Source organism: Uranotaenia lowii, chromosome 2 (assembly GCF_029784155.1).
Source record: "Uranotaenia lowii strain MFRU-FL chromosome 2, ASM2978415v1, whole genome shotgun sequence".
NCBI classification, from domain to species: Eukaryota; Metazoa; Arthropoda; class Insecta; order Diptera; family Culicidae; genus Uranotaenia; species Uranotaenia lowii.
The window spans coordinates 414403731-414525626 of NC_073692.1; the positions used below are offsets into that span (position 1 = coordinate 414403731).

Genomic DNA, 121896 nt, shown 5'->3' on the forward strand with positions numbered 1-121896 from the left:
CAGAACCGACAGTCGTCGTTTTGAATAATGTTCATCCGTTTGAGATGTTGTTTTGTTGGACAATGTCCGGTCAAGAGACCTGTGTAAGTACTTAACTCGTGCTTTTTTAAGTTCAACATGTTTTTGGAGAGTCGTGCGCTTGGTTCTATGAATCTTTTCGCCTGAGCTGCTCCCTCTGCTGTTCTCCAGTTGGAGCCAATAGTGGTGCTTTCCCAGTTCTTGAGTTCCATATTTAAGGCACTCCTCGATACTCCGCAGAAGGGTTCTGGTCCAATTAACAGGCCCTGAGATCCTTCCCTAGCTAGCTGGTCTGCTTCTTCGTTCCCTAGGATACCGCAGTGGCCTGGAACCCAGAATAAAAATACTCTGTTCCGTATGGCCAGGTTTCTTAGTGCAACAATACACTCCCATACTAGCTTGGAGTAACATGTGAACGTACTAAGTGCCCGGAGAGCGGCCTGGCTGTCAGAAAATATATAGATACTTGTGTACCTGTATCCTCTTTTCAAACAGGCTAAGGTGCATTCTAGAATTGCTTGAACTTCTGCTTGGAATACTGTTGGCCAGTTTCCCATAGGAATTGAGATCCTGAGTCTAGGTCCGAACACCCCTGTCCCAGTTCTATTATCCATTTTTGACCCATCAGTAAAGAATTTAATCGATCCGGGAGGAACCTCAGGACCACCTGACTCCCACACGTCCCTATCGTTGATAGTTACATTGTATGGTATGTCTAGGTTGAAAACGGGCTCCATCCAGTCATCATTCTTTACAATAAGTGAGTTTATTTTAAATTTATTTAGGATTCTTAGATGTCCTGTAAGATCCCCCTCATAGAGAGTTTTGATTTTTGAGAGTCTCAAGGCACTACGTTCTGCCTCTAACTCAATAAATTGGTGTAGTGGCAGAATATTTAGTAGTGCATTCAGAGCCTCGCTTGATGTGCTTCGCATAGCGCCAGTTATAGATAGCGTTGCTATTCTTTGAAGCTTCGCTAGTTTCTTCCGGGCCGTAGCTTGCACAGTTTTGGTCCACCATACTAAGGAGGCATAGGAGATTTTGGGTCTTATTATAGCTGTAAATATCCATTGGACGATTTTCGGCCTTAGTCCCCATTTTTTCCCTACTCCTTTGAGGCAAACCCATAGAGCTGTTGTAGCCTTGGCTATTACATGCTCTAACTGTGGGTTCCATGATAGTTTAGAGTCTAGTATGATTCCTAGATATTTCACCTGTGATTCGAAGTTTAGCACTTCCCCATCTAGTGTTAGAGGTTTTAGAGCAGTTTCTCGTCTCATAGTGAATGCTATCACAGTAGTTTTGGAAGGGTTAATGTTCAGTCCCTCTTCCCTGCACCAGAATAGAGCGTAGTTAAGTGCAGATTGCATTCTATTAGACAACACATTCTCATGTTTTCCCCGAACTATAATAACTACGTCATCAGCAAAGCCAATAACTTCGAATCCCATAGATACAAGTTTGTTTAGGAGGTCGTCCACGATCAGTGACCACAACAACGGTGATAGAACCCCACCTTGGGGACATCCCTTAGTTGGAGTGGTTCTGATCGTAAGTCCTCCCAAATTTGCATAAATGGTTCTATCTATCAGCATGGTCCTAGTCCAGTCAACAATTGCCATGTGGCACCCTCGTCTTTTCATAGCTGATTCGATTGAGTAATGAGATGCGTTGTCGAATGCCCCTTCAATGTCTAGAAAAGAAGCAAGCGCTATTTCTTTTGCCTCCATAGTCTTTTCTAGTTTTTGTGTTAAGGTATGTAAGGCCGTAACCGTTGACATACCTTTTTTGTAAGCGAACTGAAAATTGTTCAGCTTACATAAGCTAAGATACTGAGATTTAATGTGCTCGTCAAGTATCTTCTCCATTATTTTCAAAATAATGGATGTCAGACTGATAGGTCTGAATGCCTTTGGTTGAGTTTTATCTTTCTTCCCTGGTTTCGGGATGAAGATAACGCGCACCTTCTTCCACTGGGTGGGAATATGACAGAGGGTCATACTGGCGACAAACATCTCTACCAAGGCAGGTGTTACCATTTGTTTTGCTTGCTGTATCTGGATTGGCATAATTCCATCTTCACCAGCAGCTTTAAATGGCTCGAATGTACTTATTGCCCAGTTAACCATTGACGGTGTAAAGATTGTGCGCGATTTGCGGAGAGCTTCCTCGCGTCTAACACTTCGACTGGGTCTTCCAGCCGGAGTGTCCATGATCTCTAACCCTTCGATGGATCCTGGAAAATGCGTACTTAGTAGTAATTGAAGTGTTTCTTCTGGGTCTGTAGTAAGCTCCCCATTGTTTTTCTTCAATTGACCCAGTCCATTTGAGTGTTCTTTAGATAGAACTTTCTGGAGCCTGGCAGCTTCTGGCGTAGTTTGAATGGATTCACACATGTGCCTCCAACTACTTCTTTTAGCTCTTCGAATATTTTTATTGTACTCAGTTAGGGACTTACGATAGTCATCCCAGTTTGAGTCAGCTTTTACTTTGTTGAAAAGTCTTCTTGTTTTTTTCCTTAACTTTTCTAGTTGTCTGTTCCACCAAGGAACTCTTCTGGTTGAGACACGTTCCATTAGTGGACAGCTTGCTTCGAAAGCGTATATGATTTTATTTGTAAAACTGTTTGAAGCTTCCTCTAATTGCTTTGTTGTGCGTATTTTCCCATCCAACAAAGGTTTACAAGCTTCAAGTGTGTGTTTGTAGAGATCCCAGTTGGTGTTCCTAGGGTCTCTATAAACGTCCCTGATTATTTCTCCTCCCACTATGTCGAATGTAATATGTCTGTGATCAGACAGTGATTCTTCATCCGACACCTCCCAGTTATTTATTTTCCCTAGAAGCAGTGGTGTGCATAGAGTTAAATCGAGGACTTCTTGTCTGTTCGCCGTTGTGAACGTAGGTGTGTTTCCCTCGTTACATATTTCAATATGGTTTTGTGAAAGAAACAGTGGTTGTGTCTCACCAAATTCCGAGGACTTTTTCCGTTGACATCTCCTGACAGAAACTCATGTTTATCTCAACAGTAGGTTTTTCTTGTAGGTTTTCGATAACGTAACTTGAGTTAGAATGGCAGTTTCTTATCTCGAACCCTCCTTGTGCGTGAATCCAACGAACTTCTTCAGTCGCATCTTCTTCGGTTTCTACGCTTGCCAACATGTCATCCACGTAGTGCTCGTACTTAATACACTGAACTGCCCTAGGGTGTTGTTCCTCGAATCTGTCAGCGTTCCGGTTCTTGACGTAATGCGCACTGCTTGGAGAACATGCCGCTCCGAAAGTCATTACTGTTACCACGTACACCTCTGGATCTTCGACTGCAGCTGTATTGGGCCACAATTTTGTAGTGACTCCAATCACTTTGGATAACTTGCACAACTATAAATTTCACAAAAAAACAAAACACAACTTTCACTTGCAAAATTACTTAACAGAATGAATTTCTTTCCTTACACGCTCATGCGGTTTACCAAACATTTGAGTAAACAGGAATGTTTACTCCCACAGGAGTGTAACTAAATGTTAACCATTATGGGTATGAAGGATTCAAATTACTCTTCAAATATTGAACTGTTAATAGAAGATTTATAGACAAACCGCTTACTTTCTGTCGCTATTATACGTCTAACCTTATTTCCTACAAATATCATCTGGCTTCGCTGGTCCTGCTTTTTCATCTTTACTTGAAAGAACATCTCTCGGATGTCTCCCACGAAGGCGATGCGAAATTCACGAAACTTGAAGCGGACAGTTAACAGGGATACTAGCTGATCAGGTCCCGTAAGAAGGAACGAGTTTAACGATACTCCGTTGACTTTGGCTGCTGCGTCGAACACGATACGCATCTTACCGGGCTTGTTCGGATTCGTAACAGGAAATATCGGCAAATACCAGTCGTTTGGATGCTTCTCCGCTTTTTTCTGGATCGATAGTCGCCGAATATAACCTTTCTCCTCGTATTCGGACATCTTTGCTGACATCGCCTCTGCTAATTCAAGCTCTCGTTTCAGTCGTTTTTCTAGACAGGCTAGACGCTTCAGAGCCATTCCTTTACTGTTCGGCAACCTTGGTTGATCGTATCGCCACAACAATCCAGTCTCGTAACGTTTTCCAATTAGACGTGTTTCGGTAGACAGAATCTTCAATGCTCTTTCTTCGTCCTTGGAGAGAAGTGACTTCGAAGATCCATAGATTCCCATCGATTCGATTGAGAAGTACTCCTTCAGGGCTTCATGAACATCTTTCTCGCTATCTTTGTTACACGGGCAAATGTGGAAGCTATGGTAACCACTATAGTCTGACTCGTTAACACCAAACTCCGCTGTACAGGGACCATACAATATCCATCCAAGTCTTGTCTTGGGTGCCATCGGTTCGTTCTCATCTCCCTCAAGGCTTCTTAAGGGACTTCCCAGGCGACAGTTGTTCATCCCTATAAAGATTCGTGGAGAAGCTCCTTCGTAGGACCGTAGGGGTAACCCATTAAGATAACCGTACTTCGTAACCATTTGCAGAACTGAAACTGACTGCTTCGGTAGAGAGAGGTCCTTGAACCTCCCACAATTCGAACACTTCACTTGCTTCGGTCGTTCCGGAAATCTTCAAAGCTAGCACAACCGACTCCTTTTCTTCCCGACTCTGGCCTCCAGTCCAGTCAAGACACAATGGATAAGGGGTGCCATTGAGACCAAGTTCTTTCAGTAGACCGTGCTCCATTAAAGTTGCAGATGATCCATCATCGAGGAACGCAAAGGTGTTCACTTGCTTTCCTTTACCGTAGATTGTCACAGGCACATACCGAAACAGAACTCTCCGAGAAGCCTTTGAATGCGTGTTGCAGCTCTGCGTTGTAGAATTTGAGGGCGAGTTATCGTTGCTAGACTTTGTGGACTCAGATGCCGCTGGCTTGCTGTAGCGCTTATCGTCATGGAGTAGCTTGTTGTGCTTGAACGTGCAACCGTTTCTTCCGCATGATTCTTTCACCTTACAGGCACCAAAATGCTTCCGCAGACACTTCCTGCACAAAGAGCACAAAGAGCAGACTCTTTGATGATCGTCCAACGAGACCCGATGTCCAATTTGAGAAACTTCCGACACTGTTCCAGACCACTGCATTCGCCTGGACACACAACGCAACCTTTCGCCTTCGAAATAGTAACCGTACGTTCTTTCACAGTATTCTCAAAATCTCCACTGGCTTCCGAATGCACGTTGATAAAATTCTCATTCTTTCTTTCACGCTTTTCAATTTTAAGTGGATTAATCGATGGCAACGTTATGGTGCTCGCCGCTATAGCCACCTTTCCTAACCAATCGCTGAATTCCCAAAGAGTAACTCTCGCCAGTCCTTGTCGATAGAACGCCCAGTTCATTCGTATGGATGTCGGCAATTTACTTATTAGTTCCTGGAGGAGAGCTACGTCGAACATATACTCGTCGAGATCTGAAGCTGAAATGGCAGCAAAGACGTTTTGAACAGCCACGCCGAAGTCTATGACTGTCTACAACTTATCCTCCTTCGGTGCTGGCAATTCTCGGAATTTGCGTATGAACGTGAAGACGATAGCTTCGGGCCTTCCAAAAAGAGTTTTCAAAGTCTCGATCAGACCTGCCAAATTTTGAGGATGCAACAAACGGCATCGTACCGCTTCCAAAGCCTTGCCTTTCAAACTTCGCTGAAGCCGCAACATATTTTCCTCGTCGCTAAATCCGCATATTCGACTTGAGCTCTCGAGCTCGCAATGAAAAGAGGCCACTCTTCTGGATTTCCGGTGAACACAGGAAGCTCCTTTTTCAAAACTTTACGCGCTGAAATCTGATTCTGGCTCAACATGGGAAATCCACCAAAACCACCAGCACTCCTGGCTTGAGGATGAATTCCAATTCCGAAACTATTCGCACCGAACGAACCACCATAGTTTGACTGGAACGCCGTTGCTTGAGCATGCGGTCCTACACCACCACCAATCGTACCACTGAAGCTGCTGACATTCGGCTGGAATGTTGTTGGTTGTGAATTCAAACCGGCACCACGCATCGCACTTTCGTCGATTACTGATTGCCGATTCAAAAGTTGACGACGCTCCTCCAAATGCTTTCTCTCCAAAGCTTGTTTGTCCTCCAGCAACTTTAGCTCATGTGTGAGCACATAGTAGCCGTGGCTTGACTCAGCTACATTCACCTGTGGCAGTGGATTTGTCGTCGAGCTTGCTGTAGGACCAACTCCTATTGGCCATGGCAATGCTTCATGACTTGTTGATAGACTGATGCGCTCGCCGCAGATGCGCACCCTAGGGGCCATACAGATGACGGACTACGAACAGCTCCTCTTATCGGTCCAGCGTTGGCCAATTGCGATGTTTGTTCTACTCTGGAACCCGCTGCTGATCCACCACATGGCCTCGAAGAAACTTGGTCCATCACTCTACGCTCCGCATCCTTCAACCTTTGCTCATACATCGTTCGCTGATCGTTGAGCTCCTTCGCCTGTTGCTCTTCCTTTTCGCGCATCATTCGGTCGAACATCTCCTGCAAGACCGATAACTGCTTTGACAGTTGCTGCTGCACATATTCCTCGAATCCGTTGGCATAAGCCCCGACTTTGGTATCGCTCCGGTGTTGTTAGTTGGAGTTGATGTGCCGGGGTTAGTTAAAATCGTAGGTTGCGAAATCTACATACAAGAGTACTTTTTTAAGCTTTCTTAAATTGCGAAAATTGTTGTTTTTTTTCCGCAGGAGCAGAGTCTTGACAAATCATTATATTTTTTTACAAAACAACCAGCAAATACATACTCAAATCTGCAAGGGACCTTGCCACGAGCAGAAATGGTTTAGGATTCAACCGCTGGAATTTGTTTGAAATAGGGTTTTACGTTAGTTTTATCGTCCATCAGAAATCATCTGTCTCATTGACTCGGTACCGGCTATAAAACAGCTTACGAGCTTTTGAGTTAAGATTTTAATGACTTATAGATAGGCAACACTTTTAGCTTATCTGAGAAAAATGTACGGGACACTTCAGCGATCTTCACTAAGTTTTTCGTTTATAAAAAATTAAAAATTCTGGTTTGAGCCTTGACTTCCCTGATGACCCTTAACCGTAGTTTCCGATCATGTGCTTCACTCTAACGCATAATTCGAGCTTTGTGGACATATTTAACTGTGTTTGCATCCACCACTCACACACAGACACTTTAAAACAATAAACGGTTTTGCCAGCTTTCGATTTAATAATGATGGATTTTGAAGGAAACTGTGCAAAATAAAAAAATAGGTTCTAAATGCTGTCAAAATTTTGTAAGTCCAATAAATAGGAAATGAGCTAGCCAGCAAAAGAAAGTGCCTCATTTCTAAAAGAACTAAGCTTTACGCATGCTTCCTATTTCTATAAACTATGAACGGTATTGTATTTATACTAGACAATAACGTCCGACTCTCCAAGAATCAAATATAGATTCTATATTGTATTCATGACTTAATACTGTCTGTTTGTGGGTTTCAAAATGTTGTTTGTCTTGTTTCATTTTCGAAAGTTTAATACAGTTTAGTGTGCTTTTTATGATTAATTCAATTTAAAATCTTTAAGTGCGCTCAATTCGTATCCGAAAGAGAACCAAAACTGTTGGTGTAATTAATCAACCTATGTAACAGCGTGAACTTCCTTGGCGCTAAGTGATGAAAACTCGTTCAAGCATGTAAATAAAAATCCAAAACAATCAATGGGAAAGCCCCCGCTTACCGGTGAAGGGTAAAGCAAAACATTCGGCGTCCTCCATTTGGATTGATGGAAAGTTGTTTGGCATCCTGCTGTGGGCATCTTGAATCAAAATATCTTCCCCACTGTGATGATCAACAACGATCCTAAACATGCATTCTTCTAACTAAATAATAACAATCCCAAAGAAGATGGAAATGAACAATTTTTTGATGAACTTTTGGACAGTTAAATTTAATTTAGCGTTCGTTTTCTGAAATAACTCAGTTCTGAAAAGGAATATTTAACGCTTAAAAAACGAATCTTTTTTTCACAAAGATTCTTAATCTTTGTCTTTATGGTTCTTTTTTCGAATTTTTCAATAAATTAATTGCATCTTTAAAACGGAACTGTGCGTTTTTTCTCATATAAAGAAGTGATTTTTGTTATTTTTGTCATTTTTGTCATTTTTTTTCATTTTTGTCATTTTTGTCATTTTTGTCATTTTTGTCATTTTTGTCATTTTTGTCATTTTTGTCATTTTTGTCATTTTTGTCATTTTTGTCATTTTTGTCATTTTTGTCATTTTTGTCATTTTTGTCATTTTTGTCATTTTTGTCATTTTTGTCATTTTTGTCATTTTTGTCATTTTTGTCATTTTTGTCATTTTTGTCATTTTTGTCATTTTTGTCATTTTTGTCATTTTTGTCATTTTTGTCATTTTTGTCATTTTTGTCATTTTTGTCATTTTTGTCATTTTTGTCATTTTTGTCATTTTTGTCATTTTTGTCATTTTTGTCATTTTTGTCATTTTTGTCATTTTTGTCATTTTTGTCATTTTTGTCATTTTTGTCATTTTTGTCATTTTTGTCATTTTTGTCGTTTTTGTCATTTTTGTCATTTTTGTCATTTTTGTCATTTTTGTCATTTTTGTCATTTTTGTCATTTTTGTCATTTTTGTCATTTTTGTCATTTTTGTCATTTTTGTCATTTTTGTCATTTTTGTCATTTTTGTCATTTTTGTCATTTTTGTCATTTTTGTCATTTTTGTCATTTTTGTCATTTTTGTCATTTTTGTCATTTTTGTCATTTTTGTCATTTTTGTCATTTTTGTCATTTTTGTCATTTTTGTCATTTTTGTCATTTTTGTCATTTTTGTCATTTTTGTCATTTTTGTCATTTTTGTCATTTTTGTCATTTTTGTCATTTTTGTCATTTTTGTCATTTTTGTCATTTTTGTCATTTTTGTCATTTTTGTCATTTTTGTCATTTTTGTCATTTTTGTCATTTTTGTCATTTTTGTCATTTTTGTCATTTTTGTCATTTTTGTCATTTTTGTCATTTTTGTCATTTTTGTCATTTTTGTCATTTTTGTCATTTTTGTTATTTTTGTCATTTTTGTCATTTTTGTCATTTTTGTCATTTTTGTCATTTTTGTCATTTTTGACATGTTTTTTCTTCTCTCTTTTCAAATCAATGAAATCTACCATCAAATTTATCATTTGAGACGTGGCCGGTGCCGTTATTGATGTTTAAATAGCTGAGCCAGCTTTTTAAAGGTTTTTGAAAATATTCTTCTGGATTCACAATAATTTTTTTACAGAAGATACAAAATAAAACATTATTTTCCTTATACCCTTTACATTCCATATGACTCCTTTCCCTTTTTACAATTTTGTAATTGGGCTCGAAAGTGATGATTCGTAATTCCTGAAGTGAAATGAAATAAAACGTAGTTAAAACGATTCCGAAAAATTTTGAATCCAAAACATCTCTTATAATTGTCTTCCTGTTTGCTGATTAGTCTCAACTCGAATAAAAGTCTCTTAAAACCTCAGCTTCGAAACGAACAATCTGTTTTGTGGTAGAACTCTCCCAGAAGGTAATTGTCAACTCGTCTCTAAACCCACTGTTAAACAAAAGAAAGAAAAAAACCAATTCACCACCAACAAAATTAAAACATCCCCAAACCCATTTCACAATGCATTCTAACATGGTGAAATCGGCCACCTTGAGGTACGAAGTGGTTTTAGGGATGTCCTCGTCTGAATTACATAATTCGTCCTGAGTGAGGGCGAGTGGCGAGGCAACACGTTCCGGCGAATAATAATAATAATAACGGCAGCGAGCCGCCAAGAGGAGCAGAATATGAAATCCTCCCGGCCTTCCCGGTCTCTGGCACAAGTGGTTATGATGTATTAGACACACCGAGGGTGTGAAGGGTTGAATGAAAGAAAAAAAACAACTGCATGGCAAAAAAAAGTTGCGAGAAATCTATTATAAATTTGCCCCCCGGAAGGTAGCGGAAACAAAAAAAAATGAAACCGCAAACCATTGTTTTCAATTTTTGAGGTCTTTTCCCGCAACATGTGGATGGAATGGGAAAGGGTATAGCAAAAAAAAACGCAATTTCTCCGAATGGTAATAAGCCTGTCAAGTGACTGTTGAGCTGATTTGAAAATTAAAAGGATATATTTCAAGACAAATTTCAATTATATTTTGACATTAAGCATTAAACAACTAAAAGGTTTAAAACCAAACAGTTATCGGAAAGTGATTTGTGCCAGATATCCCTTTTATCAGGCAACATAACTGCAGGAGGTACGGATATACAAATCGTAAGTTTCGCTTTAGGATTACGGTTTCGTGATTCATAATAAGTGACCGGACCTCTAGCTATAAGCATCTCTTCATCTCGATACACGTTTACGGCTGCACTTCTTCAAACATTTATAATCGAATAAATCACTCGCCACGAACCGAAACGAAACGCACTAAACCTAGCTCTAGATATCTACATGGAACAACATCTACATTAGCCAAGAACCCGGCAAACGGATGACTTCCTTTCTTAGAGCTGCTTGAGGCCGGTTCGGGAGCAATCTCTGCTGGAATGCAATCCATCCGAACTAATTAGTTGGAATACGACTGGCATTTTCCCCCCTGTCGCGTTATGGATGCTGACTGGCTGGCTGGCTGGCGGGGGTGCGTGGAGTCTGTGCTGAAAGGTGTGTCAGCATTGACTTTTCCACGCTGGGTGTAATGGAGAGGATCAAAAATTTGGTCGGTGTTTCCCAGAATTTAGTTGGAGTGAGTTTTTACAATACAAGCAAATCTTGCAAGAGGAAATTCCGACGCTTGAAGTTTTATTCCTCGGCAACAGTGAATTAAAATTAACAAAAACAAAAATATTTTTGGATTACTCAAAGAATCTTGGTTGATTTTATAGAACACTAGCTGACCCGGTGTGATTGCTACACTTTCCAAAAATAAATTAAATTTGTAAAAAAAAATTGGATTTTTACTTTAAATCAAATTTGATCATAATTCATTCATAAGCATGAGATTTATAGTTTCTTTTTAATTTCCACATGGAAGTTGGTATAAATAACTTTTACAGACAATTGGTACTTTTTTATAAATCTCGCGTGAGCAGAATTTTAACCGATATAGCCGGTAAAATAATTTCATAAAATAAATTTACGGCGATTAACTCTTCAGGCAGGCAAATAATGGATAATGTGCAACACGCGGTCCCATAAAGGATGTCCACGATGAAAATGCCACACACAAATTGATTCGCGAAATTCGAGTTTTCATCCGATTGCCATCAAATTTTCAGGAATTGAAAAATAACTATTAAACTTCATTTTACCATTTTACTTGCATTTTATTTACAGTACATACGCAAATGTCCGTACTTTCGCCTTAACCCCGGCCATAATATTCTGCACAACCTGTGAATCAACCGTGTATTGCATGTAAGCCCATATTTTCTTCAGTTCCTCGACTGTAATCACTACCTTAGGTCGTTTAAGAAGGTGCTGCTTCATTATCGCCCAGTACTTCTCCATGGGGCGGAGCTCCGGAGTGTTGGGAGGATTGGCTATTTTCGGCCCGAAATTGACCTTATTGTCCTTATACCACTTCAGCACGTCCTTAGAGTAGTGGCTTGAGGCCAAATCCGGCCAGACGATTATTGGGACGTTCTAAGCAAGAAAGAGTGCCTCCAGAAGAGGAAGCAGCCTCTTCTGGAGGCACTCTTTCATGTACACCTACCTGTTCGTTAATCGTGTCCTGGGTCACGAAAGGTGCACTCCGCTTCCCGCACGTGCAGATTGGCTTGCCAAACCAGGAATTTATTCGCAAATTTGGACATCTTCTGAGCGCGTTCATGCTCCGGAACGCTGAATTTATCGTTAGCTTAGGTGCAGCTTCTTAGCCACATCTCGAACGGAGGCGTTCGAATTTCAGTTGAAGGCCCCAACTACACGGTTGTGATTTTTGTTGTTGTACGGATTACTTTTTCCTTTACTTCTGGGCCTTCCGATCGGTGGTCAATCGAACCGCTTAATCACGTTTTAGCGATGGAACGATGCGAGAGCATTGTTCTCGTGATGAATGCGCAAAATTTTATCACGCACGAGCTGTTCTACCGATTCCATTTCCGCGAGATTTGATCACAGGACCTGAAAACTTGCAGGATGTAAACATTGCACTATGAACTAAATCCACCCAAACTTTCATTAAATTCTACCCAATGGTTAAAAAGTTACAGCAATTTCATAGCGTGGCAATATCATCGTGGAAACCCTTTAGTGGTCATATTCACAACTCTTATCTCCTCCTACCCGTGGGTGCGTGCCGGCTGGGATGCGAGTAGCCTAAGCGGATATCGGGAAACCAACCCCGGTGGAACCTTTGGTAGCATGCAGACTGAGAAGGTGGTCGCACGCGCCTATTCCTCAAGCCAGGGGCGGCGTGCAACAAAAACCGAGCGTCTGTTCTCCAGGTCAAGGGCGGCTCAAACAGCGTCTGTATCGCAGCAAGCGGCTGAATTTATGAAATGCGGCTCCCGCCAGCTAAGTCCAAGATGGCAGCCCCATCGCGGAATAGGAACCTTAGGCTAACAACCTACTGCTCCCGATTCATAAACTTGTTACGGAATCCGAAAGAAATGATCGATCTGGAACTTTGGCGACGACTTTTAGCATGAAAACACGGACACGAATTGGAACTTGGAACGTTTTAACCCTTGCCCAACAAGGCAAACTGGCACAACTTGCTAGAGAGGCTAGCCGCCTCAAGCTTGAAATTCTGGGACTGAGTGAAGTTCGTTGGCCTAACATTGGAGAACACAAGACACAGTTCGGGCAAGTACTGCTTTACTCTGGCATACGAGGAGAACATGTTACTCGAGAACGAGGAGTTGGTTTCCTGTTAAGCCCGCAGGCCTACGCGGCTCTCATTAGATGGGAACCGATAAACGAAAGAATAATCGTAGCCAGATTCTGAACACGGGTTAGAAACCTTACAATGGTCCAGCCAGTGTTATGCGCCAACTGATGTTGCCGATTTGCAGGAGAAAGAGCAGTTTTACAATCAATTAACTCGACTCGACTAACACGACTCGACTAACACGACTCTCTAAAAACATGTTGAACTTTAGTAAGCACTTAAACTGGTCTCTTGACAGGACCAGGCTTCCGAAAAGTACTGGCGAACGACAGTATTCTTGCGAACGTCGCACATGCACCTCGATGAAAGTTTCCCGAATATATCTTCCCCGACAGTTTTAAAAGGAGCGGTCGTGCGATGTACAGCGATGCCTTGTTTTACCTCATGCGAGAGTATGTTCGTGGGTATGGCAGTTTTTTAAGCTCCGTGACAGTTTTGGGAAAATCTTCGTGACAGTTTTCAATGCGTTGAATTTCGCATGACAGTACTACTTACTCCGTCCGACTGTAGCCGAGATTCGCTCGGGCCAAGTTAATTTCGCACGAACGTATGAATTTTTCTTTTGCTTGAAGCTACTGCGTGTGGTGATCAACGCATTTATTAAAAAAGTTTTGAAACATTAGGGAAGATACTTGAATGTGAAGTTTTTCCTCGTTTAAGAATACTTTGGATTGGACCCGTGAAGGTTTAACTTTGGGTCGAGGTAAAGCGCCATTCGAAAAGCCCAAAAACCTCGAAGAACAGTAAACTCCTGATTTCAGAGAGATCTGAAATATTTTGTACTCCTCAAAAAAAACTTTCTGATTTAAAAAGCTCTCGAACATTTCATAAACGCCTCCCCACCGAGTCTGGCACCACACCACTATGGGGTTTGAGGCGGCAAAAAGTCAAAAACTGAACTTTATCGGATCGCTTTTTTATTTTTACTAGTTCATAACTTAATATTAAACTAAGATATTCCCAGTTTTTCAACTCATTATCTTGAATACTGAGCGCACCACAGACATCAGACTTTGAAAAATTGAAAAATTTATATGATGACGAAAAAAATTTAAATCACGTATATTTCTATGGAAAACATTTTTTTTCTTAAATTCAAAGTACATCATATGAAAGCTTATATTAAAAGCTATCATTTGAACCATTCAAAATGTTAACACTCTAAATTGATCTATGATAAAAATGAGTAAATAATTATTTTTTTCGAAAATCAAAAACTTTAAAGGCTTGCCAAAAAAAATCCCCGCATTTCCCCATACTCTTTTCACTATCAAGATCTATTTTCAAGTCCTAAAAATACAATGAAAGAGATTCCAGGCACCTTAAAGCACCGTTTTTTGAGTTATAGTCAAATAAAGCTGAAAATATCATGCAAATGGGTAATTTTTACCCATTTATGAGTAAAAATTCAATAAAATTGATATTGGTTTGTCAAAAAAATGTTTCTTATGATTGATCAATCATTTCACACATTTTTCTCTTGAGTTTCATGAAATGTTTTGATGTTATTTATCATTTGATGATCAATTAGTCCAAAACCTGGCTTTCAAAAGAAATAAAAAGTAGGGTAAAAAATAACACCCAGCATCGTACTTTAAATGCTATTTATGCAAAATGCTTGTTAGAATTCATTTTAAGATAGTTAAAATAGTAATTTTCATACAAAATTTTCAAAAATAACAATATAGTCCAAAATACCAAATCATACTTTTTGCCGCCTCATTGTATGGAGCTGCCCCATAGTGCACACAGGAGGGTAGCTGGCTTTCAGATATTCGAACAAGTTTTTGTAGCGAGTTTGCTTGCATTTCTTTGCAATTTCGGTGATCTCCTTGACAAAAGGATCATTTCGTTTCACAACGTCATGAACTACAAGTTGCAAAGAATGGACAGCACAGCGAACCAGGTTCAACCTTTCATGGAACACTTCTTGCAGCTCATCCGAATAGTCCCGCTGTTCTCATCAGCTTCCTCTTCTTCGTCGAAGCTTTCCCGTAATGTCAGATCAAGCTCTTCTTTTAGCTTCCGGCAGAAAAGATTTGGTGAATGTTTACTCCATATGAACCCAGCACCTCCAGAATCTTTGCCTTGAGAAAGGCAGCTGCTTGAAATCCTTTAACTTCCAGCATAGCTAAAAACCGTAAAAATTAGTTAATTGGGACTAAAATGGGAATACAACGAATAACTTACCCAAGGTTCTCACGACTATTTCATTTCGCTGTACGTATTGAACGTTTATGCCTAGAATGTGGCGATTGAAGCGTGATGCTGAATCAATTTTATCCGAGATGAGTTTATTTTCCATCTCTCCGCTTAGATGTTCCCTGATTTTGGAGGAAATATTTTGCAGATGAATTTTTATATTATGTGTATAGCACCAAACCCAATAGCGACAGTTTTACTATTATATTATGTGTATAGCACCAAACCGAATAGCGACAGTTTTACTAGCGACACTTTTTACTAGCGAAATTTCTGTCACTCGAAGGCTTGTTATTCTTTTTTCAGTCCAGTAGGCGCTTTTCATGTAGTGCATAAACTTTGTTATGATATTTACTGTTGATTTTTCTTAGGCCATCAATCGCATACTCCAAGTCTCCTTGGAAACTCACTATACGTCGTTATGATTTTCAACGTCGCGACGTATGCGCCGTGTCGCTAGTAAGCAAAGCTGCTATGATTATTAGCGCTCATATTTTGGTTTATATGTGCATGTATAATAGCGACACTTTTTTACTAGCGATATTTCTGTCATTCGCAGGTTTGTTATTCTTTTTTTCAGTCCAGTAGGCGATTTCAATGTAGTACACAAACGTTGTTTACGGTATTTACTGTTAATTTTCTTTAGGCCATCGTTCGCATGCTTCAAGTCGCCTAGGAAACTCGCGATGCGTCATTATGATTTTCAACGTCGCGACGTATGCGACGTGTCGCTAGTAGGCAAGGCTGCTTTGGTTATTAGCGATCATATTTTGGATTTTACCTGTATGTATAATATTGACTGCGTTTATCTTGCACCCAACAGCAGTGCCTATGGGGTCGAAAAGTTGACGCAGTGTTTCTCTAGCAAAGCATGATAGGGGCAACTGATGATTCGTAACAAATTTAACGGAAATATCGCGGAACATCAGTTTGTCGATTGCAATCGGCCGTTTTGCAATAACCCTGCGTCTTTCTGGTGCTGGAAACTAGTGGAAACTCGTCCTTGAAAAGTCCTTTCTCGCCCGCCTTCTCGGCATGTACCAAGCGAAAATGTCGTACGAAGTTGCCTGCATCGTACTTCTGCTGAATGTATGTACGTGCACCCACTTTTCAGATCAATCCCACAAATGGCCTTTTCTCCATCCCGCGTTACGAACTGGCCAGCAATTTCGGTGAAACATCTTTAAATGCCACTACGCCTCTTAGCTTTAGCAGCCACCAGCAAATTTTCTTCAGTCATTTTTTCCGAAGTGAACTTTTGTCAAACAACTGACTTGGCCACTGATCTTAGAATTTGATGACTGAAACGGATTTCAAAATGAAGTGACTTTCGATCGACGATCAGTCAGAGATTGCTTTGTGAAAAGTCGGGGAAAATAATGTTACAGTAAAATGGATACTGTGAATGAAAATTTATTTCACATTCATCATAGCATGTCAACAGTTTTAAGTACTGCCCAACAGAAAATCAAATTGACCACATCTGCATCAGCTGAAAATGGAGAAGAATCCTTCTTGATGTCCGCAACAAACGAAGCGCAGACATTGCATCTGACCATCACCTCGTCCTTGGCGAGATACGACTGAGAGTTGCGCGTGTTCAACGGTGTGAGAAGAAAGTCGAGTGTCGATACGACGTCCGCCGGTTGGAGAATCCAGAGGTGAAAAGGACATACGTTGAACAACCAGAATCCCGGTACAGTCGAAGAACAGTGGTGTGGAATTAAGAATGCTTTTATCACGACGAGCCATGGTACTCTCGGTAAAGTTTGTGGAAGACGAAGTGAATGGATGTCGGATGAAACTTGGAGGATGGTCGATGATCGGAGAAAGGCGAAAGTCGGAATTAAGCAGGCATGTACCGGGTCAGCCAAATCAGCCGCCCGCTTACGATATGCGGAGCTGGAAAAGGCAGTTAAACGAGCTTGTAGACGAGACAAGAGGGCCTAGACAAACTCCCTAGCCAAAAAGGGAGAAAGATCCGCCGCCAATGGAACTTTTCGATTACTTTATGACATTTCTCGCCGCCTTAGTGGTGCAATGACTAATGCAAGAATGCTGCTGAAAGACCGAGCAGGTCAGCTGCTGACATATTGAACAGATCAGCTCAACCGTTGGACTGAGCATTTTAAACAACTTTTCCGAGTCACAAATAGCGATGGCCAACAGAACTCGCAGCTCGAGGCGCCAAAAGTAAGTCGAATTAATGGCGTCAACTCGGTAGCGCTCTCGCTGGCTGAAATAAAAGCGGCAATCAAAGACATGAAGTCCAACAAAGCACCTCGGATCGATTCCCTGCTGAAAGCTGAAAGCCGACCCTGCCTTGTTTTTAGGGATGAATAACACGTAGGTTAAAATCCTAGAAAATGAACAAACGACTCTGCCTTGTCATCACAAATGTTGCACCGCCTTTTCGCTGACATTTGTAGGGTATCCTCGTTAAGGTCCCGAAGAAAGGAGACCTGAAAGAGTGCGGTAATTGACGAGGCATAACGTTGATCTGTACAACCCTCAAAGTACTCTACGTGAGTAACTCAGGAGTACTCTAGGTAAGTACTCCTTTTCCGTGGTCCAACGTCAACCGCTTCAACACTCTGGAGACGGTTGAATGGTGAATGTTCGACAATTTTACCCAACTGCTGGTGCGACAGGTCAGGAAATTTCAGGAGTTTGAAAAGAATTTGTTATCTCGACTAGCGTTGGTTCACCTCCATTTTCGTGGAATCGAAAAACATGACTTTAAGTTTGACAGCATATAAACAATACACATCGATGAGAAAGTGTGCAAAATTTGGTTGATTTTTACCCAATGGTGTGTTATGCCCTGTTGAATATGTCGCAATAATTTCGTGTTCGCTTTTTCAATGATTTCTTGAGTCTACTTTCTTCACGACCGTTATATTTTTAAATGGATGTGTCAGCTTCTTGATGTGCCTTTCCATGATAGGAAACTTTAAAAAAAACTGTTAGAAACTTTCGTTAACTTCATCATCAAATAAATCTTTAGAACCGCTGCCATATTGTTTGGAATCGAGATGTCTCTCGAAATCTACTAATGATGTTCCAGCTCAGTTTTCCGAAGCCTTAAACCGGCAGTCCATCCGGTCATAAAACAACACCTCAGCATGTGGATATAATCGAACGTAACTCATTCTGGATATCTATATCACACATTTGTAGGAATCTACCTGCCTACCTTTAGCCAGGCGTTGAGCAAATCTCGAGGAAATATTGTTACCATTCCAATCTGTTCCAATAAATGTGGAAGGTTGTAATTCATTTTGCCACCCTCGCTCGTCTAGCTTCTTCTAGCTTGCGTTTAACAAAAACATAACTATCTACAGGTACCTATACCAATAATATAAATGGCAAATCCATCCCCCAAACCGCCCCACTAAAATGTATGGCAACTTTACGTCGTTCATCAGAATCACCCCGTGCGTTCGTCGTGGTCTTCTAAAAAGCATCATCTCTCGACAGTTCCGCCAATTTAGCACGGTTGTAATTCATGCCATTTTCTTCTCTGGGCACACGCGTCTAAATATTTACGTTTACCATTAGTTTTCGTTATACCTACCAATTCTACCTTTGGCTAGATGGAGACGGTATTCAATCGGAGCGGCTCCTTCCGGATGCTGTTATTGTGAGGTGGCCTTCGTCCGAATGTGAAAACTCAATAATGGAAATCATATTCACTTTCGGAAACGAGAAGCGCACCTATATGTAGTCATAGACCTGATTCTGAAATGGAGATGTGATGAATTACTTCTTAGACAGATCCGTTGTGAGGTGTTAAATTTGATACATGTTTTCATTAAAATGGTATCGGATAAGTGCTCCTGTCTTCCGGAAGTGAGTTCTAGATTCAAGAGATAAAAATTTAGGAAATCAAAAATCTCAAAAATGACATCAATGACAAAAATGGCAATAAACAAAAATGAAACTACAATAACAAAATTAACAAAAAGCAATTGACAAAAACGACACTATTGACAGCCGAGCACAATTTTCAAGAATGAAAAAAAAAATAAAAAAAAACATAAAAAAAAACCAAAATTTGAGAGTTATCGTCATTTCTATTTTTGAAATTTTTGTCATTTTTGTCATTTTTGTCATTTTTGTCATTTTTGTCATTTTTGTCATTTTTGTCATTTTTGTCATTTTTGTCATTTTTGTCATTTTTGTCATTTTTGTCATTTTTGTCATTTTTGTCATTTTTGTCATTTTTGTCATTTTTGTCATTTTTGTCATTTTTGTCATTTTTATCATTTTTGTCATTTTTGTCATTTTTGTCATTTTTGTCATTTTTGTCATTTTTGTCATTTTTGTCATTTTTGTCATTTTTGTCATTTTTGTCATTTTTGTCATTTTTGTCATTTTTGTCATTTTTGTCATTTTTGTCATTTTTGTCATTTTTGTGATTTTTGTCATTTTTGTCATTTTTGTCATTTTTGTCATTTTTGTCATTTTTGTCATTTTTATCATTTTTATCTTTTTTTCAATTTTTTTCATTTTTGTCATTTTTATCATTTTTATCTTTTATAATTTTTTTTTCATTTTTGTCATTTTGTCATTTTTGTCATTTTTGTCATTTTTGTCATTTTTGTCATTTTTTAGAGGTCGCAGCAAGCCGTGCTCGAGAACATATGTGTTTTTTTTCGCCGTCGAGTTTTCCCAAAACAAAATCCGGAAAAAAATTAAATGATTTTTCCTATTTTATTTGTGTTGTGTTTTTGCTTTTATTAAGATTAACTCGAAAAGTCAATTCGCCGTTGATGCTTCATGTTTGCAAGAAAAGAATGCAATCAGATTCAAGATGACCTGAACCAATGAATTGGGAGACAGAGCTGGTGGAAACCTTTGCACTTCGCTAAGGAATTGGGTGAGATCGTTTTTTTTTTAATTATATTTTTAATATCATATTTTCATTATTCTTCTGCTTATCCATCATGTTTGCCAAAAAGGATTTCCTATAAAAAATTAATGTCCCTTTTAGAAAGCAAATGCACATTCTAAATATTCTTCCGGCCTAACACAACGGCTATCTCATCGCTCTGGCTCCGGGAAATCAACGAATTAGATCAGCGACAGGTCCCCGCAAATTGGTGAAAGATGTTTTCAATCGATGCCACCGGTAAGTGATTTAAAAGAATAATAATAATTCCGGCTGTCAGCTGGTACAGATTCATAACGAACAAACGTCGTCTCACCCAAAAAAAAAAACAAAAAACAAAACATAATGATTTAACATCCACATTTCGCCAACATTCGTTGATGGAACGGGCGAAACTTCCCATCGGGGAAAATCTAGAATGGTTTCGGTGTAACGTGTTCGTTCCTCCAACAGCAGATTTCCCGGACCAACCATCAGAAACCGGACCCCGGACCCCGAACTTCGAACCTCCCCCAAGGAGGCAGCCGGCCGTATCACTCGGCTCTAATTGAAAATAACATTCGCACTCGGCAAAACCACTCTAAAGCAGCGCTAAAATGATTTTTAATTTTTAATTCATCTCCCTCCGGTTAGATGTTGAAGAATTAAAACATTTCTCTTGCTCATTGTTTTGTTTCCGCATGTTGCTCGCTGCTGTTGCTGCTGTGTGTATGTGTGTTTGTGAATGTATGTGCAAATTCATCGCCACATTTCCAGGCTCCCATTAACCAACGCCATTCGTCTCCATGTCGTTCGTTTCCCTCCCTCTCCCGCTCCATTTCCATTTTGTGAAAAGTCAGCCACCCCTTCTCTTAGCATTCAGCAGCACTCTTCCACCCACGCCAAGGGAAAGGAAACCGTCAAGTAACTCATCAGGGTTATTTTTCCCTGTCCAACCCTCGTGTTGTTGCCGCCATTCATAGCTCGGAGTTTCGAATCAGAATGGGGGGATGAGGGAGGACAAATTTAAGGGTGCCAGCGATGGTGCATACTTTATTGTTTCGTTTTTCAAGTGATTTTTCATACACGAACGGGGAGAGCGCATTTTTGCTGTTGCTCGGTTCTGTTGCTATTATTTGGACCTTTTATATTTACCTACCAACATTAGACTACTGACTGGTTGTGGTGTGGGTCGTTTTGGATTGCATGAAATCTGCAACCTTGCTACCATCTTTTTCACATGTAATGTGACCGCAAATTTTTTCAGAACTAAGAGTATCATTTTGAGGTCCTTCAACTCTGGACCTACGGGCTTCCGGTTAAAATTGTGGAATAAATGGATTGAACCTTTCTTCACTCAACTACATTTTGTATTCGATAGAATGATCATAGAAAATAAACCTTTATCACCGTTCTCTTATTAATTTTTCTATAGTGTTGGCAGTTAATTTTAACTTTTAAGGCTAATTCTAGAAGATTTTCAAAATTTAATTGAATTTTATCTTTTTTGCCAAAAACTTTGATTAAAAATCATTTCTGACAATATTTTTCAAGTTGTTATTTATTTTTGGAGGAATCTTAACACATCTGGCTCAAAAATTTAAAATTGGAAATTCTTAGAAAAAATTTCCAAATCTAAAAAAAATGTTGTTCACGTCCCTCCCGATCGATTTTTTTTCCTGAATAGCGGAGAGTCACTTCTCTAATATTGAGAATTTTCAAAAATGCCAAAATTTTTGTTTTGAAAAAGTTCTGAAAAGATGTTGTATTAACGACATTCGTTTGACAGATTTCATACCAATTTTTTGCTATATCTTTTTCCTGCGCAAAATTTAAATAAATGCCAAAAATGAAAAAAATGCCAAAAATGACAAAAAGGACAAAAACGACAAAAATGACAAAAATGACAAAAATGACAAAAATGACAAAAATGACAAAAATGACAAAAATGACAAAAATGACAAAAATGACAAAAATGACAAAAATGACAAAAATGACAAAAATGACAAAAATGACAAAAATGACAAAAATGACAAAAATGACAAAAATGACAAAAATGACAAAAATGACAAAAATGACAAAAATGACAAAAATGACAAAAATGACAAAAATGACAAAAATGACAAAAATGACAAAAATGACAAAAATGACAAAAATGACAAAAATGACAAAAATGACAAAACTGACAAAAATGCCAAAAGAAATACAAAAATTACAAAAATTATAAAAATTACAAAAGTGACAAAAATAACGAAAATAACAAAAATAACAAAAATTACAAAAATTACCAAAAATAACAAAAAAAAAAAAAATGACAAAAATGACAAAATTTACAAAAATTACAAAAATGACAAAAATAACAAAAAATGCAAAAATTAAACAAATTACAAACTTAATAAAAATTACAAAATTTACAAAAAATACAAAAAATACAAAAAATACAAAAAATACAAAAAATACAAAAATTACAAAAATTACAAAACTTACAAAACTTACAAAAATTACCAAAATTACCAAAATTACAAAAATTACAAAAATAACAAAAATAACAAAAATTACAAAAATTACAAAAATGACAAAAATGACAAAAATGACAAAAATGACAAAAATGACAAAAATGACAAAAATGACAAAAATCTCAAATATTACAAAAATTACAAAAATGACAAAAAAATAAAAATGACAAAAATGACAAAAATGACAAAAATTTCAAAAATGACAAAAATGACATAAATAACAATAATAACAAAAATTACAAAAATCACAAAAATGACAAAAATTACAAAAATTACAAAAATTACAAAAATTACAAAAATTACAAAAATTACAAAAATTACAAAAATTACAAAAATTACAAAAATTACAAAAATTACAAAAATTACAAAAATTACAAAAATTACAAAAATTACAAAAATTACAAAAATTACAAAAATTACAAAAATTACAAAAATTACAAAAATTACAAAAATTACAAAAATTACAAAAATTACAAAAATTACAAAAATTACAAAAATTACAAAAATTACAAAAATTACAAAAATTACAAAAATTACCAAAATTTCAAAAATTACAAAAATTACAAAAATTAGAAAAATTAGAAAAATTACAAAAATTACAAAAATTACAAAAATTACAAAAATTACAAAAATTACAAAAATTACAAAAATTACAGAAATGACAAAAATTACAAAAATTACAAAAATTACAAAAATTACAAAAATTACAAAAATTACAAAAATTACAAAAATTACAAAAATTACAAAAATTACAAAAATTACAAAAATTACAAAAATTACAAAAATTACAAAAATACAAAAATTACAAAAATTACAAAAAATACAAAAATTACAAAAATTACAAAAATTACAAAAATTACAAAAATTACAAAAATTACAAAAATTACAAAAATTACAAAAATTACAAAAATTACAAAAATTACAAAAATTACAAAAATTACAAAAATTACAAAAATTACAAAAATTACAAAAATTACAAAAATTACAAAAATTACAAAAATTACAAAAATTACAAAAATTACAAAAATTATAAAAATTACAAAAATTACAAAAATTACAAAAATTACAAAAATTACAAAAATTACAAAAATTACAAAAATTACAAAAATTACAAAAATTACAAAAATTACAAAAATTACAAAAATTACAAAAATTACAAAAATTACAAAAATTACAAAAATTACAAAAATTACAAAAATTACAAAAATTACAAAAATTACAAAAATTACAAAAATTACAAAAATTACAAAAATTACAAAAATTACAAAAATTACAAAAATTACAAAAATTACAAAAATTACAAAAATTACAAAAATTACAAAAATTACAAAAATTACAAAAATTACAAAAATTACAAAAATTACAAAAATAACAAAAATAACAAAAATTACAAAAATTACAAAAATTACAAAAATTACAAAAATTACAAAAATTACAAAAATTACAAAAATTACAAAAATTACAAAAATTACAAAAATTACAAAAATTACAAAAATTACAAAAATTACAAAAATTACAAAAATTACAAAAATGACAAAAATTACAAAAATTACAAAAATTACAAAAATTACAAAAATTACAAAAATTACAAAAATTACAAAAATTACAAAAATTACAAAAATTACAAAAATTTCAAAAATTTCAAAAATTACAAAAATTACAAAAATTACAAAAATTACAAAAATGACAAAAATTACAAAAATTACAAAAATTACAAAAATTACAAAAATTACAAAAATTACAAAAATTACAAAAATTACAAAAATGACAAAAATTACAAAAATTACAAAAATTACAAAAATTACAAAAATTGCAAAAATAACAAAAATTACAAAAATTACAAAAATTAAAAAAATTACAAAAATTACAAAAATTACAAAAATTACAAAAATTACAAAAATTACAAAAATTACAAAAATTACAAAAATTACAAAAATTACAAAAATTACAAAAATTACAAAAATTACAAAAATTACAAAAATTACAAAAATTACAAAAATTACAAAAATTACAAAAATTACAAAAATTACAAAAATTACAAAAATTACAAAAATTACAAAAATTACAAAAATGACAAAAATGACAAAAATGACAAAAATGACAAAAATGACAAAAATGACAAAAATGACAAAAATGACAAAAATGACAAAAATGACAAAAATGACAAAAATGACAAAAATGACAAAAATGACAAAAATGACAAAAATGACAAAAATGACAAAAATGACAAAAATGACAAAAATGACAAAAATGACAAAAATGACAAAAATGACAAAAATGACAAAAATGACAAAAATGACAAAAATGACAAAAATGACAAAAATGACAAAAATGACAAAAATGACAAAAATGACAAAAATGACAAAAATGACAAAAATGACAAAAATGACAAAAATGACAAAAATGACAAAAATGACAAAAATGACAAAAATGACAAAAATGACAAAAATGACAAAAATGACAAAAATGACAAAAATGACAAAAATGACAAAAATGACAAAAATGACAAAAATGACAAAAATGACAAAAATGACAAAAATGACAAAAATGACAAAAATGACAAAAATGACAAAAATGACAAAAATGACAAAAATGACAAAAATGACAAAAATGACAAAAATGACAAAAATGACAAAAATGACAAAAATGACAAAAATGACAAAAAAAGACAAAAATGACAAAAATGACAAAAATGACAAAAATGACAAAAATGACAAAAATGACAAAAATGACAAAAATGACAAAAATGACAAAAATGACAAAAATGACAAAAATGACAAAAATGACAAAAATGACAAAAATGACAAAAATGACAAAAATGACAAAAATGACAAAAATGACAAAAATGACAAAAATGACAAAAATGACAAAAATGACGAAAATGACAAAAATGAAAAAAATGACAAAAATGACAAAAATGACAAAAATGACAAAAAATGACAAAAATGACAAAAAATGACAAAAAATGACAAAAATGACAAAAATGACAAAAATGACAAAAATGACAAAAATGACAAAAATGACAAAAATGACAAAAATGACAAAAATGACAAAAATGACAAAAATGACAAAAATGACAAAAATGACAAAAATGACAAAAATGACAAAAATGACAAAAATGACAAAAATGACAAAAATGACAAAAATGACAAAAATGACAAAAATGACAAAAATGACAAAAATGACAAAAATGACAAAAATGACAAAAATGACAAAAATGACAAAAATGACAAAAATGACAAAAATGACAAAAATGACAAAAATGACAAAAATGACAAAAATGACAAAAATGACAAAAATGACAAAAATGACAAAAATATCAAAAATGACAAAAATGGAAAAAATGACAAAAATGACAAAAATGACAAAAATGACAAAAATGACAAAAATGACAAAAATGACAAAAATGACAAAAATGACAAAAATGACAAAAATGACAAAAATGACAAAAATGACAAAAATGACAAAAATGACAAAAATGACAAAAATGACAAAAATGACAAAAATGACAAAAATGACAAAAATGACAAAAATGACAAAAATGACAAAAATGACAAAAATGACAAAAATGACAAAAATGACAAAAATGACAAAAATGACAAAAATGACAAAAATGACAAAAATGACGAAAATGACAAAAATGACAAAAATGACAAAAATGACAAAAATGACAAAAATGACAAAAATGACAAAAATGGCAAAAATGACAAAAATGACAAAAATGACGAAAATGACAAAAATGACAAAAATGACAAAAATGACAAAAATGACAAAAATGACAAAAATGACAAAAATGACAAAAATGACAAAAATGACAAAAATGACAAAAATGACAAAAATGACAAAAATGACAAAAATGACAAAAATGACAAAAATGACAAAAATGACAAAAATGACAAAAATGACAAAAATGACAAAAATGACAAAAATGACAAAAATGACAAAAATGACAAAAATGACAAAAATGACAAAAATGACAAAAATGACAAAAATGACAAAAATGACAAAAATGACAAAAATGACAAAAATGACAAAAATGACAAAAATGACAAAAATGACAAAAATGACAAAAATGACAAAAATGACAAAAATGACAAAAATGACAAAAATGACAAAAATGACAAAAATGACAAAAATGACAAAAATGACAAAAATGACAAAAATGACAAAAATGACAAAAATGACAAAAATGACAAAAATGACAAAAATGACAAAAATGACAAAAATGACAAAAATGACAAAAATGACAAAAATGACAAAAATGACAAAAATGACAAAAATGACAAAAATGACAAAAATGACAAAAATGACAAAAATGACAAAAATGACAAAAATGACAAAAATGACAAAAATGACAAAAATGACAAAAATGACAAAAATGACAAAAATGACAAAAATGACAAAAATGACAAAAATGACAAAAATGACAAAAATGACAAAAATGACAAAAATGACAAAAATGACAAAAATGACAAAAATGACAAAAATGACAAAAATGACAAAAATGACAAAAATGACAAAAATGACAAAAATGACAAAAATGACAAAAATGACAAAAATGACAAAAATGACAAAAATGACAAAAATGACAAAAATGACAAAAATGACAAAAATGACAAAAATGACAAAAATGACAAAAATGACAAAAATGACAAAAATGACAAAAATGACAAAAATGACAAAAATGACAAAAATGACAAAAATGGCAAAAATGACAAAAATGACAAAAATGACAAAAATGACAAAAATGACAAAAATGACAAAAATGACAAAAATGACAAAAATGACAAAAATGACAAAAATGACAAAAATGACAAAAATGACAAAAATGACAAAAATGACAAAAATTACAAAAATGACAAAAATGACAAAAATGACAAAAATGACAAAAATGACAAAAATGACAAAAATGACAAAAATGACAAAAATGACAAAAATGACAAAAATGACAAAAATGACAAAAATGACAAAAATGACAAAAATGACAAAAATGACAAAAATGACAAAAATGACAAAAATGACAAAAATGACAAAAATGACAAAAATGACAAAAATGACAAAAATGACAAAAATGACAAAAATGACAAAAATGACAAAAATGACAAAAATGACAAAAATGACAAAAATGACAAAAATGACAAAAATGACAAAAATGACAAAAATGACAAAAATGACAAAAATGACAAAAATGACAAAAATGACAAAAGTGACAAAAATGACAAAAATGATAAAAATGACAAAAATGACAAAAATGACAAAAATGACAAAAATGACAAAAATGACAAAAATGACAAAAATGACAAAAATGACAAAAATGACAAAAATGACAAAAATGACAAAAATGACAAAAATGACAAAAATGACAAAAATGACAAAAATGACAAAAATGACAAAAATGACAAAAATGACAAAAATGACAAAAATGACAAAAATGACAAAAATGACACAAAAATGACACAAAAATGACACAAAAAGAACACAAAAATGACACAAAAATGACAAAAAAATGACACAAAAATGACACAAAAATGACACAAAAATGACACAAATATGACACAAAAATGACACAAAAATGACACAAAAATGACACAAAAATGACACAAAAATGACACAAAAATGACACAAAAATGACACAAAAATGACACAAAAATGACACAAAAATGACACAAAAATGACACAAAAATGACACAAAAATGACACAAAAATGACACAAAAATGACACAAAAATGACACAAAAATGGCACAAAAATGGCACAAAAATGACACAAAAATGACACAAAAATGACACAAAAATGACACAAAAATGGCACAAAAATGACACAAAAATTACACAAAAATTACACAAAAATTACACAAAAATTACACAAAAATTACGCAAAAATATTACAAAAATGACACAAAAATGACACAAAAAAAATCAAAAAATGACACAAAAATATTACAAAAATGATTCAAAAATGATTCAAAAAATGACAGAAAAATGACACAAAAATGACACAAAAATGACACAAAAATGACACAAAAATGATTCAAAAATGACACAAAAATTACACAAAAATGACATAAAAATGTCATAAAAATTACACAAAAATGACACAAAAATGACACAAAAATGACACAAATATGACACTAAAAGTCATAAAAATGACATAGAAATGACATAAAAATGACACAAAAATGACACAAAAATTACACAAAAATGACACAAGAATGGAACAAAAATGTCACAAAAATTACACGAAAATGGTACAAAAGTCTAACAAAAATGGCACAAAAATGTCAAAAATGATAAAAAAAATTACAAAAAAAATTGCACAAAAATAACACAAAAATATTACAAAAATGACACTAAAATAACACAAAAATGACACACAAATAGCAAAAAAATTACAAAAAATTAAACACAAAAATGACACAAAAATGACACAAAAAATGACACAAATATGACACAAAAATTACCAAAATGACAAAATTTACCAAGATTACACCGATAATGCCGAGCGACGGTTATGGAAACACGCGGCAAAACAAGTTTTTTTTCTGAGGATGGCTGAAATTGAGTAAGCCGAAACGTAAAATAACAGCAGCTTGAGGTTCGTCGTAAATCAACGAAGAAATAAGTAAAATTTACAAGTATAACATAAGTAAAACATATCACCCGAAATCAGACTTTATCAATACTCTCGTTTGTAGACTTCGCCTGAAACGTCTTTCACAGAGAAGATACCTCCATACATATTTCTGATACCTACGGATAAAGAATCACCAAAAAGACTCCCCCAATCAAGCTGTTTCCGTAATGAACGAAATGAAATCCGATAACTCCTCAATGGTTCTGCAGCTAGGATGATCCAGTGTGATTTTTCTCCCTTCAGATTTATAGGGTGAAGGAACAAGATTGCTTTTGCTTCTTATAAATCGTTACTAGTTATCAATTTTCGTCTTAAAAAAGCATATTTTTCGTTAAAAACTATAATTTCAGAAAAGTTTTCTGAAACTTTCACCCACACTGCTATGGAAAATTTCATTGTTCCCAAGGAATCCCGATAATCCCTTTAATTGAATTTTCTAGGGTCAAGACTTCAAAACACCTGTTCATCATCCAGTCTCGACACCCTAAAACATATTTTTTAATGAATGAAAATATCCTTATTGGAGAGGAACCCTTTGGGAAAAAGATACAAGATTTACTTGAGGGTTTGAAAATGAATGAGATGTTTGTATCCATGCATTACAATAGAGAGAGGAGAAGCAACAAAAAATCTAACTAATGTATATATGTTACATCGAGAGCTCTTCTGCAGATGAGGTACAAAAATAACCGTTCATTGAATCCGGTAGAAGAAAGAAAAAAGAACAGTCTTAATATTCAGAAAATAAAAAATATTTACTCCCCCTTACCCACGACAGTTGCACTGCTGCTGGCTCGCGCTTTCCGAATGCAGAATATCAAGGGGGATGAAACGGAACCCAGAAATATGAAATCAAAAAAAAAAATCCACCCCAACATCATCGTGTAGTCGGTTCCGATTCCTTCGTCTCGTGATCAGGAAGACTCCGCCGTCGAAGAAAGCTGATAGGAGCACGGGAGCTGGAATAAGAAAAAAAATTACAACGAAAATAGAAGAACAACAACAAAAAAGCATCGGCGAATAATAATCGATATTGGAAAGCGAAAATACTGAAAACTTCAACTGGAGCGCCATCAGCCAGTAAACCATTCCGTAGGAAGGTACGTACTTGTAGCTCCATACCATACCATAACCTTTTTTTGCCCGATATGGAAGAAATCATCAAACGAGCGCATTAAGTGTATGTAATACTAGGATGATTCGCCTTTCAGTTGTTAAATTTCTTTCGTATCATGATTTAGATAAATATTATGTAATAAAAGTTTATAGAATATTTCAAGATTTTTGTACATCGTACACAATTTGAAATTTTAATTTTTTGAGAACGCCGAGGAAAGTTCCTGTAACCTAAACTGATCTTTTTCTGATCAAATTTTTTATATGTCACAACGAAATTTAGTCTCTTTCGGCACAAAAACAACATATTTGACTTTTAATCACTCCACCACAATTTTTGCGTAATGACACGATTCCAGATTAAACTTAAACAGAGTATTTTTTTGTGGATCCCATTAAAGTGCCTTGCAGAGAAAACGGTCGCATTTGGAGGCAGCTTTTTCTTGAAAGACAGTGATTTGCAGTTTCCACAGATCGTGTGCCTCTTCAAATACTAGACATTAAATTTTTCATTTTTTTTCTCCTTGTTTATCTCCGGGAAATAAAGGCGAGACTTGTCAACGAAAATTCTCTGGTTGGAAACCTGCTAGGTGACCGCTAAATAGTTCGTTTTGCTGTCCGTTGCGAAATTTTTCAAAATATCTTCCCACAAGCAGTCCAAATATTTTGTACACGATTTGACCACCGTATTTTGTTTATTTTACCGGTGAGCAGCTTTTCTACCTTGTAGAAGTGAAGTCAGGCCTATTTATAAATCAGCTAGATGAATCAGTCAGGAAGATTGGACTTTTTTATCACTTCCTCTATTCATATTTTCGGATTGAGCTTGAAAAAACCTTTCACATTCCTCTCACTTCATGGAATAAATAATCTTCACTTTTATTCAAAATTTAACTGACAATTGGGTCCTCTAAGACTTTTTAAACGATTAACCATGTGAAATATGGTCGAATACTTGATTTACATCTGTATTTGGGTCTCCCACTGAGACCTTTATGGATTTTACTCGATCCTGGCTAGAAATATAGGTCCATGAAATTTAGTATTGAACGCTACCTCTAGAACCACTTAACAGATTGTCACCAAATTTTGTACACGTACACACTACATTACTAGGAAGCTTCACTGGAAATTTCATCAATTTTCATCCATGCATTCAACAGTTATTAACAAAACAAAGTGTTGAATTTTTTCGAATACACTCCTTATCATTAGTTATTTTTAATTCGTCGCCATGTTTACTTCGCCAATAAATCGCTAATCATTTGATGAAAATAGCACTTCGAAGCAATTAAACTTGTATACAAGTTTTTACTGGATTGAACCGTTGAAATATTCCAAATTTCAAAATCAAGCATTTTAAGCAAAACAAGTGAAATCATTCTTATAAACTTAATCAAACCACTTTTCAACAAATGTATTCGTCAAAATGAAAAACGGGTACTTATCTTAAATGCTCGGATCGATCTCACATAGAATCTGGTCGGATAAAATAGATCATTTCTCCGCAAAGAAATAACGTAAAACAAAAGTAAAAATGTCATTTTGTAGGGTTTTCATTGCACTCTTAGGAAAAAAAATACATAAAAATCATTCGTCAACTTTTCGGATGAATTTTCGAACTTTTTTCGTGATACCACCCATCATTTTTTGCACAGTACTACTGGTAACCTCATTCGCCATCTGGTTCCACAACTTTTCCATTTGAGCGGGTTTTTCATGGTTCTGCCACATTTCTTCATTTTGCCCTTAACTATTGCCCAATATTTCTCGATGGGACGAAAACCCGGACAGTTTGGTGGATTGATACTTTTTACAAAAAAATCGATCTTGTTCTTCTTATACCACTTAATTACATCCCGGCTGTAATAGCAGCTTGCCAGGTCCGGCCAGAACTTCACCGGACCTTTGTGGGACCGAATGACTGGCAAAACCCTTTTCTGGAGACATTTTTCTTTGTAAACATTTCCATTCATTGTGCCCCCAGTGATGAAAATCTTAGTTTTCTTCTCACAACTACAGATCCCTTGCCAAATCATCAACTTACGAGCAAATTTATCTGCGAAAACTAACTTGAATCTACCCGCAACATTCCCTTTAAGCTTCGCAAGGTAAAATTTGTTACCGGGTATTTGTCCAAAATCCATTTTGACGTAAGTTCGTCGTCCATCAAAATGCATCCGTTGTTCTTGGTCAACACTTTCTCGTACAACTTCCTTGTCCTGGTTTTGGCAACCAGGTTTTGTTTCAGCGTCCTGTTGGGGTGTTTGCTTGCATGATACGACCGCAAACCTTCTCGCAAACAAATTCGTCGAGCTTTACTGTGGTTCGTCTTGAACTTTTTCGCCAAATCACGCAAGGAGATTCCAGGATTATTGTGAACTGATCGAATTACCTTTGCTCGCAGCTTCCGGTCATATGTTCCACTTTTACGCCTGGTTTGTTTTGCTCGATCCACCGTAAGGGTCTCCCAGTAACGTTGCAGCACCGAATTTACAGTCGATTTTGGATATTCCAGGAATTTCGCGATCTTTACCCCTCCCGAATACGAAAATATTGTATCATAACAGTTCCTGTAGTAGTTATAAAACGATTAGGGATAGTGTAAAAAAACGTTTAGAAAATGAAAGCTGAAACCATAAAAAACATTGCACTTATCTTGAATTTCAAAACGACGGTCTATTGAATATGGCGTTAAGTAATGTTACTGTTTAAAACTGTTAAAACTTTTATATGGAGACACCGTTCTAGAAACAGTTAGGATATGGTTTGTAAAACGCTTATGAATAACGTTTTCAGGGCATTGAACTGTTTCTAGAATGAACATGTGTAGGCATATGTATACTGTTTCTGGAAACGTTAAAATGGAGCCCGCAGAAATCAGGCACATTCTAAATTTTAATTGGAATTTTCGGATTGGATTTCAATTAAAACATGTTATTTGATGCATTATTTAATTTTAACTAAATCAACTTACACTTGCTTGGTGAATAATTGTGGTGCGGTTTCGTGCCGGGCGTAACAAAAAAAAATCGTGTTGGGTGGAACTTCCCGGTACAGCGTCATTCTTGCTCGTATAGGTGAACCGGAGGCTGGTTTGCATCATGTTGGTGAAATAACCGAAAGCAAACCCGAATGTTGTCCGCCTTGTGCAAATATTTTCCTCTGAGATCCTCATTTTTAGTGAAACTCCTGATCGGCCGATTTTTTTCTGCATAAGAAACAAACAAAACTCAGTTAGATCCCCATTGCCCTAACGAATGTCATGTTGTCTAAATTAGGAAATGATTACTTACCTTGTACGTTAGCTATGATGCTGCTTGAATCACCCGGAATCTAATTGCAGCAGAAAAAAAAAACAAATGGACCAGTTGAAATTGGGATGAAAACTTCCACATTATAAATTTATTCTTCTTATTTTGTTGTTCACCAATTTTTGACGCTTCTCCATTGTGAGTGTGTGAGAATTCGATGGACGGTAAGGATTAATGTTCATGATTATTTTTACGTTTATGAATATTTGACTCTAATCGTCTAACTATTTACACACTTTTTGAGATATCATCACTTTCTAAAGAACCGTCAGAACCGTGATTTTTATCGTCTTTTCGATATGGTTTTATTTGAATACAATGTTATTATGGATGATCACTATGTCTGAAACAGTTAATGTATAGTATAAACTGCAAGAGATATAGTTTTTCAGTATGCGGGCTGCCCTGACCGGTTTCTCTATGTGAGTGTGCAGAATTTTCTCTCGCCTTTCGCGTTCCATCGTCCATAACTTTTGACTAACTTCTTCAATCTTGATGAAAATTTTCACCACTACACGGAAAATAAAAAAAAGGTAAAATTAACCTTTTTGCGAGGTGAATTTTTTCCACCCCTCTTTCGAGGTACATTTTACCTTTTTTTCATTCACCTAGCAAAAAGGTAAATTTTACCTTTTTCAATTTACCTAGCAAAATAGTAAATAATACCGTTTTCCCATTTACTGATTTAAAGGTAAATGCTGGTTGGTTTGATTGTTTTCTTCAATAAGAATAAAAAAAATTTAAAATTCTTTCAAAAATGATATTTATTGGAGATAAATAGGGACTGGTAATTCGGCTTCGCGTTCTTCTGAGCCACTATGGCCGCTGAATCCACCTGCGTCGCGTACATTCATGGCCTCCTCCGTTCGACTAATCCGGTCAGGTTCGGCTTTTCCGGCTGGAGGATGACGTGGAATACACCTCAAAGCTCTATGGGCCGATCTGAAACAAAATCAATAGTATTATGACGAGAACCAGCACAACTAAATGATATTTTAGAACACTTACCTTTCCGATTTTCACATATTAGGCACAAAGCAAAACTTGTTCCTAGAATGACAAAACAGCTTAACCTCAATGAACGGGTTCGGCGAATAGTTACTTTTTTTAGAAGAATTGTACCGTTTTGTTTAGCTCAATCCAGGTCAATTACACCTCGCTACGAGGTAAGTTTTACCTTATTTGGATTTACCTTTTTTTCTAGGTGAATTATACTTTTTTATCGAGCTCAATTCAGGTGAACTTCACCTCGCTACGAGGTAAGATTTACCTTTGTTGGATTCACCTCTTTTCTCGGTGAATTGTACCTTTTTTCCAACCTCGATTCAGGTAAATTTTACCTCACTGTGAGGTGAGTTTCACCTCGAAGAGGTAGAAGTTACCTTTTTGGCTTTCACGAACGTTCACCTTTGCTAACCCGGTAAATTTTACCTTTTTATTATTTTCCGTGTAAGTAAACAAACCATTCGGATAAAAACACTGTTAATAGATTTACGATTTGACAACTAGGGGCGCTGCAGTAATTGAAAAGATGCGACCAGATTCTATGTGAAACAGACTTTAGAGTTCATCTGAAATTCATCAATCCTTTGGGAGCACAATGATCCTGGACCGGTCTTGAGGGCGTAGTACCAGCCCCTTTTAATCGGTCACTTCCAACAAACTCACAAACTATTAAGATTTAAATTTATTTCATTCTACTTGAGATTCAAATTCACGAATTTCAAAGAATCGACCGAGAGAAAAGAATTTGCCGCACTGTCGAACTTATTGAAACTTATCCATTAAAGAAAAAATAAATTTAGTGAAATCACGAAGCTAAACGCGACCGCGGAAAAAAATGCGACTCGAGCAAGGCCAACTTAGTCTTCCTAAATTTGTCATAACAAAATTTGAAATGTCATTGCAGTTGAAAGTCAGTATATCCACGACTTACTTTTCGAATAATACATTTTTTTTCCTATGATATTTTTGCTCAATGTATACATTGAAAAAAAAATACTTATTTGATTATTCATCTTTAAACTTTTTTACACTATTATTTACATTTTTCATATTAGTCGTCACTTGTGAAAACACGTCCTAGAATCTTGTCATTTAAAAGACCCTATGGATGATCTTTAAAAACAAAATTTCTGCAGAAAAACACTTGCAAAATATAATATAATTCTTCTTAATCTTTGTGATTCTCAGCTGAGTTGTGCATACAAACTGCTTTTTTTATTTGAATTTTAAAATTGAATTAACAATCGATATAATAAATATGCTATCTATTGCGATTTGAATTCTTCAACGAAATAGGCATGTTTATATTTTTACCAGTATTACTCATTATCGAGCTAATACGAATCTGAATTTTGAAAATTAATTCTGAATCTGAATTTTAAACCTGAATTCAAGTTTAAATTTTGGATTTTGTTACTAATTTTAATATTATTTCTAAATTTTAAAGGGTGATATGGTCAAAATTTGGTCAAGGGAAAACGCGTGTAAATCGGTGAAATCGTTTATTTAAAAAATCAAATTCATTTTCTTTTTCAAATTTAATTAGTATAAAATTCAGAAAAAATATTCAGTTAGGCTTCCGCTTTTCCAAACCGCTTTTCCGCGCTAACCCCTGCCATCAGATTTTGTACAACCACCTTGTCCGCCTTCTTCGCCGCAGAAAGCCAGTTTGTATTGAACTGCTGCTCGTCCTTAGCAGTTTTTTTGGTCTTCTTTAGGTTCCGCTCGACAATAGCCCAGTATTTCTCAATTGGGCGGAGCTCTGGCGTGTTGGGAGGGTTTTTGTCCTTGGGAACCACCTGCACGTTGTTGGCATCGTATCACTCCATGGCCTTTTTATCGTAACGGCAAGATGCCAAATCCGGCTAAAACAGTACGGAACAACCGTGTTTCTTCAGGAAAGGCAGCAGACGTTTATTCAAACACTCTTTCACGTAAATTTCTTGGTTGACAGTCCCGGAAGCTATAAAAATAACGCTTTTCAAGCCACAGGTTCAGATGGCTTGCCAAACCAGATATTTCTTCGCGAACTTTGACAGTTTCATGTGCTTGAAAATATCTGCTACCTTTCCCCTTCCTTTTTCCGTATAAAACTCCTGTCCCGGAAGCTGCTTGTAGTCGGCTTTGACGTAGGTTTCGTCGTCCATTACCACGCAGTCAAACTTCGTCAGCATCGTCGTGTACAGCCTCCGGGATCGCGCTTTGGCCGTCGTATTTTGTTTATCATCGCGATTTGGAGTCACTACCTTTTGGTAAGTCGATAGTCCGGCTCGTTTTTCGGCTCGATGCACGGTTGTAGACGATACACCCAGCTTATTTGCGGCATCTCGGAGAGAGAGGTTAGGGTTTCGCTTGAAACTACCGGCAACTCTCTTTGTCGTCTCAGCGGCTTCCGGTTTTCGATTTCCCCCCGATCCAGACTTCTTGGCTGTCGACAAACGTTCCCCAAACACTTTAATTACATTTGTAACGGTTGATTTGGCAACTTTTAGCGATTTTGCCAGCTTTGCTGGCGAGTAGCTCGGATTTTCGCGATGCGTGAGCAAAATTTTGATACGCTGCTCTTCTTCCTTGGACGGAATTTTGACAACTGAAGAGTGAATTCCAAAATCAAAATAGGAGCAACATTCTACACACACACACCTTCAAAATGAGGGGTGTTCAGGTTTTTTAAATGCAAAATTGAAAGAAATACGTCAAGTTCATATTGACCAAATTTTGACCGTTTATTCCGTTTGACCGTTTGACCCTTTATTCCAGTTCTATTCTATTCTATTTTGTTTATTTATAGAGGATTTTAACCAACATGGTCATTCGTTCTCTAATTTTTTTATTCCAGTTAGAATTTTTAAAATTAATCAAGAAGTGAAATTTGTTTCCAAAATAGGACTCAATTATGAATAACCATTCCAGATTGTCTGCCTTTTTTCGGGCTTGCCCAGATTTTCAATGAAATTTTCGAGACAAATCCGGTCTGTCCTGAATTTCCGGATATTAAAGAAAATTGCTCGGATTTTGCCCAGTTTTATTCACATTATTTGGTAAATTAAAAAAAAAACAAATTTCAAATTTTTTTTTTTATTTCTTCCTCAATTTGTTTTTGGATTATTGCCTATAATTTGCTCAGATTTGTCCGGGTTTTGGAATGAAAAATTTAAATTAATTACCCGATTTGTGCCTGGTATTTCAAAAAATAAATTGCTCGGAATTTCTCGGCTCAGCTACGTGCGAAAAATGTTCTGAAAAGCTCAAATTTTGAAGTACTTGTATTTAATCGGAACTCATTATTTCAATTGTTAATTTTTTATCTTACTTGTGATACTGAATTAAAATATGAATATAAAGATTCTGAGTAAATTATTTTCCATCTCACGACATAACCTGATGAAAAATATTCCTCCAATTCACTCGATTTATAGCTACCGTTATTCAATTTCTCGGGCATCCCACATTCGCCAGACCATTCTCTGCATAAAAATTAAATTTAAAGAGGTCGAATCTTAATATGAAACAAAAATTCAGGATGGATTCTTATACCTATTATTTGTATCATATTCTGAAAATTATTATCCAAATGTTGAGAATGCATATGAGTTTCGAAAATCATGAATTAAATTTTGAATGAATTCGAGAACGAGAATAAAATGTTAAGGTATTCGAATTACCTTAACATTTTATGCTCGCGGCAGAGGGTGGGAAAAAAGAACGGGAAAGAAAATTTCGCGCACCAAGGAAAATAATACGCGGACCAAAGAAGGACGAAATCGATGAAGTAGAAGAAAAACGAAATAAATGAATAAATGAGAATCACGATAATAAAATATACATGACGAAGACGGAGACTAAGAAGCAGCAGAAGAAGTACTTGCTGAATGTATGTATGTTGCTTCGTCGTGTATGTGGGTGGTTCTGTAGAATATTGAATAAAAAATCTAAAAAAAATGCTTAGCTTTGCGATTGGAAATATCGGAAATAAAGTGATATGCAAAAGTGAGCTTTGCATGTTTTTTGTTTGAAAGGTTTTGTGTACATCAGCATGTATTATTCGAAATTTTGAAGGATATTACCTACAAAATATTTTTCAAGTAATGTGATATTTTTTAAGTAACATTTTCAAGGCACAAAACTATGAAATCTGTGAAGTAGAGCAGGTTCTAAACATCATCTCGATCATCTGGTGAAATTATAACGTTGTGTATGGGAAACACTTCAAAACTGATATCCAATCCAACTTGCACAGTATCCTGTTTCCATTCAACTTCCTGAAGTATGTTTTTAAAATTACACACACGATAAGAGAGCAGCATCAGGCAGCCAGCCTGCGATGATGGAAGAAATCTTGCTGCGACAAGTAAGTTAACCGAAAAATATGCTTCACCTGCCTTTAGTGTTCCTACAGTGGCAAACTGCATCCTGATCCCTTACTTGCTTGCTGCTGCCGATGATGTTTGCGCAAGGGTGATTCTAAAAGGTTGCACGGTTCATGTCCGGCACCAAGTCGTCGTAATTCATCCCCCCTGGATGTTCCGAGTTGGAGAGTTGAGTGAGAAAAAGGGCTGCTGCATCAGGAACTGTGAGTGTTGTTGGTTGGAAGCATATCAATCAACGTGCCGTAACTGCCGTCATCATTGTGCCGCCACCCACTCAAAACCGGTGTCACTAGTGAGGTTTTTGTTCCGATTCCTGGGCAAAAATACAAGCATATACACAGCCACATTCCACCCACATCATCAACAGCATCAGCAACGACAGGGTGCAACATAATCACTGATGAGTGGCAGCTCGAGTAGGAACCTACCGTATACCCCAACAACTCAGAGGAACCGCAGGGTAACTTCATCGTGTTACACACCGAAAAAAAAGGAAACACACAAAAAAAAGCATAAAACCAGACGTCGACGACCACTCGAAATTGCACGCGACTACCCCGCGTCGCTGCGCCCTAGGAAATAGGTATACGTACGTATGTTCCTGTCCAATCCACAACAAACCTTCCCTAGAGCGACGAACCTTTCTCTTCCTACAAACCACCAACCATATCGTTGATTTATAATTGAATTGCTCTCTTTTTTGCATCTCAAATCAAGTGTACCGAATTCAACAATTTCTGCCGTTTGCCCATTTTTTTTTGCTCCATTTTATTTTATTTCCGGCTTTTTTTTTCTTCCCGCAACCACCACGTTCGTCACCTTGCCTGGTGGCATTGGTTGGCACACGGGTTCTTTTTTTCCTGCTAATGGGATCGGCACCATTGACAAATAGAAGGAACTTCACTTTGTAAAATTTAACCACCGATATCGACGGGTATCTTAAGGGTGGGAAAAGTAGAAAAACTAAATTTAAATGTTCCAGATTTTATACCCGTAAATGTTCTAGTAGTGTCAGTTTAGAAATTCTGTTCCTTATCTGCTGATCTTTACAAAAATTATGGTTTTGGAGCCAGGGTCAACCATCTGGTAAATACCGCAAAAAATTCTGGAGCCAGGAGATATATGGATGACTTATATACCTGCTACATAATTTGGAAGTTTCTAAAGGAAAATTATATAATATAAAAGTTTAAAATAGTAGAAAAGGTTGAATCACACCAAATAAATTTTCGTTGTTTTCGACTAGAAACCTCTTCCTCTAGTCCGAACCGGCTGTCGGTCAGATTCCTTCTGCACTACCCCAACCTAGTTTCAGCATTCCGAAACAAAGCACAAACCACTCCAGGAACTTCCGCCGGTCACTACTCAATAATTTTCCACTGTTTAGTTCTAAAATGTCTATAGGTAGTTCAACTTTGATTAAATTAAAACTTTTGATGGACGAAAACAAAATCGCGTGCGTCGCCCAAAAGTCAAGGCTTACTCCTCCTCTATGCTTGAGGAAAATAAGTGCATAAGTAAACTGAAGCTAGCAGCTATGTGTTACTAGACTGAGCCGATTTGAGATCATTTCTGAATTTCTAAAACCCTTGGGTTTTTAAAGCTTCATTTTGATTCAAAACTCATCCATGATTTCTTGCTGAATTTTTAAGAAACGTTTACATGAGTAAACTTGAACTTTTAAGGTTGGTATGGGAAAATTGAATATTTTGTACTGGAAAATCAACATCAACAGCCACCGTTCAACACCTAATAACTTGTTTGCCTAATGAGATACGAAGTTACGGTCTTTGACAAAGTTGTTCAGCGGAAAACTTACTTTGAAGAATTTATAAAATGGCACAAAAATCAGAAGCATAAGACTCGCTTCCACAAACAAAAATGATGTTGATTTTTCAGAACAAAATAATCAATTTTCCCATACAAACCTGAAAGTTCAAATTTACTCATGTAAACTTTTCTTAAAAATTTTACAAAAAAATCATGGATAAGTTCTGAATCAAAACGTAGCTTTTTAGACCCAGGGTTTAAGAAATTCAAAAATGATTCCAAATCAACTCAATCTAATGCGTTGCACTACACATACAGATTTTTTTTTCAAGATCATCAAAAAATGTAAAAACTGGTGTTAAACCAAACTTCTGAAACAATCAAACGTGGATTCTAAAAATACGAATCACAGATTACTGACTTATGTGGAAAACTTCTGGATCCTATAGATCAAGTACACTTCGAGATCTGTTCAACTGCTTTTTGAAGTTCCCTATTTTTCCCAAAAGTTTTTGTTTTTACAGAGTTTTCGACGTACCTCTGATGGTGCTTCACGAGGTTAAATTTCTTTTCCATTTGTAGGCTTTTTAAGGCGTAATGGATATTTTCCAGTAGTCACTCTTGTAAAACATGAACGATTTTCTCGGGTTCAATACAGTATTGGAAGGAGTTATCACGTGGCTGCCCGATTTCTTCGCGAAAAGGTCATGTTACAGTATGTTCAAATATTTAGTCTGAATTGTTGAGTTTTTGACTTACATTTTTGAGAGCTACAGGCGTTCAAAGAACAATATAACAACAGACAACAGAAGGAAAAATCGGTTGATTTTTATCAAAGTAATTACATTGCCATCTAGCGTCAACATTGCCTCACAGATGAACAGATGTACAAGCTCGTACAGAAAATCTTCAAAAACTTGTGTAAAATTTCAAATGCTCTCTTTTAAAGAAGCCGTTAAAAATTGCATCTTTTGTTTGATTTGTAACTTTTCATCGGCGCAATAGATAGCACTATTTCTTGATAGCTCTTTTAAAAGTAACCATTTTTCTAAAGGGCGCAATGATATATGAGCTCATAAATAAATAAACGGTAATACTTCAATAGGATGAACTGTTTGATGAAATTAGAAAAAACCTCGAACTGAGAAAAATAGCTTCATCATATTTTTTTTCACTACTGAGATTGTCGAAATAACAAACAGGTGTTCAAGCACAAATAATAAAATTCCAGAAACCTGTGTAAAATTTCACATGCTATGATTCAAACATCATTTAAACAAGCCGAATCTACTCTTGAAGTACTCCATTCTTGGAAGGGCGCAATCGTTAATGATATCAAAAATAACTAAACCAACATCGTTCGTAGTAGAATGGACGGCTGCGATTTGTCCAGTTTGTTGTGTTGGTAAATTTATCTGGTTATTTTTTTTTTACTTAAGAAGCGTACTAACTAACAACTTTGGACAAGCCAGAGGAACCAGTTTTTTTATCCAATTGAGTTTGAAATTATCAGTCCCAAGCAGCAATACCGTTACTAAGCTTCTATAAACGGGCATTTTCACGTATCATATCTGTTTCTATTAAGTGCTTCATGCTAGTTTGTAGCAATTAGAAAACAATTTTATGCTAAAAATTTTTATTATGCAAATTGTCAATGTCATAAATAACAAATTGTTTGTTATTTTATCGTTGGGACTTCACACAAATTTCAAGGCTTACCTTGTACATCTATTCATCTGTGATTGCCTACCAATAACTTTTATCTTTTATCAAATGATCTAGGATGCCTATGACATTTTGATGTTGTAAGACAATATAAACAATAAAAAATTTGTTATTGGCTAAACTGTTCCGTTATTTCTTTCGAAAGTTGAAACAAGATCGAAACTGAAGGCTTCGGAGTTTAGTATCATCTGTAAGCACCAAACCGAATAGCGACAGTAGGACAAGTGACCATTTTTTACTAGCGAGATTTCTGTCATTCTGTCGAATTTTCTATAAAATAGACCATAGAAGTTTGAAAAAAATGGTGAATTTTCCCAACTCAAATTTGCAAAACTTTAAAACATGTTTAATGTTTTCCATGAAAATGTTCAAGTCCGTTCAGTTTAAGGTCCTTGATACAATAAATTTTTTTTTACTTTATTTAATTAACAAACCGAAGAAGTTTAAAAAAAATTGTTGACGGTCCCTATAAAGTGTTACAACTTCAGTGATTGTGTATTTGCTTTAACTTTGGAAGAAAAGGATAGGAAGTAAAGGATTGGAATTGATGGTGGAAAATGGTAGAAAAATGGCTGGTAAATGGTGGATAATGTGCAACACGAGGTTCCATAGTGGTCATATCACCTCTTATTCACAACTGCTATCTGAACCTCCTCGCGGTGCCGGCTGGGGTTCGAGTAACCTAAGCGGAGATCGGGTACACAACCCCGGTGGATGCTTTGGTCGCATGCAGACTGAGAAGGTGGCCGCACGCTTCTGTTCCCCAGGTCAGGGGCGGCGTGCACCAACAACCGAGCGTCTGTTCTCCAGGTCAGGGGCAGCTCAACAGCGTCTGCCTCGCAGCGAGCGGCTGAATTTATGAAATGCGGCTCCCTCCAGCTAAGTCCAAAATGGCAGCACCATCGCGGGATAGGGACCTTATGTTAACAACTTACTGCTCCCGATTTATAAAATTGTTATGGAATCCGAAAAAAAAATTACCGATCTGGATCTTTGGCAACGACTTTTAGCATGAAAACACGGACTGGAATTAGAACTTGGAATGTTTTTCCCAGCCAGGTAAGCTGGCTCAACTTGTTAGAGAAGCTAGCCGCCTCACACTTGGCTAACACTGGAGAACACAAGACACAGTCCGGGCAAGTACTGCTTTACTCTTGCATACGCAACACGGGAACGAGGAGTCCGCAGGTCCATGATACCCTCATAAGATGGCAACCGATAAACGAATGAATAATCGTAGCCAGATTCAGAACACGGGTTAGAAACCTTACAATGGTCCAATGTTATGCGTCAACTGTCGTTGCCGATTTGCAGGAGAAAGAGCAGATTACAGTCAATTGAACAGCGTGACACTGAAATACACTTTGGCGACTTGTTAGCAATCTGATCATAGCAACACAGAGTGCATTAAACCTGATCGCAGCAACACAGAAACTTATGTCAAACAGTATATAAGATGCAAAGATTGTAATGAAGTTTCCTTGTCTGGCTATCATTCAAATAAGTATAAAATTCAAAAGTTCACAATTGGCGACGAGAATTTCATTAGAAATCCACCAGCACCTCCATTCAATATGGTCCAACCACCAACCGAAATAAGTTTTGGAAACTTAAACCGCATGGAGCAAATTTTCAAGATGATCCTGCACCAAAATCGACAGATGGCGGAGCAGAATCAACGTTTCCTGGTAATGATGGAGCGTTTCACCAATCAAGCAGCCTCCCATCAGCCTGCAAACAATCCGGAACTGGTCATCGAATCCCTTTCATCGAACATTCGGGAATTCTGCTCAACGTTACCGTCTACGATAGGTATCTCAACTTCATTCTACTCAAACATCCGAAGAAATTCAGCTTTGCTGAGACAGTTGGCAAACACGAATCACGAACACGAATCTGTTCAGTAGAAGGTACGACTGTTTCCAAGTCGTGAAGCAGCCGGACGAGGACTACGTTACCTACGCTGGGACGGTCAACAAACGATGCGAGGATTTTGAGCTTGGCAAGATCACACCGGACCAGTTCAGATTTCTTATCTTCATCCGAGGCCTCCAATCTTCCAAGGATGCCGACGTCCGTACAAGCTTGCTGTCCAAGCTGGAAAGGGATGAAGCGGATTGCAAACTTTAAGCACTTATCACCGAGTATCAAAGGCTCCAGAATTTAAAACAGGATACGGCTTTGGTTGAGCGTAAGCAGGCGTTAATGGCTTCGATTTGTGCTCTCAAGCAGAGAAAGCAGCAGTCGAAAACACCGAATCAACCCCCGAAAAAAGGCAACCCAAGAGACTGTCCGTTACTGCACTTTCACCAAACATGTCTGCAAGTTCTGATTGTCTTCCGATGAAGCAACTTAAAAACCAAAACCGGTCCAAGAGAATGTTGCTATCAACCACATCAGCAGCGAGCTTCGAAGAAAATTCATCTAGGTTACCATAAGCGGCGTGGTAATCAGACTACAACAGTGTTCGGCATCGCTAACTGTAAAATTAGCGCCGCTATATGAATCGCTAACTCATTAAAAGTTAGCGATCGCTAATTAAATACGCTAAATGTGCCAAAAAAAATATCGCTTTAAGCTTAAAGCGCTATCGCTAATCGCTAACTGTTGCCGGAACAAATATCTGATTCTCCTTTTGTCACGCCCTCCCCCCTCCGGTTTTTCCAACTCCCCAAAGAGGAATGAATAAAGTTTCAAATATTTTTATAAAAATTCTATAAACTGTTAGTATTTTCATACAATTATATGAGCAAGACCAAAACTGTCAAAGATGGGTTTTTCATCACCTCTCTGTGTTGTACTAATAGAAAAATTACCGAATTTTTTTTAAAAACAATTACAAGAGCAAAAGGACGAAATGTGGAAGATGATTAGTATTAGCTACATATTTCTTTTTTTTTTTAATTTGAATTTTGGTTAAAGATTTACTCGATTATTGGTTTTGTGCAAAGTAGAGAGTATGAAATTTCGTTGTAGACAAGTTTACGTTCAATTCATTCAATTTTGTTATTTTTTGCATTATTTTACATTATCCTGATTTAAAATCTTTAACATGTTTTCCCCTTTTAAATTTGCAGCAGTATTTTCAAACGTGAACACTTATATTATTTCTATTTGAACTTAAAACGAAGGCTTCAATGAATTATTATCAACTAATCATTCTATGGTGATTCTGAATTTATTTTAATATGCACTGATCTGTAAAATCTCTAAAAACTATATTGTGGAAAGTTAACATCTCAACTCTTTTAAAACAAATGTTGATTAAGGAATGTTAAAAATAGTTTTATGATGAACACCTCTTATGGTTATCATCTTCTATAGATGTTACGAAAAAAAAGTGATATAGAAAGAAAGATGACAATTAATTCATCTTTCCACTAACTCGGGTACATATTGCTCCAATGAATCCAATCAAGCAATCAGAACGATGCCCAATGTCGCCTTAACTTGATTAATGACAAAAAGTTTATTCTATCACTAATAACTCAAAAAATTGATACAAATATATGGGAGTTAGCGGTCTACAATTAGCGGAACCAAAACATAGCGGAACTTTTTAATTCGCTAGAACAATCAAAATATAGCGGCAATATTAAACCGCTAATGAAAAGTTAGCGGACTTACTAGCGATTAGCGGATTAGCGCTTTGGTGCCGAACACTGGACTACAATTTGACATAGCGTCTGATATCACCGTGATCTCGAAGCAAGTTTTAAAAAAGCTGGGATCTCCACCACTGCAACCGAGTTTCAAACAGGCCAAGGCAACATCTGGCAAACCTCTCCAGTTTATTGGCAAAGTTCAACGCGACGTTACTGTGGGAGACCAAACAAGCAACTTTTTACGTTACCAATCAACCAAATCTCAATCTTTTTGGTTTTGATTGGATCGAACAACTCGGTCTATGGCACTTCCACTCTCTTCAATCTGCCACAAAGTGAAATAAAACCATCATCCCCAAAATTATCTTCAAGGCGTTTCAAGATTGGTGATGCAGTTTATGCCAACGTTTCCGCAGCCAACAACGGCGAGAAAAAGTTACCTGGAAGTGTGATCGAAGCTCTCGGTAGCGCTCATTACAACGTGCTACTGGATACCTGGAGTGGGCGGCGACAACTAATTCGCTGTCATATCGACAAGTTGAAACCACGAGCCAATAGAAATCAAGTCAACAGCAGTTCCAGCGCTCCACTCAACATTTTGGTGGACATGTTCGGACTTGAATCTAAACCAAAGGTTCCAACATCACCACAGGAGGAAGGTTCTGACACTTCATCCGAAGTTTTCGATGATACCGTGGAATTTTTGGAGGATCAAAACCCTGAAGAATTCGAGGACGCAGTATAAAACGGAACTAAACATGTAGACGAACCCAAATCTTCAAGCGTTCCTGAACGGGTCAGACCGCAGCGTACCATCCGGATGCCTTCCCGTCTGGAACCATACATCGTGTTCTGAAGTTAGAAGGCAAAAATATTAGCAATCTGATCATAGCAACACAGAGTGCATTAAACCTAATCGCAGCAACACAGAAACTTATGTCAAACAGTATATAAGATGCAAAGGTAGTAATAAAGTTTCATTCCTCGTCTGGCTATCATTCAAATAAGTATTAACTTCAGCCAAAGCAGCCGCCCGCATACGATATGCGGAGCTGGAAAAGGCGGTTAAACGAGCTTGTAGACGAGACAAGAGAGCCTGGACAAACTCCCAAGCCGAAGAGGGGAAAAGAGCCGCCGCCAATGGAGATATCCGATTACTTTATGACATTTCTCGCCGCCTCAGTGGTCTAAGGACTAATGCAAGAATGCCGCTGAAAGACTGAGCAGGTCAGTTGTTGACCGATCGATCAAATCAGCTCAAACGATGGACTGAGCACTTCGAACAACTCTTCCAAGTCACGAATAGCGATGGCCAACAGAACCCGCAGCTCGAAGCGCCAACAGTAAGCCGCATAAATGGCCTCAACTCGGAAGCGCCCTCGCTGGCTGAAATAGAAGCGGCAATCAAGGACATGAAATCCAACAAAGCGCCTGGAATCGATTGCATCCCTGCTGAAATGCACAAATGTTGCACCGTCTTTTCGCTGACATCTGTGATACTGTAACATTCCCGGCCGACTGGATGCAGGGTATCTTTATAAAGGTTCCGAAGAAAGGAGACCTGACAGAGTGCGGTAGCTGGCGAGGTATAACGTTGATCTGTACAACTCTCAAAGTACTCTTCAAAGTGATCCTGAACAGGATCCAGGAGAAAATCGACGCTACACTCCGACGACAACAAGCTGGATTCCGATACGGACGATCATGTGTGGATCACATCACAACGCTACGAATAATACTGGAACAAATCAACGAATTCCAGGACTCTCTTCTGCTGGTGTTCGTTGATTTCGAAAAAGCATTTGACCGACTGAATCACTAAAACATCTGGGCTGCTCTTAGACGACGGGGGGTCACTCCCAGAGAAACTAGTCCATCTCATCGAAGCACAGTACGAGGTATTTTCGTGTGAAGTCTTGCACCACTGACCACACTGACATAACAGAACAAAAATTCAACGATTTTCTGTTTAATTTTTTGTTGTTAGATTTGGCAGGTTCGCAATACCGACGGCAGGTGGCGAACCTGAAAAATTTGACAAAAAATGCCCTGTAGGAAAAATGGTCCTGTTTAGCCCGATTTTATCGAAAACGAAATCGAGTGTCCAGTCAGTATGGTCAGTGCTTGCACGATGGTGTCTTGTCCGAACCTATCCCGGTAACTGCTGGAGTGAGACAAGGATGTATTTTATCACCGCTGCTTTTTCTCATCGTAATGGATGATATCTTGACTGGATCGATTGACTGTAGACTAAACCGAGGATTGCCGTGGAACCCTTCGACAATGGACCTTGACCTGGCAGACGATAATGTTTTGCTCGCTTAAAGACAACAAGACATGCAGAGCAAACTCGATGATCTGACCGAAAGCTCCAAGGCAGCAGGTCTCAAAATCAATGTCGGAAAGACCAAGTCGATGGAGATCAACACAGGAAATCCTTCCAATTTCGTAGTATTTTTCTCTGTATTTTTGATTGACACGACACCCCAAAGTAGGTATTGCAGCTTGATTTGATTTTGGTGAGAGGTGGCCCAAATCTCGAATCTCATGCCACAGGTCTAAAATATTTTACTCACGTTTCAGATCTCAAATCTCGAGGCTCAAATGTTAATTCGCAAAAACCGCGCGAAAAATCCTAGAAGGATTATATTAATTTTATTTATTTCATACATAATTCATATTTTTTATATTGGAATTTTTTTTTTATTATAAGAAGTGAAATTGAATTTTCATTTCCCAATTTTTTTTTCAAATATTTTAAAAACATATGAAGTTGTCGAAACCTACCGAGAGAATTGATAGCTTCTTTATGGGGCTGCGTTGTGTGGAAGTTCTTTTTTGACGAGACAAATAACAACTTCCTTTTAAGCTCTTTCTCCACCGAAAACCCCGAATCAGACCCCGACCTTTTGATAGTTCGAATATCGAATACCTCATTTCCCAGGAATTTCGTTTCCGATTCCGCCGAGGCGACCTTCCCGCTTCAGCCAACCGCCGTGGAAAAGAATATCCTCTTTTGGAGAAACCCCAAAAGCAAGACCAAAAGGGAAAAAAACCGGAGAAAACCCCTTTCCCTAAACCGAAATCATTCAGAAGCCGATGACGACGTCGACGACGGACGGTAGGAAAATAAATATAAGCACATAATCTTTTCTCTTGGTTTCGGGGGTCTTTTTTCCTGCATCCGTCCCACTACACAACTATCCTGGTCCCTCCCGACGCCGATCCGTTTTTGGTCCTGTTTCATATTTTCACTGTCAAATAATTCCAGGAGACCAGAAAAAATGTGTCGTTATCTGCCCTCGGCTGCCCGGAACATTATTTGGCCTTTCTTCGCCCGCGCCCGCGCTCGCTCATTTCCGTAACGAACCCGGTTTCGGTTGGTCTGCGCGGCCTCTGCTTGGCTGGCCACCGCCGCCAGGATTTTCGAGGAAGGGTTACCAGAATTACTCGAATTTTTCTTTCAATATTTGAAGTCACTTGAAATATTGATATTTTCTTCTAAATAATATTTAAGATATTTATTTAAAAAAAATATTTTGAAAAATATAAATAACCAAAAATAATAAAAAATTTCTTTCTATTCTAGTAACTCTTGAAGTGGAAAATTACACCTCGCTTAACAGCACTCAGGACGAGTTTTTTTTATTACCGTTTCCCGGTTTCGATGACTTGTTCCTTCAATATCGAATAATTCTTTTTTTCGCGAAATTCTAACGAAGAAAGGCAGAAAAGAAAATTCGATGGTATTTTTCGTGCTCGAAAAAACCGACAACAACAAGAGCAACAGCCCCTTTAACGGTTCTCTCTAGCCGAGCTGATATTCTTATTTTCTTCCCGTTCTTCCGGTCCGCCAAATTGCTCCTTCTTCTTCCATTCCCCTCCCAGAATTCCGTACAGCTTCCCACAGTTTGTAGAAGCATGGCGGAAGAGCCCATTGGACCGAAGAAATTCCACAAATTTGACCGGATAAACGCATGTAGGGAAAATTCCGGTGGAACTGATTTGCCAATCCGATGATGGTTAGTCTCCAGGGTTGAAAATGGAAAGAGATTTTCTTACCGATTGTCTACGTCTAGTTTGAATTTATCAGTATTCACATCGAGCTGTTTTGTTCTTCTGATTTACTAAAATAAAAAAAAATCAACCTTAACAAATTTGTAGAAAAATTCCTACATTAAAAGTTTAAAAATCTATAAAAATTTATAAAAATTAAAAAAAAATCAAAAATTATTAGAAAAACAATAACAAAAGTTACAAAAATTTCCAAATTTCCAATATACAAAAATTTGAAAGGAATAAGCAAAAGCATACAGAAATTTGAAAAAAAAAATTAAAAAAAATTTGAGAATATTTTTTTAAAAAAGGTACACAACTTATCAAAAACTAACAAGAATTGAAAATTGACCAAAACTATCAAAAATTTATGATCTTTCATCTACAAATCAATGAAAATATTAAATATTTCAGATTTCACTCTAATGTTACACTTATAATTTTTCATGAAACAACTGTAGATGTTTCTGAATATTAAACTAACAATACAAAGTAAACAGAAACGGGCTCACCAATTTTACAGCAGCTTTTGCTTCAAGACACAACAGCCCGTAAAGCAGTTTACAGGAGGATTCCTGAAAATCAGCCTTATAAACACAATCCAACAGATGCTGGTGCACAGTTCCAAAACGCAACTTTTGCAAAACGTACTCTCACACGAACTTCAGACAATTGAACTGCATTTGATTATATAAAATTTAAAATATATACATTTTTGTACAAAATTTTTGATAAAGTTTCCACATACGAAAAAAACACGCGTTGGCGGTTCAACAAACGCCTACTGTCCTCAAAAAAAAAATTTACGAATAGACAAAAATATACGGTTAGGGCAAGTTTACTCGTGTTGGGAAAACGTGGTAGAAATTTTGACACTTTTAGCACAATTTGATTTTTTTTGGTTTTTTTTTGTTTCACTTTTTCTATTTCAGCCATATGTGATAGAAATATTGTTATTTTTGCATCAGAGCATACGAATATAGAACAAGTGTTGTAAAAAAAAATTTAAGCCATGGTAGAGTTTTCAAATGTGCTACAAGTGTCAAAATTTCTACTACTTTTTCCCAACACGAGTGAACTTGCTCTTACAATTTACAAAATTTAGCAAATTTATCAATATTAAAAAAAAAATAATAAAAATTCACAAAAAAATATGAAAATTAACAAAAGTTTAGGAAATAATCAAAAACTTAAAAATAACAAAAAAAACATTTTTGTCTGTGTGGCAGCGGCCTAAAGAATACTGCCACTGGGATACTGGTCCATGTCGTAAGAGGCGACTTATCCAGTACTTCCCAGATACGTTTATCTCATATTTCTGTCTATTGGAAATAAATGAGGCTGTATCTGGGCGGGGGAGAAAATAGGTCAAGGTCAATTATTGCATGCAGAGTTCAGAAGTTTTTTTACCTTTGTACGTATTTTCTCTCGAGAAGGGTATGCCAATAGTGCATATGTAGTACATGCATTTGCACAAGCTGTATTCTTCCATATTTTCTCGTTTTACCAATTTGGGATATGATTTTTCATTTAACTAATCTTTTTTCTCTCCTAGTAACTCCGTTCAATAAAATCTCTTCACAAGTGTTCAAATGTGAATCGCAAACGCATCGCTTACGGTCCCATTGCTTCTGAAATCATAGAAGAATATGATCTAAATTACATCAGTTATATCTGTTACGTCAAGCGCAAAATAAGTGTATTTTCCTTATAATGGACAAGTATTCAGTCCCTTCTATCTTTGGATTGGCAACAGAATTTTGTGGAAGTAAATGTCCGTTCATACAAAGATATTTAATTGTAAAAATTGCATCATGGTTATTCAATCATTGAAGCCGTACAAATATCGTTTCCGTGAAAAAAAAAATTCAAAAAAATATTTATTTTTTTTAGGGTTGCCAAAAGGCTTCAATATTCCCTATTAAATCCAGTTTTTGATCAAAACTTGTATCGCATGTCGACAGTCATATCTGTTTCACCTAATATATGTCACTTCTCTTGTATTGACACATGTTCCCTTAGCTTTAGAATGGTTATAGTGTTAAGAAGAGTCAAAGCTCCTTTAATATCGTACTCTGATATTTCGTATAATGCATCAATCCTGGTTCTGGAATCCACTGCTACAGCTTCGTGCAGTGTTAATATCGCTTGTATCAAATTTGGCTTCACAGAAGCTCATTGTAGTCGTCTAACCAGAGCGCTAACTGGTCAGTTAAATAAAAATATATAAAATCAAGACTTTGTGTTCTGAATCTCCTGTATGGTTAAGCTATGATTCAGAGGTACTATTGTACCTTCCACTTAGTTTGTACATGTCCCTCTTTTGCCCAACTTCATTCTTTTTAATGTATGTCAGAATTTAACAAAGGAAGTTAAAAAAGTCCTTATTTCCAATATTTTGATTGAAAAAAAGTTTCATTGCTTAAAAATCCCTATGTGGACAGGCTAAATGCCAACTTTGCCATTATAAAATCGTTTATTTGCCCTCATTGTAGCATCCTGGTTAGAACATTTTCTGATCATTGTAAACTCAAATCTCCTGAATTTTGTAGTTGTGAATCAATAATTTATGATTATAGTTGTGAATCAATAATGTATGATTATTTTAGCTCATATATGCCTGTTTTTCGATTGATTTTATGTACTCTCGCCTATCCTGATATAAGTGTATCTCACTCTAAGAATTTAAACTAAAATAACAATCTGTCATTTTTCACCCAATGTGGTTATAAGCTTCAATGCTTTAAAATTCCTACGTGGATCGGCTTTATGCCCTAAATATTTATTTATTTTCTAATCCTTTTATGGTTTTCAGGTTTCTCAGGTATATGATGAAATCTGTAAAAAAAAAGGCTAGGCACAATTTTCCCGTTTGTTTGGATAACGTGCCGCTATCAAGCCTACCCCTTTTCTGATACCTGATACCTGATGTGATAGAAATATTGTTATTTTTGCATCAGAGCATACGAATATAGAACAAGTGTTGTAAAAAAAAATTTAAGCCATGGTAGAGTTTTCAAATGTGCTACAAGTGTCAAAATTTCTACTACTTTTTCCCAACACGAGTGAACTTGCTCTAACAATTTACAAAATTAAGCAAATTTATCAATATTAAAAAAAAAATAATAAAAATTCACAAAAAAATATGAAAATTAACAAAAGTTTAGGAAATAATCAAAAACTTAAAAATAACAAAAAAAACATTTTTTTTTTTCAAACATTTCAAAACAGAAAAAAATTAACAAAAAATAACATTTATTTCCAAAGACTTACAAAAGTTCATAAATTTTAGAAACAGGTTTTAAAATAAATTAACAAAAATTAATGAATATTCAAAGATATTAACCATAGCTAACAAAAATTCAGTAAATGTTTAAATCTACCAAAATTTCCAAGAGTGACAAAAATGATAACAGTAATCACAAAGTAAATTTACAGAAATTCACAAAAGTTAACTACAAAAACTTGAAAATTTACAAATATGACAAAAATTTATATAAATTTTCAAAAGTACAAAAAACATTTCAAAAATTAATAAAACGAAAATAATATAAAAATTGAAGAAAAAGTGAGACAACTTATCGAATTAAAATACAAAAACGGAAACAGAAAATTTTTCAAAACTTTTGTTTTTTATGGTAAGTTTTAAAAAACATTCTAATATTCAAAATAAACAGAAACTATCAATAATTAGATTATTTTTTAAAAAGCAAACAAAAGAACACGAAAAAAATATAAAAAAATGTGCAACAGTTGAAAAAAATTTGCAAAAATTTAAAAGAAAAACAAAAGTTTACAAAAATTAATTATTTCCACAAAGTTTGATGACAAAAATGACAAAAATGACAAAAATGACAAAAATGACAAAAATGACAAAAATGACAAAAATGACAAAAATGACAAAAATGACAAAAATGACAAAAATGACAAAAATGACAAAAATGACAAAAATGACAAAAATGACAAAAATGACAAAAATGACAAAAATGACAAAAATGACAAAAATGACAAAAATGACAAAAATGACAAAAATGACAAAAATGACAAAAATGACAAAAATGACAAAAATGACAAAAATGACAAAAATGACAAAAATGACAAAAATGACAAAAATGACAAAAATAACAAACATGACAAAAATGACAAAAATGACAAAAATGACAAAAATGACAAAACAAAAATGACAAAACTGACAAAACTGACAAAAATGACAAAAATGACAAAAATGACAAAAATGACAAAAATGACAAAAATGACAAAAATGACAAAAATGACAAAAATGACAAAAATGACAAAAATGACAAAAATGACAAAAATGACAAAAATGACAAAAATGACAAAAATGACAAAAATGACAAAATAACAAAAATGACAAAAATGACAAAAATGACAAAAATGACAAAAATGACAAAAATGACAAAAATGACAAAAATGACAAAAATGACAAAAATGACAAAAATGACAAAAATGACAAAAATGACAAAAATGACAAAAATGACAAAAATGACAAAAATGACAAAAATGACAAAAATGACAAAAATGACAAAAATGACAAAAATGACAAAAATGACAAAAATGACAAAAATGACAAAAATGACAAAAATGACAAAAATGACAAAAATGACAAAAATGACAAAAATGACAAAAATGACAAAAATGACAAAAATGACAAAAATGACAAAAATGACAAAAATGACAAAAATGACAAAAATGACAAAAATGACAAAAATGACAAAAGTGACAAAAATGACAAAAATGACAAAAATGACAAAAATGACAAAAATGACAAAAATGACAAAAATGACAAAAATGACAAAAATGACAAAAATGACAAAAATGACAAAAATGACAAAAATGACAAAAATGACAAAAATGACAAAAATGACAAAAATGACAAAAATGACAAAAATGACAAAAATGACAAAAATGACAAAAATGACAAAAATGACAAAAATGACAAAAATGACAAAAATGACAAAAATGACAAAAATGACAAAAATGACAAAAATGACAAAAATGACAAAAATGACAAAAATGACAAAAATGACAAAAATGACAAAAATGACAAAAATAACAAACATGACAAAAATGACAAAAATGACAAAAATGACAAAAATGACAAAAATGACAAAAATGACAAAAATGACAAAAATGACAAAAATGACAAAAATGACAAAAAATGACAAAAATGACAAAAATGACAAAAATGACAAAAATGACAAAAATGACAAAAATGACAAAAATGACAAAAATGACAAAAATGACAAAAATGACAAAAATGACAAAAATGACAAAAATGACAAAAATGACAAAAATGACAAAAATGCCAAAATTACAAAAATGACAAAAATGACAAAAATGACAAAAATGACAAAAATGACAAAAATGACAAAAATGACAAAAATGACAAAAATGACAAAAATGACAAAAATGACAAAAATGACAAAAATGACAAAAATGACAAAAATGACAAAAATGACAAAAATGACAAAAATGACAAAAATGACAAAAATGACAAAAATGACAAAAATGACAAAAATGACAAAAATGACAAAAATGACAAAAATGACAAAAATGACAAAAATGACAAAAATGACAAAAATGACAAAAATGACAAAAATGACAAAAATGACAAAAATGACAAAAATGACAAAAATGACAAAAATGACAAAAATGACAAAAATGACAAAAATGACAAAAATGACAAAAATGACAAAAATGACAAAAATGACAAAAATGACAAAAATGACAAAAATGACAAAAATGACAAAAATGACAAAAATGACAAAAATGACAAAAATGACAAAAATGACAAAAATGACAAAAATGACAAAAATGACAAAAATGACAAAAATGACAAAAATGACAAAAATGACAAAAATGACAAAAATGACAAAAATGACAAAAATGACAAAAATGACAAAAATGACAAAAATGACAAAAATGACAAAAATGACAAAAATGACAAAAATGACAAAAATGACAAAAATGACAAAAATGACAAAAATGACAAAAATGACAAAAATGACAAAAATAACAAAAATGACAAAAATGACAAAAATGACAAAAATGACAAAAATGACAAAAATGACAAAAATGACAAAAATGACAAAAATGACAAAAATGACAAAAATGACAAAAATGACAAAAATGACAAAAATGACAAAAATGACAAAAATGACAAAAATGACAAAAATGACAAAAATGACAAAAATTACAAAAATGACAAAAATGACCAAAATGACAAAAATGACAAAAATGGCAAAAAGTCCAAAAATTACAAAAATGACAAAAATGACAAAAATGACAAAAATGACAAAAATGACAAAAATGACAAAAATGACAAAAATGACAAAAATGACAAAAATGACAAAAATGACAAAAATGACAAAAATGACAAAAATGACAAAAATGACAAGAATGACAAGAATGACAGAATTGACAAAATTGACAAAATTGGCAAAATTGACAAAATTGACAAAATTGACAAAATTGACAAAATTGACAAAATTGACAAAAATGACAAAATTGACAAAATTGACAAAATTGACAAAATTGACAAAATTGACAAAAATGACAAAATTGACAAAATTGACAAAATTGACAAAATTGACAAAATTGACAAAATTGACAAAATTGACAAAATTGACAAAATTGACAAAATTGATAAAATTGACAAAATTGACAAAATTGACAAAATTGACAAAATTGACAAAATTGACAAAATTGACAAAATTGACAAAATTGAAAAAATTGACAAAATTGACAAAATTGACAAAATTGACAAAATTGACAAAATTGACAAAATTGACAAAATTGACAAAATTGACAAAATTGACAAAATTGACAAAATTGACAAAATTGACAAATTTGAGAAAATTGACAAAATTGACAAAATTGACAAAATTGACAAAATTGACAAAATTGACAAAATTGACAAAATTGACAAAATTGACAAAATTGACAAAATTGACAAAATTGACAAAATTGACAAAAATGACAAAATTGACAAAATTGACAAAATTGAGAAAATTGAGAAAATTGAAAAAATTGACAAAATTGACAAAATTGACAAAATTGACAAAATTGACAAAATTGACAAAATTGACAAAATTAACAAAATTGACAGAATTGACAAAATTGACAAAATTGGCAAAATTGACAAAATTGACAAAATTGACAAAATTGACAAAATTGGCAAAATTGACAAAAATGACAAAATTGACAAAATTGACAAAATTGACAAAATTGACAAAAATGACAAAATTGACAAAATTGACAAAATTGACAAAATTGACAAAATTGACAAAATTGACAAAATTGACAAAATTGACAAAATTGATAAAATTGACAAAATTGACAAAATTGACAAAATTCACAAAATTCACAAAATTGACAAAATTGACAAAATTGACAAAATTGAAAAAATTGACAAAATTGACAAAATTGACAAAATTGACAAAATTGACAAAATTGACAAAATTGACAAAATTGACAAAAATGACAAAAATGACAAAATTGACAAAATTGACAAAATTGACAAAATTGACAAAATTGACAAAATTGACAAAATTGACAAATTTGAGAAAATTGACAAAATTGACAAAATTGACAAAATTGACAAAATTGACAAAATTGACAAAATTGACAAAATTGACAAAATTGACAAAATTGACAAAATTGACAAAATTGACAAAATTGAGAAAATTGAGAAAATTGAAAAAATTGACAAAATTGACAAAATTGACAAAATTGACAAAATTGACAAAATTGACAAAATTAACAAAATTGACAAAATTGACAAAATTGACAAAATTGACAAAATTGACAAAATTGACAAAATTGACAAAATTGACAAAATTGACAAAATTGACAAAATTGACAAAATTGACAAAATTGACAAAATTGACAAAATTGACAAAATTGACAAAATTGACAAAATTGACAAAATTGACAAAATTGACAAAATTGACAAAATCGACAAAATTGACAAAATTGACAAAATTGACAAAATTGACAAAATTGACAAAATTGACAAAATTAACAAAATTGACAAAATTGACAAAATTTACAAAATTGACAATATTGACAAAATTGACAAAATTGACAAAATTGACAAAATTGACAAAATTGACAAAATTGACAAAATTGACAAAATTGACAAAATTGACAAAATTGACAAAATTGACAAAATTGACAAAATTGACAAAATTGATAAAATTGACAAAATTGACAAAATTGACAAAATTGACAAAATTGACAAAATTGACAAAATTGACAAAATTGACAAAATTGACAAAATTGACAAAATTGACAAAATTGACAAAATTGACAAAATTGACAAAATTGACAAAATTGACAAAATTGACAAAATTGACAAAATTGACAAAATTGACAAAATTGACAAAATTGACAAAATTGACAAAATTGACAAAATTGACAAAATTGACAAAATTGACAAAATTGACAAAATTGACAAAATTGACAAAATTGACAAAATTGACAAAATTGACAAAATTGAAAAAATTGACAAAATTGACAAAATTGACAAAATTGACAAAACTGACAAAATTGACAAAATTGACAAAATTGACAAAATTGACAAAAATGACAAAATTGACAAAATAGTCAAAATTGTCTAAATTGTCAAAATTGACAAAATAGACATAATAGACTAAATTGATAAATTCACAAAAATGACAAAAATAACAAAAATGACAAAAATGACAAAAATGACAAAAATGACAAAAATGACAAAAATGACAAAAATGACAAAAATGACAAAAATGACAAAAATGACAAAAATGACAAAAATGACAAAAATGACAAAAATGACAAAAATGACAAAAATGACAAAAATGACAAAAATGACAAAAATGACAAAAATGACAAAAATGACAAAAATGACAAAAATGACAAAAATGACAAAAATGACAAAAATGACAAAAATGACAAAAATGACAAAAATGACAAAAATGACAAAAATGACAAAAATGACAAAAATGACAAAAATGACAAAAATGACAAAAATGACAAAAATGACAAAAATGACAAAAATGACAAAAATGACAAAAATGACAAAAATGACAAAAATGACAAAAATGACAAAAATGACAAAAATGACAAAAATGACAAAAATGACAAAAATGACAAAAATGACAAAAATGACAAAAATGACAAAAATGACAAAAATGACAAAAATGACAAAAATGACAAAAATGACAAAAATGACAAAAATGACAAAAATGACAAAAATGACAAAAATGACAAAAATGACAAAAATGACAAAAATGACAAAAATGACAAAAATGACAAAAATGACAAAAATGACAAAAATGACAAAAATGACAAAAATGACATAAATGACAAAAATGACAAAAATGACAAAATTGACAAAATTGACAAAATTGACAAAATTGACAAAATTGACAAAATTGACAAAATTGACAAAATTGACAAAATTGACAAAATTGACAAAATTGACAAAACTGACAAAATTGACAAAATTGACAAAATTGACAAAATTAACAAAATTGACAAAATTGACAAAATAGACATGATAGACTAAATTGATAAATTCACAAAAATGACAAAAATGACAAAAATGATAAAAATGACAAAAATGACAAAAATGACAAAAATGACAAAAATGACAAAAATGACAAAAATGACAAAAATGACAAAAATGACAAAAATGACAAAAATGACAAAAATGACAAAAATGACAAAAATGACAAAAATGACAAAAATGACAAAAATGACAAAAATGACAAAAATGACAAAAATGACAAAAATGACAAAAATGACAAAAATGACAAAAATGACAAAAATGACAAAAATGACAAAAATGACAAAAATGACAAAAATGACAAAAATGACAAAAATGACAAAAATGACAAAAATGACAAAAATGACAAAAATGACAAAAATGACAAAAATGACAAAAATGACAAAAATGACAAAAATGACAAAAATGACAAAAATGACAAAAATGACAAAAATGACAAAAATGACAAAAATGACAAAAATGACAAAAATGACAAAAATGACAAAAATGACAAAATTGACAAAATTGGCAAAATTGACAAAATTGACAAAATTGACAATATTGACAAAATTGACAAAATTGACAAAATTGACAAAATTTACAAAATTTACAAAATTGACAAGGTTGTCAAAATTGTCAAAATTGTCAAAATTGTCAAAATTGTCAAAATTGTCAAAATTGTCAAAATTGTCAAAATTGTCAAAATTGTCAAAATTGTCAAAATTGTCAAAATTGTCAAAATTGTCAAAATTGTCAAAATTGTCAAAATTGTCAAAATTGTCAAAATTGTCAAAATTGTCAAAATTGTCAAAATTGTCAAAATTGTCAAAATTGTCAAAATTGTCAAAATTGTCAAAATTGTCAAAATTGTCAAAATTGTCAAAATTGTCAAAATTGTCAAAATTGTCAAAATTGTCAAAATTGTCAAAATTGTCAAAATTGTCAAAATTGTCAAAATTGTCAAAATTGTCAAAATTGTCAAAATTGTCAAAATTGTCAAAATTGTCAAAATTGTCAAAATTGTCAAAATTGTCAAAATTGTCAAAATTGTCAAAATTGTCAAAATTGTCAAAATTGTCAAAATTGTCAAAATTGTCAAAATTGTCAAAATTGTCAAAATTGTCAAAATTGTCAAAATTGTCAAAATTGTAAAAATTGTAAAAATTGTAAAAATTGTAAAAATTGTAAAAATTGTTAAAATTGTCAAAATTGTCAAAATTGTCAAAATTGTCAAAATTGTCAAAATTGTCAAAATTGTCAAAATTGTCAAAATTGTCACTATTGTAAAATTGTCAAAATTGTCAAAATTGTCAAAACTGTCAAAATTGTCAAAATTGTCAAAATTCTCAAAATTTTCAAAATTCTCAAAATTGTCAAAATTGTCAAAATTGTCAAAATTGTCAAAATTGTCAAAATTGTCAAAATTGTCAAAATTGTCAAAATTGTCAAAATTGTCAAAATTGTCAAATTGTCAAAATTGTCAAAATTGTCAAAATTGTCAAAATTGTAAAAATTGTAAAAATTGTAAAAATTGTAAAAATTGTAAAAATTGTAAAAATTGTAAAAATTGTAAAAATTGTTAAAATTGTAAAAATTGTCAAAATTGTCAAAATTGTCAAAATTGTCAAAATTGACAAAATTGACAAAATTGTCAAAATTGTCAAAATTGTCAAAATTGTCAAAATTGTCAAAATTGTCAAAATTGTCAAAATTGTCAAAATTGTCAAAATTGTCAAAATTGTCAAAATTGTCAAAATTGTCAAAATTGTCAAAATTGTCAAAATTGTCAAAATTGTCAAAATTGTCAAAATTGTCAAAATTGTCAAAATTGACAAAATTGACAAAATTGACAAAATTGATAAAATTGACAAAATTGACAAAATTGACAAAATTGACAAAATGGACAAAATTGACAAAATTGTCAAGATTGACAAAATAGACATATTTGACAAAAATGACAATAATGACAAAATTGACGAATTTAACGAAATTGACAAAATTGACAAAATTAACAAAATTAACCAAATTAACAAAATTAACAAAATTGGATAAAAATGACAAAATTGACCAAATTGAAAAAAATTACAAAATTTACAAAACTTACATAAAAATGACAAAATTGTAATTTTTTTAAAGTTGGCAAAACTAGCAAAAATGACAGAATTGATTAAATTGACAAAATTGAAACGGATGACAAAAATGACAAAAATTTACAAAATTGAGAAAATTGACGAAATTATCAAAATTTTAAAAATGTACAAAATTGGCAAAAATGACAAAATTGACAAAATTGCCAAAATTGACAAAATTGCTGAAATTGACAAAATTGAAAGAATTGACAAAATTGACAAAATTGACAAGTTGACAAAATTGACATATTGAAAAAATGGACAAAATTGACAAAATGACAAAATGGTCAAAATTGACAAAATTGACCAAACTAACGAAATTGACAAAAATGAGAAAAATTGACAAAATTGACTAAATTGTCAAAATTGTCAAAATTGTCAAAATTTTCGAAATTGTTAAAATTGTCAAAATTGTCAAAATTGACAAAATTTACAAAGTTGGCAAAAATGACCAAAATGACAAAAATGGCAAAAATGGAAAAAATGGCAAAAATGGCAAAAATTACAAAAATGACAAAAATGACAAAAATGACAAAAATGACAAAAAGACAAAAATGACAAAGGTGACAAAAGTGACAAAATTGACAAAACTGACAAAATTGACAAATTTGACAAAATTGACAAAATTGTCAAAATTGTCAAAATTAACAAAAATAACAAAATTAACAAAATTGACAAAATTGACACAATTTACTAAATTTACAAAATCAAAAATGGGACATGTTGCGAGAATGCCGGATGACTGTCCTGCAAAACAGGTGTTCGCCACGAATCCGGTAGGAACAAGACGAGCAGGGGCGCAACGAGCGAGGTGGTTAGACCAAGTGGAGCGTGATCTGGCGAACGTGGGGTGCCCGAGAAATTGGAGAACGGTTGCCATGGACCGAGTGAATTTTAGGAATTATGTTCGTCAAGTTATGTCGTAAGACGGAATACTATGTAAATAAAAATTAACAAAATCAAAAAAATTCTCAAAATTGATGAAATTTACAAAAATTGAGAAAATTAAAACGTAAATTTTTTTGTGGGGGCTTAATTTACTGATTTTTCTTATTAAACTGACCTGATATAATATAAAATATTTTCTAGGATTGAAAACGAGTTCAGAACCAATCAAAAAGCATTTTAATAACTATTGAAACAAGGATTTTTCTCGATGAAAGAAAAACAAGCATCATTTTTCCTTTAGAATCAATGTTCTTGATCCGATACTTTTATTGAGAGGCAAGAGAAAGGATTAATATTACGATGACATTCGTTTTGAACTTTACATTGATCTATTAGTAGTAATAGGTAAATAATACACACTACAGTGAAGCCTACACGCCTAGAAAGACATTAACTTACTAACAACATCCGAGTTTCTAAACTAGAAAACTTCTACACTTAAACGCTACACTCACACTGGCATTTTCTTTTTGGTTGTGATTTAGGAATTGGTGCGCCCAATTTTGCTTCTTCATTCTACAGTTCGCGTTGTTGTACATTTAGTTACCAAATTGCAGTATTTTGGTTCTGTTTCACGACTATGATTAGCAAAAATGGTTAATTTTTGGTTCGAGCTTTCGTTTTTTCTTGTTTGTAGAAAAAGAATCAAGAATATGTATAAAGTATTCTTTGTTCTAAGGGAGGTTAGTCTACATCTAGGGGTATTATAGGTTTGATTATTATTATTAATATTTATTAAAGACCCTTTAACAATTGTCATTCGGGTCAAAAATGATATAGGTTTGATGGGTTAACGAAAAATGGCAATCGCATGACTAGATTTGCACTTGTTTTATTCTGTTTATTAGAGAGGAAGTTTCGGGAATAAACTTCCAGAAGGAGCAATGAAATTATTGAAATGAAAAAGATTTAAGAAACTATTCCCCGACAAATTTGGCTTAATATTATGGCAAATTATGAACAAAGGAAATGCAACTTTTTTTTGTCGGATCCCTGCATCGATTTGGTTGAAAAAAGTAAACTTAAATTAAACTAAACTTAAAAATAATAAATCCTTCAAAAAAAAAATAACATGAATTCAAGTGACCGGAAACGTCGAAAAGGTGTTCCATGGCAACGAATTATCAACAAGTTTGACTGTGATAAACTTAAATCAATTTTTCTAATCCTAAATGCTATTAGAAGTGTGCTATTCGTGACGGTCCGTTTCCACAGACGACGATTTTCTAGTTAGTCAAATCCTCCAGCAGTTCCTCAGTGCTTCGATTAGCTTTCTTAAACTCCTCCATGTACTGTGCCGGGACAGTCCATTCCAGCAGCTCCTGGACATTCTGTTTCAGCCGGGCGGCCGGCTCGATCGTTTTGTCGTCACACACTGAGCGTCCTGCGCATTTCAACGAATCGACGAGCACATTATCGATCAACCGTTTGTCGAAACCCAAATCCTTCAACCGCTGATCGGTGGAAATTTTCTTCAGCAAAATGGCAACAAGGAATCTCATATGGGACAATGGCATCGGAGGTTCCACTCCACTGTTGGCCGCCTTAACCTAAAATATGTAAAACATTATTAATTAAAATCAATAAGAAATTTTCCACCAAAAAAACCTACATTCCGATCGATCAGCTCTTCCACCGTGGCCGGCTGGTTGTCGTCCGGTGAGCAGCTGGCCATGTGATTCTGGTGGTCCAGCTTCGTTTTGAAGAAGATGTTGCACGCCTTGCAGAGGTACGATTTGTCCTGGTTGTGGATAGAGAGCATGTGTTTTTTGAGGTGTGGCAACTGCGAAAAGCCGATTGCGCAGATCGGACACTCGAACGGCTTCTCGCCGGTGTGCTTCCGGATGTGCAGCTTCAGCACGCTGGAGTGGGCGAAGGCCTGCCAGCAGACCTGGAAATTTCAGCGTAAAAAAAACAATAGAGGTAAATATTGAATTTCACAGTAAAATTTGAGCATTGATTTTTCGATCGGAAAATGACTAAAGCAACAGAATATCAATCTGAGATTACAAGTTGAGGACTAGTCTGTAGGTAGAATTTTGATCATTTTCATGTTCATAACAAACCATTCCATAGATTTTTTTCGTAGTTTAATAATTTTATTTTGTAATTTTTCAAAATTTGAGCTTTGAAATTTAGAAAAATTATTTCAAAAGGGCGTCAAACATGGTCATCGTGGAAATTTGCGGCGAAGACGTTTTTACAACTCGCAGGATTGTAGGGTGCTATTAAACCCACACTGAACCCGGATGACACATTCGAGGAGGTGGATGAAAAAGTCGATCCTCGTGCCAAGCTGAAGCTGATATTGTTGGTGGATCCAATCTTGTACGTGCACATTGAAGATCAGGAAACCGCACGGTCGGCGTGGGAGAAACTGGAGAAGCCTTTCGAAAACAAGAGGCTGACAAGACAAGTCGGTTTGTTATACAAACTCATCAAATTCGACTTGGAATCCTGTGGCAGTATGGAAGAGTACGTGAACCAGGTGATCTCGACATCGACTCCCGGATGAATATTGGCCCTTGAAAATTCAGGCGTGGTTATTACAGGAGATTTGATAAAAACCAAGCTTCTCCAAGAGCAACCAATACCTAGCAACCAAAATCAACAAGCTTTCGCGACCAAACAACGGTTTGTGAAAAATAACAAGCCTTGGCAACAAGAACAGCAGTCGAAAAAGGAAACCCTTTTCCCGTCCAGTGGCCCGAAATGCCGGAAATGTTCTAAATTTGGACACATTGCAAGGGACTGCAGACAGCAGGAGAAAGGATAATGCTTATGATGCCTACTGTTTTCGGAAAATCATCATCACTTCTTAAAACAACAAGAAAGAATACCTTAACAGTCAATGACTATCTGCATGGTGACGACTATCATTGTTTGCCATCTCTATGACATCGAGATTCCTAACAATTTTTTCTCTGACAAGCTGCCTGTTTAATTTTCACCTTTTTGGAGGGTACTGACATTTAAAGGCTTTTATGTCTCCTCGATCTTCGCGCCAGTGATCAATCAGTCAGTAGTGAAGATGGATTCGGTCTCATCGAAAGCGAGCCGACGACGTTGCCTTCTGAGCCAAGCCTGATGGGATCATTTAAAAATCGAAGCGCAAGCAAAGGGCGTTTGGAGACCTTTTCGGCAGCAGCAGAAAAATACATCCTGAAGACGGAAGGAACTTTTTACTGCCACATCGATGTGTACGCATCATGCAACTGGTCTCAGATGAGTCCAGATGAGTCTCAGATGAGTCCAGTGAATTTCGGTTGGAGATGCTTGAAAACGACTGAAATAGTTCACAGCTGCACTGATGTCTCGTCGAAACGGTTAGATAGGTCAGACAGCCAATGAGTTCCTTGTAGGGTTTCTTGGTTGTTTCAGCATTTCCATTGCATCCTAATTTCAAGTTTGCTTCCATCGGAGTTGACACGGGATTACATTCCAGCATTCCGAATCGCCTCAATAGATTGCTGATGTACTTCGGTTGACTGACTTTCATTTTTCCAGGTTCACGGTCTATCTTCAGCCCAAGAAATTGCTTTGTTTCACCCATGTCTTTCATTTCAAATCTCTTTGACAATTTCTTTTTCAATTTTTCCAGCTCAGCTACATCGTTGGATACCAATAGATCCACATAAAGGAGCAGATGAATGACATTTTTCCAGCTTCAAACTTGTATAGGCAGCTGTCCAGTTTCGACCTCTCGAATCCAAGTTCGAGAACGTAGGAGTTGAAGGCTTCATTTCAGCTTCTAGGCGCTTGCTTCAATCCGTAAAGAGATTTCTTGAGACGGCATACCAAGTTCCGGTCACCAGAATCATATCCTACAACGTCTCGTTGTAATCCAGATCCTTACGCTGCCAATAACCTCTCGCAACTAGTCGGGCCTTGTAACGTTCCACATCACCATTTGCATCTCGCTTCACGCAGAAAACCCATTTGCTGTCGATAACATTTCTGTTCTGCGGCCTCGGCACCAATTCCCAAGTTTCATTCCGCCGCAAAGATTCTAATTCGCTCTCGATTGCCGTTTTCCAAAATTTCCAGTCATCACGTTGTTTCAGACCCTCGATAGTTTTCGTTAAATCTTCCACAAAACTTTCAGCATTCAGTGCGTATTCAACCAACGCTTCAGCATGGCACGACATCTGATAATCCTGGAGCTTCTTCGTAGCACACGTTTTACGTTTCGGCCTTTCTGCTGTCACCGCTTCATTTGGCTGAGCATCCAATTCATCTTCTTCGACCAACGTATCAACAAAATTATTTTCAGGATCAACTTTCTCATCAGCAGGTTCTTCTAATTCAGTTGGCAACGGTACCTCCGTCACGGGTTCTGTGGTTTCCTCTTTCATCCATACTCTAGACCTCGGCTTCTCATCAAACATGACATCTCTTGAAACAAAGAGCTTCTTTTTCGTCGTGTTCCAAATGCGATAACCGTTAGTGGCGTAACCATCACATTCTTCTCGGCACTCGGATCAAGCTTATCTCGATGTTGCTTGGGAACGTGAGTATATGCAATACAACCAAAGAAGTTGTCCACATCCGGCATCCTCTGGTACCACATTCGCAATGCGGTTTTCATTTCTCGTAGTGCTGACGTCGGACTTCGGTTTCCAAGGTAGGCAGCGGTCAGCACAGCTTCACCCCACATTATTTTCGGCAATCCAGTGTCGAAAATCAGTGACATCGATTTATCCAGCAGCGTCCTATTCATCCGTTCTGCTACACCGTTTTGTTGTGGGGTGTAGGGAACGGTAAATTCGATTGAGATGCCTTCTTGACAACACATCTTCTGGAACTTGTTGCTAGCGTACTCACCGCCATTGTCGCACCTCACCCTGGCAATTTTCGATCCAAAATAGGCAGTCACTTTCGCTTGGTACACCAGGATTTTTCGAAAACATCGTCCTTCGCTTCCAACAGGTAAACCACCCTGAAGTGTGTGACATCATCCACAAACGACACAAAATATCGTTTTCGGTTCCATGTAATTGGATTGAATGGTCCACATACGTCCGTATGAACCAATTCCAACGGTCTTTTAGATTTCGGTTCTTCAACCTTGGCAAACGGTAATCGTGAGAATTTTTCCGGAAACGCAAGCTTCATAAACGGTGTCCAGTTTCGCTTTGGATATCGTCTCCTTCGAAATGACCATCTCGTTGGCCCACAGCTTCAGTAGATTCGCAACACCAAGGTGCCCAATTCGTCGATGCCACAAGCCAATATTTTCTGCTTTAGCCAACATTGCATTCGAATTCGGTTGCGGCATGTAGATGTCCAGGTTGTACAACGGTCGACCTCGCCTTCCGGTAGCAAACAAATTCCCGTTCTTCTCGATTTCGACCTTGCCATTGAAAAACGTCACCTTGAATCCTTCTTGTTCAACTCGTCGCACAGAAAATAAATTGCAACTGAGTTTCGGAACGTACAAAACCTCTTCCAGAACAGCTCTGTACCTGTCTTTTGTTGACAACGGTTTCCGCTCGCACAGTACCAGCATAATCCGCTTCCATGCACTGACCGCTTTTGGCAACGATAATTCGAGTCGGTTCCGATAACTTGTGCAATTCTTCAAAATAGGCCTCGGAGTTTAACATATGGTTCGTCGCTCCTGAGTCTACATACCAGTCGATTTTCGATTCTGCTTGCGCTTTCTTGACCAGTAGTGCTTCTTCGCCACTCGCTGCCAGAAAAGTAATATCCGTTTCAACACCAACGTGAGCTTTGCCTCTCTGCTTCCGACCAGCGTCTTTCTTGAAAACTGAACGCTCTTTCCAGTCAGCAGGTTTCTCCTTACAGTCAGCCCGCTTGTGTCCCGACTGACCACAGTTGTAGCATTTGAAGGTGAACTTTTTGCTTACAAATGCCGACACAGTTCCTCCAGATGCTTCGCCCATGTTCTTGTTGACACGCCTAGTCTCCTCGTCTAGCAAGCGTGTTCTAACGAATCCTAGGTTAAGTCTTGCGGGTTCCACAGTATCCAGGGCGGTCACCAATGCGTCGTAGGATGGAGGGAGAGTCAGCAGCAAATAACAAATAGCATCTTGTTCGTCGATTTTTGCTCCACTTGCCTTCAAATCTCGCAAAACCTTGTCGAATTCCAGTAGGTGGCTTTGGATCTCGACATCTTCATGTAGCTTCATCGTCAGCAGTTTCCTGCGGAGAAAAATTTAGCTGTCAAAACCTTCCCGTTGGAACGAGTTCTTCAGGGTGTCTCACATATCTTTTGCAGAACGCTTGTCCTTCACGTACTCAAGCTGGCTTTCGGCAATCCGATGAACAATCACCGATTTGCATTGACGATCTCGCTGCAACCTTTCAGCACGCTTACGGTTCCTCACTTGCACAACGTTCCACGCAGTCCATGAGACCCTTCTCGATGTTGGTCCCATCGAAAAGCCATTTTTTGGAATCTTCGCTTTCCATCATTATACCAGAACTCACAGGTCAGAGGCTGAGCGCATAACCTGATGAACGCAGCGATAAAAAGACGTCTAAAGTGTTTGGTAGTCTGGTAACAACTAAAGTTTCATTTTCTTAACATAACATTCTTCGTTAGTGATCAAGGCTAACTTGGTTATTGTAACAAAAACGAGGCGCATTTTCGTTTATTTTTTGAAAACCAAAACCGAGTTCGAGGAGCTGAAGGTGTTCAAGAATTTCCTCACTTTGGCGGAGCGTCAAACTGGTGCCAAGTTGAAGACAATCCGGTCGGATAACGGTAAGTAACACATCAAGAAAGGATTCCAGGATTTTTTTTTGCGTCAAGCCGGAATACGACACGAAACCACGTGTGATTATACGCCCGAACAAAATGGTCTCGCGGAACGTGCGAATAGGACAATTGTCGAAAAAGCAAAGTGCTTACTATTCGATGGCAAGCTGTCAAAAGGTTTCTGGCCGGAGGCGGTATCAACCGCGGTGTACCTGAAAACCCGCTCACCGACTCGTGGACACGGGTTAACTTGGAGCGTCAGTAAGCCAAACTTGCGGATTTTTGGAACCAAAGCGATGGTTCAAGTACCGCAGCAAAAACGGCGAAAGTAGGAACCCAAATCTCGTGAGTATATCCTGACGGGCTGGTCTGGTGGCGAAAGCGATGCTTCGAATGATACTCTGACTCCCTCCGCGACAAACTTTAAATCCGTCTTGGTCACAGACGTTGAGGCGCAGCGGTCGGGAGCACGCTTTACCAGTCAAAAGGAAGGGGAAAGGTAGCAGATATTTTCAAGCACATGAAACTGTCAAAGTTTGCGAAGAAATATCTGGTTTGGCAAGCCATCTGTACCTGTGGCTTGAAAAGCAGCATTTTCATTGCTTCCGGGACTGTCAACCAAGAAATTTACGTGAAAGAGTGTTTGAATAAACGTCTGCTGCCTTCCCTGAAGAAACACGGTTGTTCCGTACTGTTTTGGCCGGATTTGGCATCTTTCCATTACGGCCATGGAGTGGTACGTCACCAACAACGTGCAGGTAGTTCCCAAGGACAAGAACCCTCCCAACACGCCAGAGCTCCGCCCAATTGAGAAATTCTAGGCTATTGTCAAGCGGAACCTAAAGAAGACCAAAAAAAACTGCTAAGGACGAGCAGCAGTTCAAGGCAAACTGGCTTTCTGCGGCGAAGAAGTTGGACAAGGTGGCTGTACAAAATCTGATGGCAGGGGTTAAGCGTAAGGCCCGGCAATTCGGATTTGGAAAAGCGGAAGCCTAACTGAATATTTTTCCTTAATTTTATACTAATTAAACTTGAAAAAGAAATTTAATTTGATTTTTTAAATAAACTATTTCACCGATAAACACGCGTATTCCCTTGACCAAATTTTGACCGTATCACCCTTTATATGTACCCATCGGCAGCAGTTCAGGAGACGTGCTGGTGGCATGGGCTATCTTCCTTGTTTGGCAACCAAGATAGTATCGAAATACTTTGCGACAAACAAAGCTGTATAGCGGTAGCGAAGAACGGCGGCTACAACCCACGTACCAAACACATTTACATACGGCATCACTACATACGGTACATCCTGGAACGTGGTATCGTGAAGCTGGACTACATTGGAAATAGCCGACGGACTGACGAAACCTTTACAGAAGCAGAAGTTTGAAGCTAGTCGTAAATCAATGGGATCATCTGGGGCTTGAGGAGGCGTGTTGGAATCAAAGATTAGCAAGCCATGAATATTTAGTAAATAAGTTTTTCTTGTTAATAAATCAGTTTGTTAGTAACCACCATCAGACCAAGTAGTTCTTCTTAAGCTCTGCTGATAAGCACTCACCTGACACCGATAAGGTCTCTCCCCAGTATGAATTCGCTGATGCACCACGAGCTGTGATCGCTGCGAGAAAACAGCTCCACAAACCGCACATCCATGAGGTCGAATCATCTTATGAGTTCTCATATGCTGCGGCAGATGACCCTTGAACATTTTATTGCATATGTTACAATGGAAAGCCTTCAGATTGCCATGATAGCAGAGCAGATGCTTCTTCAGCGCATCCGGCCGGTAGAATCCTTTTCCGCAGATATGACACGTGTAATCCCGGATGTCCAGGTGACTCTTGAGGTGCATCTTCAGATTGGCGGCACAGGAAAACGCCGACGAGCAGTGGGCACATTTGTGCTTCCGGATTCCATTGTGCGTGGCAAGATGTTGAGTTAGCTGTGGAAAAAAAGGAGAAACAAAAATGAAAGTTTTCTTAAACCGTTAAAGTCAACCAACAATGATCAATCGTCGTTCAACTTCAGAGAAATGTCAATCGCGGAACCGTAACGACATCGGCTTTCCAATTATCCGGTTCTTGTCGAGCCGGAGCCTGCCGACATGAAAGGAAAAAGCTCTGTTTGCTATTCATATACCGGAGAAGCAAGTGGCACGACCATATCGAAGGCACACAGCAGAAACATACCAGAAGAAAAAAACACGCGAAATATGAAAAACTCGGAAAAGCCGGGCAGCGAGGAGAAAAACGAATGCAGCGAGAAAAAAAAAGTCCAAGAACAAAAAGCAATATTTGTGTAAGTAATCAATTTATCGTGTTTTTGATTACAACCCCCTCGTTACAAAACTGTGCCAGCCTTTGCAGAAGAAACAGAAGAAGGTAGCGAACTTCATCAAAAAATCACATGCTTGTACGAGCACGCCTCCTGGCTTCTGGCAGCGAAAGCTTCTTGAGCTTCTGTGTAAGGGATAAACCCGGCCGAAGAGGGAATATTCTAAATCAGAAACATGTTTGCGTTGCCTCCGATTTGCTTTTCGAGTGTGGGGGCGCAATGTTTTGGTGGCTCGAGAAACAGCACGATGTCTGTGATTTGAAGTGTAAGATGTTAATTATGGAATAACAATTTCTCCAAAAAAATTGCCCATAAAAATGGTGGAAATGCAATACTGCTCAGTTTAACGTCAATTACAGAGCATTTCAATCTTCGATGCGTTAAACAGCTATAACTCGAACTTTCGAGCCAGAATTTTGGAGCAGACTATGGAATATTTTAACAATTTTTAAAATAATCTTCCTTATTTAAAATCCGATGACAGTGATCTTAGGCCATTCGTTTTATTAAAAAATTTGATACGGAATCATTCTCATAGCTTGGTAATTAAAATAACACATAATTTTTTATGAAGAGATTAATCACCGTAATTTAAATTTGTTACTATGATTTATTGGCCTTAGCGGTGGAAAGTGATGTCCTTTTTAGTAGGGACATCTAAAGATTATGAAATTTATATATGGATAGAAGGTGGATGAAATGAAAGATGGTGAAAATGAGCGGGTAGAATTTGTATGGAAGCATTATCATCACATATCAAATTTTTGTTCCTCACGGGCCTACTACTATGAAGTCTTGGCCTACTAATGTGTGGTGGTAGATGCAACTCTATCTGTATCTACCACTTCATAGTAGTAGTAAATTTCATAATTTTTAGATATCCCTACTAAAAAGGACATCACTTTTCACCGTTAAGGCCGATAAATGAGACTAACAAATAACACATAATTTTAATCAGAAATATCGACTATTTGAGGCATTAGGCGTTTCAAATATTTTGTAATTTTCTCGAATAACTAGATTCGCTTGCACATTTTTCACCTGTCAATTTGTATAAAATCCTTTTCCCACCTTGTTTTGTATTTTCTTGAACCATTTGTTGGCATATGTTTGATGACAAATTTGCAATGTCACAAAATTTGCTCCATGAAATTCCGGCCACGATATCAAACTGCATTCCTTGGCGTTACCCGATGTTATGCTGACCAAATACCAAAGACCAAAGACCAAATAAGAATAAAAGCACGGTATTCCAAACGCAATATTTGAATATGTTAGAGTCAGTTTTACGAAAAAACGTAAGTAAACTCATAAAATTTCAATTCTAACACGCGCCGTATTTATAAAACTAAACAGTAAAAGTAAATTTTTTTAAAACCGTTAAATAAATATTCTAAAACTGGTGTTTGAAATGTCCTTTTTTTATTCAACCTATTCATAACTTCCACTTCCGACTCCGGCCAACACAATCCGCGAGCTCTTGTGGTAATCAATGTTGCTCTGTATAGATGTGGTTACTCGAAGAGATCATCTGGAACCATATGCCTGAAGGCCCATCAAGACGACTCTAACTCCGGCAGTCAGGTAACATTGCGGGGTACCCAAAAATCACGCTAGGATAAAGTTTCTCCGTTTTTTCACTAACAGCTTTCCTGGAACGCAAGTATGTTACTAAATAGTGGTTCCATAATTAAATTTAATGATACGTACTCAGCGATTTAAGCTTAAAAATGAATAATTTATGCAATTTTTCTTCGTAAACTTTCTGATTTCTCCTTAGCAGTTTGTTATGAAACCTGATAACTGTTTATTTTGCCACTGGTTACCATGATTGCCTAGGAACGTATTCAAGAGGCGTACAAATATGACGGTGAGAGAAATAAGCGAAATCGTAGACCGAAATTTTAGGTTGACGAAATTTTTGTGTGAAAACTCTAGCGCGAAAAGAAAATCGCAATATAAAATCAACATTTCAAAACAGAGCAAAACATTTTGAAAATAAAGGTTCTAATTTGCAAATTTAAAAATTAAGCCTTTAAGTTTTTGTTCCGTCTACACAATTGCCACGAGGATAGTAAAGTGTCACTTAATAAACCTTTAAAAAATACTCTTCAAAAGTTCTAACCTAAGCCATTTTCAAACTTCAAAAAGGTCCACTAAAATTTTGATTATTGAGTCAACCATGTTCAATTTACAATCAAATTTCAGGTTCGAATAACATTGCCTGACTCAATTTTCGAACATAAACTAGAAATTGTACAACGAATTTAAATTCAATTTGCTCAAACCCGAAGTAGGACGTGCAATTTTGAATACTGTCGACTCTTTACCGGTTTAACGCTCAAATTTCAAAATCATCGTTCATATCTTGACAGAGAAAAGATTATGAATAATCTCTTTCTTATCTTTAACATGTTTGCAGTTCATGGACAGATCCAAACTTCTGATAATTACTTTAGACACATCTGGCTAAGATATTCCTGCTAAGATTTTAAAAAGGATTCAGAACTAGATTATGACCTTGAAACTCCGGAAGATGATTCTTCTCTTTCCCTTCCAATTTTTTTTTGGACATGAATCATGTCATTATATTGCGGATAAATAGATAAAGTTAACATCCATAACAACCCCCGTAAATAAGATCAGTACACTGTCTAGCAGTTCCGTGTAGTTATTTTGATTCATTTTTTGCGAAATTATGACTTATTGAATTTTGCATTTTCTGAGAAATCCAATCCATACCATGCGACAGTTCGATCTGATTCTGATCATCGACAATAAACTCCTGATTTTAGGAAACATCACATAATCCGTATTTCTTCTCAAATTCACCATGAACTTCGACAACATCCCGAGTCAGAACTGAATCATCAGAGGGGACAGTCTCATGATATGGATCGGATTATTGCGGAAAGGTAAAATACAAAAAATCATAATTCAAAATAATTACACTTCATTGGTAGACAGTGTACTGATCCTATTTAAGGAGGATATTTTGAAAGCTAACTTTATCTTTCTGCTAAATAATGCCATATTTCATGTCCCCAAGAAAAAAAAATTGAAAGGGATTTTCTTTCTTAGCAATATCTTAGCCAGATGTGTCTTAAATGAAGTTTGGAACTGTCCATGAGCTGCAAACATGTGAAAAATACGAAGGATCTTAAAAATTTGAAATTTTTTCGAGTAGAATCAAAAGTCTTGAAAACTTTAGATAATCCAATTGAAACCATTCCGAACCGAATATTTCACACTATTTTGATAACAGGTACTCTAATCAGTCATTATTTTCAACAGTTTTGGTGTTTTCCACCCCAAAAATGTTTTTTTTTTTTCAATTTACTCATTTAGTGAGGAAAGCATTGAGTTGTGTTATGGTAAAATAAAAGGTAATTTTGTAAGTTCTATCAAATGATCAATATTTAAACTATTATTTTTGTGATATTAAATTCCTGAATAGAATAAACCTCAAAAATGTGTGTATGTATGCTTATAGGAATTTCTACCACTGTATTAGATTTTTTAGAGCATGTGTTGTATAGAATATTTTGATTATTATTATTATTTTTTTAATTTTGAAATTAAAAACCTTAAAACATCAAATTTTTTTTTTTCATTTTTAAGAATTTTATATTTTTGAACATTTAGAATTTTCATGTATTCTCATAACTCATAAAGTTTTAACTTTTTGAGATATTGTATTTCTTTTAAACATATCTGAGTTTTAAATTTTTAGAATTTTATAATTTGAGGTTTCAGCAATATTATCATTGTCACAATCATTCGGAGTGACGCACCTTTCACTAATAGCCATCTTGCCACTTGCCATCATTCACAACTTTGAATCACGGAAAGTGATCAAAGTAGTCATGGGTCTTTTGCAAACGAAAAATCAGAAGTAGAACAAGTGTGCCAGTGAATTGTGTGCCGAGGTAAAATTGTAAAACATTTATTCAAATTTTTTTTAAATCCTAATTTTTCCTAATTTAGTCAATAAGTTTAGCTAAAAGCAGTTAGTTTTAATTTACGGATTCAAAAGCGGTTATTTTTAAACTGACAAAATCATTTTGTGAAACATCCAAACACGATTTGAACGCTGTTTATGTGTTTTGATGAAAAATTTAGATATGAGCTAATTTTGTACAACCTTTCTTTTGACATTTTTCGAATAAGGTCTAAGTTTTGTTCAAATTTTGACTAAATTTAGTCCGGTTGTAGAAATGGAAAATTTGAAAACACACGCGTTAAGCTAAAAAAATTTGTCAAAAAAGCGCCCGGAATACATGCGTTAATAAATCTAGAAGGCTTCGGAAAAGAGAGTTGGAATACAAAATCTGTGAAAGCTTAAACTGAAATTCGTTTATTTTCATAATTTATACGAGAAAGGCAGAAATTTCAAAGGAAAACACGTTTTAGAACGAAAATGAATTCCAAATGCATTCTAATTGTGTTGCAAGGCCTCTATTTGATTATGCTATGATTATTTTATTATTGAATGTAGTGTCATCTTAAAACTAATACGTGCCAAAATGAAATAAAATCTGCTTTTAACAGATCTAGCTGGTAGTAATTGAGTGTTCAACTGATTATCGTGATTTTTATCCAACCGGTTTACCATATACAATTCTTATGTAGAACAATTAACATCAATAAATTATTGTTAACTCAGTTTACCTAAATGCCAGTAAAAAAAAGCGTTTTTGTAAAAAAAAAATTTTTTTTGATTACTTTATTGTAGTAAGAAGCTTAAACTTAACTGACTTGAACATTTCCATTGCAGGTTTTGAATTCATTCTTAAGTTTTGCAAATTTAAGTTGGGAAAATGCACCATTTCTCAGCTTCGATAGGCTATTTTATAGAAAAAAAATTCTAGAAATTCCAACTTTCTTAGTACCGATCTTGAAGCACAAGAATCCTCCTCGAAAAACATGCCTTCAAAGAGGAAAATTTTCAGCGGATTCTACGAATTATCATCGAAAAAGTCAAGTTTCCTAGTAAATTAACTAATTTTTCGTGATTGTGACGTCGTAGTCTGTTTCAATACTAGAGCAGGCTGTCTTAGCAATACCTTCTTTAAATATTCCTTAACGTTTAGGTCAATTCCAGAATTGACGTTATGTATTTTGGAGCTCAAGGATTTGAAATTTTTATAATCATGTTTTTTGTTGCGCTTAAATCAGGTTTTTATAATTTAACAATGTTTAATAGATTCAAATTTTTCCTAAATTTTGTTAAAAGATTTTTTAGGTTTAATTTTTATATTTGTTGACTATTAATTAGAAGCATTCGATAATTTTTACTCATGTTATATCTACATTACATGGATGGATATTTTAAATTATTTTGTTCTTTTCAGACTTTTTAAATTCAATAAAAATATGATTACTTTTTAGTTATAAAAATAACTAAGGTGATTGAAGTTTAGGAAAAATTGTGCTCCGGTGAAAACTTTCCTACAAGTTTTGTTTTGTGAAGAAATTTTAATTTTTATATTTATTTGGACAATTATTTAAACAATGTTGAGTGTCTGTGTTAGAATAAAGTAAAGAAGTGTTATTGAAATTAGAATGAGCGATGGGAAATTGTGGAAGCCTGAAATGAACATTAGCAAAGCTGCCTCCGGTGAGATCAATCCAATTTTCTAAATATTTTAACTTTACAAAATGTGTTGCGTTATCTGCGAGCATTTTAATTTGATGAAATGAATTTTGACATTGCTCATACTTTGTTTTATTGAGCTTTTTTTGAAGGTCCGCCCGGTATTTTTCGGATGGATAATAAAAGATTTCCTAGTTGAAAAAATCGAAATGAAATCTTGCTTTTGATTGGAGAATAAATTGATGAGTGAACAATTCAAATGTTTATACGCATTTTTCGATGTACATTCTCTAGATTGTTATCAAATAAAATGTTCGTTTGAGTTATTCTTGGAAGTCAATGAGTAGATGTAACACTTAGGTTCCTTTTTTCAAAGATTGCTTAGATAAACACAAATGTTATAATAAGTTCAGCGAAATATCTACAACTTGGTGAATTCGTTCCATTATTATTTTTTTTCTTTTCTCGTAAATTTCATCGATCTTTTTCATTGATAACAAATTTAAAATATATTAATTCTATTATTGAGGATGATTAGGGAGATGAGGTAAGATGTTAAAAATGTGTAAATTTGTAATAAACTATAGGGGAGAATGAGGATACTTGATCCCTAGGGATACTTGATTCCTTAGTTATATCTCGAAACTGGAATGTCTCACAAAGATCAAATGTTCTAGAAAAATGTGCCAAAATGAGCAAAATAACAATGCTTGTAGTTTAAAATTTTTTAACAAAATAATTGTTTGAGTAATTGAACTTTGTTTGAAAAATTTCACAAAATGTAACTTGAAGATCTTTTTTCATCACTTTAAAATGTTCCTTACATGGTAAAATTATGAAAAAAATATTTGTTCCAATGTATCAACCGTTCGAGCGTAAAATGAACTTCATAATGCCATACTTTCAAAGCAATGGAAAACTTTCAACTTTTTTCAGAAAAAGTTTTCTAAAATGTTGATTATGGGTACAATTGTTCCTCTAGAGTTGGGTACAATTGATCCCCCTTCCAAACAGCATATTCTTCTTCTGAATTGATCGTTATGAGTGCTGATTACGAAATTACTAATATTAATCCAAAAACTAATATTTATCAAACAATTGTCTGAAGAAAAGAGCAAAAATAATTAATTTTCTCTTAATTATAAAAAATAGCGCCTTTAAGTATGCAATATTATTAGCGTTGAGTCAAAGTTATAGAATTTTCTTCGTATGTCTGCTATAAATTGTGAAATGAGAACGAACATGACCAAAATAGTCAATTAACATTCTATCTTGGGGTTTTGTTTGATTTTTATACAAGGATTAGGGCTTCCTGAATAAAAGATCAAGTCTCCTTCAATAGGGGATCAAGTCTCCCCTAACTTCAGAAAAATAGCAATTTTTTTACTCCCACGAAAATGCTTCTAGTTCATCAACGGGTTCAAGTATCGATCTAATTTTTGGAGCATAGAAACTTGAAGTTACAAGCTGTCAGAAAATGTCAAAGACGGCGAGTTGCTAAATTTTTCCAGAAAGATATGGTGAAAATAAGAAAAGGGGATCAAGTATCCCCACTCTCCCCTACTCATATTTTCATAATAGCTTAACTCTATTATTGGGGATTCGTGGGGGGATTGGACAGGGCATCAAACGATCGGAAAACTGATGTATAATGGATTGTGGGTTCAAGCCAGCCGGAGTATCTCGGCAAATATGGAATTATGTGTAAGGTACCGAGGTACCTTTCCAGGATTTTTTATTTGTTTCGAACAGTTTGAAGTGAGGGAGATGATTCAAACCTGTCCCAAGCCAGTGGTAACGGACCCCTTGGTTGTGCTGCAATTATTGTTGATGAGTTAAGCATGAACAATATTTGAATGTGCGATCGAGACTTCCCGTACCGCCTCGGGTCGAAAGACCTATCAGCCACTGGTGGGTTCTTATACATACATACATACATACATAAAAATAACCTAGGTGATTGGTTATTTTTATATTCTTCTTGAACTCTTTAGATTTTTTATAATATGGAATGTTGGAGTGCTTCCTGCTAATTGGGTGTTTTGTATTTGAAACCCTAAATTCTGAGGGTTTTGGGACTTTAAAATTTGGAAATTTATGCGATTTGATTGTTGTTGTATTTATTTGCACGAGCTAATCCTTAAAAAACTTATTGAAACTCCACTCACCTGTCCCCCTCGGGCAAACGTCTTCGGACACATGCTACACTGGTACGGCTTCTCCCCGGTGTGAACCCGCATATGCAACCGCAACCGCTCCTTGATGGGGAAAGTTTTCCCGCACAAATCACAGGTATACAGCGTATCGGTCCCATGCTGGGAGGCGATGTGATTCTTGAGGCAGCCCGCCTGCCGAAACCGATTCGGACACTGGGGACATGCGTACGGCCGCTCGTCGTTGTGAATTCGCAAATGCTTGCGCAAATCATTGGCGCCCATAAAGTGTTTGTCGCACACCTGACAGATGTACTTTTTGCGTTCCTTCTTTTTCGATGAGGACGATTGTTTGGTTGAGCTTGGAGAAGATGAATCGGAAATGGATCCGCCGGAAGCAAGGGTAAGGTTCGGATCATTATCGACAGCCAGGATGATGTAGCCGTTTTCGAGGTCCTCGACTTCGGCCAGGATGGGTTGTTCCGGGAGGGCCGAGAGATCGAAGATGGCTGCCGGAGTCTCGTCGTTGCTGGTTGAGTCGAGTTCGTTGAGTTGGAAAATTTTTGCGGGTTCGTCGCGCGGAATCTCCTCCTCCGGCATGAGAGGTACGTTATTGTTGTTGCTTTCCTTCTTTACCGAAGAAGGTGGTGCTTTGGGTTTTCGTTTGGCCGGGGGTTTTCTGACGGTTGCTACTGGAGCAGCAGCAGCAGTTGAGGATTTACTTTGGCGAGTACGTTTCATTTTGAGAGGAGTTTGGTTGTTAGTTTTGGTATTGTGAGCAAACCGCCTTTTTTGTTTTGTTTGCAAAAAGTTGTTATAAATGCACGTTTTTTTCAACTACTACGCGAGAGCCTACTTAGGTTTAACTAGATTATCACTTATGGCACCCCAAATTCTTTGGTTGACTGTATCGAACGAAGATTTTCTGCAGCTATGGCATGCTTTAATCCGATTTTTTTTTGTTAGTGGAAAAAGTTTCGTGTTAGTAAACCACCACCAGATAGCGTTAAATCACTTTGTCACTACATTACACTACATTTTCATCCAGCTGCGAACCACCGACTGACGGACTGGTCGAGTCCTTAGTCTGCTCTACATTTGGCCTCTAGATGTTTGACCCGTCCATATCTCCAGATATGTGTTATACTTTTTGTTCACGTTTGAGCGTATCGAGCGATCAAGCAAATCCAGAGAAAAAGAGTACTATTATGCATAAACACACACTCGCCGTTGTCGTCTTCTTGCTCCGATTTTGTATATTGTAATATTCATTCGTTTTCTTGTTCTTTTCACTCGCCGTTGCTTGCTGGTGGTCGTCGAGTTCAAAAGAGTTTAAATTGAAATTCTAATGAGTTCTTTTCATCAGGCCACGAACGCTGTGCTTCTAGCTTTGTCGTTGTTTGTTGCCGGCTACGAATGACTACGATTGGTGACTTCCTGGGCACTTCTGCTGGGGTCAACCCGAGCTGACACCGAGTGATGAACCTGAAATCAAACAACAACACAAAAATGGGGTTCGTTTATTAGATGCGCACTACTTATTGATGTCGAAACGTGAGAAATTCCACGAACACAAATTTGGAGCTCTAAATATTAATCATCCAACCGTTTTTGTTTGCATTCGACTACAGGAGGTGGTAAGTTCTTCTCTGTTTACTGTAGAAAAAAGTCCAGACTTGGCCTATCGCCATGTGTGACGACATCAAGATAAGCTGAGTAAACAAACTTAAACCCGAACTCGAACGACTCTTGGTGCTGCCGCTGCTGCTGATAAAGCTCGACTCGCGACTCGAATGCCGCCTACTTTGATGAAGAACCACACTCACCTAGTGCCTATAGAGCACAAACAAGCAAGCGGCACGACCGACTGCTCCGCGACTAATGAATCCGAAACGAACCCTATTTTCAATTTCGAAACTACTGAGGACCAGGAGCAGCAGCGACGAAACCGAGAGAACTATTTCTCCAAAGCGAGCCCTCCACGGGCAGGGAAAAACTTCAACTCAGGACCAAGTGGGAAACCTCCTAATTTCTTTTAGACGTAGAGAGCACACACCAGGAAAAAAATACAAACCCTGCATTCTAGCTAGCTAGGGTTCTGCTGGTTCAATCCTCCGAGACGACGACGAGGGCATATTGTACCCATGTGCGACGATGCAACATAACAGTGAAATGCAACCCCTCGATCTATCCCGGTTTTTGAAAGCGAGGCGGCAATGTGACACGCTCGCTCACATTTTTTTTTGCTATTCCTTTCAATATTCCATATACCCAACGTTCTTATTGTAGGCATACATACGTACGTACGTGTATGATAAATATGCGATTTAAGCCGCGTGTGCGGGTCTCTTCCTATGTATTTAGGTCCTACGTAGGTAATTGCGCCATGCTGGGTAGGACTTCCCCCTTCGACGACGAGAGAGCATATTAGTTTTATGCACATTTTAATGTTTACGATCATCGGCCGGCGCTCTACTCGGTCAGTAGCAACACAACATAGTCAGATAGGATCGGATTTTATTCCTATTTTGCAATTCGAACAGGGTTTCGATGCTGAGGAGGTGACGAACTGATTTTTTTCAGTTCTTTGCGGTACTGTAAGGGTTAAATTAAAACTTAAAATTCGTCCACTGTTCCGCAGTGTTCCCGAAAAATGATGCGTATCAATGTGAGGAGTTTTGTAGGGTTGCCAATCAATTTTCACTATGTAATTGTTGATCAATGGCCGGAAAAGAGGGTCGTCCATGCAAATTGTCCAACGGTTATGCATTATCGTTGTGAAATTTAAGAAAATCAAAGTGAAAATTGATACACAGAGGCAAGGTTGCCGAAATCACAGAAAAATCTTTAATTTCACAAAATTTTGAGCAAATTTGACTCACAGAATCTGTGTCACAGAACACAGAATTTTAGAAATAATCACATTTTTTCAGTTTCGTACTAGTGAACCTATAAGAGAAGCGACGTCTGATCCTTCTTGAAATAAAATTTGTGGCCACATCGCCGAAAGCTTCCACAAAAAACTTTGGAATTGGAATTTTGTGTTTTAGACGTCGCTTTTCATGACTTTTTAATAAAATCAGTGCTATTTGCTTCACAGAAAACCATCACAGAATCTTGTGTTAAATCACAGAAAGTCGGTTTTTTTCGCAAAAACACAGAATTTTTTTCGGCAACCTTGCACAGAGACAACATAACCGATTCTTACTAAACAAAATTTAGGCAATGCAGTCAAAAGGATTTAAATTTTGCTTTGTGACATAAGAGGTATCTCAGTATAAATGTTGTTATTTTTCTCAAGTTAAGTATTTTTTAGAATCTACTATTATTATAAGAGCAGGGTTTTGAAGTACCTATTGTTTATTAAGGCCCGTAACCGAATTATTAACTCAAATTGATCAATTTGTTACACCGCTTTGGAATCAGATTTGTTTTTGAAATAATATAAGTAAGCATAACATATCTGATGCTACTTCGTGAGATATGTAGAAAAAGCGATGGAAATCGAGAGAGCTCTGGTAGCACTGTTTTCGGATAAACGCGTATCGTTCTGAAGTAAATTTAAAAGTCAATTTTTGGAAGTTCTAGCCCTTTTAAAATCCAACGTTTTCGTGGAATCAGTGAAAGAAGTGTGCAGTATTACGTTTATAGTGATGTCAAAGGAAATAATTCGGTATCTTCGGAGAAAATTGTGTTTACATTTGCACGATTTGGTTATAAGATGACGCGAAGAGAAATGTTTTATTTCATCGAGAAAACATCGAAAAGAAAAAATCAAGTGGAGATGGCGCTGTATATATTTGGTTCGAAACATGGCTAGCGTTAGCGTTACTTTCAGTATCCATGTTTCCAAGTGTGAACTGAAACCAGGAACGATTCCAACGGATTAATTGGTCGAATAATCTCTAGCAACAGCATCAGCAAGCTAAGTATCATTTGTCAGTCTAACTTCATATGGCGATATATAATTCTAGCTCATCTTTGAAGTGAAAGAACCTAGTGCGTTTGAAAATTCTCTAAAAACTATCTTCTATTAAAATATTTCATATCCAATAATGCTTAAAAATAACTGAAGATGGCGCTAGAAAGCTTTTGGAAAGTGTCATGACTATCATGAGCATTTTCACTTCTTCGAAAAATAAACAGCTTTAGGCGTTTTTTAATCCGATTTCGAACTAACACTTTTCAAATTCATGGATTAGATCAGCAAGCCAATTTCAGTTCAATATTTTCAGTTTGAATAATGTTTAAATATTTTGTTTTTTTTTATGATAAATTATACCACTCAATCTTTATTCAAGGCACTTAAATATTTCGATATTTGAAATTGAAAATTTTTATGCTGAGAAACTATTATGTTAACCAAATTGAAAAAAAAACAAAACATTTTACAGGGGGAATGTATGACGATAGGATTCTCGAAAAAGACAGTTTTTGAATGAGTTTTTTTAAATTTGTATTTTGTTAGTAAAAATTTGAAAAGATAGCATTGATATACAAAAATAATAAAGTTGAAAAAGATCTGATGAATTGTGAAGTTGAAAATTTAGAATTTGTGGATACATGAAAATATTATTTCAAAAATAAAACTTTTGATATTTTATTAATTAAGAAATTGAAAATATGATACTCAGAAAATTTTAAACAATCTTAAAATTTGGAAATTTAGAAATATAATATTTTATACTTCAAATTTCATTTAAAATCTGTTTTACTCGGAATGTATAAATTCAAAAAAGAAACTTGAAACATTTTAATTTTTCAAATTTCAAATTTAGAATGTGGAAGGAAAATTAGATCGAATTTGAAAATGATTATTTTTAAATATGAGATTTAGAATACATGATTAAAAATAAATTCAAACATTTGAAAGTCTTTGAACACATATAAAAATATTACTCTAAAGTCAGGTATAGATTGTGAAATTATTTCTCGTTTAGAATACACTTTCAAAGTCGATGGAATTAAAAAATCAACATTTACATTTTTGAAATGCTTTGTCATAAAGTTCAATAAAATAGAGGCTGTTTAGCTAGAACACTATAAATCTTTGAAAATAATAAGTTACACAGAAAAAACTAATGAAAATAACAATCGCAAGGTTTTTCTAGCTGGTTCAGTCCCTATATAGACGAACAAACAAAAGAAAGTTTCAACGATAAAAACGCTGATAGAGGTGTAAATCCATTAAAAAAAACTCACAAAAGTGGCAATAAGACAGGTCTTCGAGCAGTTAGAAAAGCATCACCAACTATTAAATTAGAAAAACAAAGTTTTGAAAAAACTAAATGACACTGGTCAAAAGTGTTTCCTGATCATATCCTTTCTCCCACACTCCAAAACAAAATTGTTTGCTAGGATGCAGAGGTAACCTCGGTCCTAAAGCACAAATTTATTTCTTTCATCCCTTTCTCTAACTTTCTATCTATCCATTGACTACTAGGACGTGGCCGGCGCCGTTATTGATGTTCAAAGAGAGAGCATCAGTTTTGTACACTGAGAATGAGCTTTCAGCCCCAAGAACCATTCTTTTGACCTTTGTATAAAATTGGTGGTCTTGGTCAATCACGGAGTAGCAACCATTGGCGATGTGGAATTCGTTCTACTGAGCCACGCCTGCGATCATGGTATTCGAAATGCATATCTTGTAGAAAGACAGACAAACAATGGTATTGATAATTTAAAAAAAAACTTTTCAGTGATAATCTTTTAGTTTAAATTGGAGCATTTCGGGTTCAATGATTAAGGTGGATGTGAGTAGTCAATCAAGCTAAGCTAAGCTATGTAGAAAAAGCGATGGAAATCATATGGCCTGCCTTCGACCAGACCGAACTGAGCGCCATTAGAAAATTTAAAAACAACTGAAACTAAATCTCGAGTTATTCATATCCTAGATCGCGAAACCGAATACAAATGATTAAAATGAATTCCTTTAATTATAAACTATTGATTCTAGCTCATTAACATAAAAGATTTTGTTTCTAGATGAAAATATTTGCACATGAAGTTTAAGTGTCTCGAAAAAATGCTGATGGCGTTCAGTTCGGTCTGGTCGAATCCCGACCATATGTGAAACTCGATTGAACAGCAGTACGAAAAACTTGATTTGAATAATGATATTCGTAAACTAAAATGCTTCAAGAAACGAAATTGGAAAAAAATCTAATAAGATTTAAAAAAACAAGAGATAAAAAACGGGAAAATGGCGGCGAGAAATCCCAAAAATACTATCCCGAAGCGGGATAAACCTTAATAGAAACTTGGGTTTCGGCTGATATGTCATATTGAAATTCTGAATAAAGTTTCAATTTCTTCTTCTTCTTTAACCAATATAGCCAAACATGTAAGCATCCTGGAAAATGGAAGGACTTGCGTTCTTCATTTTTCTTTTCAAGGTGATCGAGCTCGAATTTGGTTGTTGTGAGTGCATTCCTTTTTAAAATTTTATTCGGTTTGCTTAAAAAAGTGCTCCATATTTTGATAGTCAGAAGGGGAAGACTTTTTCTACGCTTAGGACAATCTTGAACAGAAAATTTAGAAAATTTATAATACAGTGAAATATAATGAATTTACAAAAATAAAATTAGTGGGTATCAAGCCTATGATTAGATTTTTTGAAAAATGGATTTAACCTTTTTATACTTAATTCCCTTATCTTAAAAGAAACTTTAATTTTAATTCTAAGCTTTAAATAACAATCCACATCTCAAAAAAAATTGATCAGTTATCAAACAATAGTAAAAGTTCAAAATCATAACGTAAAATGAAAACGGATTACGATTTCATCAAAACTTGTCGCATAATTTTTGAGCTCGAATTTGTCTAATAAGATTTACTCATTCAATTAGCTTGTATGTAAATCAAAATAATCTAATATTAGATACCATTTGCGACTCAGGTTATCTGTTCTTTTTTATGTAATATCAAAAACTTGTTTGCTGTTAGGAATAAAACGTGGAGTTACCTACCACACGCTTCATATGGATTACTAACATACCTTGAAAACAATTTTAAAATCTCTACTCTAATCTCATTACATTGTGTTATAAGGAAAAAATACAATTTAAACTTTTTGAAAATTGTAACAAGGGTTGGATCTCACCAAATAAGTTTTCGTTGTTCTCGACTAGAAACCATTTCCACAAGTCCGGACCGGATGTCGTTTATATTCCTTCTACACTCCCCCAACCCTGTTTCAGCATTCCGAAACAAAGAACAAACCACTGCAGGAACTTCCGCCGGTCACTTACTCAAACATTTTCCACTGTTTAGTTCTAAAATGCCTAGTTCAACTTTTATTAAATTATAACTTTTGGTGGACGAAAACAAAAACGCGTGCGTCACCTAAAAGTCATGACTTACTCCTCCTCTGAATACAGATTCAATTTTATCGAAACACTTATCAATAGGGATTTAGACTATAACCATTCTTTCAAAAGGCGGATAAAAATGCAGATGAAAAAATTAAGGTATAAAGTCAGGTTCAAGACTAATTCAAAATCATGGTTAAAATTGAAATTTCAAAAGGGATGTTAGTGCCAAAATAACCCATTTTGAGTTAGTATACCAATCGATTCTTCATATATTCATATCTACATCTGATGCATATTGTTTATAATATATTTTAACACTTTTGGATTGAATTAAAGCTGCTCGAAAAAGAAAAATTCACCTTGACAACTTTAAAGTGCGTCCTGTTGAAACTATCATTAGAGCACTTACAAAAGAGAAATAGAAAATTCAAACACATAGTCTACTCGAGGGTGAAAACTGCAGATTAATCTCTCGTTAAATGAATCGTACAAAAAAGAATCGGAGTCTGGTTTCGGAATTGGTATGAAAAAAAACACAATAACAGACAAGTTTAAACAATTAAACTTAATCAACATTTCTAACTTAGAATAAGAAATCTAAATCAATATTGACATGTATGAATCAGGGTTTCAATACAAACTTCGGAATTCAAGGTCCAAGTTTATAAGGTTAAATTAAGTATGAGGACAGAATAAGCTATTTTTTTTTAAACGCTCAAATCAACTAAGTTTGATCAACCAGACTTTAAAACGAATTAAAAGGTTTTAACCACCGATGAAAGCGAATTAAGTTCACCTTTTAGGTTTAGAATTAATTTTCTAAAGTTACGAATTAATACGAAATCTTTTAATGTAAAAGTACTTAAAAATGAATAATCATATAGTTACAAACCTAATTGTTTTTAATTTTTTGATTATTTGTGCTTTGTTGGGCAAAAAAACAAAGATAGAAATTAGTACCTTGAAATCTTGCTCTTTAAGATCGGTACAAAAAAAAAGTTAGGTTTTTATAAAATAGACCATGCATCGAAGTTCGAAAAAATTGTGGATTTTCCCAACTCAAATTTGAAAAACTTTAAAATTTAGTTCAAGTCTTCCACGACAATTTTCAAATCAGTGCAGTTTAAGATCCTTACTACAATAAAGTAATTAAAAAAACACATTTTTATACAAAACCGCAATCTTTTATTGGCTTTTTTTAGTAAACCGAGTTAACAATCATTTATTGATGTTAAACTTTCTACATAAGAATGGTATATAGTAAACCGGTTGGATAAAATCATGACAATGAGTTGAACACCCAATAACTACCAGCTAGATCTTTTGAAAGCTGAATTTTTCTTCATTTTTGCACGTTTTGATGCACGTTCAAGATGACATTGCATTCATTAAAAAAAACATAAGAAAAAACGTAAGCAATCTTCGAAGAACTAAAAAACTTTATGACATGATGAAATAGAGGCATTACAACACAATCAAAAGAAATTTTAAATCATTTTTGTTCTAAAACGTGTTTTTTATTTCTGCTATTCTCATATAAATTTTCGAAACAATCGTTTTAAAAAAAATCCAATATGGCTCTCGACATTAACTTATTTAATTATTCCTTACGGATTCTATGCTTTTTGTTTATTTATTTATGTATGTTAATGTCTTTGATAATCACCATACAGACATGTCTTAAACTAAACGCAACTTATGTTCTAAGACTACGAATAATATTTTTAAAAACATCTTTGGACTGGTTAAAATTAAAAACGTTTGACACTTCGTTAAAAACACGTCAACAATTATACAAGGGGTGGTTTTGTGCCGGTGCGTCTAAGTGGTATCCATAAAAAATTCTGTTGTCGAAGTCGTCTCGTTGGTGCGTGAATGTTGATATTTTGTACCAGTTGTGAGCAGTCTATGTTATTTATTAACAGGTCAAAGACAAACATTCTTTGAATGTATGTCCGTCTGCAACGAAGGGTTTCGAGGGATAATAAAGTGCATCGTTCTTCGTACGGTGGTAGTCTAACGGCATCATTCCATGGGCATCGTCGTAGTGCATATCTTAAAATCTTCTTTTGAACGCTTTCAATTCTTTCGATTTGTACTTCCTGATAAGACGTCCAGACTAACACGGCATACACTACGGCATACTCCAATACACTACGAATCAAGGCACAGAAAATCGCTTTGAGGCAGTAAATATCTTCAAAATCAGCGGTGTTTCTCCGGATGAAACCAGAGATGGCAAAAGCTTTTGCGACGGTGGCGGCTATGTGTTCCGTAAAAGTTAGTTTGTGATCAAACACTACGCCTAAATCTTTTATAGAAGTCACTCTCTCCATTTCTTCTGTATCCATAGTGTAAGCAAAGCGTATGTGTTCTCTTGATTTATGGGAAGTAATACATTTACACTTATTCGGTTTAGCTATCATCCCATATGACCTGCACCAATCCAAGTGTATCAAGATGTCAGCTTGAAGTGCAGCACAGTCCACAAGTTATCCAATAATTCGGTATATTTTAAGATCGTCCGCGCACATCAACTTCGAAGATTTGAGTATCCGAGCATGGTCGTTCACAAAGAGTTTAAAAATGAGTGGGCCCAAGTGGCTTCCCTGAGGGACGCCGGGATGGAACGTCGAACGGCTGAGATCTGATTCCTCGTAAGTTCACAAATGCTTGGCGTTTCGTTAGATAAGAATACAGCCACGATGTGGACCACGACGGGAAGCCAAAGCGTGCGATTTTTTTTAATTGCGAACTCGTGCGATACTTTGTCAAATGCTTTAGAGAAGTCTACGTAAATAGTGTCAACTTGTTGTTTTTTGCTCATAGCCGAATGCAGTGTATTGGAATAGCACAACAAGTTGGAAACAGTTGACCTTTTCTGCACAAACCCGTGTTGACACACTCTGATATTATCGGTTTAGCGGCGTTGTACAGTCTTTCATACATAATTGATTCGAAAACCTTCGATAAACAGCAAAGTATTGAGATCGGTCTATAATTAGCACGTCATGTAAATTTCCTGATTTGTGAATAGGAGTTGTTCACTCCACATCACACGTTTTTCAATTTCACCACACCCATTTGCTCTTCTGGATACGATAAAGATGTTTTTCTTTTCTTCCAGATTCAAAATTCCTCTTCATTCACTTTTCAAACCTCTAGTGACAAATCCTTAAAAATTGCAGCACAGCACAACGCGAAACAGAAAAAAAAACCTGTTTGAACCGACCCCTACAACTACAAGGCCTACTTCGATCAGTATGATGGTAGTTTATTTTCTACTCAAGACAAAAAAAAACTAAACCAACATCACCGTTATTTTTGAAAATTTGCAAAGTTTTTGAACTCTAACTGATAAGATGAAATTACACAAACTTCCACATTAAAAACGGTAGGTACATAATCCATTTTGAACGTATTCATCTAAACCAGAAAATTTATAACGACAAACCGCTGGTCATCCTGGATCATGGTAATGGGTCTACATCTTTCTTGAAACAAACAGAATCAAATATCATGTTTTCAGGACCAACAATGTGTCATTCAGTTGAATTTAAAATTCTGCAAAAAAATCATGAATGAGTTTTGAACCAAAACAAAGCTTGTTAGACTCCAGGGCTCGATAAATTCACCCCAAAATCGACCCAAAATCGACTTAGTCTAATCCTGTCTGCCCTTCTGAAGTTGTTCAACCGTTTTTTTTTCTTGACGATGAACCTTTTGAATTTTTCCGCAACTCATTCTGTTTTCCTGTTGTTATGAAACGAAATTACTTCAGATTGTATCGCTAGGAGTGGTGATAAGATAAAGCCTTCCGGTTAACACTTTTAAGATATGAGTAACCAGTCACAACGTGTCGAAAATCGGAAAACCTTTCATTCGATAAGCTGCGATGAGTCATTCAACGAATTTAACGAATGCCGATTCTTGAGTGCACTCCTGCCTCAATAAGTTCAATAAGTAGTGGCTAAACAATTCCGCCATACGTCATGATGCTGAAAGAGCTCTTTTGTTCAAAGCCAATGAACCGTGTCCAGAATAAGTCAAGAGAACGAGATCATCGTCGATTATTATTTTATTATAACATGTGTAGTGTACATATTTATAAGAAAACGGTCTCGATGATCGAAATTGGCCACATCCACCAAACCGAGCGATGATGTCGCTGAATGACTGCAAGCTTCTAGACCGGAAACCCTACCCTGCCCGTGCATTAAAAACTGTTCCATACTCCTAATGCTCGCTCATATGGATGTTGAATGGACAAACAATCAAACGACTTCTTACTTGTGCACTCGTAGAAATCATTTCATAAATTCCCCTTCTGGAGCAACCAAACTCATTTGACTCAACTCAATACACAAAACCCGTCCAAAGAAAAGCGATGTGGCTAAATGCTTTTTTTATCGCGTCTTCTTCAATTTTGTTTAATATAAGGGACCAGTCATTTGCTGCGATCAGAGCAAAAAAAACCTCGGGTGAGTTATGCTTATGCAGGCATTTTTTTACTTGCTTCGGATCACATAAATAAACACTCAGTCGGGAATTGAACGATCGTTCTAAAGACTAACCTAATGAATTTGAATTTGAATTTTGAACTTCGACGCCAAACATCAGAATTGTAAATTCTGAATTTAAAATTTAAATTTTAACTTAAAGATTATAGAAACCAAAAATTAAACCGAAAAAAGAACTGCTCGAGTTCGTTTCTTGATCGGAGGATGTCTCCTAGGAAACAAGGAGGATGCTTGATTTTATAATTATGTTCTAACTGAGATTCCCCCTCCTTCACAGAACCTCTCGCTATCTTCCTCAAGTTTCCTTCCGTTAGATTGATGCTTATGTATAAAAATCCCAACATAAATACATAATACACAGGCACAGCCAGAGTATCAAAACAATCTGCGAAACATCTGTGCGACAAACCCTCGACCCTCACCATCAATACGGAGGACCAGCTGATGAGGGATTTCTGGAGCTGCATAACTAGAATGAATGCTTTCGTTGAGAGCATAGCGCCAAAAGCATAAAAGCAGACGGGAGCAGCATAGTCACAGAGAAAAGAAAACATAACACGCAAAGCGAAACGATTCATAAATAAGTATGGAGCGGAGGTTGGTGAGTCATCATTCATCAGCTTGCCGGGCACACGCTTCGAAGCCGATCAACCGATGTTATGGGTTTCTAGTCGATCGGTCCTGTCAATAGCAATGAAGTTGAAGAAGAAGGACTCACAAATTTCACATCTGGATCGAGCCTGGGCTCGATCTTGGTTTCGAGGAACGACAGTAAAAAGATTGCATCCTTTCCGCTGAAGAAGCAAAGTTGTTGGCGCTTATTTCATTTCAAAGTTTCTATTCTTTGAATATGTAGCATGTTTTGACGGTTGCAAGGGGAGCTAAGCAAGCCTTGGTCGAAACGGTCGTGTTTTTTTTTAGCTGGTACAAATTTTTGGTGTTTAAGCTTAACGAAACTTTTAAGATAAATTTCATATATTTGTAATCGGCAAAGTACTTTATAAAAATACATTTTCAGTCCCTGAAGAAGATTGAATCGTTGGATTCATAATAACAAAAATCGTTTTTGCTTTAAAAAGCCTGCAAGCCGGAATACCCATAAGAATAACATTATATTCAGTCGATCCCCATACACAAAAGTTCAAGTTTTTGGGAAAAAATAAAATTTAGGTATTAATTTGTCGTTGAAGTGAGATCCAGTGTATTCGAATGATTTTCGTCTGGTCGCAGAACTATTAGCAGAAAAAGTTTATTTCAAATTCACTGCGTAGTCCTCGGTTTTGAAGAAATTTTCTTTGTGAAAAATACCTGATCATCTGAAATTCGGAGCCCATAGATGTGTTCTCGCAGAATTATGTTCAAACCAAGTGAAGAATAGAAAAATTTCAAATTGAAAAGAATGTGGTTTTAACGTTTGAATTCCTAATCGAAAGACAAATGACACATTCCACGCGCTTGTACCGCTCAAAAGTGATTTTTATCCGTTCGCGTATCAAAAAATTTCAAAATTGTCTATAATTTTGATAATTCAAATCACACAAAACCAACGGAAAAAAGAGAAAAAAGTTTTTTTACACATGTTTTAGATGATTTTGAAAATCAGTTTTTTTGTTGAAAAACGTGGTGTTTTTGACAACTTTTACAAAATCGTGAATTTTAATATATGGATGATTTTTTTTTGGAAATATTTTTAGTATGTTCAGAAGCCAAAAAACACGGCTTCGTTTTGTAGAAAAAAGAATTTCTTTATATCCAATGTAGTTGATTTGAAAAGCGAACAAAAACAGTCGCTAATGAGTGAATTCACGTCACAAAAAAGGGAAGTTTTTAATTTTACGAGAAAACTCTGACTTTTTTTAATAAAAAATGAGATTTTCTTTAAAAATGACAAGACGATTTTAAAACTCTACAATTTATAGGCATCGTTTGGAATCTAGCTGAGTTACAACAGCGCGAATGAGTGAATTCACGACACAAAATATGAATTTTTGTTAAATTTTATATGAAAAACTAGCTGACCCGGTGTGCTTTGCTACACCCTCCAAAATTTATCGAGATTTGTGGTTCCTAGCTATATAAATGGTCATTTTTTTGCACAAAATTTTTAATTCAATTTAAAATTATTGAAATGTTTCATCGAAATAAAATTGCAACTTTTTTATTTTAAAAACTAAACCATTTTTTCTTAATCCGTGTTTTAATCCTTTTTATGACTCTGGATCTCTTTGCTTCATAAGTTTATAACTTATGCCAAAATATTTTGTTTTTATATAGATCTTCGCTGTCTATTTTTAATACGGAGTGGGTCTCAAACTTTCATAGAACACTTTTTGAATCAAAATAACGGCAAGGGACATTTTTTTCACCCATTTGTTCTCGTAACATCAGAAAAACACTTCTTGTATACAAATACGATCCCATGTTATATATGGCTCCCTTCGCTATAAGATCTCGAAATATTCAAACAATGGATGACCCTCTTTCCACTATAAGATGAGGGGGCCTAAAACCATCGAAGTAACATTGCCCTTACACAATATGCTCCCATGCAAATTTGGATCCATTTTCTCGATTAGTTATCGAAATATTTTTTAAAAAATGTATGAGTGACCCTCTTCCCACTTTTTATCGTTCCACTGAATGGAGGGAGGGGTGTTAACCACCGGAAAAACATTTCTTGTGCTCGAATACCTTCTCATGCCAAATTTAGTTTCATTTGCTTTATTAGTTGTCAAGTTATGCTATAAAATTTGTATCGGAGCCCCTCTTCCAATCTATATTCTGGTGGGGCTCAAGATCAAACATTCCGTGTATTTAAATACACTTCTATACTATGCTATGCTGTGCTGTTTCATTTTCTCGAATGTATGATTGTTCCCAAGTCAATATTTGGTTCAATTTGTTAGATAAGTTCTTGATTTATGCAAAACAATCGTATGTGTACTCCCGTCTTCCGTAACTGTATCCCCAATTGAAAGAGAAAGAAGTCTCAAAAAAGGAAATAACCATTTTACGTATCCAAATGCTTTCCCATGCCAAAGTTGTTTCCATTCACACGATTAGTTCTCGAGTTATGCGAAAAAATATAGAGGACCCCTCTCAATCACCCCACTGGAAAGAGGTAGTAGTACCAAAGATTCACAAAAACATTCTTTGTGCTCAAATTGCCTCGCAAGTCAAATTTCGTTCCATTTACTGGGTAAGTTCCCGTGTGATAAAACAAATTGTATGGGAGCACTCTCCACTCTTTAGATTTTCCGACTGTAAGAACGAAGGGTTCTCAAACTACCATAGACACATTTCTCGTAATCAAATACCTTCCCACACCAATTGCTTGATTAGTTTTCCAGTTATGCTGAAAATTGTAAAGAAGCTTCCTCCCCACTTTCTATTTCCTCACTGGAAAGAGGGAGGGGTACCAAATATTCATAGAAATATTTGTCGTACCCTAACACCCTTCCAAGCCAAATTTGGTTTTATTTGCTCGGATAGTTTTCAAGTTATGCAATAAAAAAGTTATGGAAGCCCCCCTCCCTTCTTCCTGTATCTCCACTGGAAGGAGGGAGGGGTCTGAAATAATCATAGAACCATTTCTCGTATTCCACTACCCTCCCATGCCAAATTTGGTTTCATTAGCTTGATTAGTTCTCCAGTTCTGTACAAAATTGTAAGGTAAGCCCCCTCCCCCCTTTCTATCTCCCCACTCGAAGGAGGAAGGGGTACCAAATATTTTTAGAAACATTCCTCGTAACCAACTTCCCTCCCATGCCAAGTTTGGTTTGATTTGCTTGATGGGTTCTCGAGTTATGAAGACTTATTACTTTTAAATGAAAGACCCCCTCCCCCCTTTCAGGAATAGGGAGGGGTCTCAAACTATTATAGGAACCTTCCCCGGCCTCCAATACCCTTATACGCTAAGTTTCACGCAAATCGGTTCAGTAGTTTTCGAGTCTATAGGGAACAGACAGACAGACAGAAAGACAGACAGACAGACAGAAATTCATTTTTATATATATATATATAGATGTGCTCTGAAAGCTGTTTTGGCCCTCCAGATGGTCGGATTTTTACAAGTCGAGTATAATTCAGTTGATTTTTTTTAATAAGTTCATTATTTTCAAATAAAAATACAAAAAGATTGAAAAAAAAAATTTTTTTAAGTGAATCTTTATATAAAGACAGGAATAATTATAACATATGATCCCTCAATATGTTGCTATTCAAGTGCCAATCAAAATAAGGAGAAAGTTAGGTGCAGATACTGAAAATTTATGATTGTAAAAGTCGGAACAACAAAATATCGTTTTTGAAAGTGTACATAAAATTTGAAGACTCCAAAGAATGGTTCAGTATAACCACAGTATAACTTTATAATTCGTGACGTGAATTCAGTCAACTACCCTGTTCTGTTTGAACTGAGTGAATTCACGTCACAACTTCAAATAAGCATAACTTCGTTCGTTGTTGTTCAATCAAAAAGCTACAGCTAAAGCGTACATCAAATTGTGGGTAATTATTTTCTCTACAACTCATTCGAAGACACCGATACTCTATTTCCACAGACAGAACAGAAAATCAAAGTTGTATGTACTGAAGTCAAAAATGGTCAATTCTAGCGTGAATTCACGTCACAAATGTAATCGATCACAACAAAAACAACTTAAAGTTTGAATTGACCAAATTATATTTATTTTGAAGAAAATTCAATTTGCGACCGTTAGCTACAATTTTTTTCATTTTCAAGTAAATTGGTTGACTTCTAGAATGATAACAGTGCAGAAAAGTCCGGAAAAGCGATTTCACGTCACGGTGGAATGTGTGAAATGCAGATTCGATTCGATTCGAAATAAAAATTCGATTTCCCAGGAAAAGTGTACGCTGACTGGCATTTCAAATCAGTGTTGCTGATGAAAAAGGTGCTTTTTACAAATTGATATTGATAATTAAAATGAATATTCAAATAAATTAAGAAGGGCTCTAAAGCTCAAAACGCATGTTTGTCGGTAACAAACGTTGTCTGTTCTTAGCTTGCTATGATATTTTTTTTTCTATGGGCTTATTGAGTTATCTGGAAAAGAAAAAAAATGTTTGGGTCAAGATTGTACATGTATTAAAGAGTGTCCACGATGAAATTGCCACACTATGAAATTGTTCCAACTTTTGAAACGTTGGGTAGAATTTAATGAAAATTTGGATGGATTTAGTTCATAGTGCATTGTTTACATCCAGCAAGTTTTAAAGTCCTGTGATCAAAACTCGCGGAAGCGGAGTCGAAAGAACAGCTCGTGCCTGATAAAATCTTGCGCATTCATCACGATAACAAGGATTTCTCGCATCGTTCCATCGCTAAAACGTTGGGAATCGCGAATTCCACGGTGTCGCGAGTGATTAAGCGGTTGGAGGAACGATTGACCACCGATCGGAAGTCCAGCAGTGAAGGAAAAAGTGTTCCGTACAACACCATGTGGCTAAAAGCTGCACCTAAGCCACCATCCAGAAGGCCAAAACTAAGGCTGGGCTTCGAACGTTCAAGGCACAAAAGGCCCGTAATCATGACGAGAAGCAGAACAAAACTCATGTCAGGACGTTGTACCTACATATGCTGACGAAAATTGAATGCTGCATAATGGATGACGAAACTTATGTGAAGGCCGACTTCAAACAGATCCCCGGCAACCTTTTTTTCACGGGCAAGGATAAGTTCAGCGTTCCGGAGCATGTCCGCACTCAAAAGTTGTTCCAAATTTTCCCAAAAATCTTCTGGCCGGATTTGGCCTCATACCACTACTCCAAGGACGTGCTGGAGTGGTATGCGGACAATAAGGTGAATTTCGTGCCGAAAATGTTCAACCCTCCCAACACTCTGGAGCTCCGCCCCATCGAGAAGTACTGGGCGATTATGAAGCAGCACCTTCTTAAACGATCTAAGGTAGTTCAGACAGTCGAGGAACTAAAGAAAATATGGATTTACATGCAAAAAACGGTTGATTCACAGGTTGGGCAGAATCTTATGGCCGGGGTTAAGGCCAAGGTACGGGCATTTGCGTATGGACTGTAAATAAAATACGAGTAAAATGGTAAAATGAAGTTTAATAATTATTTTTCAATCTCTGAAAATTTGATGGCAATCGGACGGAAACTCGAATTTTGCGAACCAATTTTGTGTGTGGCAATTTCATCGTGGACACCCTTTAGTTAGAGTGAGATGCAGATGCAGCTTCGCAAAACTGCTAACACGCTTGCGAGTTTCTCTGGAGAAATGAAGCTTTTCGTCTTCATTATCAACACCTAATGGAGTCGAGTTACTCAAAGATAAGTCCCTTAATAATTGTATCTCGTGCAGTGAGATGCTTCTTTTATTCTTGTATTAAATACTGAACTTTTTTTGATGGTGGAGAACTATGGGAATCTTATGGGAATATCGGGGTTTAAATTTTTGAGAGCTTTCCGAGATCTAAACAGACCTTAAAAAGTTTTATGTTCTAAGAATATTTTCCTCTTTTTTATTTTCAAGAGCAAGTAAAGGCGCTTTATCCTTGGTAGATGATCATAAATGATTGTACTCAGGAATCATAAACAGTTCAAAAAATAAAGCCTAGAATTTCAAAATCATTTTATCCATTGCATCCAATTCTTGAAAATGCATCTCTTGGTTTTGTGATTTCTGTGTACAAAATAAACCATTTCCAGCTGCTGAAGCTATGTCCTAGTGATTTGTGTAGTTGCTTCACATAACGCATGGTTTCTTCAGCATATTTCTTAGCATTTTTCGAACGATATTGCCAATTTTCCTGATGCCTCTGCGTTCTCTGCTCCATGGTAGGCCCAACCATTTCATGTTTTTGATTATTTTAATATTTCAATGCTAAAATACTAAAAGCATGAACATAGAAAAAAAGAATAATAACCTTCTTTTATTATTCTTTGGAACTCAGACATAAGTCGACAACGTCTCTTTGAAAGTTTTTAAGGATTCTCTACCGGTACTAGCTAATCAGCTGACACAAATTATAAATACGAGTCTACGATTAGGAATAATACCTTCTACATGGAAGCATTCGGCTTTTGTTCCAATTGAAAAAGAGAAAAAAGCACGAGATGCTAAATTATATCGTCCGATAAACATGTTGGAAATACAAGAAAAGGTGCTGGAGTTAGCAGCTAAAAAACAATTTCTACATTTTATTAAGTCAGAAGGAATATTGATTAACGAGCAATCTGGATTCAGAAAGCAGCATTCAACGGAGTCTGCAGTGAACTTGATACTTCGAAATTGGAAGGCCAATATTGAAAACGGTAGTTACACAGTTGCCGTGTTTCTGGATTTCGGGAGAGCTTTTGAAACGATTGATCGTTTAAAGTTGGTGAACGTTTTGAAAAGAATAGGTATCAACGGAACGGTACTTAACTGGTTCAAAGACTACTTGAATAATAGAATGCAAAGAACAAAATATGGGTCATCATATTCACGATATAGAGAAAATAATCTAGGAGTCCCCCAAGGAAGTGTTCTGAGTCCCATATTATTCATATTGTACATCAATGACATGAAACACTGTCTACGTTATGGTTCTCTTAAATTATTTGCGGATGATTCAGTCTCCTACTGGAGAGGTGATAACTTAGAGCTCGTTATCCAAGAAGCAAATGCCGATTTGAAAAATATTTCTGAGTTTTTAAAACATAAAAAATTGTCTGAATCTTAATAAAACCAGCTGGATGGTTATTGGTAATCGTCAAATAATAGTCTGCCCAGAATTGCTGATTGATGGTTGTGCCATCGAAAGAAGTTGACAAGTTGACGAGAATCCAAATTTCATAGCACATATTGACTAAACAATCAAGAAAATTGACATAAAATATGGGATATTTTGCCGAATTAGTCGCTATATGACTTTCTGGTCAAAAGTAAATTATGTTAAATCCGTGATCATGCCACACTTCGATTATTGCGCTACATTATTTCAGATTATATTCAGACTGCCGAATATTAGAAAAGAGATGAGCAAACGCTATCTTTTCTACAATGGATTGGAAAGGTTCAACAACCTACCATCGAGCATCAAAGATATTGTGAACATAAACACTTTCAACAAACGGACTGTTTGAAAATATGACCAATCCTGACAAGGATCATACGATGAAAGTGATGGAATCTGACGAAGGATCAGATGTTAAATTGTACGGTGATGGACATACGCGGGAGTAAGACTAAATAAGTCGTACAGAAAAGGGAAATTTAAAGTAAAATAAAATTATCCTTAGGATAATAGGGGAACTGGGGGTATAATGCCCAGTGTGGGCAAAACGCCCCACTGCGATATCTAGCTAGATATACACTTATTTTAAGAATTCGGTACGCTATTCCCTTCTAATTAACAGTAGAAACCTTTTGTACAAAAACTAGTATCAAATATGCGATAAATCCCTGCAAAAAACCAAAAATACTTTTCAAGCCATATTGCTTGTTATTTGTGCCTTCACTTTCGTAAGGAATTACGGCATCTATCGCCAAAAAAAATTACCTGACATCTGTTACAATGATGAACATTGGTCCTGAAAATCATCACAAAACGAAAAATTTCCTTATTCAATTATTTTTTATGTTATTTTGAACGATTTTTAATAAACATGTCTAGGTGGGGCAAAACGCGCCATGTCCGTTTATCTTCAAGCATGTTTCATATTTGATTAAATTTATATGCAGTTTCATCACAACCATTTTAAAGATATTTATAAGTTGTATTGGAAAACATTACTTGAATATAAAAGAATATATTTAAAATTCCTAAATTTAATATAGATTTATTTAACTATTCACAAGAATTTCAGTATATCTGGCAGCACTGCGCGTAGCAATACATTTTTCCATCTGTGAAGTAGAATAGAAGTATTTTTACCTGGAAAACACTTTCGGAGGCACTTGTATCAATAAACACTTATTAAACGTTGAACGGCGCGATTGGGTACACACATATGCGCATTATGCCCCTACTGAATCTGAAATCCAATTTTCTACCTTCTCTTCAAACTTCGTTAAATTTGTGGCCTTTTTTGACCTTCCAGTTATTCTAACAATCAGATTCAGACAAAAAATAAACCAAACTTCCAAACACAATCGAAAATTAAAGTTAATCTTTTCAAATGTGTTCTAAAAAAAGGCTTTCTTCTTAACGTGGGCATTATGCCCCCTCTTCCCCTATGTCCCTCCCACTTCTAAAGAAGCGTATGGGGTGGAGGAAGGACTGAAATGGGACTAAGGGACCATCACAAAAAAAAATGACTGTGGAAGTGCGATTAGTGATTAGCGGTTAGTGAATAACATTTTTTAACGGTCGCCATGAAAGCAAATTAATGATGCAAAAAATGACAGATTTGATAAAAATTACAAAAAAAAGACAAAAATTAAAAATCATAAGATTTTAAGAATTACAAAAATAACAAAATGAAAGAATGCTGGTTAGAACATGTAATAAGCAAAAAAAAATTAAAATCAAAAATAACAAAAAGTCAAAAATAAAAGAAATTACAAATGTTTTAATTTCGATTCGCTTTCATCCATTAATACGTGCAGATGAGTTTTCGTTTGAAAAGTGAACATTCAACAATATTACAGACAACCCTTTTTTGTCCTTCAACTTTAAATTCGAAGTGAGAAAGGGTTTGACACTTCAATGAAACACCAATGGGGGTGTTTTTGTCTCGATCGATTGTAAAATCAAGACATTACTGCAGAAACTTTTTATAAATATGTACAACTCCATATCTCACAATAATTTGTGCGATGTTTTTTTCGAATAACCATTTCAAAATCGGTGAAAACTTATTATTAATGATTATTAATGAAATCTCTTGATGATCTCCGACTCGTGACGCTAAATTTTATTGCTGAAACCAATTGCCTGTCCCTAAAAAAAACCCCAAGTTTTCATCTTAATCCGATGCATAATCACGATGATATCGCGAAAAAATTTTACAATATGAAATTGGATACTTGAAATCAATTTCTGTCTCTCAAAACTCACATGTACAAAATTATAATATCAATTTAATTTGTTTCATAATCACGAGAAAATTGCAAAAAAAGTTAACAGTTAACTCCCTGATTCAAATTTGATTCCTGGAATCCACCAATATGGAAATTTCCATCCCAGTTCAACGTATTATAACGTACATATCGTTAAAACGCATTTCCATTGTATGGACGACCCCCTTCGAAATGAGTCATCCGAAAATTTCAAAACATTTTCCATCATTCCTGGCCCTAATGAGCACCCATTCCAAATTTCAGCTCCTAATGTTTTGAGGTTGCTAAATAAACTTATTTACGTCAAACCTAGGGAATTACCATGTATATTATACCTATTTGCCATTTCTTTCTTTTGATATTTTAGTAATTTTTGTCATAACTATCACGTTTGTCATTTTTGTCATGTTTTTCGTTCTTGTCATTTTTGTCACTTCGAATGTTTCAAAATATCTCAATTTTCTTATTGTTTTGTTTTTCAAAAAGGTAGTAGTAGGTACTTCTGGAATAAGCTTTTTTACGTTTTTCGTCAAAATTAAAATTTAGGAGTTATAAAACCCCTTCGAAAAAAAATCTACACATGCTATAGTTAGTTATTCTGTCACACTCGACAGAGACAATCAGCTTGTCTTTTCTGCGCTCCATCTTAATCGTTGTAACCTAACCGAGGGGGTGACTCAATTAAAGTGCCATCAATAACCTACTTTGATAACGGCCTACACGTTAGTAGTTATACAACGCCTACTACGATGGTGGCAAACGGAAGCCATCGAATCAGAACACTATAGGTATTCCTAAAAGCCTCCAGAAGGCGTCTGCTAGCTAACTAGATAAGAAATTTGAATGCACTAATGAAGCGAACCCGATCACCCCGAGGCAGGTTGTTATTCGCTGGTAAGAATTAACTCATTCATAACTATTTGATGTATAAGCTAGCTCACTTGCTCGACTAGTACATGTTGTGCTATGTAGATCTGTGTCGGTTCTTTAGTCACGTACTTGTTATTGATGATGGCGCGAATAAAAGCGTGCCATTTTTTGTTCACATTCTTGTTTAGCCGCCTCAAAGTTGTCAACATACCATTAGTCCACTAAAATTTTCACACTTAAATCAATCAACAACTTCTTTAAATCTCTTAAATTTAATCTTCAATTTCTGAAAAAAAAAAAAAGAAATAAGAAACCTCATTCTTATGTCTGTAAAGAATGCTACCGGGACATTTCAGTGACAACCTTATCTATCGTAAAACAGCTCGTTAGTACTTACTTGATTGAACGACCAAGCGAACGAACGAAAGACACACCGCAAAGTTGACTAGCCCTGTTCTGATAACAATTTAATTGGCGAAAATAAGGTCTAGCAAATAAACGAATAGGTACACTGAGCAGATACTGAAGCTAGGGCAAAAGTTCTACTACACCAGTTTTACTACTGACTGCTAGGCGACAAACCGAAGACACTCCAGAAAACCGACAAACGATGTCATTCAGTAGGCACATAGGTTTAGTTTGAAAACCAAAACAAAAAATAAAACAACCGATCAAGACATTCCGTTACAAATGTTGGAGCTTCCGACGATGGCAGCACATGGTAATAATCATACTAACACTTAGGCACATCCAGTACGTCACAATCAAAATCGTTCGTTATTGTTCAACTGTATGTTGGCGAATTGCTACAGTTGATTTTTTTGTGTTGCGATACAGACATCCCATAGTTATGGATGAATTTTGTTGATAAAATCACTCCGTTCCAACATTTTCCTGATGTCCAAATTAATTGATTATACTAGCATGATTTTTGTTCTCATTTTCCAAAAATAAAAATAAATTGAATTAAACATTTTGAGTTGGAGTTTTGCACCCCGAATTTTTTCTCAATATTTCTTGAAAGCCTTGACGGTGTATTGTGATGCAAAAATTGAAGAGTGCGTCATGTCAGCGTTTTATTACTCAACGACCGCGTTGACAGCTAACACGAGGCGACGTTTGGCGCGGTATTGTGTAGCAGCCTTTAGGCGTAATGTTTTTTGATGGTGTTATGGTGTTATTATCGCGCCAGTTCTAAATTTGAATTCGGAAGTCCAAGCTAACGACTTCCGACAATCGAAAATGAAGCACAAGATTTTCAAAAGTCTGTGATCTGCTGTTAGTCCATAACAACGTTTCTAAAAGTTTAATTTAAATGCACAATTGATGATGATATTGATTCATGGGTGGAGCTGAAGTTTTGTTAATATTTAGGGTTGGTGCTGAGTACTTCGAAGAATAAACCATTTGGTTTTCTAAAGCTCGATTGCTCGGGTTCGCCGGTTTCATCACGTTCACCGTGGTGAAATTGGCTAACGCGCCGTTGTACTGAAGCGGAGATTTCAGGTTCAAGTCCTGCCGGTGAGCCGTTGTATCTTTTTCGAAAAATTCATGATATTTACGGCTTATGTTCTTTCGTTCTTTGATAGCTTATGTTTCTTTAATTCTTTCCGTCATCTACGAAAATGTGATTATTTTCAGGTACAAAGATGTACCAAACGATTTAATAACATCAGTATTGACAGTCAATCATTTATTGATTAACAAATAAAAAACAGAGTGGTGCTACTTTTGTTTCGCTTAGTGTGCACTAAAGGGCAATGGATGCAGGCGCGGTCCTATGGGGGGGGGGGTGATCGGGGTGATCACCCCCCCCCCAAGCGGCAAAAATCCGTTACAAAATACCCGCAAAAGCTCTAATTTTTATAAAAAGTTGGAACTTTTCTTAGTAGATGTGCCTTCCAAATTTAAAATTTTTCCACTCCGTGGGGGTGTTTATTCAACAAAAAAGTTAATTTATCACTTGAAAGGCTCAATATTGAAAAAAGTCGGTCAACCAAACTCAAGCAGCTGTAACTTAGGATTCCCTGGACTGAATTATACCAAATAACTTTTGTTGATAAGTTACTCAAAAAAAGTTTGTTGTTGAGTGTTGATTTGGAATTTGCTATTAATAAAATGCAGGGACAACTTTTTTTTAAATTGTCATTAATTTCTCTCATATGCCTCAATCAACACGAGCAAATCGCATCAAATTTTAGTATTTGCTTCAAATTCAGAGCTTCTGAATTCTTGATTTTTTTTCAAATTTAATGAAAAGAAAAATTTGGAAAAGTCATATAGGGGGGTGAAAATGGTTATAACACTAAAATACTTGAAATATTTGTTTTGCTTTCATCATACATTTTTTGCCTTCAATTGCAAAATAAAAAATCAGGTTCTGAACAGAGATGTTAAAATCGCGAGTCTACATACTCGCACTTTGACCTTCTTTGCAGAACGATTTTATTTCGTTAAACTCAATCTGCAATGATGCTATCTAAAGTTCAACTCGGAAAGCATCAGGAAGTAAGCTTCGGGTAAACTCGGCAGGAGTAAACAGCAATCGGGGGAGAAACATCAGCGAAGCAAACGAACAGTTCAGCGAATTAAAGAAAAAATCGTTTTCGTTCGGCAGCCGAACACATCAATCGGACAACGCATGGGGGCGTGGCTAAAAGTGATAGATACAAGGGAACGGGAAACGAGCGAGAGAAGGGTGCGAGGAATGTTAACTCGGTCCGTCGGGCAACGATCGCTCGTGAGCATTCGTGTACGGTAAGCTTCGTTCTGTTGTTTCATTGGTGTGATTTTATTCCTGCGAGGAGGGGAAAACATCAACTCGGAACTGTTCTCTTTGTTTTGTGTGCAATCACGTCATGATTGGAACGAAGATAAAATCAATCTGCACACAACAAGTTAAACTCGGAAAAAATCAGCCGAATGATTCTTTCCGAGGCGAGTTTAAACACCGCTGGTTCTGAATCACAGTAAAGGTTCTCTTTCGCGAGAATTTTTCACCTTCAATTAATCCACCATTCAAATATGAATTATAAACTTAAAATTAATAACCTATATTATGAAATTCAAAAACAAAAATTTAAATTTTAGATCTGATTTTATTTAATTCTGTTTGAAATGTATCACTTCAACAATCATATTATGGATGACTATGAAAAAAATACAAGTACTGCCAAACAGAAATCGAATATAAAATATTCATAGTAAGAGTTTAAATTAAAAAAAAATCTTCTTAAGAGATTTCAGCAACAACCAATCGAAGAAAGAGATTACGTTTTATGACTTTTGCGTTTCCTATGAGTTTTTAGTGCCAAAAAGGAACAAATAAGTATTTATATCAGCTGTTTCAGGAATTGGTGTTGGAGATAGAGATTCAAATTCATCTCTAAAACCCAAAATCTGCATTCAAAACTATAATACAAGAAAACTAAATTTACATTTTCCGATGTGCAAAGAATTTGAAAACTGATTTCAACTTATTTAGGAGCTCTAAATGCAAATTTTAATTATTTTATCAGCTTCTTTTTCCTGTATAAATTTTGAAAATATAAGGGTCATTGGAGAAATTTGTGCACTTTTCAGCAAAAGTGTAAAATATCAAAAAAATTTAGAAAAAAGAAATTAACTTAATGATCAATTTTCATAAAGACTGTAAGTAATTTACCATGAGAAAAAATTATAGAAGTAATCAATTTGTAAAATACGAAGATTATCTAGACGAAATCTGGATTTTTTTTTCCGGGAATTTGTTACTTTTTAGCATTTTTCCGTCTTACCTGCATCATTGAATGAATAAAGGATAATGTAAAGATTTAACATATTTTTTGTTGTTCAGGTTAGTTTCTTCATCAATTATCATTGATCGATTTCACTCTGAACTGCTAAGTTTTAAAATTACTCAATGCCAGAAAATTAGAAGAGAAAAACAGACAAAAAAATCGAGTTTGAGACGCAAAAAGCTTTCAAAATCAGTTTGCCACGGTTTTAATTTTTCCCTTGTGAATTAAAAGTATCTCCTTGTCATTCCACTATTTTTTCGGCAACAAGGCATTCTATCATGCAAAACAGTCAGAAGATCTTTTAGTGATTTTTAACCAACACTCACTTTCAAGATCTACACCAATTATGTCACCGATACTCCTTTCAGCTCATCTACACAATAATATTGAAAATTTAATTTAAAATTTAGCTTAAGGTTTGATATTCTTAATCTGAAAGCTTGGCTATTTCAATTGATAATTATTGAGACTGTTAAAGAAGAATATTAACAATCAGAATTAATCCTTCATTTAATAATTTGCTTTATAATTCAAAATTGTTTAAAAAATTGGTAATTATGTGAAGGTGAACAAAGATATATAACTTTTCTTTATAATTTATTTGTTGTTATACAATTAAAATTGAAAATTTTGAATGAAAACTTTAAATTCAAGAGCAAATCAAATAAAATTCGGTTCCAGAATTTAGAAACTGATTTTGATAATCGTTTTTTTCTACTTAGTTTATATTTAAAGTCTTGATTTTATATATTGTGTTTCCAAATTTGAAAATTATAATACTAAATTTCCAAATCACGATTCAGTAAAATACCCCAATGAAGAATTCAATGCTCGTTAGTTATGTTTGTTAATTTGTTTATCGGACTTATCGATGAAAAGTAAAATACTTCCGATAAATTATAAAATACCAGATCGCTAACATTTAGAAGCTCAGGAAAAAAAAATTAAAATAACTTGAATATATTTTCTACGTGTCATCTCTCAACAACGTGTGTATTATTTTCATTGGAAAAATTTCATTTATAACGAGAAATTTTTAAAAGAGCTCTTAAAGTGACAATTCTAAAATACCAGATATACCTACAAATTAAAAAAAAATATCATCATTTTTCCGTAGTGGTTATTATAGATTCGCTGGTTGTTTTAGCCATACCACCCCCCCTCCCCCCGCAACCTCTCCCTTCTCCTTCCGCTCACTCAAATGATAGTTTTTTTCACCAGGTATTAACGTTCCTTTATATTGACTGATTTTTGAAAATTGGAAAATCACCCCCCCCCAAGAGCCGACTCTAGGACCGCCCCTGAATGGATGTATGGGAAAAATTTCGTCATCGAATTTCAAAAACCAACCATATACATTTTGAAGGCCTAAAAAACTGACCTGTGCAAAATTTCAGCTCAATCGGACTTGACTTAAGGGTACCATAAAGAGCTCAAAAATACGATTTCGTGCCCTTCAGAAATCACCAAAAGAAGGACCAATAGAAATTGAAAAAAATAAAATTTTGCTTTCGATGTCAAATGACTAAGAAATGTCGCAATCGTTTAGATAAAATGGTTTCCTAAAAAAAATTTGGCGTGAAACGACTTTTTGAGGCTTTTTCGAAAAACCGGTAGTTTTCTAAGGAATATTTTAGAATTGGCTTTTCAAATAAATCACAAAACGCTCCAAAGCTAATGTAACCCTTATAAATGTTTGAAAGGCATCTAAGAATGAATTTTGCACTAGGGTTGCCTATTTATTCTCCGCTAGGGTGGTCCTAAAATAAATAAGAACCATTAATAATAGGAAATTTCAAGAAAATAGTACACGTAAATTATGGTACAAATTATAAATAAGAAATTGAATAGAAAGACAAACATGGTAGAACTGACAAAAAAATTCACAAATTTATTTTTTTAAAGCTGTAGCAAAGCACACCAGGTAAGCTAATATTTTCTAAATTTGGAAATTAAATAAAATTGAGTGTTAAATACTGCCCCGCAAATTTTGCATTATGACGATTATATATAAAAAACGAGTGACATGTTAGAATCATTTCAAAAAAATTATGAGAATGTTTAATTATTGTTTAGAAAAGATTGTTTAGTTATATATGGCTGTTTTGCTACATTTGACCAGACATCGAGAATATTTGACTACTGTAAGAGATTCCGATTACGAGCTGAGGCTGAGAAATCAAGTTGAAATGAATATGCCTATAGCTTCTAAATATTTCGAAATATAACAAACAAATCAACCCTACCTCCGTTGTAAAAGAATTCATAATCGCGAGATAACTGTACAAAATAATCAAACATTTAGCAGTGATAACAGCGTGCAGTGATGTTAGTGTGTGGAGTGAAGCGCGCGGCAGCGTGTGTTCAGAATCAATTTAAAACAGAACGATTGACCCCCTGCTTGCTTGCGCCTGATCGCGCGACGCGACGCAACGTCGTCGCTCTGAACGCTGCTCGTGGTTCTGGATCATCACATTTGCACCACTTTATCTTGTATGTAGGTAGGCCTATGTATATCGTGGTTAGATGCAAGTAGGTACACAGCATCGTCAAATGAAGAACCGCAGTTGATTTGATTCAATTGCTCAATTCCGGGAACAAACGGGGCGAAGGAAAGAAGCCACATGTGTTTCCAGATCGTTTGGTTTATTTTAGGTACTGTATCTCTACATTTGTATGTGCTACTCAAGAATGTGAATTCACTCACGCAGGATCCTCTCAATCCAGAAACCCAGATGCAGAACACGCGGACAGCTTTCAACGTACCACATTTGCTCGTGTAGGTATAGGTTTTCTAGTCAGGATGCCAGGCTCAAGAAACGATAATGTAAACCAACTTCTTCTAAACCTCACCACAGAAGGAGATCTATATTTATGTTTTATGTTTTTTGTTTTTTTTTTCAAAAATAAAACGTGCCAAGTTCGAAACGACTAACGCGCGCGATGCCCGAGCAACGAACTTAAACGGCAAAGCGATCAACTCTGAATGAATACCATGATTGTTAGATCAAGACTGTGTTGGACTTGGACGTCGTCGTTCTGACTTTGACGGCGACTTCGACGTCGTGTGTATTTTGAACTTGTAACTTATAAATCAGAGCATGGTAGTTGAAAATATTTTTGATGAAAAAATATTTAAAAACTCACGAAAAAAAAAATCAGAGCTAAGAGGATTTGAATTCAGAATTATGAGATGTTTGTTTTGTAGTTTCTTTTGGGATTTTAAAATGAATTATGAATTCTTGTTCTGGACTGTTAATTAAATCGGAGTTAAGAATAAGCATTCAAAGTAAAAATCAGAACTAAGATTCAGGATTCAACAGGCATTCGAAACCAAACTCAAATTTCTGCAAAAGTATTTCATTTGAAACAATCAGAGAATAAAATTTGTGGAAACGTATTAAAATTTCGTGTGCATTTTTGTACATTTTTGAATGTATTTGTACATTTACACATTTTTGAATATTCTCCTCATTTCCCATTTCAATTTTCTTATGATTTCTCCTTTTAACACACCTAGACATTGCTAGTTCAATATATGTAGATATGTCAAAGTAGTCAAAGTCAACGAGATGGCTAAGGGAAAAGGGTATCTCAGAGTTAACATTTAACTTTTTATTTCGATAAAAACTAGACGTAGACGTATGAAAAATTCTCAGATGTATGAACTTATGAATTTATGTATGTACTTTAAATGAAACATCGGTAAATGGGATGTGAGTAGTCAATCAAGCTAAGTTAAGCTAAATGTCGCAGTCGGTAGAAAGATGTGGGCTAATTACAACATATAAAACTAAGTTAAATAAACATGTAATAAATTGAACTTTTTTGACGGTCGCCATTTGGTTGGCTGCATCAAATTTTGGACATGGGATCACGACGCGATCGAATCTGCGTTTGCTTTATTACTAACTACAACCGTTGGTCGAACCTAGATAAGCGAGGAACCTCTAAACAGTGAGAGAAGTCACCAGGCGCCATAAATTTCGTATCACAAAATCTCAATAAAAAAAAGTCATCAGGTATTCCAGTTTAGACTAGGTATCTGTTCTTCTTACCTATACTTTCGAGCAACGAGAGTAGCAACTTCTAAAACTCAATCATAGCACTGTTTCTCATTGAAAACAAAAGCAGAAACGGTAATTTCATTATTTTATATTGTTTTCAGACATTCTAAAATCTATATTTATTTATGAGTGAATGATTCCATGATTTATATATTATTTATAGAGTAATCAGAGGTACACATTTCTGTTTTTTAGGTGTTGTTCTTTCGTCACAATAGAGAATCCAGATGAAATTGTTTTTACTACTTTATTTCTCAGCGCGACACCTGTCTTATTTTACTGATATCATTTTTAAGGTTCATTTATTGTTTTTTTTTGTTTGTTTGATCAGTGTTAACGAGTAGGTGAGAACACGTGAGGGATGATGGGTGACCCTGTTAATGTTGAGGTTTCATTGATCAGTTGAAGAAGAAAAATGTAAATAAATTGTATCTAATAAGTTTATTACATCAATTGTACAATGTTCAGTTTCTTGAATTCATTCTACAGTATCATCAAATAAAAGATTATTTATAAATAAAAATTTAAGGTCATCGATGTTTTTTTTGTTAAAAGAAAGCGCAACGAATATCAGGTTGGTCAACGTTCCCATTAAAATAACGAATTAACTTCAAGCATCATCTAGTATTTCAGAGCTCATCTTCATTAATCATTCACAGTTTAAAAGCAAAATAATATTTTTCCAGCGTATTTACATTTGATGATTTCGTTAACTGTTCTATTTTTGCAGAAGATTGGATGAATTTATTTATGACGTTTTTATGATGATTTGTATTATATTTTTATATAATATTATTATTATTTTATATTATACTATATTATATTAAATTATACCTATTATATTATGTTATTATATTAAATTATTCTATATTATATGATTTTTAAAATTTGATTTTCTATTTTCATAATGTCTGCTAAAAATATAATCATAAGATCTAACACTTTATATTAATTGTTTTGGTTTTAGGCTCCATCAAATTAAAAAGATTATTGCTGTTTTTCAAAGCATATCCAGGTTCTTAAAACATGCCTTCATAATATTTTATCATATTTTTTTGTCATTATTTTAGAGATATTCAACCATAGCGGTGGAACCTTGTTTTAAACAAAATATTCTATTTTTCATGTTGTATGAAATTTTTCATATGTTCTAGATGACCCGGTATATCATATATCATAGAATGTGTGTGCATGATCAAATTTAGAATTTTATCAATATCAAAAATTCTTACAGGCTATCTGATGACATCTTTAATTAATTTTATCATTTTTAAATATTATTTATTAATATTATTATTTATTATCCTTATTATTGCTATTGCTCATTATAATTTTTAATTATTGTATTTTTTTTCACCCATATTATTTATCTTCATCTATAAAATAATAGTAATTATAATTGAAATCATAAACTAAATACATGTCCATCTTTAATTGGACGTATTAGGGTGCTAAGTTTATATAATTTGGCAATTATATATATGAAGTTGCTGGATATGTCAACAATAAAAGATGGAAAGACTAATCATAATTACATGACCCATTTGGTCATGCGGCTATGATTGGACGGGGCTTATTGGCAATGAAAGTAGCCTCGGGATGTGCAGTTGCCATTCTGAAATGGGTTGCTGGAATTTCAATAGAGCTAACACCACCAGCACCCGCGATTGAACAATTTTAATCAAACGGATTAATATTGGCTCTTTTGCATAACATACCTGCCAGCTCAGGGGGTCGTTGGATGGATTATACATACATACATACATACGAGAGTAGCAACTTCTAAAACGTAGTTATTCGACTCAACTTAGTAAATCTTAGTAATATTGAACTTATTAAGTTGATTTTGAAATAGCCAAAGGAAAGGACACTGGTTTTTTCCTTTGTGCTTTAGGCTTCACAAGTTGTAAATTACAACACTTATTTTTACTAAAACTTTTTTCTTTAGATAGCCTCGGGATACCATACGTATTCTTTGAAGAGTACTAGTACTCTTTTTCGATTGAGAAATGAGCGTACTCTTCTTTTTGTGAAATTTCACCAAATGTACTCTTGTTGTGTTGAAAGACTTTTTATCAGAAAAACCCAGTAATTTTTTTCAATTCATGAAGATAAAAGAATTCCGAGGTCATTAATGCATTCATTTTGCATTACAATTTTCTTGAAAAAAGATAAATTCTTTGATGAGTGATATAATGAGATTAAACAACTTTTTGGAATATCTAGTTTCAAGAAAGGCGTTGAACTAATCTGTAAGAGCAATCAGCGCCTTTAAACATGCTACTAGTACCTAAACAGTAGCAAACACATAAAAAATTTGCTTAAAACAAAATGAAGAAAATCTGAATTTAAAATAAAAATAAAAGAATTTTAAAGAACAATTCAAAATTGTCCAACTTGGAATTGATTATCGTTATAAGAATGGCTTAATATATCTTTTTTTTTAATCCATTTCGTATTTTTTCTAATTTTTCCGAAAAATTATCTCAATGTAGGGGAGATAAGCGCATAACGAGCACCCGGGGCATAATAAGAACTCCTCTTTTCTACAAAAGTACGATTTTCATAAATAAACTTTCATGAGGATTTGTTTCGTACTTCTTATAGAATTAATTTTTCACAAAAAAAGGTATCTCCTTATAATCTTTTCAGAGATATTTAAAAAATACCAGCTAGGTTCTCAAGTGACGAAAATATTATAACTTTTGAGCACCACGAAATAAGTTCTTAAGATCTTTAAATCATCTTGATCTGTAATGTACGCACTGCAACATGATGTGCACATTGTTTTTCAATTCTCACCATCATAAAATTTTGATTTTTTCACTTTAATCAATTTTTAAACACGTTTTTACTTAAATTTGTTGGCTCGGGGCGAACAGAGCACTATTAATCGGGGCACGGTGAGCGTTTTCTGCCGTATATTCTAGCAGCAAATTCAACTCGATGTAGTCAACTGAATTATAGAGCAACAGCTTGACTAGTTTACATCTGACGATGTGGCCTATTGGTAAGGTGTCTGAGAGGTAATCAAAAGGCTAGAGTTCGATTTCTATTAGAGGTGATTTTTTCCATTTGCCATTCATGATCGATTCTCTTGAATGATGCATTATAGTAGCTGAATTGTTGTATTAAACAAACAGACCTAGATTATTTTGTTATTGCTTTGTTTGATGAATCTGACTTCATCGAGTTGAATTCGCTGTTAGATTCCCCGGCAGAAAACGCTCATCGTGCCCCAATTAATGGTGCTTATACTGCCCCAGGGGGGAGGGGGACTCATTATGCCCCTGCAGTGACTGATTTTCAACTTTTGGCAAACAAATTTTAAATGCATTTTTCAATATTTTTATCTAGTTTTTCAAGTTTCAGCCAATTAGAAAATAGACTATTTTAGTGATCGAACACGAAACAATGATGTAATTCACATATTATAGCTGTTTTCTATGGTTAAATAAGCGTTTGCATTAAGGTGGCCGTTATGTCCTTATCTCCCCTACTCTTTTTGGCGTTGCAGGATATGGTGACTCTAAGATAGCCATGTAATGTTGATGGAGTAATTTTTAAACACCTATGAAACTAAAAATATTTTCTAAAAATTCCCTTAACCCTCATCCGCATTAGATTTCATTACCCTAATCAGCCCCATCAATTTGACACTCCAAGCTAAAATCGTCATAACTCTTTTTATATCTTACCACTAGAAACCTTGTCATGTCAGTAAAATATGATTAGAACATTATATTTAGCTAAAGCTTATAGTTTTCTCGTTATTCAGCATGAAAGAAAAAAAAATCGAAAAACATGCCTCAGGAAAAGTGCTGTAGTTTATATATTACACGTCCAAAAAATATTTGCTTTATGCATATGAAAGCTGAAGTTAATGTCTACATCATGAAGCCAAGAAATATTTTTTTAATTTTTTTTTTAATGGGATGGTCAAAAAGTTCAAAAAAGTGGTCTGAAAAACCTACTTTTCATTAGATTGCTAGTAAAAACTGTTTGAGCGGTGGTAGAGCTTTTGAAAAAATATCATTACAAATTTTATTCTCATTCTGACATTTTGTTGTTTTTAGATTTTTGATGCAACAAAAATTGAATTAACGGGAATTTTTCAAAGTTGACTACTTTGCGCGATTTTTCTACAAATTGAAATTGTATTTGTTTTTGTGTACCACCGTCAGGTTGTACCCGAATTTTCAGTGCTTTTACTTTGTTTGGACCAATAAAAAGTATACTCATTTTAAAGCTAATTTAATCTACATTCTAGTGAGGTGCAACAATTCACGCTGTGAGATTTAACAAAAATATGAAAATTATAAACGTAAAATCATTCCTGAATTTCTAAAACCACAAGCAGTACGTCCAGCAAAACGTGTTTGTTTGCTCTCCATGTAGGTACAGTGGGTGCTGATTTGGGCAGAGAGCCAAGTCTTCGCGACATTGCATAATTTTACAAGGCGCATACTTTGAAATAAAATATAAAGTCAAGGGGTCCACCAATAGCAAGATAAAAATGCTAACTTTTTTGTTAAGCATTTAAGAGCTTTGATTTCTTCTACAAATTTGTTTATCTTAACAAAATACATAACTTTGCTGAACAAGTCAATGTTCTACAATTTCATTCTAAGGAGTAACAATGAAATTAAGAAAAAAAAACATTGAAAAATCAGTTTTTTTAATCTGAAACGTTGTAGGCAAGACAAAACAATTTTCAGTCTTCGAAACAAAGTTGAAAAATGTTAAATCTACAATTGTTTAGTACATTATGATGTGTTTTGAAATTGCTGAAGCGCTGTAGAAAGCATTTAGTGTAATATATTAACGATTTACAAAAAAAAGGTTTATCGAATTGCGCAAATTTTCGCAACACCAGCCAATGTGGATTTTATTTTTCGTGTTAAGAGGAATCATTACCAAATAAAACTAGCGTGGAACTCGGTGGAACTCGAAGCAATTTTAAGATGGAAAATCTAGTATTTTGTTCACAAATATCACTTTTTTTAGACACTTTCTAACATTTTTCTTAGACACTTTTTTTTAGACATTTTTCTAACTTTCATAAATTTATTTAAAAAAAAAATGATCGATTCAAGAAAAGTGATTTAAAATAAAAAATAAATGAAACATTTTCTATATTCGAGCGCTGGTTTTTTATTTTAATACTAGCTGACCCGGTGTGCTATGCTACACCTTCCAAAAATTAATGAAATTTGTTTTACCTAGTTATTAACTTTTCATTTATTTGCACAAAAATTTCAATTCAATTTCAAAATCATAAAAAGAAATATCAAAATAAAATTGCATTTTTTTTTGGAATCCTCATTATTATTTCATTTTAACCTGTGTTTTAATCCTTTTTATTACTCTGGATATAGAATCTTCGTTGTCTCTTTTTAATGGGGAGAGGGTTTAATACTATCATAGAAACATTTTGCGTAACAAAATAACGTCACGGGATACTTATTTTACCTATTCGTTCTCGAATGATTATACAAATTGTGAGCGTGACCACCTCCCCCATTCCTATATTTCTAATATTTATTCTTCCCACCTTTTATCGTTCCGTTGAATGGAGGAAGAGGTGCTAAACCAATGGAAAAATATTTCTTGTGCTCTAAAACTCTCTCATGCCAAGTTTGGTTTCGATCGCTTTTTTAGTTGTCGAGTTATGCTATAAACTTTGTAACGGAGCCCCTCTTCCTACCTATCCCCTACTTCGAAGGCGGTGATCAAATCAAACATTTTGGGTATTAAAACACACTCCCATACCAAACTCTGTTCTATTTGCTCGAGTGTATGATTGTTCTCATGTAATATTTGGTTCCATTGGTTAGATAAGTTCCCCAATTGGAGGATAACGAAATCTCAAATTAGCAAATAACCATTTTACGTTTCCAAATGCTTTCCCATGCCAAAATTGTTTCCATTTGCTCTGTTAGTACTCGAGTTATGCGGAAAATCTGTTAAGGAGTCCTTCTTTCTCCTTCCTTTTAACCCACTGGAAGAAGGCAGTAGTACCAAATATTCACAGAAACATTCCTTATGCTCAAATATCCTCCCAAACCAAATTGTGTTTCATTTGGTGGGTAGGTTTCCAGAGTGATTTAGAAAATTGTATAGGAGGACCCCCCTCCCTTTAGATTTTCCGACTGGAAGAATGGAGGGTTTTCAAAATATCAAAGAAACATTTCTCGTAACCAAATACCTTCCCACGCCAAATTTGGTACCATTTGCTTGATTAGTTTTCCCGTAAAGCTGAAAATTGTAAAGAAGCCCCCTCCCCACTTTATATCTTCTCACTGAAAGGAGTGTGGGATACCAAATATCCGTAGAAGTATTTATCGTACCCAAATACCCTTCCAAGCCAAATTTGGTTTTATTTGCTCGAAAAGTTTTCAAGTTATGCAACAAAAAAGTTTGAAAGTCCCCCCCCCTCTTTCCTTCCTGTATTTCCAATGGAAGGAGGGAGGGGTCTGAAATAATCATAGAACCATTTCTAGAATTCCACTACCTTCCCATGCCAAATTTGGTTCCATTAGCTTGAGTGGTTCTCCAGTTATAAAAAAAAATCAAAGTAGGCTCCCTCTCCCTTCCTATCTCCCAACTGGAGGGAGGGAGGGGTACCAAATATTTTTAGAAAAATTTCTCGTACCCAAGTACCCACTCATGCCAAGTTTGGTTTGATTTGCTTGATTAGTTCTCGAGTTATGAAGACTTGTTACTTTTAAATGAGAGACCCCTCCTCCCCTTCTAGAAAGAGGGAGGGGTCTCAAACTATTATAGGAACCTTCCCCGGCCTCCAAAACCCTCATATGCTTAGTTCCAAGCAAATCGCTTCAGTAGTTTTCGAGTCTATAGGGAACAGACAGACAGACAGACAGACAGAAATTCATTTTTATATATATAGATTTTAAGCTCTGAATATTTTGTCGCCGTCTATTGAAATATTGGATCCTGGGATAGATCAAATGTAGAAACTATTTTTTTCTTATAAAAATTCAGGATTGAAAAACAATGAAAATTTTTTAAAAATATTTCAAAAATTAAAAAAGCATGACCAAAAATTTGGGAAAACTTATAAGCGATTTTATAATATCCGGTGAATTTATTTGAAAATCAAAACGAAGTATAAAGATGAAAAAGATAAACACGAAGATGAAGATGAAGATGAAGATGAAAGATAAAAAAGATACAATTTTTAACAATTACCAAACTTGGCATGGGATGGTATTTGAGTACGAGAGATATTTCTATGATTATGTGAGACCCCTCTCTTCTTCAATTGAAAAAATAGAAAGGGAGATGAGTCTCACATATGATTTTTTTTTTGCTAATCGTGAAGACGGTTAGAGCAAATGGAACCAAATTTTTCATGAAAGGGTATTTGAAAACATAAAACAGTTTCTATTGATATATGGTACCAACCACTGACCCTACTGAGTGGACTCTCGATTTCGTTTGTTGAATTATTTTACCAACAGAACGCAATATCAATTCCAGAATGCGCATCGATCGCTTTTTATGAAATGCTATCCCAGTTGGAAAGTGCCACTCAAATTTCAAGGAAATATCAACAATTTCGACGATACAATCAAAAAGGTATATTTTTCCTATAGGGAATTTTTTGTCAAGCAAATGGAACCCAATTTCGCATGGCAAGGTTTTTGGGTACGAGATATGTTTCTAAGATTGTTATAAAACTTTCCGCCTTGCAGAAAGGAGAGAGAAGAAGGGGGTTCCATATAATGTTGATTCCTTATCATGCAATGGGACCAACTCTGGTATAAGAGGGTTTTTTGAACGAAAAAATAAGTATGATCACAAGAAACGCCTTCAAGTAGTGGGGCATTTTTTAACATCAATCGATCACTAATCAATCAAAAGATACCATCTTTTATGAGAGAGGTTGTTTGCATACAAATAAATTGAGACCCTCCATTTTTCAAGGCGAAATATAGGAAAGGAGACAAGTTTGATTTTCATATTATTATCAATCAAAAGAAACATGCGGTAAGTGACGTTATTCAGATACCAACAATGTGCTTATGGAAGTTCATGAGCCCTCCTTTCAGATCATAAAAAACTAATTTTAAGATCAAGTTACACTAAATAAGATGAAATCATCTTTGTACTGCAGTTCCAAACGCTAGTTGCAGTTTTCCTTTTAAAAATAGTTGCTTCTGATTTATACTGAAATTAATTCAAAATGATACCTACAAAAAAACTTAAAAATTTAGATAATTTAAACAAAATTCATTTATTTTCGCAAGGTGTAGCAAAGCATACCGGGTTAGCTAGTTTTTTCAATAAAAACATCTTACCATTTCAAAAACTTATTTAAAAAAATTAACTTATAACTCAAGAACACACCATTTTGGAACCTACGTTTTAAAAACTTGGTAGAATGTGAAGCTGTGCGTTTCGTAGGACAAGAAATTTGTTTTCAATTGAGACTGAAATTGGATTCTTGAAGAATATTTCATATTAGCATATCATTTGTAATGACATAGAAGCTTTTTTAATAATCAAACAGATTAGGAATAAAGTAATGGATACTAGGATTTATATTTTTTTTGCTAATTCTATTGACTATTGTGAGTATTTCACATGACTTCAAACTTGTTGATATGGTTAAAATGGTTGGTATCAAGTTAGAGCTTATTAAGTTACACTTCGTAAAAACCCATTCTTAAGGTAGGGTGTTTGTGTGTCAAGATTTGAGTTTCAATACAAAAGGTTTATTGAATTGCAATTCTGAACTCACAAAAAAAATAAGTTTAAATTCTGGAAGGTCATATACTTATTGTAATAAAATAAAATGTCTTTGGCCTTGAGTAATTTAAGACTGAATTTTGCCGGAGGGATGCCGATTTTCTGACATGTTTGTTTACTCTTATTCTTGGACACCTTTTGGGATCAAGAAATTTCCGGTTACTATAGTAAATTCATTTCTTGATCTGAAATTTTTTTTCTTGAAAAAAAATCATCCTCTATAATTTTTATAATTAAAGATTCCATGAATTCAAATCATTGGGGGTCCCAGTAGCATTTGTTATATTTAGATGAACCCGAATAAAGTTACAAGTGTCTGTCATATTGACACTCGAGAGCGGATGAGGGTTAAGAAGATCTTCTCATTCTCGTAAACTAGTTTATAGAGCTTCTAAAACTCGATATGGTTAAAAAAAAGCCTGTATGCACTTATACAGTCTTCTAAAACATATAAAGCTACACAAGTATTTGAAGCGTGGAAAAACATTAACATGAATGCGTCGAACACTTTGAACATATTTTCAAAAATTTCACCAAAACTAATCCACGAACTCTTTCCACCATGACACACCCTTTCTTCGCACCCTGGTCAACGATCTTCACTCATCATTAATTGGTAATGGAGACAGAATGAAAAAAAAATCGAAAAAAGGGATCCATGCATTGAAGTCTCCTGCCAAGAGCGTAATACCAGAGCACAGCCCTGTAGTGTATGTGAATGGTGATTCGTTGATAAACTTCTATCAAACAATCGAGAGCCCTCGAACCAGAGCAAAACATGCGCGATATTGCAGGAACGAAAACTTTTACCCACTTGAGCGCGAGCATTGAGTGATGAAGAATGAGGGACCGCAACTGACTGACGTTTTCGTAGTAGGCTGAAAAATTTGATGATCTTCGTCAAACGGGGTTCGCAGTCCACAGTCTACGCAGACTGACATTGCGAATGTTTTGAACCGAACAGTTCAATTACGCAATGTCTATTTTTAAACTAGAGCACTCCTAATTAATCAATTGACTCTGGCTGGTCTACGTTGGTATATGCTGTGCTGCCAGGCTAACGAGGAGAGATTCGGGATGGATTCTCTATACATAAAAGCAGGCCATGAGATGAAAACTTTTCGAGCAAAATGGGCGAGTCACTTTACTTTTGATGAAAAATTATGATAACCAAAGCTAACTGCGATAATGTATTCGATTCGAATAGAATAGCAATAACTCTAGGTTACGAGCCGGAAAAATTTAGTCGCTTTTGCTATCATTCAAAATTCAAGCAGGGAACTCGCAAACGAAAGACGAAAAAAGACTACACGGGTTACATTGCAAGAAACACACACAAAACAAAGCGAAAATTAAACGATGAGACATGCAGGAATTTCTTTCAATATTGGCAGAACGAAAACAATAAAAACGCAGACAATTTCATGCTACATAAATGTACTTTTCAAAAATCTACTTACTTACAATCAATTACCCTTAAAATTTGATCCAGAAATCACGAATTTTCAACCCACAAACTTGCACTGGCAGAAAAGACTCACTGAAAAACAGAGCAGGAACTTTTTTCCTGGGTTTGTCGGCTGTCGAAATTTTTCGCTTTGCTCCCTGCCTGTGGAAGTGTGTAGTAGGGAGCTATATGGGATTTTTTTTTCTCTGAGGGACTGTTCGTCGTATTATCACAAACGGCTGTTTTGACAGTTCTCTCCCAGTGTGCGGCGCTAAAGTGCGCAAGCGCACCACACAGGCAGTGCTGGCGAAATGTGTTCGATTGTAATTGTTGATGGATTGTTCAAGAAAATTTAACACCATTTAGGTAATTGTAGCCTATTTCTTATGTTCAGAATTTAAAATTACCTGACAAAACACGTTGTTGAAGATAAGAGAAAAACACAAGTCAGTTTAAGGGAATATATCCATATTCTAAGAATATTCATATAGGGAGAGCGGATCGCCTATTACACTTAAAACCTTAATTCTGGCAACAACCAAAAATTCAAACTAACAGTTCATCACGGATACTTTTGTTGCGAGATTTTCATCCTTCAGGAAGATTCATCCATAATTCGTTAAAACATAACTTCGCAGAAGACCGTAAACAATTTTCGACGAATATTGTAAGTAGACATATTTAACGCGCTTGTACCGTTCACAAGTGATTTTTTATACGTTCTCGAGTAAAAAAATCGTAAATAATTTCGATAATTCAAATTACAAAAAAAAAACAACGAATAAAGAGAAAACAAAATTTGGAGCCAACAAACACTGCCTCGTTGTGTAAAAAAAATTGTTTATATTCAATGGAGTTGTTTTAAACAGCGAACAAAACAGTCGCAAATGAGTGAATTTACGTCACACAAAAGGAAACATTTTAATTTTACGAGGAAACTTTTACACTTTCTAACAAAAAGAATATAGATCTTCTTTGAAAATGACAAACACTTGATTCTACAGAAATCGTTAAAGATCCAAACGAGTTACAATAGCGCGAATGAGTAAATTCACGTCACAAAATTTGTTTTTTTTTTGTATATGTAATGTATATGGGAAATATACTCTGAAAACTGTCTAGATTCCCAGATGGTCGGATTTTTACAAATCGAACGGATTTCGGTTAATTTGTTTGATTTGAATCATTTATAAATTTAAAAAAATCTAAATTATTTTTTTTTTTAAACAATTTGAAAAAAACATTTTTTTTATAAATTTTCATATATAGATTGTGAGAAACAGTAGTAATTTTAACGTATGATTCCTCAATATGTTGTTATGTAAGTGCGAGTCAAAATAAGGAATTGTTATCTTAAATCTGGACGCATTAAAACGGGTCTATCTTGAAGTTAAAATGTTATGTACTCAAAATGTATTTATTTTATTGCAATTTAAAGGAAAAATAACAAATAACTTATGTGGTTTTGATGAAATCTCGAACTTTTCGGCAAATACCACTCATCACACTTTGGACATCCTGTTCGCTGACC

General features: G+C 34.6%; 1 protein-coding gene across 6 annotated transcripts; it reads right to left on the reverse strand.

Moving 5' to 3' along the window:
• Nucleotides 1–63044: 63044 nt before the first annotated feature.
• On the reverse strand, nucleotides 63045–120538 carry LOC129749003 (zinc finger protein 454-like). Of its 6 annotated transcripts, none has more exons than XM_055743819.1 (5): nucleotides 120383–120538; nucleotides 79583–81052; nucleotides 71043–71426; nucleotides 64370–64648; nucleotides 63045–64307 (listed from the first exon to the last, which is right to left on the reverse strand). In XM_055743819.1, exons 2-5 carry the CDS (start codon nucleotides 80306–80308, stop codon nucleotides 63984–63986), a joined length of 1713 nt encoding a protein of 570 aa, XP_055599794.1. In that variant the 5' UTR covers nucleotides 80309–81052; nucleotides 120383–120538; the 3' UTR covers nucleotides 63045–63983. The 6 variants fall into 6 exon arrangements, with proteins under 6 accessions (XP_055599794.1, XP_055599793.1, XP_055599799.1 ...); XM_055743818.1 differs by having other exon boundaries at nucleotides 120379–120533; XM_055743824.1 differs by lacking the exon at nucleotides 120383–120538 and adding an exon at nucleotides 108784–108901.
• Between the last annotated feature and the right edge of the window lie 1358 nt (nucleotides 120539–121896).

What these genes read in the sequence shown, in the direction of transcription:
- LOC129749003 (XM_055743819.1), bottom strand. Translation starts at nt 80,308, where the DNA reads ATGAAACGTACTCGCCAAAGTAAATCCTCAACTGCTGCTGCTGCTCCA. An exon ending in AGAGACCTTATCGGTGTCAG is followed by an intron (nt 64,649 to 71,042) that starts GTGAGTGCTTAT and finishes TGAAATTTCCAG; the next exon opens with GTCTGCTGGCAGGCCTTCGC. An exon ending in AAGAGCTGATCGATCGGAAT is followed by an intron (nt 64,308 to 64,369) that starts GTAGGTTTTTTT and finishes TACATATTTTAG; the next exon opens with GTTAAGGCGGCCAACAGTGG.